This window comes from Cajanus cajan, chromosome 1, assembly GCF_000230855.2.
Source record: "Cajanus cajan strain Asha chromosome 1, NIPB_CcT2T_4, whole genome shotgun sequence".
NCBI classification, from domain to species: domain Eukaryota; kingdom Viridiplantae; phylum Streptophyta; class Magnoliopsida; order Fabales; family Fabaceae; genus Cajanus; species Cajanus cajan.
In genome coordinates this window covers 1,978,709-2,096,972 of record NC_138517.1, presented here as the reverse complement: position 1 = coordinate 2,096,972, position 118,264 = coordinate 1,978,709, and the positions used below count along the sequence as shown (strand labels likewise).

The window sequence follows — 118,264 nt, the reverse complement described above, 5'->3', positions numbered from 1 at the left end:
CAATGTCTTTGATTTACAAAAAAAAAAATACAAAGGAAAGAAAAATAAAATGGGTCTCGCATTAAAATTCTTTCTTTTCATTTTGAGAAGAAAACAACAATAGAGAAAAAAAATAGTAAAAATACTATATCATGCTCTATGTTTACAATAAATAAAAAATATTTTATTTTAAAGAGTGAAATAAATGATTTTAAAATTTATTATTATTTTAAAATTTATTTTCTGCTTTTATTTTTATTTTTCGATTGACAGTTTATTTTTATCTTATAGATGTTCACTTATAGATAATTTTATTTTTCACATGCTTTATTTTCATTTTACTAGATAGATAAAATCATAAGTATTTATAATTTATCTCAAATTTCAATGATATATGCAATTTTGTAAAAAAGAATATGTAATATATATTTTTATATTTTATTTTATTCATATTTTAGTTTAAGATATTTATGTCATTTACACATATACTTATTTTTTTTTCCTCTCATCCTTTTCTTCTCTTCTGTTTCTTATCAAACAATATAATAATTATCTTATTTTCTACTTTTTTTTCCCTTTCACTTTCTTTCCTCAATCTTTATGTCACCGACCAAATAAAATGTAAGAGTGTGTTTATTTTACTTATTTCTCACTTTTCAAGGTTTTTTTCAACACCAATCTACATTGACATTCAACTGTGACCATAAATTCAACTTAATTCAAACACATTATAAATTTAATTTCAATTCCTAGGTGGACAATCAAATAACAACTTTAAAAACAAAATAATTCGTTTAAGCTTTATCTAACTTAACTTTTTATGGCATAAAAAAATATATTTTAAACTTAAAATTCAATACGTTAAAAATTATTTTTTTCCTACATTAATTGTATCAGAATGTGCAAGAGAACATCGAAACTAAAACCATCATCAAGAAATGGTTTTTATATGAGTTCTTAAGTTAAAAACGATTCTTAACTTTTACTCCACTGAAGATGAATAAGATGACATCAATGTGTATAATACGTTCTTTCATTTTCTAGTTAAATATTATCATAAAATTGAGAGAGAGAAAGTTAGCCGTGAAACCTATTGTTGAATTAGTTAAAAATCCAACTAATGAAGTAAAAGATAATAAATTTAAATTTTACATAACTTAATGGAATCCACTAAAAGATATTTAAGAACAAAAAAATGAGTTCTCTCTTTAAATGCTCTAAAAGTATCATACAACTCATCAACTCATTTTGAAGTTTTTAAATAGGCTTCACACACATATACATAAAATTTATAAATAAATTTTAATTTCAATTTTAATTTTGCAAATTTTTGTTGTGCACTAGGAGTTATCACACACATATATATATCACTCAAAAGGTCTCTTAACCAATGGAGACAGGACTTTGTTTGCATCCCAACAATCCTCCCTCAAATAAAAGACCATGGTTTACCCTTGCAGCGGAAACTATTGATCCACGAGTATTATCCAATAGTGGCTCATAGAGCTCACTCATGCTCTAAGTGATTGTACCGTCATTCCATTATGACCTCACGATAGTGAGACATGCCTCCTAACCCTCCACCGTTAGGAAGACTTTTGATACAAGGGATCCCAAACTTGGATCTATCTGCCAACTCCATCATATTCATCAAGCCTGGTCACCTGATTAGACCATCGGCTCTGATACCACTTGTTGTGTACTGGGGGTTACTACACACATATACATGTTTCTACATTGATAAAATATTATGGACTTTGGGCCCAACTTTCACGATTTTGCTTTTAAATATCACCTAAAAGGCCTCTCAAATTAATAGAGACAAGATTTTGTTTGCATCCCAACAATTTTTACCCTTTTCATTGAGAATATTTTTTAAGGATATCAATACCATCTAAACCGTATATTTTGTCATTCTATTATTACATTGTGGAAGTTAGTTAATTTTTTTTAAAGTAATTTACGTATTGTCATAAAATTGACAATTAAATGTGTTTACGAGAGACATGACATTTAATATAGAATTTTAGAATTTAATATTATATTTAATATAACAAAATAAACAAATCATTCAATGTCACTTTTGTCCCGCAATTACCGATTTAAGCGTTGATTTTTTAGGGACCCTTCATTGTATATTATTCTTCTAATTTTAAACACTGTACGGCAACCAAACCAATTTCTGTGTAGGATTAAAATGGTACAAAATTAAAATATTGAGAAACAAACACTATCCATGTTTTAAGGGTTTTAATGTGAGGAAATAAGTACATGTGCATTTTTTTTCTTCTTCGAAGTTAGTTCTCATCAAGAAACTTGATATTTTAATACAAGATGAATCATATGGGCTTTATTTTTATGCTTGGTGCATTAAAAAAATGGAACAGGACATTCGATCGACCAAAGCTAACATTTTGTTCCAAAGGTATAACGAAAGACAAAATAAAAACCGTTTTGTTCCATTTTGACCAAATATATTAATATTTTTATTTTTATGTACTCATACCTAGAGTACCAAATATCATATGCGACCTATATTTAATTAAAATAACTTAATTCAATAAATTATAGTTTTACATTTGTAATGTTGGTTGAATATATATTTTGATAAAGAAATATGTTTTCATTGTCTTATAAGTGAAAATAAGAAATGTGAATTTACAATACGAAAACGTATTTTCTTCAACGACATTTTTGCAAAACAATTAAAAAAAAAATTAAGGGTATGAACTTAGGGGGTGAGAATACATTAGCCTCATATGAGAGTATTTTGGTAGGCAATATACAGTGGGCTTTTTTCCTAACATCGTATTTACGTCCAACTTGAAAAATTTAAAGTGAAGAAACTTAAAATGGGTCCATTTGATTAAGTTTTTTTTAAAATGTCTTTTTTTTAATAAAATAAACAAGTTTCTATTTTTTTAATGCATTATTTAAAAACTTTATATTTTAAAGAAAAATCTCTTATTTGTTTCTCAAAAAATACTTTTTTTAAAAAATAATTTTAAACAAATTGAATCAATATAAACTCGAATAATAAAATTAGAATTTAATTGCAATATTCAATTATTCAAATATATTGATTTCTAATTATGTACACACAAAAACAGAAGGACAGTATCAAAGTTCATAATTTAACTCCTCGACCATACCCATCACTGCTTGTCTCCTCCACGCTCCTTCTAATAAGCCATAATTAAGGAAAAAGGAAAAAAAAAAAGGGAAATCATGAACACCACCAACAACAGAAATATAAAATAATTACTAGAAATCCTAGTGACATTTTCACTCATTAAATGAAATACAGGCCTATTACAATTTTTGATTTATAGTAATTTTCCATTCTACTAAAAAGAAATGCATGTTAGGAAGAGTGTGATTATCATTTGTGAATAATGATCATGCACAAGTTAAGAAGGATCATTATCACTTTGTTTGGCTTTGTGAGCAGTGAAATTCCTAAGACTCTGACTGTGAGACCCCTTTTCTGACTTTTCCTTTCTTCCATAAGACCTCACCCTCTCTCTCTCATTTTTGAACTGAAGCCTCTTTCCTTCAATCCTCTAAAACTCTTTTCTCTCATTATTTGAACTCAAGGTGGTGGTGCTGAGTTGTGAGGTGTGCTAGCCGGTGTCGGGATTCCCTCTCCTTCCTCTTGCATTCGAAGCTCATTAGTTCTCTTTTCTCCTCCGTTCAAAGCTTCCCGGAACTCGGAATCTTCACCCAAGGTAAGGGAAGCTAGTTCTTGTGGATTTTTGGTTGCAAACGAGTTCTAGAAACTCAATTTCTGATTGATGGTTGTTGATTCTTGGTGGTGATTGCTAAAAAATGGATTTTTGGGAGTTTGGGGTTTCATTGCAAAAATTTGGGTTTCTTTGATTTTATGGTTGCATGTTGGAAATGAGAGGTTTTTCGTGATGCTTGATGGAATTGCAGTATTTTAGGCCGATTGCATGTGGGATTTCCTGGTTATTTTACAGGTTTTGATGAGATTTTCGAAAGTTTGAGGGTTGTTGCTGGGTATCATGCCGGGCGTAGTTCGTCGCGCCGGGCGCGTGACCATCAGAGACTCCATTTAGGCAAGTACGCCGGGCGCAAATGGTGAATGCGCCGGGCGGGCTTGAGGATGTGAGTCTTTGGATGGTCCTCGCTGGGCGTGGTGGAACCGTGCTGGGCGCGATATCAGTGTATGACTCAAGTTTTGGGGTTCTGGTGTGGCGCCGGGCTTGGCATTGTCTCGCCGGGCGTAGAGACTCCATGGGAGTCTCTGCCAGAGGTGGCGCTGGGCGCAATATATATTGCGCCGAGCGTGAGACTTGGAGAAAGTCTCTACCTACCCTGCGCTGGGCGCGGGTTCGTACGCCGGGCATGTGAGATCCTATGAGGTCTCTGCCTTCCCTCACGCCGGGCGCAATAGGTATTGCGCCGAGCGTGTTAGTCCCTAGAGCTCTCTGGTTGTGCCGCGTCGGCCGCAACCACGAGTGCGCCGGGCGCGGAAATGACAATTCACTATATGCTGTAGAAGGTTGTTTTATGATGAGGAGAGTTGAAATTGTTGGATATGATGTGATGAATTAGTAGATAATACTGTTGATAATGTTGATCTATGATTAATTGTGTTGCTAAAAGTTGTATTGTGTTGAATGTAGAAAAGTTGTGTTGATTGTTGGATGAGTTGCTGTAGGCCAAAATGGCTGAGTTGATGTAGGCCGAAAGGCTGAGTTGTTGTAGGCCGAAAGGCTGAGTTGATGTAGGCCGAAAGGCTGAGTTGATGTAGGTCGAAAGACTGAGTTGTTGTAGGAGATCTCCGAGTTGATATGCGTGACAACGCATTGTATGCTTATTGATGATCATGTTGAGAAACCGATGGGATGTACGTTGATGAAGTGTTGATAGTTGTAGTTGTTTATATTACTTAAATTTTTTTTTATGCTGTTTCTTTTTATGCTAGCTTACCCTTTTGTTGTTTTCATGTGGGTGGACTGCAATGATCATACTATGTATGGGAGCAGAGCAGGGATAGGTGGTGGATAGTGGTGAGTCTGCAGCTGGTAGGCGGAGCTGTCTCCTATGGATGTTTTGTTTTGTTTTGTTACGGCTACTTGATATAGTGGTTTTGGATGTATTTTGTATTCTACACTCTAACTCTAGTCGGATGTAGGACATTGTATATACTTATATTCTAGACACTATATTTATATACTCGTTCTATCCGGTCTCGAGTTTCCGGTGTACTGTGATGGTGAGTGTAGTGACCTGCCGGGTCGTTACACTTTAGTGGTATCAGAGCAGGTCGAGTATAGTGGACCCTCTTTGGGGGTGGTTCCTTTAGGCTTTTGTTGTGTTAACTCTGTGATGTGTTGCCTTGTTGTGTTGCTTGTTGTGCTAGTTGATGTGATGAATTACTATGTTGATAGTTGTTGTTTGGGTGATTGGTAGTGTACTAAAGATACTGTTATTTTGTAGACGATGACTAGAACCAACGAACAGATAGCCCGTGCCATAGAGATGATGGCTATGGCTATGCAACAGCAAAATGCATATTTTGCTAGGATGGAAGCTGAGAGAGCTGCAGCTGGTGCAGCAAGGCCCACGGGGTCACAGGAGAGCTGGGACCTAGCTGAGTTCCGGAAGTGTCAACCCCCGTAGTTTACGGGAGAAGCGGATCCAGAGGTAGCTGACCGCTGGATACGTGAGTTAGAGAAGATCTTTAATGTTCTGGGGTGCTCTGCAGAAAAGAGGTTGGCATATGCTGTGTATATGCTGGTAGGAGAGGCCGAGCATTGGTGGAGGAACACTTACCAAATGCTTACTACTCGGGGAGTTACAGTTGATTGGGAGTGTTTCAGAACCGTATTCATGGAGAAATACTATCCAGAGAGCGTGAGGCACGCCAAGGAGGCCGAGTTTTTGCGATTGATTCAGGGTGGGTTGATTGTATCAGAGTATGCATTGAAGTTCGAGCACTTGGCTCGTTTCTATTCACAGGCTATTTTTGAAGCCTGGAAGTGCAGAAAATTTGCGGAGGGGCTGAAGTATGAGTTGAAGAAGGTGGTGGTGCCTATGGCCATCACCGAGTTTCCCGCCTTAGTGGAGAAGGCGAAGATTGTAGAGAGGTTGGAAGGGAGTAGCCGGGTGACCAGAGCTGCTGAGGGACCATCTGGGTCCAAGAGAGGAAGTGGAAGTCAGGGGAAGCCGTATGATAGGCCCCAGCCACAACAAAGGGGTCCTGTTATTAGGCAACCTACTGAGACTACCAGAGGGGGAGGACAGGGTGGAGGTGATGCCCTTAGGTGTTACAGATGTGGTGGATCCCATTTGATCAGGGATTGTCCACACACTGAGAGCAGGTGTTTCAGATGTCAGCAGATGGGACATGTGTCTTTCAACTGTCCCACCAGGGGTAGACCGGAGAGGAGTACTCAGAGGAGCGATGCACAGAGAGCCGATACTCAGAGGAGTAGCGTTCAGAGGACAGAGACTCAGAGGGGTGACCGACCCACTACAGTTGGTAGGGTGTTCGCTTTGACTGGTGCTGAGGCTTCGACTTCTTCTGACCTAGTGAAGGGGAAGGGCAAGGCTGCTGGTAAGGATGTGATGCTTTTGTTTGATTCTGGGGCTTCCCATTCTTTTATTTCCTATGCTTGTGTTGCTATGTTGGGAGTGCGTGTGTCTGATTTGGGGTTGAGACTGCTAGTGTCGACGCCCGCTTCTGCTTCAGTAGTCGCTTCTGAGCTGTGTGCTGGCTGCCCCATTGTGGTGAATGGGAAGAAGTACGAGGTAAACTTGATTTGTTTACCTTTAGTTGATATTGACATAATCTTGGGGATGGATTGATTATCTGCCAACCGTGTTCTCATAGATTGTGCCAACCGACGGTTGATCTTTTCGCAGGAGGGAGATGAGTTATTGATTTCAGCTGGTCAAGCTGAATCATGGTTGAGGGATGGAGCAGAAGGTTGCCTTCTGTTTGCTATGATGAGTGAGGAGACTGAGAGAATCATTTCTGAGATAGATGTGGTGAGAGACTTTGCTGAAGTATTCCCTGATGAGGTGCCTGGGTTACCTCCTGTTAGGGAAATAGAGTTTGGCATTGATCTGGTTCCAGGTGCGGGGCCAGTGTCGGTGGCTCCCTACAGGATGGCTCCTGCCGAGCTGAGTGAGTTGAAGGGTCAGTTGGAAGACTTATTGGAGAAGCAGTTGGTGCGGCCGAGTGTTTCACCGTGGGGTGCTCCTGTGTTGTTGGTGAAGAAGAAAGATGGGGGCAGTCGTCTTTGTGTGGATTACCGGCAGTTGAATAAGTTGACCATCAAGAACAAAATATCCTTTCCCCCGGATAGATGACTTGATGGATCAGCTAAGAGGGGCATCGGTGTTCTCTAAGATCGATTTGAGATCGGGGTATCACCAGATTAGGGTGAAGGAGGGTGACATACCGAAGACTGCTTTCAGGACTAGGTATGGCCACTATGAGTACGTCGTGATGCCGTTTGGTGTGACCAACGCCCCTGCAGTGTTCATGGATTACATGAACCGGATTTTCCGGCCGTTCTTGGATGAATTCGTGGTGGTGTTTATTGATGATATCTTGATTTATTCAAGAACCCGGGAAGAACATGGAGAGCACTTGAAGATGATACTGGAGATTTTGAAAGCGAAGCAGCTATATGCTAAGCTTTCAAAATGTGAATTCTGGTTGGATGAAGTGAGGTTCTTGGGCCACGTGATTTCAGCGGAGGGGATTGCTGTTGATCCGGCTAAGGTGGAGTCGGTGTTGCAGTGGGAGCGTCTGAGGACCGTCACTGATATTCGGAGCTTTGTGGGATTGGCGGGCTACTATCGTCGGTTCATTAAGGGATTCTCTAAGATAGTAGCGCCCCTGACCCAGCTGACTAGGAAGGAGCAACCATTCATTTGGACTGATACATGTGAGCAGAGTTTCGTTGAGCTGAAAAGGAGGTTAACCACTTCTCCTGTGCTGGTGTTACCGGACTCTGGTGAGCCTTTTGACGTATACTGTGATGCCTCTCATCAGGGCCTGGGGTGATTGCTCATGCAAAACGGGAGAGTGGTGGCATATGCTTCAAGGCAACTAAAGATTCATGAGAGGAACTATCCCACTCATGACTTGGAGTTGGCAGCTGTTGTTTTTGCCTTGAAGATATGGCGACATTATTTGTATGGAGTTCGGTTTAGCGTCTTCAGTGATCACAAGAGTCTGAAGTACTTGTTTGATCAGAAGAAGTTGAACATGAGACAGAGGCGGTGGATGGAGTTCCTAAAGGACTATGATTTTCAGTTGATGTATCATCCGGGCAAGGCCAATGTGGTGGCGGATGCGTTGAGTAGAAAGTCCCTCCACATGTCAAGTATGATGGTAAGAGAGCCGGAGTTAGTTGAGAAGTTCAGGGATTTGAATCTCTGTATGGAGTTAGCTCAGGATCATATTAGTTGTAGAACAGTCACCATAACTAGTGAGTTCTTGAGGCAGGTTGGACTTAAGCAGTTGCAAGATGCCGAGTTGGTGAAGCTTCTTGGGTGGTTGGGTACCGAGAAGGCTGTTGACTTCGAACTAGGAGGAGATGGAATCTTGATGTTCAAGGGCAGAGTCTGCCTACCTCAGGATGTTGAGCTGAAGAAAGCTGTGTTGGAGGAAGGCCACAAGAGTAGACTTAGCATACATCCGGGTATGACTAAGATGTACCAGGACCTTAGGAAGACTTTCTGGTGGCCTGGCATGAAGAGGGAAATAGCTGAGTATGTGGCGGGCGTAGTTCGTCGCGCCGGGCGCGTGACCATCAGAGACTCCATTTAGGCAAGTACGCCGGGCGCAAATGGTGAATGCGCCGGGCGGGCTTGAGGATGTGAGTCTTTGGATGGCCCTCGCTGGGCGTGGTGGAACCGTGCTGGGCGCGATATCAGTGTATAACTCAAGTTTTGGGGTTCTGGTGTGGCGCCGGGCTTGGCATTGTCTCGCCGGGCGTAGAAACTCCATGGGAGTCTCTGCCAGAGGTGGCGCTGGGCGCAATATATATTGCGCCGAGCGTGAGACTTGGAGAAAGTCTCTGCCTACCCTGCGCTGGGCGCGGGTTCGTACGCCGGGCATGTGAGATCCTATGAGGTCTCTGCCTTCCCTCACGCCGGGCGCAATAGGTATTGCGCCGAGCGTGTTAGTCCCTAGAGCTCTCTGGTTGTGCCGCGTCGGCCGCAACCACGAGTGCGCCGGGCGCGGAAATGACAATTCACTATATGCTGTAGAAGGTTGTTTTATGATGAGGAGAGTTGAAATTGTTGGATATGATGTGATGAATTAGTAGATAATACTGTTGATAATGTTGATCTATGATTAATTGTGTTGCTAAAAGTTGTATTGTGTTGAATGTAGAAAAGTTGTGTTGATTGTTGGATGAGTTGCTGTAGGCCAAAATGGCTGAGTTGATGTAGGCCGAAAGGCTGAGTTGTTGTAGGCCGAAAGGCTGAGTTGATGTAGGCCGAAAGGCTGAGTTGATGTAGGCCGAAAGACTGAGTTGTTGTAGGAGATCTCCGAGTTGATATGCGTGACGACGCATTGTATGCTTATTGATGATCATGTTGAGAAACCGATGGGATGTACGTTGATGAAGTGTTGATAGTTGTAGTTGTTTATATTACTTAAATTTTTTTTTATGCTGTTTCTTTTTATGCTAGCTTACCCTTTTGTTGTTTCCATGTGGGTGGACTGCAATGATCATACTATGTATGGGAGCAGAGCAGGGATAGGTGGTAGATAGTGGTGAATCTGCAGCTGGTAGGCGGAGCTGTCTCCTATGGATGTTTTGTTTTGTTTTGTTACGGCTACTTGATATAGTGGTTTTGGATGTATTTTGTATTCTACACTCTAACTCTAGTCGGATGTAGGACATTGTATATACTTATATTCTAGACACTATATTTATATACTCGTTCTATCCGGTCTCGAGTTTCCGGTGTACTGTGATGGTGAGTGTAATGACCTGCCGGGTCGTTACACTGACTATCATTATCTTAACCATGATTTTACAATTTTAAATCATTTTCCATAGAAATCAACTCATGAAAAGACGACGGTGCTCCAAATAATTATTATATAACATATGAATACACGTACATAAGAACAATGGAAGGCTACAAAAATATCAAATCGAGCAGTGAGAGGAGAAGCTAGATAACAAAATGTCTCATTCCAACACCCATCATGGGTCACAAAAATACAAGGAACACCAGAACCTGTTTTTTTTTATTATTATTATTATGGGAGTGGGTCCATGTGTATGAGAATCCGTGTTCAACATCATTCAAAGCCAGTTAGGTCTTTTTAAACACTACATCTTTTTAGTTTACTTTATTTCATTTTATTTTCAAATAATTCTTGGACCCTCGTATTTGTCTCTTTGATTATGTACAATTGCTGGCTTGCCCCTTATTATAATTTCCGACTTGAGCAAATTCATGCAAATGTATCATGCACAATGATTTTGGATGTGACTGAGTTGAATTTTATGAAAGATGTTATACTAATGATTAAAATAGTTTAAGTTGAATTATGTTATTGCATCCCAATTGATTCAATCCAATCAATAATGAATTAGATTGGACCACATTATTAAGTATAAATAATTAAAAATTATTTTAACAATTAGCAAAACACTACACTCAAATAAATATCAAAAATCTATGAGTGAAAATGAAAATTCTATCAATCAATATTATAATCATTTTATTCATGTTAAAAAATTAAACAAATATATAAACAATATTATTAATTATAAAGTATAAAATTTTGAATCAATTTTTTTTCATCATATGAAATAGGCTTGTTATAGACTTCTAAATGCATGAACTAAATTTTTTATTTTTTATTGTGCATGCTTATGTTCAACAAAGATTCGATACAAGTAAAGTTTAATATTTATTCAATAAATTGAGTTTGAATTGGATTAGATTTTCGACACTAAAATCCAATACTTAACCGAACAAGTTTGATTGAATTGGAAAGGTATGAGTTGATAGATAAAGTTGTAAAAACTCATACTAAGTTCCATATGACAAGACACAATAGTAGTAGGATTGCATGGCAAAGGCCAACCTATCTTTGTTCTAAATTTAAAATTCAAATTTTGTAGATAGTGCCTGGATGGAGATTTTGAAGGCTATTTCTATAGATGTGAAAGAAACTTTGGACACCAAAAGAGAATTGCTTTGTTTATGTAGCAATTATTTAATGCAAAGGTTTGTATATGAGAAGGGAAAGGGGTTGGTAGCTATTTTATTTTTAGCCATTGTGACCCATCTATATATATATATGTGCTACCCCTACTCTTCTTTTACCTTGAATGTCACACTGAGATACGTATTTGCTAAAATTCATAACACCATGTTGCTCACATTTAATTAGCCACAAAATTCAAAATTAAAGACCCTTTCCTCTTTCATGCTTTCCCTCTATTTGCTTAACCGCCAGAAGTAGACAGAACATGAAAAAATTTGAATTAGATGATGAAATTTTGATGAGGAAAAGTTAACAGTGTAAAGCATAAAAAAAGTTAAAAATAAAAAAGTTGTGTTTAAAATTTAGTAGCCAAAAGGCTACACTCATTTTAGCATTGCAACACCATAATTGAGGAATGGGCCAAGCTTACATGTCAATTTTTGTTTTCCTTGTTTGTCTAAATCAATTTCAGTTGCAATTAAACGCACTTTTTCCCCAATCGTTGCAAATTTTGCTTTTATAAACAATGTCTGTTCATGAAGCGGGAACTGTAAAAACTTTCTTAGACTTCTTGTGATAGGATAATTTATTATAATCATAATGGTAAAATTTTCATCTTACTTTAAGGAGTCATTTAGTTGTTATGAAATTTCACATCTTTATTAAACATATTATGTTATAGTGAAGTTAGCATGTTAAATTCTATATTTCATTCTCATTATATGTATAAAAATCTTTTGGATCAATAACAATTACAATATTATAAATAAAATTCAAGAGAGTTTGGAATGACATTGAAGTTTTGATACTTGGTTGAATAATTTTTTTTTCTCAATGTACTTTGATGCATGAATAAGTATTAATTAATATGGTATCCACGTTTATTGAATTGCAACGACCATAATTCTGTGGTCACTGTGTAGGTTTAAACGATAAGTTGTACCCTTTTTTAAAATAACAAACGCTGAGTTCAATTCAAATTTGCAACCAAAGAAGGAAAAAGAACTGGTGAGGGTTTCAGTTACATTTATTATAGGGACCAAGTGCAGGGTTGTGAAATGAAACAAGAGTCCTGTGACTGAATTTAAAAAAAAAGCCATTGAAATAGCTTCTTTTTAAATTGTTCGAGTTTTGAGGGTACCAACTGCCAGGTGTAAAAATATTACAGATGAAGGGTGAAAACTTGGAATTTATTGCAGATGGTGACTTATTTAGGAAACAAAAATTGATGGTAATTTTAGTTTTGTATGAAATTGTGAAAGTGCAAAAAATAGAATTCTCTCTCTTATTTTTTTGCTATGATTTCTTATGAGATGTTTACGTTAAATTATTAATAAGTTGGTTGCATGAAAATTTTCAAATTCTTATATTAAAGTCACTAAAGTGAAATGCACTGACAAATAGATAAGGTATGTATGTGATATCTTGTTGCATCAAGTTGAATCTAGCATTTGTTGCTTCTTTTAATGTTAATGTACATACACAACGTAAAAGCAAACACATAATAAATATTCGAATAAATTTCACTACTATTCTTAAAGTTTTATGATATTGTAAATAACTTTTTTACTCGTTTCAAAAACCAAGAAAATTTAATCCTTTTTTTTTGTTAAATGTAACACAAATTCTGGTGGTAATTTCCTTTGATGCCGGCAAATTTCCCGTGGTATGTAGTTAATTATTTATTATTTATAGACTTTAGGTTGGTTGATTTAGCTACTTGTTACTACTTTATTTAATACATGCTCTGCAAAATGACTGAAATGCATAGATTTTATAGGTATATATACTTCCTGTATGTTTAATTATGACAACAATGCAATAAGGAAATTTTCAAAATTAAAGATATAGGTGGGGTTATGTGTCTTTCAGCTAATGCAATACTTTAGTAACACTTTGCTTTTAATGAATATTATTATAAGAGGTACATAGGTTCATATGAGGTGTGTGAACAATGAATGGATTGCTTTTAATTAATGCCCCTTTGTCAAACATAAACAGATATACACAAATTTTCAATTTTCAGTTCTCTTGCAATTTTTTCTTCTTCTTAATTTATTTTTTGAATTAAAAAATAAAAAGTGACAAAAAAAAAAAAATGAACTGTGAGGAAGTGCATATTACAGATGACAACACCCGTTTTCATATGATGTTTGGGAGTGAGGCAAAAAGTCAAATTTTTAATAAAAACAATTCCTTCATATTAATATTAAATAAATGTTGAGAATTTGGTTTGCAAATGAAGTTATATGCCGGCAAATTTAGACTTTGGTTGCTGCTTAGGGACAAGTGGATCTTTAGCAATTAATTAAAAATTCATCTCTAGTAAGAATTTGACCTAACAACCGAAAGTTTTAACCATTATAATACTTCATTATTTCCCATGTATTATGTTTATCACAAATGATATACGTAATCAGTGCCTGCAAAATTTAATAACAAATAATGGTAATAAATTAATGATAAAAGTATTATGATTAAGTAGGATGTTTAAAAGTGTAGAAAATTTTCATAATTTGTAAGAATTTGTTGGTGGATTTGTGTTTTGTTCAAATTTCAAATTTAAAAGAATTAACTTAAAAGTTTAAACGCGCATTTAATATGTAACATGTAGGCCTCATTTTTTCCTCCTAGGGTATCCTAATTGAGAGTTAGAGACTCATTTTCTTTAAAATTAGGTGAGATTGAGTTTGATAAATTATTTTTGAATTATTAGATGTAATTAAAATATGTGCTCAATTAGATTTTAAACTTTAAAAAAAATATATAAATTGGTTTTATAATAATTACTTAAAATTCATATTAAGAATAGTTTTTAATCGGTTTATAATATGATTTTTTATACCGATAATATACCTAAATTAAACCCTTTTTAATTATAATTTTACATTAAAACTTATACTTTGCATTAAAGAGTAATGTAAAGTCTAAGTTTTTCAATACTTCTCAATAAGTTTTACTCTGACAAAAAAAAAAATACTTCTCATTAAAACGTGCAAGAAATATTTTTTCAACACTTACATAAACAAGAACTAAGTGTACAATTAGTTGAACGTAACCCCAATTCATCCTCCTCTTTACTTTTACAATGTATATATGAATGTGTAAAAAATTTGTTTAAAAGTATTGTTCGTTCATTGCTTAGTTCCTAGTTGTTTTTGTTTTGTCGTATGCATGAATTATATGCACTGCATCATTTTAACACATTATTTTTTGTTCAAGCTACGTGACAAAAGATAATAATAAAACCTTCGATTCATTTCAATTCTCAGAAAATAAATAAAATAAGACGTAGAGACAAGGTTACAAAAGTGCCAAGTGCGTGAATTAATTAACGTGTGATGACCAATTTAATCAATAATTTTAAATTTGAATATGAGCTACGTTAAATAGTGGAATATATTTTAATATTGTAATCTGAGTAGCATTTAGCATGCATAGGATTTGATATTATAAGGGCAATCATTCACGTATGACAGCAAATAACGAAATTTAAGCTTAATGAATTGGCCATAGCTGACCAATCTCAATCTTCAGAACAGTAAAGTGCCGTGAGGACCCGGTTGGTTCTGCTTCTAAGTTCCAACTACATTATTTATTTATTATTCATTTTCAAAAGTGCCTCATAAAAACACCCTTTATATGGCAATCTCATTTTTAAAAAAATATTAATGACATGATAAGTTTAGAAGAAAAAGAAGTACTAAATTTTTTGTTTTCATCAACTGGTTGCGTGGAGCCATTTTTTACTTCACTCTGTGATTGTCTGACCCGTGTGCTTTTGAATCATCTTTGCTTTGTTTTGCTTCTTTCTGCCACCATTGTGTACATTTGCTGCCATTTTTCACATCCATGATCTTTCAGTGATTTTCTTGTCTCAACAACTACTCATTAAACAGCACTAAGTAACTTATACAGTGTTTTTTTTTTTTTTCTCTTTTTTTTTTGGAAGTTCAATGTCGATACTATTAGCTACCCTTCTCACAAAGTCAATGCACCGAGTGAAGTGTTTTCTTCTCCCATGTGGATCTGAGTCTCTTGCTTGCTCCGAGTGAACTTGGATGAAGCTTCTCTAACCCTTCCTGGCTCCTCACCATAAAAGTTACTTTTTTTCTTCGTGTTCTCTTTGTTTTTCATGAGTTTCTCGTCTGGGTGTGGGGTTGGCGCTGCTGAAAGTGGTGGACGGTTGAAAGAAAATCAAGGGTAAGCGTATGATTTCTTACTCTTTTTTTAATTCAATTCAACTGTTGCATTTTGAGTTCTTTTGAAAATTGAGGATGGTGAAATGTTTGGTTTCATCAACTCTGGGATGGAACAAAAAATGGTGTTTTTTTTTTATTAATCTAGAAAAGAAAATATGTGGTGATGATCACAAAAATATTTCATCTTGCCACTGGATTCTTGAAAATTATGATTGTGAGTGGCTAAAGTTGGAGTTTTTGGCATCATTTCTAAGTTGGGTCATTTCTGATTCCAGTGGAGAATCACTTGCGGATCTCCAACTCTCTTCCTGTGTTCGCTTCAAGAATCCAATTGGAAACATGTGCAAAAGTAGTTTAATTTTTCAAATTCGAGCGTGTTAATGATCGGGACATTTTGTTTGTTTCTATGTTGATCTATCTGCTTCTTTTGATAGAATTGTTGTTTTGATGAGGAATAATTAATTAATTTCACATGTTTATGTTTCAGTGGGGAAACAAACAAGCCTTATTTTTGTCTGATGTAGACAAACTGTGAGATCCAAGAGGACAAGACCATGTAAGTATTGTGTGAGATTTTAATAACAATTGTCATTTGGTTTGGTAGTTAGAATATTACTAGCCTCCCAGTTTGTTGATGAAATTTCTGTGACAGAATATCCCCTCAAGACTCAGTCATGTATAGACCATTCATGACATGTGATGATCCAAAAGGGGTTGTTGAGTGTGGGGCTATAAGGAAATACAGGACCAGTTCTCACAAAATGAAGGACAAGACAAAAACTAGGAGGCCGGCAGAGGCATCATTGGCTACCAAACAAGACAAAGAAGAGAAGCTTTCAAAAGGATCCACAGAAAGGTCCTTTGATCCATCATCCTTGCAGCTCATGGAGGTGTCCAGAGGGGCTCAAAGGTTGAATAACATGATTGAGTCATGGTCTAAGGGTCTTGGCTATGATGGAAGGTCTGAAGATATAGCAAAAGATTTGCTAAAAGGGGCTCTTGACCTGCAAGAATCTCTATTAATGCTTCGCAAGGTGCAAGAAGCTTCACAAAACACGGCTAGTTTGAAGAGAAAACAAGATAGGAAGCCTGAGAGAGGCAGATTTGATGCAAAGGTGGTTGATGGAACTTCACATTGTGATCATTTTGGAGAACAAAGTTGTCCAATGGGATTCCAAAGACGTTGGGTGAACCCTTCAGCTGATGCTTCTTCAAGTAGTTGTACTGAGGAACTCAAGAAGGTGATTACAGAGAGCTTGGTTAGGCAAAATTTGTTCAACACTGAAGGGTTGGATTCAGCATCCACATTCCACTCTACAAACTCAAGCCAATCCTCTGTGGCTTGGAATGATAGGCTTTCTGATTCTTCTTTCTCACCCACAACTTCGAGGAGGGAAAGAGGACCTAATCTTGTTGCCAAGCTGATGGGCTTGGAAGAAGCCCCCTCAAGATCATTTCCAGCTGTTAAACAGTTGGAGAGTCCAAAGATTCTCAATCAGAAGAGGCCTATGTTTGACATAGATATGCCTAAGGTAAGAAAAAATGTTGAGAAGGTTAATCTGGAACATAAGATGACCTTGAGGGAAATTCTTGAAACTACTCATTTCAATGGACTTTTGAAAAGTCCTGTCAGAGAGCCTAAGGTTCAGGTTCATCATTTCATTGATCCACATTATAAACATGTTGGTGATTTACCTCCCATTGTGCTTATAAAACCGCGATGTACTCCATATCAGGAATGTATGAGAAGTTATGAGCATGTTGTTCCTCCAGAGGAGTTACCCCTTAGAAATCTAAAATCAAAAGCAGTCCCTTCCCAAATTTTCCAACACAGAGAAGGCTCAACCGCCAACATGGGGAAAAAAATGGAAGAATATGTATCCAAAAGGCTTGCCAAAGAGGAAAGAACTAAGGTCCTCAGAGAGGTTGTGGAACTGAAGGAAAAAGAAATCAAGCCTGTTGAAAATGAGAAGGCTCCAGGAGGGAAGGTAAAACTGCATTGTCATGTCAGTCACAAATCACAGGTAAATGAAAATGTTGATAAAAAAGCTAAGGTAAAGGGCATTACCAATATTATTAGCAGAAAGCTACCACAAAAAGAGGTTTCAAAGCCTAAAGTTGTGGCAAAATCTCATGATCAAGGAGAAATCAGCTCAACTAGTACAAAGTTGAGGAAGCCACAAAGTGGGTCCAGAATTGACAAGAATGAGATTCCACTTAGAAAGATCACTGCTTCAAATTCAAACACCATCTCAAAACCAAAGAGTCAGAAAATCAGCAATTCCAAGGAACAGAGAAAGAATCAGATGAAGAAGCCAAGGTCTGCTGTTGCTGAGCCTGAAGCAGCTAAACCAGTTGTAAGTTGAATTTTGCTTTCATTTTCTGTCTCTAGCAAATGTAACAGTATTGATCCATCTCTTAGAAAATTGAGTTTGGGTTAGTAATCCATGAATGAAACAAGGCCTTCAATCTGAATTTTAATTCATTATTCTTCTGAACAGGAGGAACAGTTAGAACAAGAACAACCAAAGAGTGTTGATGTTTCTTGTAAAGATGATTGCCCTGAGATTAAAATAATCACTACAATAACAGATGATCTCGCAATTGAGTGTGAAAAAATACATGCAACTTCAAATAAGATTACAGGTAAATTTCTCTAAACTCGTCATCACCGTTGCCACAATTTAATTTTAAGTTAAATAATTAGATGGTGAGAGGTTATGCATGCAACATTTTTGAAACAAAATGTATAGATAATGTTTTTACATAACTTATATCTTCCCATTTTATGCATTGCAGAAAATTGTGAGCAAAGCCAGAGTTCTTCCGGTGATGATATTTTGATGCTAAAATCTGAACATGAAAATGAACCTTTCCCTGCTGAGGAATCTCAAGACAGCACAAATATCAGTGAAACAAATTGCAACAAGCCTGACAAAGACTGTGATGAGCTGAAATATACGCTTCTAACTAGCCAATCATTTATTGAACACGCAGAGGAGTTCCTCGATCTTGAAGTTGATTGTCTCAAGATCCTACCAAGAAGTGAAACCAAGGAAATAGCCAATCTCAGACTTTATTTGGATTGTGCAAATGAACTCACTGAGAGCAAAAGCCTTCAGGGGTCACAAGCACTTCACCCTTTATTGCTAACTTGTTCAGGGAATCCAAGAATGCACATCTCTTTAGGAAGGTTGGTTGATGAAGTCTATAGTGCCATTGAGAATCTGACATCTTACAGTGAAAAGCTAGCTTCAGATAATATCTATGCAATGATGGAGAGAGATATAAAGAGCAACAATGGACTGATGAATGGAATATGGAACTGGGGTTGGAGGCATGGATTTTCTGCAGATGAAGCAGAGCAAGTTGTGAATGAAGTGGAGAACCTAGTTTTAGGTGGATTGATTGAGGAGGTAATTGTAAATTTATGATTACATGTTTTGAGACAGTGATGTATACAGCCTTTAGATATCAGCATCTTCACCTTGTATATAAGGACTCATTGAAATTGATACAAGAAAGAAGAGTTGAACCCCTTGGCTGCAGAAGTTGCATAGTTTTGGTATGAGAAGCTTATGTTTTAGAATAGTATAATAATACTCATACTATTGAAATATCTATAATGCATTCATTCATTGACCTTCCATACTAATAATTTCAAGCTATTCATGAACATGGAAAAGAGATGGAAATCATTGGCAGGTAACTTTAACCAAGTACTGATTTGTGATTACCAGGGCAAAGTTGTGTGTGTGTGTTTTTTCCATTAACATGATCTACTCAGTATTCTTTAACTCTTTAACTTAACAATCAACTAATCTACACTTGTGCGGGACTTTTCTTGATCAAATATGTTGTGATCTAAATTGAAACCATTTAAAAATAATAATGATGCATGTACATCGGGAGGAAAATTAATGATGTAATAGAAAAACAAAAACTGAAACTAACTAAAAAAAAACAACAATAATGATGTTTATTTGTCATTGAGAGGAATATAAATATATATATATATATATATATATAATAACGAATCTAGAAACTTTATATATAATGAACGATATTTATTCATATATTTATAATATTAAAAATTTTATATATAAATTTTAAAAGTATCCAGAAACTTTATATAGTGAAGACGATATTTATTCATATATTTGTAGTATTAAAAATTTTATATATAAATTTTAAAAGTATATATATATATATCATAATTATTTTTTACAAGCTTTTATATATAAGATTACGATTAGATTTGAATATAAATTAAGTCAAACTATGTTATATTATAATTTAGTAAGTTTGAGTCTGATTTTCGTTAAAAATACATATTCTAAGTATGACTTATTTATCTGTTATAGACATTTTTAAATGTTTTATTAGAACTACAACATTAAATGTCTACTTTAGAATAATTTAACACTAATACAAATATAAAAATAAATATGTTAAATTTTATAAAAATCAAGTTTGATTTATTTATGATATAAACATGTTTTTAATATCTAATATAAATCTTTATATGCTAATTTATTTTAAAATATTTTATGATAAAAATTCTAAATAGAATATAAATCTTACAATCTTTATTATTTTGATTTTTTTAAAATCAGTGTATACAAAAAATAAAAAAAAATAAAAAATAAACATACATGTTACAAATTTTATTTTATCAAAAATTTATTTTTTAATATATTACATTATATATGTGAGCATTAATATATATATATATATATATGTTATAATTAAACTTAAAAAAAAATTGATTCGTTATCAAGAAATATTTTTCATCACATATGAGAATTAATCTCCTTCGAAAATTTGACAAACATCAAATAAATGAAAATCTCTTCCAAACTTAAATTTTATACATAGAATAATTTAAACATATATATTTATTTTATTAGAATATAACTTTTACATTTTAAAAAATATTCTTTTTATAAAAAAAGTATGTGTGCGTAAAATAATAGTGAAGACAAGTACTATTCCTTACATATCTGTCTATATATATATATATATATATATATATATATATATATATATATATATATATATATATAATATAAGTGATATAACGTAATAAAAAGTAAAATATGTATATAAATAAAAAACAAATGAATGTTAGTAATATTTATGTATATAATTTTTGGTACAAGTATTTGTAATACATGAATGCTCATTTATTATTGTTCTTTAAATAAATTTGGTTTGAGTAAGTATCTAAAAGAAGAGTATATGGGTTGAGTGGTGTATTGAGTTTTGATTTTTTTTTCAACCCGATTAAATTCGAATCAATTAATTAGTATAAATAAATACTTTTTAAAGTATTTTAATATTATTCTAAAAAACCATTTTAATATCAACGGTTATTATTTTAATCACTCTAATTGAGTAAATTACACACTTTCGATCTATCATTTATTAAGCCCATAAACTTGGACCGGTCTCATAAAAGAATTTGGTCTTATTTGTTTCATCATCTTAGAATTCTCAAAATTGGATCCAATCTCATTGCACGTGTAGCCCTATAAACATGTCAATTCAATCTCTTAAGCTTATGTAGATAGTGTTACTTTAAAGTTTAAATTACAACCCTTGTAACCCTTTATCTTATTTATTAACAATTTAATCTTAAAGTTTATGGAATTAAAAATTAAAATTATAAAAAAAAAATCGTACCTAATGGTCCAAGTTCCATGGTCACCAATCTAATATTAAACTAAAATATTTTTTATTTTTGTTTCTATGATGATAATTTTATGTAATTTTAATCTTTCTAAATAAATCATTAATTTTAATTTTTAAAAATAGTCCCTAATGTTATTACGTGATTACATCACATGCACGTGTGCCTGTAAAGAAGTAATAGGTGCCCTTATTAATTCTATGTCATGTCTGCTTAACAATGAATTATTTTTAAGTATTTTTAAAATTTGTATTATAATAACTAATTTTTTTAAAAAAAAAAGTCTTTAAAGATTAAAATAATAAAGACAAAAAAAAAATATTTTTTTTTTACTTTGACAAAAAAAATGTATTTATTATCTAAAATGATTTGTTTTACTTCTAGAAAATCAAACAACTTGAATCATTGAGGCAAACAGACTAGAATTTAATTAATTTATTAATAAATACTGAAATAGTGAATTGAAAATGAGTGTGACTTGTATACACAGAGTCATTGACTGGAAACATTCATAGACAGATAGTCTTTAATCATATTTTAAGCAAATAAAATTATTTAAAAGAAGAAAAGAAGAAGAAAAAAAAAAGAATAAAAGAAGGCGAAGACCAATTGTGCATTGCAGCTTTGGACTCTCCAAAGAAACGAGTTTCAGAAGCAGAAAAAGTTTGTTTTCGCGTTTTGCGTTTCGCGTTTTGAATTATAAAACGTCGTCGTTTAATGGGCGACGAAAACTCCTCCATGGCCATCACCACTAGAGACAGAGATCGAGAGCTTCTAATCCCCGTCGCCGACACCGCCGGCGACGGCGGCTCCGTCGCCCCGTCCCCCAAGCCGTTGTCTTCGTCTTCTTCGTCGTCCTCGTTCTCGCATCACGCCGGACGCGAGGTGATCTCTTCCTCCACCCTCTCCCAATTAGGGTTTTTCATTAGCCACTGCAATTCATTTCCGTTTCCTTTTTTTTTTTTTCTCCAATTCGCTCAATCTGGTTTGTTTTGAATGTGTTCGGTTTGTGGATTTAGTTAAAAGTTTCCTCCTTGACTTGGATTGAGAGGTTTTTTGGGGATGAACCAGTTGCGGATTGGGGGATCAATAGTTTATGCTGTGCTGTGGGAACCAAGAATTTGATTTAAAAAATTGATAGCAGCGTGTAGCTTCGATTTGAATATTTAAGTGGATTATAATCTGAGTTTGTATCATGATTCATGCATCAAATTGTTTTCAAAATAAAAAGGTATCGCAAAATTCAATAAAGTGAAGCTATCTCGTGCTATTTATTATAAGTTGTACAATTATCCTCTTAAGCAATATCTCCCAACAACATGGATATAAAAAATTATATATAATGGAACAATAAGTTCCTTTTTGTTTTTTATGCTTTTGAATACCGGAGAGTTTTCCCACTGTTTTAGTTGCATGCATTGAGAATTTATACTGCTTTCATGATTATTTTGCCTCATAAGTTGCTCTTTGTTGTTTCTGTCAATTTTGTAGACTTTTTCCAAGGTTATTAGAAGCTGGGCATCAAAAAAGTTCATGACGGGATGGTGCGTGTTTCTTTATTCTGTCCAATTTCATGATATTAATCTTGTTATGTTTCCTGGATGAATCTGCCTATGCGTTATATTCTTTGAAGTGTTGGTTTATTTTCTTATGCTTCTATCTACATTTTATTTCTACTGGCATCTTGTTATTTCTGGTGCTGCATTGCAAGCTGAAAGTATCAGAGCTGCTGGATATTAGAAAGCTCTTACATCTCGTCTCTATTAGGGGGGATATGTACCCCTAGTAATATTATTCAGAGTCCAAGTGATACCTTTTATTTTCATATTAGGAAATCTTAATTGAATGAAAAACATGGGTTCTATAATCTAGAGACAATAAATCTCTTATTCACTAACTGAACACCACTAACTAATATAAAGTCTTTTATTACTATTCTCAACATAGTTCCCACAAAAATATGTAATAATACCATTGCTATCTTATCACTTGATTTAGATTAAAAGGATAACATAATGGAGAAATAGGTAGACTTTTAAGTCATCAAAGATGCTTTAGTAGAGAATAATTGCTGCTAAGAATATTTGATCTTGTCTAGTATTCTCCTCTTTACATGTACATATCTAAGCTTTGCCAGATTATGTTGGTTACCTGTATTTATTTGAATCAGTGGTTGCTTTGTCCTTTTCAAATTCATAAGGTCCTTTGTTTCTGTTGTTGAATTGGTGATATCTCACTAGTCACTGTTAATTCTTTTGCAGTGTCATTCTCTTTCCAATTGCAATCACCTTCTATATAACATGGTGGTTTATTCATTTCGTGGATGGATTCTTCTCTCCAATCTATGCTCAACTTGGAATTGATATTTTTGGTAAGTGATCATGCTTTATGGAATTTCACAATTAACCTTTGCTTATGTAAGATTGTAACAAAATTTATTTTTTTGCATTAACAACTCATTTTGTCATATGGCAGGGATTGTTTTAAGATAATTATATTTTTTTTTTACTTGAGACTGCTAAAATATGGCTATTTAGTTTTATGTTTTCTTGGATGCATATTTAAATTTAAATGAATTTATATATTCATAATATTTTTTTTTCTTTTCTATGTTTTTGCCTGCGGTTGGGTTGGATTATTGCTAGTCAAAATGTCCAATAGAGCAACGAAATTTTTTCAATTGGTTTTATTGTTTGACTTTGACACATGTTGACATTATTTGCTATTATTTGGTCAGGTCTTGGATTCATAACTTCCATAACTTTTATCTTCTTGGTTGGGGTTTTCATGTCATCGTGGTTGGGTGCATCTGTCCTTGGCCTTGGGGAGTGGTTTATCAAGCGAATGCCACTTGTTCGACATATTTATAGTGCTTCCAAGCAGATTAGTGCTGCTATCTCTCCAGGTGTGTGTTTGCCAACATCTAACTCTTGTTATGAATGAAATATTGGGTGAGAACAGTTTATGCTAACATGTATATTGTCACAGATCAAAATACACAAGCCTTCAAAGAAGTAGCTATCATTCGACATCCACGTGTTGGAGAATATGCATTTGGATTCATCACCTCATCTGTTGTCCTTCAGGTTTCCATGAAATTTCAATGCTTGGTGGTTTTTAAGTTCAGAACATATTTTACTTGCAACATTGCTTGAATTGGAATTACATTATGATTCCCTGATGTTACTACTTTAATTAATAGTTTAATGTTACTTGTAATGTAATTTTAATTATTTTTTTATGGAGCTGTGTTAATCTGGAAGAAAATAGTTTTTTTCTGCTAATTTACTGCTTCATGCTTTCTGATAGAGTGATAGGATGCTAATCTGTCTTCCTTGGTTGATATACTGGTCCAATGGTCTTTACTTTATGAATAATGCAAAGTATATGCAACTAATGTTTTTTTGGCTTGGTTTGATTAATAATTTAATTATTGTTGTACATTTTGACCCTCTGTTTTTGAATAAGAATTCTTTGCATGGCTGCAGCAATTATCATTAATCCTTATTGTCGTGCCGTTCTTTGCATCCATGATTATTTTGATGTTGTTTGCTGTTTAGATTTTAGCAATTTTATGTTCTTTTTCAATTGTTGCTATCTTTAAAGCCATATATACTATAAGCTATAGGAAAATTTCCATATGGATAAGCTATTGATGCTTCAAATTTGATGAGACTGGTTTATGGTAAACTGCTGATGATTTTCTGTGTTTATAAAGATTTTACACAACATTGCATGTTCAAATTTTACAGAACTATTCTGGAGACGAGGAGTTATGCTGCGTCTATGTTCCTACAAATCATCTTTATATCGGTGATATATTTCTTGTCAACACCAAGGATGTCCTCAGGCCAAACTTATCAGTTCGTGAAGGAATTGGTGAGTGGTTCTTACCTTTATATTTACTCAAAATCTCAAGTTTCAAACATAGTTTGTTTACTGATTTTCCTTTCTGTGAATCTCTCTCTACTCATGGTGCACTAAAACTTTAACTGTCACATACACTTATAGTGTGTTTGTTTTGGCAAAAACACAAGATTCAAAGCCTCATTTAACGGAACCTGACAGCAAAACAAACACACCTTAAGTCACATATTCTTAATATGCCTTTTTCTACATGTTTCTAGATGACTCTCTTGTCCTACTAGTGTCTAGTACTACGACATACCAGATTACTACAACAAACTAGATTCTATACGTACCTATCTTTATGTGTAAATGTATGTGTGTTGTTCTTAGGATATCACTGGATAGTGGATCCATGCTAATTAACAGACATACGAATAATAATGATAATAATAATAATAATAATTCATTTCACTCTAGTTTCAACTTATGAATTTATTTCAAAATTGCAGAAATTGTTGTTTCGGGAGGCATGTCAATGCCACAGATCCTATCAACGATTGATTCGGGAGTCATACCGGGGGATATAAGTAGATCCATCAGAAGCTGAGAGTGAAGACATAGTAGTTCATGTTTTAGTTCCTTGGTATCAGATGAAGCCATCAGAAGGACAACGCAATCATTCTGTAGCGGATGCAAGCATTGAATTTACGTGGTTGATTGCTGAGAAAGTGATATACTCTGATGGCATCTGTAACATTCGTTTGTGTAAGAATGTAGAATTTAGCATTTGTTTGACAGCAATACAAAATTCAATTCGAATTTTTACCTGTGTATAATCCACTGGTTTTCCACTTGTTATAGCAATCCAATTTTTCAGTTAATGCAGTTATTCTATGCGGTTATCATTAACCAACTAACTATTCAAGATGCCACCAAAACTCGTTAATTAGCTTGAAGTTATAAATTTTTGTGCCAAAATTTATCAACATAGCATCTACAAAAAAGTAGTATCAAAAGCAAAGTGGGGCATTTATCATTTTACATGCTGAGTTTGATAATTGATAGATGGATAATGTCGCTTGAAATCGCATAGACTTGTATCCCTTGACCAGTAAATACTTGAAGTTTCGAAGTGCAAAGGAAATATATAAGTAAATTAGCAAAAGCTAAGCCTAGTACATTGTGCCTTTAAGGCGTCAACAGTTTACACTTAAAAAGGTTTTAAAGTTGGATAATTATCAACTCTGGCATTCATAATTCAGTTTGAATGGACTCTTAGGTAAAAAAAAAAAAAATTAATTTGATCGTAAAAAAACTGTGATTCCATTAAATCTATTATCTAATTTGATTTGATCTATTAAATTTTATATTTCATCGGTTGTTTTTTTATTTATCTTTTTAAAAGACAACTCGTGTTAAATAAAATGTTGAATACATACTAAATATTTGTACGTTTGTGTGCGGAGTTTCTATTGAGAAACTCTTAAAAGAGAAAATCGTAAATTTTCAATGATAATCTTTAAATTACAATAAATAAATAAAAATTATAGTTGAGATTAAAATATATGATAAGTATATCTTAGGAATTCAATGATAATCTAGCACTGATGTTACTTAGAGGTGTTAAAACATATTAGAATCTAGTAGATCAACTCAGTTCACTATAAGTTTGAGTTAAGTTAAAAAAAATTCATTAATCTTGGTCTAATTTTAAGTTAACTTGTTTAACTGACAAATTAAATAAGTTTGAATGAGAATGACTCATTTAACTTACCTATAATTTAGTAATTCAATTTTTTTTAATGTATTGAACATTTGAATGATATCACTTAGACTACTTTATTTGAATAATATTACTTAGATGATAATATTAAATACTTAAATGGTGTCTCTTAGACCACCTTATTTGAATTGTGCTATTACTTGAATTAGTCATATGAATCATTAAATGACATGATCCTTAAATATTAGTGTTATTATTTGTATTAGAATAAATGAATGTTTTGATATAAAAAGTATGAATTATTTTTATAAAAAGAATCATTATTTATTTATTTATTTGCAATTTTTATTTAAAAAATTCGATGAATCATCTCATCAATATGTGGTAAGTCGCACTAAATTGGAATTTTCTTGATTCATCAAAAAAAGTTAAACAGAGTTGTTGAATTCATTTAAAATTGTAATATGTGGTGAACCAATGGAGTGAGCTAAGATGGTTGATTTTGGTAGGAATATAAAACTTTGAGGTTAAAAACTAGAATTATTATTTTGAATGAAAAACTAAAATACTTAATTAGAATTGAATATAACTAGTACAGAGAAATTGACTTTTGAGATATTGATAGACAGATAGAGTTGAAACATATTTTAAGCAAATAAAATTATTTATTATTTAAAAGAGAAAAGAAAAGAGGAAGGCGAAGACCGGTTTGTGCATTGGACTCTCCGAGGGACACAACAAAGAAACAAGCTTCTGCGTTTTCAATTCCAAAACGGCGTCGTTTAATGGGCGATGAAAAATCCTCCATGTCCATCACCACTAGAGACAGAGATCGAGAGCTTCTCATCCCCGTCGCTGACACCGCCGCTGCCGACGCCGCCGCCGCCTCATCCCACAAGCCCTCCTCCTCCTCCTCTTCCTCCTCGCATCATGCTGGACGCGAGGTGATCTCTCTCTCCCAATTAGGGTTTTTTAATTCACCACTTCAATCCGATTTCGTTCCCCTTTTTTTTTTTTTCCCTCTAATTCGCTCAATTTGGACTGTGTTGAATGCGTTGGGTTTCGGGATTTACTTGAAAGTTTCTTCCTTGACTTGGAATGAGAGTTATTTTGGGGATGAACCAGTTAGGGATTGAGGGATCGGCAGTTTCTTTTTGACTCAGCTTGGATGAGTTCATGCTGTGCTAAAGGAAATAAAAAAAAAAAATTTGGTTTGCAGAATTGAGAGCAGTGTGTAGCTTCGATAGAATGAAGATTTAAGTGGATCATAATTTGAGTGTGTACCATGCATCAAATTGTTTTCAAAATGAAGTGTGTGTTTGTTTTACTTAAATCACACTTTCCAATGCATGTTCAACTGAATACCACACTCACAATGGATTAACGTTTAACTGAACGAAAGGGTGATTCAAACACGGGTAGCAAAATTCGCAATAAAATGAAACTATCTAGTGCTTATTATTGTAAGCTATATAATGTAACAAAATTTTCTATATATAAGTAGAAAGACATTGTATAGTTGCATATATTGGAAGTGAATGTTCTTTGTTTTCAGGCTTTTGAATACCAAAGAGAGTTATCCCGCTCTTTTAGTTGCATATGAGAATTTACTCGGCCTTCATAACAAGTTGTCTGCCAGCTTGGTCTTTTTTTTTATTTTTAAATTTATTATTCTGTCAATTTTGTAGACATTTTACAAAGTTGTTAGAAGCTGGGCATCGAAAAAGTTCATGACAGGATGGTGCGTGATTCTTTCTTCTCTCCAATATCTTCATATTAAAGCATATGGATATATGATATGTATTTTGCATTCTTACATATGATCTTGTTGGTTGCCTAAATGAATTTTCCCTTTGCATGCCTTGTATCCTTTGACTTGGTTTATTTTCTTAATTTTTTTATCAACCTTTTGTTTCTACTGGCATTTAGTTGTTTCTGGTGTTGTTCATTCCAAACTGAAAGTTACAGAACATAATAGTTGCTTGCTGAAAGCTCTTACCTCTCATTTCTATTAGCGGAGGTTATATATTTCTTGTTATATTCAAAAAGTCCAGGTGATACCCTATTTTGTTAGGAAACCTTAATTGAATGAAAAGCCTGGGTTCTATAATCTAGAGACCATAAATCTTCATTCAAATCACCTACTGAAGTGAACACCACTAACTAATATAATTACCACAAAATATGTAATAATCTCATTGCTATTTCATGGATAACATGATGGAGAAATAGATAGACTTTTAAGTAATCAAAGATGATTTAGTTGAGAATACTTGGTGCTAACAATATTTGTTCTTGTCATTCACCCTCTTTGCTTGTACATTTCTAAGGTTTAGTGAATTATGTTTGTTACCTTTTTTTATTTGGATCAGTGTTTGCTTTGTCCTTTAGGAATTCATGAGGTCCTTTGTTTCTCTGTTTGAGTTGGTGATATCTCACTGCTAGTTCTTTTTGCAGTGTCATTCTCTTTCCAATTGCAATCACCTTCTATATAACATTTTGGTTTATTCATTTCGTGGATGGATTCTTCTCTCCAATTTACGCTCAACTTGGAATTGATATTTTTGGTAAGTGCTTATTTTTATGGTATTTAATAAATTAACCTTTGCTTGTGTAAAGATTGTAACAAAGTTCATTCTTTTGCACCAACAAGTTATTGTCTTATGACAGCGATTGCTTTAAGAAAATTATATATGTTTTTTTACTTGAGGTGCTAAAATATGGCTATTTAGTGATACATATTTAATTGAGTTTATATTCATAATATTTATTTAATTTTCTATGATTTTGCCTAGATTTGGGTTGATTATTGAAAGTTGAAATGTCCAATAGTGCAACAAAAAATTTTCAATTGATTTTATTGTTTGAAACATGTCGACATCATTTGCTAATATTTGGTCAGGTCTTGGATTCATAACTTCCATAACTTTCATCTTCTTGGTTGGGGTTTTTATGTCATCATGGTTGGGTGCATCGGTCCTTGGCCTTGGGGAGTGGTTTATCAAACGAATGCCACTTGTTCGTCATATTTATAGTGCTTCCAAGCAGATTAGTGCTGCTATCTCTCCAGGTGAGTGTTTGCCAACATCTAACTCTTAATTGTGGTACTTTTATGAATGAAATTTTTTGTGAAATGTTTATGCTAACATGCATAATGTCACAGATCAAAATACACAAGCCTTCAAAGAAGTAGCCATCATTCGGCATCCACGTGTTGGAGAATATGCATTTGGATTCATCACCTCATCTGTTATCCTTCAGGTTTCTATGAAACTTCGATGTTTGTTGGCTTTTAAGTTCCGAACATTTACTTGCATCTTTGCTTGAATTGGAGTTGTATTATGATTCCCTGGTGTTACTACTTGTATTGTTAGTTTAAAGTTACTTATAATGTAATTTTAGTTATTTTTATATTTAATGATGGAGATGGCTCAATATGGAAGAAAATAGTTTTGACTAATTTTTATAGCTTCGTGCTTTCTGATAGAGTGATAGGATGCTAATATTTGTCTTGATTGGTTGATATACCGGTTCAGTGGTCTTCACTTTATGAATCACAAACTATGTATAACTAATGTTTGTTTGGCATGGTTTGATTAATAATAGACTAATTACATTTTGGCCACTTGTTTATGAATATTGAATAATAACAACTCTTGGAATGACTGAGGCAATTTTTTTGGTTCCTTATTGTTGTGCCATTCCTTGCATCCATGATCCATTCTTCTGATGTTGTTGGTTGCGATTTAGATTTTAGCATTTTTATGTTCTTTTTTAATTATTGTGTATCTTTAAGGCCATATATACAATAAGCTATAGGAAGTTTTCCATATGGATAGGCTTTTGATGCTCCGAGTTTGATGAGACTGGTTTATGGCCAATTGTTGATGGTTATCTGTGTTTATTAAGATTTTATACAACATTGCAAATTGAACTTCTGCATCCTGTTTTTTTAACAAAAAACTAAATTTTACAGAACTATTCTGGAGATGAGGAGTTATGCTGTGTTTATGTTCCAACAAATCATCTTTATATCGGTGATATATTTCTTGTTAACACGAAGGATGTCATTAGGCCAAATTTATCAGTTCGTGAAGGAATTGGTGAGTCGTTCTTACTTTTATAGTTACAAGTCTTGAGTTATAGAAGACAAAACACGTGTACTTATTTTACAGTGGTTTTTTGGTAATTGCAAAGATAATTTGTTTACTGAGTTTCCATTTTATTGCTTTCTCTCTACTCACGGTGTTCTAAATTTTGAACTAAAAGGTTTAGTCTTTGCAATAGGATAGGGACAAAATTAGTAGTGATAGTTATACCTACCCTTAGTCGCATATTCTTCACGTACTTTTTTCTACATGTTCCTTGATGACACTCTTGGTCCTACTATAAAGTAATACTATCTACATTCTATACGTACCTATGACTATATTAGTATATGTGTAACCTGTAATTTTCTAGGCCAGCTTATGTACTTCCAAGTTGCAGGCAATGAATGCATATGTAAGTGTGTGTTTTTCTTGGGATATCACTTGCTTGCTCCTTGATACAAGCAAACTAAAAGGCATAATAATAATTCTTTCCACTTTAGTTTTAATACATGCTTGATTTTGTTTCAAAATTTCAGAAATTGTTGTTTCGGGAGGCATGTCCATGCCGCAAGTCCTATCCACGATTGATTCACGCATCACACCTGGGGATATAAGTAGAACCAATAGAAGCTGAGAGTGAATGACATAGTAGTTATTCATGTTTTAGTTCCTTGGTATCATATGAAGCCATCAGAATGATAATGCAATCATTGTGTTGCGGATGGAAGTGTTGGATTTGCTTGATTGATTCCAGAGAAAGTGATAGACTCTGGTGGCTTGTGTAACATTCGGTTGTGTAAGAATGTAGAATTTAGCATGTTTGACAACCATACAAAATTCTATTCTCTGCTTGGAGTCTCGAATTTTTACCTGTGTATAATCTCCACTTGTTATAGCAATTCAATTTTGTAGTGCTGAGTGATTGATGGTTTTGAACTTAATTTAGTGTTTGTGTTTCTATGCAGTTATCATTTTTCATTAACCTAAACATGACCCTGAATTAGTTTGCACAAAATGCTTAATTATTAATTATTGTGCTATTTTTAGTGTGCTTTATCAAAGGTTTTGAAGTTGGTTAATTATCTATTCGAGTGTTTATAGATTAGTTTGAATAGGTTTTTAGGTATAAAGTTTCATAAATAAAATTACATATGTGCATACAAATTTGATATGACTTGTATCGAATCTAAATTCTCAATTTGAATTGTACATGAAATCTAATCCGATATTCAACATGGGTAATATACATGTTAAATATTTATTATATGTAATTAGAATTTTATAATAAATTATATATATAAATAAATATTATGTTTGAAGATATAAATTATAATTAAAGTTTTTATACATAGATAATTTTAAACAAATTATATTTTAAATTTATAACAAATAATTTATATTATAACACTGTTTTTTATTTATTGATAATTTATTTTTAAAAATATTAAAATTTAATTTATAAATAATTATGTAAATAAAATCTGAATTAGATAAGATATTAAGAAAATTAAAAATTCTCTTGATGAAGAATTTTTTTAAAAATATTTTCGTGAGATAGAGATTCATATTTAATATATAAAAAATTATAAATGAATTTGTCATTTAAATTTTTACGGTTTATTTTATGTTGGACGGGTTGATAGACACTCACAATTTCCATTTTCCAATCACATTTCCCTTCCTCTTTCTTATTTAAATGAAATAACAATTTATAAATACTTATGAGAAATGAATAAGAGAAGACACGTTTTTTATTTTTATTGTTTTTTTTCTTCTATTTTTCTTATTTTTATATAAAAAAGCGTAAATATAAGTCTATCAACAAATTACAAATAACAAGAATACTTTCGTTATAATACTAATATTTTAAATATGGTTACAAACAAAACAAAAAACAAAAATAAAGCACTACTGAATTTTAAAACTGATTTATTTGTTTTTTAATTAATAAAAAAACTGGTTTATTTGTTCAAAGAACAGCTCTGATTATTCTATCAATATAGTTTTGATTATTACTGTTATTAGGCCCATTTACTTTATTTTTTAAATTTTATTTCTTGAACAAGCCCAATTATCCTCTTTTGGAGGGTGTTCGAAAAGGGGTGATTAGAAAAAAGTGAATAAAGGATATTTTAGATATTTTAAAAAAATATAGATGTGAGAATAACAAACAAAAAGAGAGGATCATGATATATATATATATATATCTATATATATATATATAGAGGAAGGTTCAAACGACACCGGTGTAACTTTTACTGAGTGTTACACCGCTCAATAACTTTATATTAAATGTGAATTTTGTAAATCCAACCGTTAGATTGAAAGTTCGTATCTCTTAGATCATATATACATTTTAAAATATACTAAAATATGAACACTTTGATTACCTTCAAGTTGTTGTTCAATTTTAACAAAATTTGACATATATGATCTAAGAGACATAAACTTTCAATCTAACGGTTGAATTTTCAAAATTCACATTTAATATAAAGTTATTGAGCGGTGTAACACTTAGTAAAAGTTACACCGGTGTCGTTTGAACCCTCCTCTATATATATATATATATTTTTAATAAGTACACCTTCTTTTTAAAAAAAAATTAAATTCTTAAAATATTTTTAATTTTAATTTTTTAATTTTACATTCTTAATATTTAATTTAACACTTTTTTTTACATATCTCTTTCCTTTATTTTCACATGCATCCCTTTAATTTTTCTTCACCCCCACCTATTTTGATAAGTAATTTTAATTTTTTTAGTTTTACATTATTTTTTTTTCCTCCCTCTTTCAGTTTTCTCACTAATTTCACTATCCACTACTCTAGGATAGTGAAAATGTTTTTTTCAAAATACTAAACTTAATGTTAAAGTTTTTGGAGGGGTGAAAGGAAAGGTAGTGTTAGAAGAAAAAATGTGTGTCTAGTTTGATAGAAACTATCGAGGAAGCTACATGTCCTTACAATATTGTCGCCTACCATTTTATGATTTTGGTGCATGTAAAAAAGTGAAAGAAGTGAAAAATAAGAGAGTAATATAAAAATCGAGAAAATTAAAATTATTCACTGAAATAGATGAAGAATTAGAGGAAGACAAGATGATGCATATGAAAACTGGAAAAGAAAAGGAAGGAGGTGTGTGAAAAGAAAAAATAAAAAATTAAAAGTTAGAGATGTAAAATAAAAAATTTAAAGAATAAAAAAAATTATAGATATTTTAATTTTAAAAAAAAGTGTATTTATAAGAAAAAGGAGGTGCATATATAATTAGCCAAAAGAGATGTGATGAAAACAAGGCCCGCACAATAAACCCACTTATTTGAACTGTTCTAATTTGAAAAAGCCCAAAGTTACTCTTTAAAACCCTAGCTCTACAACTTAGATCCACAGTGTTGAAATCAACCTCTCAACCTAATTATTTCTAGGGTTCTTTCTTTCCCTCTGCAAAAGATCACATTTTTATCTCCATCTACGTTCTTCAGAATCTTGGGGTCTGTGTTTTTGCTTCTAATGTTTTTTACACGAACTTGTTTTGTTTGTTAGTATTCGAATGACAAAAGGGACAGTGACGATTTTGATATTAGGTCTCGTTCGTCGTAATTGGCCTAATTGGGCCTTGCCGACCACTCTGATATATCACCACCCATATTCTGAGTCCCTCTTCTCTGCAAAACATTTTTCATTCTTTTTTTCAATGATCTGAAGTTGTCGATCTGATTCATGTTTTTGTTTCTATTATGTTTAGGTTTAGAATTTGGGTTTGTATGTTATGGTTTGGCCAATGATTAAATCATTGAAAAAAGACAAGCATATGTCAGAAGTTATTCAATGTAGATAAATCTAATCTTCTCTATGAGGCCAATGTTAGCTTTTCTTAAATTTCTATTTTTTTTTTCTTTCAATGTTTGAGAGATTCTTATTTCTTAACAAGTTTTCGTAACATAAGTAATTTTCCATGCTGTGTTGATCTAATTTTCTATTTCCTTTCTTCTCTTAACATATATTGCATTTTAAATTATTTTTCTTATTAGCAAATCGTATGTTGTGCATAACTATTTTTTCCCTCCATCAAACGGGTATGAAAATGTTAGAAAGAATGATACTTCATGTAAATGAAGCTATGAATTTCAAATAAAGAGAACTAGCCATTTTCATTATTGAAAGAAAAATTATAAGCCTAAGTTACTGAAAGCTAGTAACAATGTCACCAATAATGCCAGAGTATGTATATGATCCTTTTGATTAATACTCAACTAAATATTTAGCGTATTTGAAAAAAAAATAAATGTAAGAAATAAAATAATTATACATTTTCTTATACTCATGATATGATACAATAAGTATTTACTAAAAATGTATAATTATTTTATTTCTTACATTTATAAGAAAATACATATATATAAAGAATGTACTTGAATCAACTTAATAAGGAATACAAATTATTTTCACTTGTATTAACATGAAAGACTGTGTTAAACAGTAGGTCTACTTATGTTAAAAATATATATAGTTTCACTTGTTTTAATTGATCATTACTCCAAGCACTAAAAATTCACATGAATTGGAAAAAGGAAGTCACACGAATGAAAAAACACAGAAGTGTTCAGTTAAATAAACATGTTACTCTTGTTACTTCCATGAGTAATATCCTGAACTTATATATAATTAAAAATTAAATTCACACATGTTAAAAAAAATAATTAAATACATTTAATTTTTATGATTTTATATAATAATGTATCTTATATTAATTAAAATATCTTTAATCACATTTATTATATAATATTTTCATTTTTAAATATATTTATGGTTTAAGTACAACTATCAAAATGGGTTTGGCCCGGTGAGCCAACTCGGCTCACCGCGGGTTCGAGCCGGGTTGGGTTGAAAAAAAATTGAAAATTTCAATACGGGTCAAATTTGAACCCGGCTCATTAACAACCCGGCTCACCCGGGTTGAACTCGTGGTGAGCCGAGCTGACCCACAAACCCGTGATTAATTTTTTTTATAAAAAAAATACAATAATTATTGGGCCATGGTGTAGTCCAACATAAGACAATAATGATTTAATGTTGGATTGTGATTTATAATTTTTATGATTTTAGATTGTATTTGAAGTTTAAGATGATTTTTGGATTATATTTGAAGTTTAAGATGATTTTGGATTATATTTATCTATTTGAGATTATTTAGATTTGATTTGATTGTATTTAAAATTATCATTTAATGTTTGGGATAAATGATTCATTTATGGATGTCTTAATTAAGAATCTCATATTTTTAAAACAAGTTTAAATTTTTGGACTTTAGTTGTATATTAAGAAAAAAAATGAAAAAAAATTATTTTTTTTAAAGGTGAGTCAACCCGTTTAACCCACCAACTCGTGGTTAGCCGGGCCGGGTTCAATTTTTTTGAGCTCACTAATAAATGAGTCGGGTTAGGTTAGCCCACCAAATGGCCAACCCGTGGTGGGCCGGGCCGGGTAGCCCGTTTTGACATCTCTAGGTTTAAGAATATTAAGTAAAGTTGATTTAGTAAAAAATTTGTTTATATTTAAATTAAAAATAGAATTTATTTTTTTTGGCTTAAATATAAGTCTAAAGAAGAAGTAGTAGGGATAACTTAATACTCTGCAGATCTATATATAAATAAAAAATGTTTAAACTATAATTATAGTGATTAAAAAAGATAAATATAAGAACTAATAAAATATATTTTAAACTATAGAGAGTAAAAAGTAAACATTTCTTTTATATAATTATTATATATTAAATTAGACATTTAAAATTAATAAGGCGTTGGTCTAAATAGTATTAGATTTGGTCCCCTTAAGTAAAGTCTTCACTTCCGGTTTGATGTCATATAAGATAATCAATCAAATTTTTTTTGTGAAAATTAGCCATTAAGAAAATCGATAAATATGTTATAATCCAGTTAAAAAAAATAGATTTCTTAAAAAAAATATATCTTTAGAAATTTTATGGTTGAAAACAATCAAAATTCACTCATTTATTTAATGAACTGATATAAATAAAAAAGTTTTTAAATTGAAATTATTTGTGAATAAATTTTTTTATTATTTACCGAGTACTTAATAAATACATTCATACTAAAAATAAAATAAAATAAAATAAAAAATATATTTTATTTATTCCTAAAAATGACTTAAATTTAAAGATAAAATTTTAATGAAGAAAATAAGACTTTTACAAACAAACATCTACACTTTCCATTTAAACCTTAACTATTGAAAATTGATAACAGGTAAATGGTGTGAATATAAAATAGAATAAATAAAATAATACTTATCTAACTGATAGATAAACACACATAATCTTTGAAAGTGGGTTCTCAGTAATAAATATTTCTGAGAATACTAAAAAGAATACTTAGAATTTAAAGTTTTTCACTCTATTAATTAAATAAATAGATATCATGTGACTTTTTAACCATGTTTAAACATTCCTTTTGGAGTGAGAGTTATAATTTCTCATCTCTTCATGAAAACTTGTCATATAAGATCGGATATAAATTCTCTTCCCAATGTGAGTATTTAATAATTATTATATTGGTAATATATTAATTAAATAAGGAGATAAAAAAAGAAGAAAAAAAAAAGTGGAAGCAAAAGAGGTAACAACATACTCTGGCAACTGATAGAGAAGTAGTGTATCTCAGTTGTTACAGACTGAAAGAGAAAGTAACTCTCTGAAAAACCCAACACACTTCGTCTCATGAAATCATCCGACACGACACAGCTCACAACACAAACCAACAGCTGTGAATGAAACCCTTTGTCTCACTCTCAGAACCCCCACTCTCAATTCACATCATACCCACAACCAATTCAACTTAAATCTCTCGATTCTCTCACCCGGGCACCGTTAAATTTTTCATCTTGCTCGCAAAAATCCATCTGGGTCCTCACCATGATGCACGCCAAGACCGATTCCGACGTCACGAGCATGGACACGTCGTCGTCGCCGAAACGCGCCGTTTACTACGTGCAGAGTCCGTCGCGGGACTCCCACGACGGCGACAACAAGTCCTCGACGACGATGCCGGCGCCAAACAGCCCCGTGGAGTCGCCGTCGCGCCACTCCTACGGCCACCACTCTAGGGCTTCTTCCTCCAGCAGGGTGTCGGGGTACTACCAGAGCAACAAAGGCACACGCAAGGGCGGCGACGGAGGGTGGCCGGAGGGCAAGGTGATCGAGGAAGAGGGAGGGTACGATGAGGAGAGAGAAGGGTTATCGAGAAGGACTCAGATCTTCGTTGCTGTTGTTGGGTTTGTTTTGATTTTTGCTGTGTTTTGTTTGATCATTGCTGGGGCTGCTAGGCCTTACAAAGTTCGGATCACTGTTAAGGTAATGTTTTTTATTTTTTTTTTAAATGTTGGAGAATGTTGCAACTTGCTTCACTTTGGCTTTTTAAATTCAATAAACAAAAATCGTGGTTGACTTTGAAGGTGTATATAATTGTATATTATATTGTCTAGTTGCTTTGTTTTTTCATAGAACAAAGATTTTTAAATATGTTCTGATCCAAGTATAAAAGAGTTGTTTTTTTTTTTTACTGAAAATAAAGAATTTTTCCTAAGTAGAGATATCGAATCAGACTTTTAGTGTTTTTGTAATGTAGTTAGAAGGAGATGATTATTGTCTGTAATTGTAGAGATAATTAGGCCTGTACCAACAAGAGTTGAGTTGAGTGTGGCCGATGGGGCTAGTAATTCGCAGTATGGCGAACTAAGATTCGAGTCTCTGCGAGAAAGGTACTTACATTTAATGTTTGACTGTGTCTCAAACAGGATTGTTTCCGATGAGGATGCATGGGAGGAAAAAAAAAAGAGGGAGAGGGAGATTTTAGCCTCTTGGATTTAAGATGATGTCTGGGACAGGGGAATATTGAATCTGACACTCATGTGGCGTGATTTGAGACAAGACTTGATGGTTAAAAGGCATAGCCTCATAGTCATAGATGACAGGATTATTTGGGATGGTAATATGCAGTTTGACCAACATGTGGGCATTTTTATGCACTTTGCACATCTGATTAATAATCACATTTCAAAAAAAAAAAAATGGTCATTGTTTGAGTTCACAATCTTGCAAGCTGAAGCTGTGCCTCCTTATTGAATTTATTTATTTATTCATTTTCCAACTTTTCACAAGTTTTTTCAGCTGACAATTTAGAATTGCTTGCTTCACACATGATAATAATAGGTGTCTTCTTGAAACTACGTTGGCTATATATATCCATGTGAAGAGAGAAAAAAAAAATTCAATTTTCTTTGGAACTCAAAATAGCATGCTTTTGTTATCCATCTCCATTTCTGTACTATACATTTATTAATGAACTTTCAAGGTCACCTAATGATTCTTTTCTTCCAGAGTTTGACAGTACACAACTTCTACTTCGGAGAAGGGGCGGACATGACAGGAGTTCCATCCAAGATGCTGACAGTAAATTGTTCAGTGAGAATGACAGTGCATAACCCCGCAACGTTTTTCGGCATTCATGTCAGCTCTAAGGCTGTGGATCTTATGTATTCTGAAATTGCAGTTGCAACTGGTGAGGTAAGAATTTAACTTCAATATCCAACACCAACCACTACTCTTTGATTTAGAAGGATTGGTTCAAGGGTAATGTTTGATTTTTGCTTCTGGTGTTAATAATGTTAACATACACAATCCTGCAGCTGGAGACGTATTATCAACCGAGAAAGAGCCGGCGCACGGTGTCAGTGAACATGCAAGGAAGCAAGGTTCCTTTGTATGGTGCTGGTGCCAGTTTAACTGGTTTGGTCGACAATGGAAAAATACCAATGACTCTTGTGTTTGAGGTTAGATCGCGAGGGAATGTTGTTGGGAAGTTGGTGAGGTCCAAACATCGAAGGCATGTGTCTTGCACAGTGGCTATTGATTCCCACAACAACCAACCCATAAAACTTAAAGAGAATGCATGCACATACAATTGAGTGGTTTTTGGTCTAGCAGCAATCAGTTTCTTGTGTGCCATTTCAATTCATTTAGCTGGCTTGAGATTTCCCGTGAGACAGATAAAATAGGGAAAGGAATATTTCTATAGAGTTAATATTGTTCAAGTTATACAAGTACAATTTTGGGGACATGAGAATTGAAAATTGGTTTAATGTAATGGTATAATATGTTTCCCCTTCCTCCTACTTATTACCATGTGCTATTTCTGCTATTGATACTGTCTTGCCTTGACTCATGGTTTTTCTCTTTCTGATTTTAAAACCAAAGAGGAACTTGATTGGCATGTGGATGAATTAACGATAGTTAAATATCTACTTTTAATATTATATATATAATATAGCAAGCAATAAAGATTGTAAAGTTAGGTTAGATTAAAAGTTAAAAGTATCTCATTTTTTTTTTAAATTTTTTTCTTTCCTTTTCACTTTCACAAACAAAATTAATGTTTAAATTAGCTGGGTCGATTTTTAATTTTTATTAGTCTTAGTAGTCTACTTAATTTGTGTTTCAATAAATTAAAAAAAATGTTAAATTAGAATGAAACAATAGTATTATATGATTCAAAAAAAATAATCAGGGATTAAATAAAACCAATTCATAATGGATCTTTATAGACTGACATCAAGTTTTTATTTGTTAAAAAGATATTTTGATTTAATTAAAAATAAAAAATTGAATAACTGAATTTTTTTCTACCCGTTGATCAGTTTTCTTATTAACGAATTTTTTTAGTTGAATAGATTAAACACTTAACTGGTTTATTATTTTTTTCTTGTGTGATCAACTGGTCTAAATTGATATTTTTTAATCAACGTTTTTATCCTGCGGTATATTAAGTGAGAAAGCGAGAAGACAAGCAAAGTGAAACATTAAGCAGTCAACACACATGTAGATAGATGTCGAACCAGACTGGCTGGAAGAATTTCAATCTTAAATTGAATAATCCACCAATTTAGTCTTTCAAGTTCAATTACTCTGCAATTTGATGAATTTTTCAATACTTGAAAGACTATTATTAAGACTGTTTACATATATATATATATATATATATATATATATATATATATATATATATATATATATATATATCTTCTTTAAGAATCATTCAGTAAAAAAGTAGGCAATACTTCGTATATGAAATTAAGGTGTATGGTTGTGTTGAATTGAAATGTTTGCAACAACCTGAATTTTGCCATAATCTATCCTAAAAGATATCCCTTTTATTAACTGTTTTACTCTCAACTGTTGACAAACTATTATATTCTTTTATTATTAAAAAATAATATTTTTAACAAATTCAAAATTTAAATTTAAGACCTTAAAACACAAACTACAACACCAATTAAATCAACATATTTTTATTATAATTTTAATAGAGACAGGAAGTGTTTAATTCTATTTCGTATAATGGCAGAAACTCCAGAAAAAGAAAGAAAAAAAATTGTTGCTTTGTTTAATATTTTCTAGGCCATAGGTATTATTTTATCTAGCTGTCTAGAGGGTCGAAGGAATAAAAAGCGTAGTAATGAATATTGTTCCCCAAGAGTTGGAGTAAAAAATATGTTCTCACCACTTTAAAACAGTTCGACAAATCTGAATTAAAGATATTGAGAAGAAAAAGAAAACAAAACCGATAAACCACCGAATACAGCAGAGTCAAAAAGTTTTCCAATGCATTGACATATTGTGAAGATTCAGGAACTAATCTCTCAATATCTAATGGAAGCTAATATTACATAATGAAGTACATGAAACAGCCACAGGCCACAGCTAATACATTCCCCCAATTCTGTCTCGTCCCATGCCACGCCTATCATCTCTTGCACGGTTCATGAACGTATCCCGGCGATAGTCTTTTGGTGGTGGGCCACCTCTTATTGGAGAGCGGCTTCTTTCTCTCACATCACGAGCCCACCGGCCACCGCGATGGTGGGGAAGGGATGGCAAAAGAGGTGCAGGGGGTGACAGTGGTCTCCTCTCAAATCCTTTCCTTTCATCAGAGAAACCATCTCTTCCACGGTCTCTACTATCCCAGTCCAGTGGGGGTGGCCTGTCAAACTTGTTTCTCCCCCTGTAAGCATCTTCTATGTAATCGATTCGCTCTCTACGCACATGGGGATCCGGAAACCTGCCTTCGTGTCTGAGGGGTGGGAGAGCAGCAGACCCATACTCTCTAGGGCCATCCCTTGCCAACCCACGAGGAGGAGATCTATAGCCATTTAATGGCCTTTCAGGAGAGCGGTCAATCGGAGGTCCAAGATAGCGTCTAGGAGGAGCATGGAGCGGTGGAGGAGCGGGATAAGCCCTCCGAGGACTTCTAGCAGGTGCATGTGCAGGTGCATTGCGAGACCTATTACAGCTGTTACAATGGTCCCGCCTTGCAAAGTTAAGATTACCACACCTGCAAGATAGTACAGATAAAGAATATGATCTCCACAAAATGATCTTAGCTGTTTGGATGTTTAACAACCTGAACTCTCAATTTTAAAACTTTGGGCTAATTAAAAGATAGGCAGGAGCAACAACTAAATTCCAATGAAAATGTAAGTCTGATCACAATAAGAAAGACTTGCACTTACAAGGGATCAGGACAAAACCAATCTCCCTCCCTAGGACGCACATTGGGGTTATTTCTACCGTTACCTTCCCCTCTAGCAAGTCCAGAAACAAAGCCAGGCCCATCAAAAGCTCTACCCATTGGCCTGCCACCTACTCTACCTCGACCATATGGGGGTGAAGGGTCTCGATATCTTCCAGGATCTCTCCCACCACCATATCCCCGGCTTCTTGACAAGTGATTATAATCAGAATTAAAACGGTGATCTGCATCTCTACGGTGAATTGGAGATGAAGAACCTGCACGAATTCTATATCCTGGGAAAACAAAGACAATGAAGTTTGAAAATAAGTGACTTACAGGAAGCGAGGGAAAATTCAGCATTGCAATCTACAGTAGAATCCAATAATATTGTGATCATGCAACTGTCATATAATCAGATTGACATTCCAAAGGGAAGGTTACCACCACACAGGGCTTTTCCTCCTTATGATTACAAAAATTAAAAAGTGTGCAGAGCGCAAGCAGTTTACATGACAACACCTTCATGTCACTTGCCAAACACCTGATCCATATTACCATAAAGTAAACAAGTTCTATGAGCAAGGTTTTCCACTAATAAGTTGCCTCCTTTATATCCTTGATACCAATTCTTTCCATCTCTGAATGCTACCACAATATAGTTAAAACTACAAATCATTTAACCTAACAATCTGAAATATCAAATCCAAATTCATTTTTAAGAGCAACGGCAACCTAGGAACTTGAGTATAAAATAGGAACCAAGTTCAAAACCCGGTTATGAGCATTCACTACCCCTACTAAAAACTAATCCAACATGACAAAGAATAGACCAATGTCATTTCACCCTTCTGAAAGCAATCAGATCCGGGAGCACAAGATCAAAATGTATATGCCACAAGGAACTAACCACCAACAAACACCACCGACCCACAAAAAATCCCAAACTTCAACTTGTGGGACTCATTTTGGAACTACCTCTGATAGTATGCTATGACAGCCAAAGGTAGATTCGAGCAATATAGTTCACCAATTTGCAGAAACCATACAAAGGAATGGCCCAGGCAGATAAACCCCTTTGAAGCCATGTACAACAATGTCAACAACCAATTCACCTTTTTTTGGGATATACTATGCCCCCGAGTAACTTTGAGACAACAGGAGAAAGAAATCAGACATGAAGGGCATTCCTCCATGTTAAGAAGATACGCATCCCCTTTCTGTGCCATATCGGTGTCCCAGTCAAATGCATCAACATGAAAAACATTATGGATTCAGGAGAGAAGCTACGCAACAATTTGATAACAGAAGTTCCTAAATTTCACTTGTGGGATTACTACTCTGGAAAACAGCCTTCCATGTTGTAAATAAAGAACCATCAGAATCATCCCTAATCAACCAACCAAAGAAGAAAAACCATAGAAACTAAAATGACAACCACCAGCCAAAAAAATCATCACAAGGACTATGTTCCAAAAGTTACCCAGTATCTGGAATTGAAATAACCAGGAGTTCAATATCAAAATAACCAAATATAACCAACAACTCTATGAAGTTATCATCAGTAAAGCATTATCTTTCCAAAATGTCAGGTCAGCTTCCGCAAAAGTGGTTAATTAGAAATTCACCCACCCACAAACAAATCTTGCGGCAGAAGCTAGAAATACCAGCCAGGCATTGGTTATAACCACATGTTATTCACCGAAAACAAATTGTAACGGTCAGTGTCTGTCCCCGACAAATCCTGTAACCGTATAGATGTTCTAGCACATTCCCCACACTGTAGCATTTATGACAATAACTTCAAATTGCATTAAACTTGACATTGTATTAACTTTCACAAATATCCCAAACCAAACATATGACCGTGACTCTGCAAAATGAGAATCCATGCAACAGATTCTGCGCTGCAAAAGCCCCCACAAAACTATTTCCATCATCCAACTCATTTATTAACCCTTTTAAATAAAAAAAAATCCCAGAACATGATCCAAAGCTGAGTTCATGGTAACATGCCTTCCTCAAGGCCCAAGATCTTGCAGGCAACATCAAAGCTGTAACACATAAATGCAAAGTTTATTGACTGTTGACACTCCATAATCGATAGGAGAGCCAAATGTGTGGCATTTACATAATGAATACACAGCAGATCTAGCAAAACCCACAGCTGTATACTTAAAATCAGTCAAAAGCGAAAAAGACAAATAATTCATTAACCGGAAAATCATATATCGCCAAACCCTAAATAAATCGAATACAGAAAATTTAAGTAATCAATTCTACTTGAAAATTATGCTTTCACCCATTTATACTTCAATCACGTTTGTTTCTGGGGAAATAATCACCTATTTTACACAAATTCTCACAGGAAAGTTAGCTGTCTCAAAAATAAACTAAACAAGCACTTCAAAACTTAAAACTATGGGCTGCAAATGCATCTCCAATCGTTCTCACGTTTTGTTGCTATCAACGAACAAATGACTAAATTATCGTGATATAGATAGTCAAGTTGATAACACCAAAAAATCCAACGAGGTTCAAGTCTTTCAGATGCAGCAGAAAGTGAAAACAAACGAAACATATAACTTCAAAATCAAACAAGCCACAAGCAAACTCGCCAAACTTCATACCGTTTTACACCGCACGCGTCCCCAATCTATTTTCCATAAACCAATTCAATAACAACAAGGCACACCAACACATCGATATTCAGAAACGAGAAATTGAAAAACCTAACTCAAGCATCGGCGTCATTAACAGAGATGAGAGACGAAACAAACCAGGCTCATCGGGATACCGGTCGGAGCGGGAATACGGAGGGGGAGGATCGCGGTGGAGCTCGCCGGGCTCGAAGTCGGCGGCGCGGGCACCGGCGGCGGCCTCGGTGTGGGAGGGGCGGACGACGAGGCTGCTGAGAAGAGGCTGGTGGTGATGCGGCGGCGGTTGTTCCTTGTCCCTGGACGAAGCCATGATAACGCTTTGCAAAGAAGAAAATGGATTTTTTGGATTCTGATCCAACTGATTCGTTACAGCACCATATAAACCCTAGAATAGATGCAATCATGCAAACATGGCGTTTTTACTTTTATTTTCAGGAACGACAGCGACTCTTTAATTATGACGCACCAGTTTATTTCATTTTTAGCCTTAAATTTATTAGATATTATAATTTTGGCCCACATCACTTTAGAGTTTAGACATGACATGACACGCCACAACTGGGACTTCGTTTTGCTAATCTGGTCTCCGTAAAACCCTCAGTTTTTTTATTTATTTAATTTTTTTTTAATTAATTAAAACTGTCCTTTCGACCGACTTAACTGCATTGAGGTTTGTGTTCGTTTAAAAGAAACACATTTACATATTTAAAATTTATTTTTATTCTATCTTGCTTTTATTGGTTCGAATAAACTTGCTTAGAATCTATAACACTTTTTTAACAATGTTCATTTACTTATATACCGGAATTTTTAACTTTATACAATACAGTTAAATGTTTATTATATAATTTAAATTTAAAATAAATTATATATAAATAAATATTATATTTAAATATATAAATCATATTTAAAATTTAAATAAATAGATATTTTAAATATAAAATATATTTTAGATTAATGATAAATAATTTATATTATAGTATAAAATTATTTTATTCATTGATAAATTTATTTTAAAAATATTAAAATTTAATTCATAAATAATTATGAAATAAAAATTAAATTAAATTAAATTTAAAATTTAAAAAATTCTAAAATCTATCTCGAGAAAAGCCTCCAAAATAGAATAAAATGGTAGTGTTTTTATTTTTTTTTCTACTTTCTCTTTTCATCCATTTCTTCTATGTTAGAAATTTTATTTCTAATAATTAATGTGGGCTACATACATTATTTGTAGTATTTATATTAGTTATTTACATTTAGTTGAACTCAATAAAAGTGATCTAATTTTAGTGAGTCTTCAGACTATCAATAGGAAAAATTGATATGAGCCCAAAAAAGTGGAAACCAGATTTGGCTCGTTAGGGGTTAATCAAGTTTAAAATCATAAAAATGGTCATGGTCTCCAATATGCCAAATCAAAAACACATGTTTCTCTGTCTTCCCATCAGAAGAGGAATATCAAGTCCTGTTAAGAAATCCAATGATTTGGCTGAGAAAGATCATTGCATCAAAAAACTATTCCGCTGCAACCTTTTTGATCAACATCAATAGATACATGTATGTGTTACTAACCTTAACGCTGTAATCTGAGACAACGGTTCTTAATATTGATTAATGAAAAATTTCTATTTGGCTTAAGAAATTTATCCCAACAAGTGGTATCAAAGTTGTCGTTGTTGTTATGTTATGGGGTTTTAAAGCGTATTATTACAATTTTTTTTGTTATAGAAATTGAATGAATCAATCTTTGATTTATGCTTTGTTTACATGATTTGATTCATATATTGGATATAGTTTTTCTATTTTTTTTTCATTGACAGTATGTGTATTTAAATGCGTTGGTCGTATGATAGTTTCAATTTGGTTTAATTGGTTATATGGATATAAGGATCGATTAAAAATTAAATTTTTATTAATATTAGCGGGATTAATTAAAGAGATTTTTTTTAATTATTGCATTTTTTGATTCTGATTCTTATATCTCTCAACCTGATATTATGCTCAAATTTGAATTGATATTTTTAAAATTCGTGGATGCTGCATGTTTATGTATTTATGTTCAAACTCAAGAAAAAAATTAATTTTTTTAATATCAAATTTGAGTGTGAATTTTGGCAGATTATAGACCCTCTTTATTAATTAATTATTTAGTAATTTTTAATTAAATTAATTGATGTAATATATTGTTAAAACAATTCCTATTATAGAAATTAATTTAATTAAAAATTACAATAGATGTTAGTATGAGATTATTTATGCAATTTGTGTTCATCCCAAAGGAAGACACAATTTGGCCAAATAATAACATGTTTGTGATGATAAATATGTGACAATTATAAAGTTACAATCATGTGAATAATAGTCGGTCCAAAGAAAGACTATTATTTGACAGAATTAATTGTCAATATTTGATCGTTGTATTGAGAGTACGACTTACAAATTAATTTGTATGTCCAAAGACAAAGAATTAATGTTGTGCTCAGTATCTTATAATGGGTTTATTATGTAAATAAATTGCGTATTTTTATTTTATTTTATTTTATTTTATTTTTTTATTTTACTTTGTGAGCATGTAATTATTTGTATCTATGTTTTATTATAATTGTTGTTACTACTTACTAGTGTTGTTAACTTGTCTTCTTAAATTAATTGTATCTCCATGTTTAATGGGATAAACTTTAAGGCTTGAAAGGAAGCAGTTGAGATAATTCTTGGCTGCATGGATCTTGATCTTACACTTCGGGTTGAGAAATCTACTCCAACTCAGGAAAACCCGGATGAGGATAAGGTTGAAAAGTGGGAACGCTCAAATCGAATGTGTTTGATGATCATGAAGCGATCTGTTCTAGAAGTTTTTCGGGGCTAAATTTTTAAGAGCCACAACGCTAAAGGTTTCCTTGATGTTGTTGAGCAATATTTCACCTGTAATGAGAAAACTGATGCAAGCAGTTTTCTTGCTAAACTTATCTCAATGAGATACAAAGGTAAAGGAAATATAAGGGAGTACATTATGAAAATGTCTAATCTCGCATCAAAACTAAAAACACTAAAGTTAGAGTTGTCTGATGACTTGCTCGTGCATCTAGTTTTGATTTTCCTTCCTACACACTTTAGGTAGTTCAAGGTGAGTTGTAATACTCAGAAAGATAAATGGACCTTGAATGAACTGATTTCTCACTATGTGAAAAATGAGGAAAGACAATAAAGAAAAAAGACTGAAAGTGCTCATTTAACGTCAAGCTCTCAGAATAGGAAAGAAAAGAATAATAAAGATGTTGCAGAAAGGACTTCTCAGCAAAAGAAAATAAAAAATGATGAGAATACACCTACTTGCTTTTTCTGCAAGAAGCTTGGGCACATGAAGAAAAAGTGTCCCAAGTACGTCTCTTGGCGTGTAAAGAAAGGTAATTTTCTCTCTTTTGTTTGTTCTGAAGTTAATTTAGCTTTTGTACCACATGATACTTGGTGGGTAGATTCTGGTGCTACTACTCACATTAGTGTATCCATGTAGGGTTGCCTTTGGAGCCGATCGCTAAGTGATAATGAAAGATTTATCTATGTGGGTGATGGCAACAAGGCCACAATGGAGGCTATTAGAACATTTAGATTATAGTTAAAAACTGAATTTCATTTAAATTTATTTTAGACTTTTGTTGTACCGTCTTTTATGGATAATTTAATTTCTATTTCTAGTTTTAGACAAATTTGGTTTTACTTGTTCATTTGGAAATAATAAATTTAACCTCTATCAAAATTCAAATATTGTTGGTTCTGGTTCTTTAATTGATAATCTATATTTATTAGATGTAGTTAGTTCCAATAAAGTAAATTTTCACATTGATTCTCATGGTACGAAACATAAAATAAATGAGAACTCAGCCACCTTATGGCATAAGCGTTTAGGCCATATCTCTGAATAGAGAATTCAGAGGCCTGTGTCGAATGAGATTCTTGAACCCTTAGACTGGTCAGACTTTGAGGTTTGCGTTGAATGTATTAAGGGTAAACAAACAAATTCTAGAAAATAAGGTGCCGAAATGGCTAAGGACGTTTTGGAATTAATTAATTCACACAAATATTTGTGGACCATTCCCTATGGCATCTTGGAATAGGCAACAATATTTTATTACGTTCATAAATTATTATTCAAGGTATGGCTACCTATTTTTAATTCACGAGAAGTCTCGATCCCTATACGTTTTCAAATCTTTTAAAGTTGAAGTTGAGCTTCAACTTGGAAAGAAAATTAAGGCCGTCAAATCTGATCGTGATGATGAATATTACGATAAATATGATGGATAAGGTGAACAACGTCCAGGGCCTTTTTCACTTTTCCTAAGGGAATGTGACATCGTTCCTCAGTATACTATGTATAAGAAACCAATCATGAACGATGTTGCAGAACGTAGAAATAAAACTCTTAAGGATATGGTGAGAAGTATGATTAGTCATTATTCTTTATTAGAGTCATTGTGGGGAGAAACGCTTAAGATGCAGTTTATATCCTAAATAAGGTACCAAGTAAAGTAGTCAACAAAACTCCTTATGAGATATGGGCTAGTAAAAGGCCAAGTCTAAAGCATTTACACTTCTGGGTTTGTTTAGCTGAAGCGCGTCCTTATAGGCTTCATGAAAGCAAGCTGAAATCAAGGATTGTTAGCTGTTATTTTGTTGGTTATCCTGAACGCTCTCGAGACTATATATTTTACAATCCCACTACTAGATCATGCTTTGAGATGGGGAATACGAGATTCCTTGAGGATGTTGAGTTTGGGAAGGAAGAGAACATAAGAAATGTTGTCTTTAAGGAAGAACCTATCATTAACAGTGATCAAGTCCTCGTGCCTATTACTATTCCAGTACCTATCCCGGTAATAGGTGACAATCATGGAGTTATTCCTGACATTGTCCCAACACAAGATAATATTGAGGTTCTCCCTCAAATACCCATATAACAAGCTCAACAACCTCAAGAAGTGTCATTAAGGATATCTATTAGAGAAAGGAGAAGTGCAAATCCAAATGATTACATTATGTTTCTCCAAGAACATGAGGATGACATTTGTTTAACAGAGGATGATCCAATCAACTTCTGTCAAGCTATGCACAATTCTAACTCTCAAAAGTGGATTGATGCCATGAAGGATGAGATAAAATCTATGCGAGACAATGATGTTTGGAATCTCGTTGAATTACCTGAAGGTGTGAAACCTATTGATTGTAAATGGATATTTAAAATTAATAGGGATCCAAAAGGTAATATCGAGAGATATAAGGCTCATTTAGTTGCTAAAGGTTTCACTCAAAAGGAAGACATTGATTACAAAAAAAATATTTTCTCCGGTTTCTTCAAATGATTCTTTTAGAATAATAATGACACTCATAACTCATTATGATTTAGAGCTCCATCAGATGAATGTTAAAACTGCGTTTCTAAATGGTGACATTGAAGAAACTATTTATATAATGCAACCAGAAAATTTTGTGTCTGTGACTCAAAGTCTATGGTATGCAAACTAAAGAAATCTATCTATGGTCTCAAACAAGCTTCTCGTCAATAGTATCAAAAGTTCCATCAAATTATTACCTCATATGATTTTAAGACAAATATAGTTGATAATTGTGTTTATCATAAATTTAGTGAGAGAAAATATATATTCTTGGTCTTATATGTCGATGATATACTGCTTGCTAGCAGCTACATTTATTGTGAATAATTTAATCATATAAATTTAATTAAGCATATTTATTAATACATTTGTTAATAAAATTGATTTATGATGGATGTAAAAAAAATATTTGAATTATTTAAAGTTTAAACATATATTTTTTTTTATATAATGAGCGAGTTTTAATTTTAATTGTTACAGAAAAATTTCTTAGATCTTTTATCTCTCGAAATATCAAATCATTATTTCTGTCTTTTTTTATTTATTAAAATTATGTTGGAACTCGATTGATTTTAGTGAGAGTTTTTGCAGGTGACTATCACTTTTGATGGTCTATTTACTATTCTGTAACCTGTCGATTAAAATTATGTAGTAGGCAACTGAGATCATACAACAATTCTTATACATACATATATAAATAAATAGTTACTAATAATAATATAATTAATAATTTCTTTCATAATTATGTTTCTCAAGATTTTTTTTTTGAGAAATGAATCCTCAAGTTTGAGTGTGTTGAAAAATTTCAATCTATTGAAAAATATTTATACTTGTGTCTAGCCTTAAGGACACAAAATCAGACAATCATGTGTTGGAAAGATTAAGCTCCACACACCATTTGGGCTTGAAACCCAGACAATGCAAGTCATACTAACCTGATCTTGGGCTATCTATTCGGAAGGGGAATAAACATTCATCAACTTTTTCTTTTCTTCTTATATACATTTTCTTGTATTACTTTTACATTATTTAGAACTCAATTAGATAAAATTGTCTAAAATATATGAAAAAAATATTGAATATTTTTTATAAATTAAAATTAGTTTATGCATAAATCAATAAACTAACTTGTAGAAGTTTTCTTTTATTACCCTATCCAAAATTTTACTTTTAATTTTGTATAAACAAATTTTAATTTACTTGAGGCGTGTCCAAGTCCCAGCAAAGGATAAATTAGCCTTCAGGTAGTGTTTGTTTCCGGTGATGTACTGTTTACGAGCAAAGAAAGGCGAAGAAATTATGTGTTTGTTTCCCGTGATTTGGAACGAAGGAAAGGCGAAGAAAATGGAGGAGAAACACTGTTGCTGTCCTCGCACAAAAGCGAAGAAAGGAGCTGAAAGACACGTAGGATTTGTGAAAACCCAAAAATGCCCCTCCCATGCATGTGCCATGCAGCAGAGGAATCTCTGCCATGGTTCACGGACCTTCCCTGTATCCTTGTCTCATGCATGCATACTGCCACGAATCTCTGCCATTGTTAACTGCCATTTTTGAAGGCGCTTTGTCGTTGAGTGCGTTTGAAATAATATTATAAGAGAGTTGGAAGCTCTCTTTGTGGTGTGTCTTCACAGAATTTCGACGCTGGTGGTTGGTGTTGCTCACTAATTCTCCACGTTCTCCACTGGTGACTGATTCTCGACGTTACGGGGCTGGTGCGTGGCTGGTGAGTGTTGGTGGTGAGTGATTGTGGAAGGAGGTCCTCCATTGAAGGTAAGTTTGATCTAATTTGGTATATACGAAGGAGCATAATCGATTATAGTTGGCCACATGATCGATTATGGCCTTGCATAATCGATTATGGGTGAGGGATAATCGATTATGCAAGGCCATAATCGATTATGTGGCCAACCATAATCGATTATGCTGAGTATTTTCGCTGCCAGTGGAACCCAGAACGGCCCGTTCCAAAAATGCATTTTATGAGCAATATGCGACAGCAGAACGGGCCGTTGCACATTGGGAACGGGCCGTTCCACTTTTGGAATGAGTCGTTCTGGACTCATTTTCCATGCCTCATTTTCACACTCAGAACGGCCCGTTCTGGTATGAGAACGAGCTGTTCTGGGTATGAAAATGAGGCATGAAAAATGAGTCCTGAACGGCCGTTCCAGATTCGAAACGGGCCGTTCTGGCCACATTAATTTTTTTTAAATGATGGTTATTTAATACCCTTTATATATATATAATATTAATATTTAATATATAATACCTTAAACTAAATATAATTATTTAATATTAATATTTAATATATATATTTAATATATATGTATATTAAATATTAATATTTTTATGTTCTCACTTTGATATATATTAAAGTTCGGTTAATGTATTTTTAGGGTTTATATTTTCGTTTTTAATCAAATTTGATTAGAATAATAAATTTGTTATTTTGAAAAATATTCAGATGGCACACGAAAATATCGATGTTGTTAGTTTAGACAATGAAGAAATGGATAATGTTTTGGACTTGAATTTAATTACACAAATACAAAGTCAAATACAAATGCGAACCCAAGTAAGAACAATGACAATGCTTTGTCTCGTAGCTTTTGGGTTAAATATGTTGTGTACCATACGTTGTCCCACAAGTAACATTAGGGACTTCATTTCTCAAAAAGAACGTCGTAGGAATGAGTTAATGTCATACCTTATTCACACCGAACAATGTCGTGACATTATTCGCATGGGACCTGCGGCATTCATTAACTTATGTGAACGAGTAAGGGCAACTGGATTGGTCAAGGATGTCTTCCGATCAACAGTGGAAGAACAAGTGACTAAGTTCCTCCATATTATCGGACACAACGTTAAAAATCGAAGTGTTTCATTTTTTTCCATCGATCTGGGGAAACCGTTAGTCGACACTTTCATAACGTGTTGAATGCGGTCATTATGTTGGAGGGAGAAATGTTAGTTCAGCCATCAGGCAGAAATGTTCATCCTTATATCTTAAACAATAGCCGATTTTACCCGTACTTTAAGGTAATTCAGTGCCAAACTAAAGTATTACATCACATAGACGTATTTGAACATTAAAAATAAGGTATTACTATCATATTGTTTGTACTTAGGATTGTTTAGGGGCAATAGATGGAACTCATGTTCGAGTTAAAGTAGGAAGATCAGATGCCCCCCGTTTTCGTGGAAGAAAAGATTGGCCAACCCAAAACGTATTCGCAGCTTGTGATTTCGACATGAAATTCACATATGTTCTAGGAGGGTGGGAAGGAACAACATCTGATTCAAGAATATTAAAGGATGTCCTAGGTAGAGAGGATCCACTTATCATACCACAAGGTTAGTTATTATTTACTTCGTAATTAGTGTATAGTAACGTACTTACGATATTATAATGAGTATAACTTCAATGACTTTAATTAGGTAAATACTACTTGGGGATGCTGGATTTATGTTAAAAGGACAAATAATTACGCCGTATCGAGGGGTTCGATATCACCTTAAAAAGTATTCTCGAAGAGCTCCACAAAACCCAAGAGAATTGTTTAACCATCGACATACGTCACTTAGAAATGTGATTGAAAGAACATTTGGCGTCTTGAAGAAAAGATTTCCTATAATAGCTAGTGGAACAGAACCTCATTATTCGTTCGATACAATGACGAATATTGTACTAGCATGTTGCATTTTACACAATTTTCTTCGAGGCGTAGACAATGATGAATCGCTGTTAGCAGAGGTCGACCGAGAGTTGATCGAACAACCTATGGATACCATGCCGACTCAAGCTCCTGAGGATGATCATAGGGAAGGGTCAACTATATGGGATGCTATAGCATATGAAATGTGGACAAATTATACTAATAATTAGATCATGTATTTAATAATGTATTTAATAAGATGTAATGTTTTAATTGTAATAAAATATTCTGTTGGAATTTTTCATTCATAAATTTTACATATGATTATCATCATTGTGTGCCTTGTTTTTCCAATAGGTAGAAAATGAGCAGAGGAAAAACTGTTGTACCTAATTCCTCGACTACGGTCCGCGAGTTCACCAAATGGACTAATGACATGGACTTTCGTTTATTAACTGCCATGCTTGAGGAGGCTAGGTTGGGCAATCGGGTTGATGGTAGTTGGACAACCCAAGCATACAATGATATTGTTGAAGCCCTCCGATAGACTGGATTAACGGGTATCACAAAAAATAATGTTAAAAATAGACAAAAAAGTCTGAAGGATAGATGACGGGAGGTTCATGACTTGTTTAGTGGACTTAGTGGATTTGCGTGGGATGAGTCCACGAAACGGTTTACAACTGAGCCTGAAGTATGGGATGACCTGCTGCAGGTAATGTTTTAACATTCAAGTTTTATTGAATTAGTGAAACATAGTAATTATGGGTGATAATCATGGTTTTTATTTGCAGGCGAAGCCAGCTGCAGCTAAATGAAGTTTCTTCCATTAGGTACTATGACTTGATGGAAGAATTATGGGAAGTTGATCGGGCGACAGGCCATATGGCTAGGAGTGCGCGACAAGCCCGTAGAAATATCGGTATGCTAAGTGTAACAGTCGACTTGAACGATGATGTGGATGACATACCAAAGGCGACCCTTTTCAGACAGGGTTTGATACAGCATACCGGTCGCCACCACACTATGGTTCCTGTAGTCCTGTTGATGGTACTCAGTCAGTGCCATCTGCTGCATCTGGTGGTACTACTGAAACATCGTCATCTCGAGGCACAAAAAGAAAAGCCCCAATGATTGATGTGATGGATGCACAATTTGACAGACTAACTACGAGGCTCGATGCATTTACAGATTACCTTGGTCAAGGTAATGCGTTGACCCAAAGATTATCTGATATTGTTGAATGACAAGTGGTCGCCATTGAACGAAGAAACGAAATAATTAATGAGCAAGTTAATATCTTGAGGCGAACATCAACAGTTCAATATTCAGAATCAAATATTTGGGACATGTTAGTCACTATGAACTTGCAAGACGAGCAAGTTATGGTTCAGTGTTATGATTTTTTGTGTAATAATTCATCACATGTTAGGCGACTTTTTGGCTTACCCCCACATCTCCGCCTCAACCAATTGTTAAAGTTCATGGGTCAAAGTGGTTGATTTGTGATTCGTAGTTATTGTATTTTTTTATGCATTGTATGTAATGTTTTACTAATGGTTTAAACATTGTAAACTTGACCATAATGTTATAAAAGTATTTATTAATGGTCAAAGATACATTTTAATGTTATTACTTGCAATTATATTTTATGAAATATGTCTTATGTTTAACATCATATTTGTTATTGGTTATTTTATATATAATTTTCAGGTATGACATCCGGTTCAAGAAAAAGAAGTTCAAAAGAAAGAAAAGGAAAAACTCCTGCCACCTCGGACAGAGCAGCTGGTCCTAGATTACCACAAATTGAAGAAGTTCTAAATCAGACACGTTTTTTCAGCCAGCGTGATCAGATGATTAAATATGGCAAGGAATTTTACCACAGGATAGTCATTCATCCAAAGGTTATGGACTTTAGCTACTTTGCCACATCAGGGCTGTATTTTCACCACCATATAGAATATCAAGGTTTACAGCATTTTGTGGCTCTCAAATGTGATTTCTTTGAAGATCTTATTAAGGTGTTCTATTCCAACTTGAGAGTATCTGAAGCTGGTTTCCTCTATAGTGAGGTGAACAAAACAAAGATAAAAATAAAACCATCTGATTGGTTAACTCTGGCTGGTTTGAAGTATCAGGGGCACAAATTAGCATATCCAGACATCCCAGAGGAGATGCAGTTCGACCGTCACATAGCACTGACATCTATGATTAGACCAGAGCTGCAGGGCCGAAATGTCAGAAATGTAGGAAGTCTTAACATTAACGACAGACTCCTACATTATGTCTACGTCCATATATTGGCTCCCCGATCAAGTAACTTTTCCCAACTCTTGCAGGAAGACATTTTTCTGTTATGGGCCTTAAAGAATAACATTTTGATCAACTGGCCCCATTATATCATGCAACACATGGTCAAATGCAAGGACAATGGGATGCTTCTTCCATACCCCATTTTAATTTCACACATTTTGGCTGTTTATGGCGTAGACTTATCAATTGATGTTGCAGTCGAATTAGGGTGGGCAAATTTTTTTAATAAAAATACCTTGAAAAATTAAATGTCGTGAATGTCAACGGGGTATGGATACATGGCAGGGACAATCATCATCATGGCCAAAATGTTGAAGATGAAGAGCATGCAATGCTTGAGGACCATGCTGACGAGCAGCCTGTCGACATCACAGAACAACCCCCAGTCTAGTATGATGGTCAAATGCTTTCCCAAATATGGACTGGCATTCAAGGGTTACAAGAAGGATTAAATAATTTGACCATCAATGTTAACACAGGTTTCGATCGAGTACATAACAGACTTGATGACCTGGAACAAAAATTTGATGACTTTCAGCGTTCATTTGAATAAACTACGTTATCTTATTTTCTTTTTTATTATTGTAATTTAAATATGTTTTATTTAGTTGTAATATTTTTCATTTTTATTATTTTATGTCATATTTAATTATTGTTTATTTAATTGATGACTGAATTATATTTTCTGTTCCATTTTACAAATATGTTATTACCCATGTACTTTGTAATGTTAAAAATTTCTTAATTTTTTAATTGGTAAAAATTAACTTGTATAATTAACAAATGTATCTTCATTTCATTCTAGTTTATGTCAATGATTTATCATTTTTTTAATTTATTAATTAACTTTCAAAAATTTTATTGTACATTTTTTATATTAAGAAAATTCTATTATTTAAATATTGACATCAAAAAGTGGGAATATAAAAAAAATAAAGTAATACATATTTATAAAATTAAAATAATAACACTTTCATAAACATTAAAAAAAATGTTAGAAAATATAATTATCATAATATATTTTGTTATTATTATTATCATTATTATTAATATTATTATTATTTATTATAATTAGTATCATTATTATTTATTATGATTCTTATTATTTTTTTAATATTTATTATTAATATTATCGTTATTTATTATTTTTTTAATAAATTATACCTATTAATATAATTTTATTGTAATTATTATTATTTACAATAAATAATATTATACTCATTTTTAATCCAAGAGTAAAAGTGTAAATTACATATTCATCTATTAAATTTTTAATTTTTATCTATCATTAAATTTAAAGGAAATATTTAAATAAAATTATTTTTAAATTAACATTTTATATTTATTTTTTTAGTTAAAATTTTTATATTTATCTTTTAATTATAATAATTATAAACTTTTTTTTTAACCTAAAGGCAAAATAATAATCTTACAAAATCATCAATTAAAAAATTTATTTTTATCTATCACATCAATTAATTCACTCACAAACTTTCTCTACACTTTTCACTCACTTTCCCTTAATCCAAACAACCTCAATTTCCACTTACTTTCCCTTCAAATCCCTCCTTTTCCACTCCTCTTTTCCATCTTCAAATCCAAACAAAGCCTCAAAGTTGAAACCTACCCGAGATGAAAATTCAATGTGAGAGTCGCACATAAAATGTGCTAAGCATCTTTTACAGGACCAATCCAAAAGTTTAGCCTATGCAATGCAATTTAAGGATGAAAGGAGAAACGTGGTGAGAAATGACGCACGAGGGCGTTGGCGTAAGCGGTGAAAGCAAGAAGAAGAAAAAAAGACAAGATCCAGAGTGCAGACCACGAGTCTCCGCAGTGGGTCCCACGCAACAAGAGCTGACACTTTATTGAAGACACTTGTCACCATCTTAGCCCAAGCAATGAATCGCGTTCGTTCCACCGTCCATTCCCTTTCTCTTTCTTAGATTCTCGCATTCTCCCTGATCTTAATTAACATAGTTACTTAACACTGCTTTCAGCTAGTGTCGTTTCGTTTCTCGCTCGCCTTCTTTTTCCCCCCTACCAAGTAACCAATCGCTATTCCTTTTTCCTTCGCAAACCAGCAACACACACACCCGGCGCACGATAGCGCCGTCGCTTTCGTTTCGCGGTTGGTAACCGTTTCTCTTTCCACCACCGTATTTATATTTATTTCGTTTCCAACGCCAACAAACTCTCTCCACAGAACGGAGGATCCCTCGTCGTATTGGTGCGTATTCACTTCCCACCTTACTTTTTCAGCTCAGATTTCCTTTTCTTCTCTTTTTTTAATTTTTTTTCCGTTTGTTTGATCTCGATTCAGTTTCTTTTTCTTTTTCTACTTCGTTTTTCATTTTTTTGTTGTTGGAAAAGCTAACAAGTTATCATAAGCTACGTTCTGTTGCTCTCTGTTTTTTTTTTTTTTTGGAGAAAAACAGAGGAGCTCGATTTCTGCTTAGGATTATCAAATTTTGTATACTCCTTTCTGCTGAGTACTTATCTGAATTGTAATTATGTATGGATGACTGGATAAGGATGATTCAATAAAGAAGGAACTAAAACGTGTGTTATTGTTTTTTTTTCTTGGATCGCGATGCTTGAATCGAATCGACTGATTGACATAGAAATCGTTAATATAGTTTGTTTGTGGTGATTTTTGTGTGAATCGTTAGGGTTAAACTTATGGTACTGTGATTTGAAAGTTCTATCGTTGGTAATGACTGCTGAGTGATGTTTGAATTTGTCTGATGAAGTTGAAATTGCAAAATAGTATAGGTTTTGTTGTCAAATTGTGTTTGCGAGTGGTTTAAACTTGAATAGAATATAGTTATTAAGATTTTTGTTTGCTTTGCTGAGTTTTCGGTGTTAGAAAATGGAATGAAATGAATCGGAATATGATGGAACGGAATTGTGATATATTAGTTCATGACCTTTTTTTTTATATGTAAATAAAAAAATGTTCCATACTAAAACTTTTCAGTTATGATGATTCCAGGAAATTGGAAGGTCAAATATAGGCTAATGTGGGTGGGGCATTATCGTGAAAATTCATCAATGTACAAGCGCACTCCTTCAAGAGATTATTCAAACACGGAGGACGTGGAAGAAAACTTAGGTATGCCCCTCTTTATTTGTATGTCATCTGTTAATTTCATTTTGTTGCGATATATAGCATCAATCCTAAACTCCTTCTCGATGAAATTTCCTTCCTGTGAAACTGTAGCTATTTTCCACCAACATATTCCTTTCCAGATTTCATTATTCAGAAGAATAGGAAAATCATTTAATCTTGAAAGAGACAATAGCTATGCTGGTGCTATTATCTCTAATATTGATTATTGATAATTTGCAATTGAGTGCGATTCTGAAAAAGTTAGTAAAAAGATGGTCTGAATTTATGATGTACTGCAAATTTTGTTGGGTATTCAATCATGGTAGTTATTAACGATGCCTTTTTAAATTCCTGATAGATCTTTTAGGTAATGACTTGGATAAGGGAACCTCAAGTCCTTCATGGAAGCTTTCTTTACCTCATGTACTTGTGGCTACAATTTCTTCATTCCTTTTTGGCTACCATCTAGGGTTTGTACTTTCCTAGTTTCTCCTTCTCACTGCAGTTTCTTGGTTTCTTGGCTTTAATCTAGAATTCATTAAAGACTTCAATTTTGATCTTTGATTTTTTGTGTTCTATTCAGAGTTGTTAATGAACCACTTGAGAGCATTTCTGTGGATCTTGGCTTCCATGGAAATACATTGGCAGAAGGTGATGAAGATTCCAAAACCTGTGCAGAATTTCATGTTCTATTGTAAATTTCCCATAAACAAAATTGATTCTTTTTCCCTTTCAAATGAAGGTTTGGTGGTGAGCATATGTCTTGGTGGTGCCTTGATTGGATGTTTACTGAGTGGCTGGATTGCTGACGGGGTGGGGCGTCGTAGGGCTTTCCAGTTGTGTGCTCTGCCGATGATAATTGGTGCTTCAATGAGGTTATACTTCCAGTGCCGATATAATATTGTTTGATTTGTTTTGCTTTTCTCATGGAATAAATGGAATTTTTCTTTTCACTTTATGGTTTTATCACTCTTACATTGATGTTGATGTGCTGATTTAATTTAAATTCACCTATTGTACCTTTGCCAGGAGAATAATCAATAAAAGTCTCTAACCTTGTGTTTGGACATTTTAAGAGTATTGTAATTATTACTCAATGAAATGTGCCGTTTGGATACTTAAAACCAGAATTTAAAGAATTATCTAGAATTTCAATCTTTTTGTTAAAATTAGGAATTTAAAATCCACTAAAATAGGCATTTTAAGAGGTTTATGTAATTTTTTAGAGTGTTGTAATTAAATTTCCTTACTGTTATGCATATTTCACTATGGTCAATATGTTTTTTGAGTTGTTTTTAAGGAAATATCTGACTACTATGTTTATTCCACTCTGGTCAAATGACAGGTTTTATCCTTGCATTTTCCAATGTAAATTCTTATGACTAATATCTCATTGGAAAGTTGTGCATTTTCAGTGCGGCAACAAACAACTTGTTTGGAATGCTTGTAGGAAGGTTATTTGTTGGGACTGGCTTGGGCCTGGGCCCTCCTGTTGCCTCTCTGTATGTGACAGAGGTTTGTCAATTGTTGCATCTGTCTCATTGTCTAGGCTGAAAATTAAGTTGGTTATTCATGTGATTACTCTCTTGAATGGCAGGTTTCTCCTGCTTTTGTGCGGGGCACGTATGGAGCCTTCATCCAGATTGCAACATGCCTTGGTCTAATGGGATCTTTATTTATTGGAATCCCTGTTAAAGAAATATCTGGATGGTATCATATGAATCTTAATTCATGTCATGATGTTATGTATTATTTATTAATTATGTTTTAAAAGTTCACCCTGAATTTGTTCACATAGGTGGCGGGTTTGTTTTTGGGTATCTACAATTCCAGCTGCTATACTTGCCACTGCTATGGTCTTCTGTGCAGAGAGTCCGCATTGGTTATACAAGGTTGATATCTAGTCTAATATTATTTCATCTTTGATATTATCTCTGACCATCTTTTCATTTGTAACTTATTGTGTCTATATTTGTTTGAATCCCTTAAAGTCTCAACGTTAATGATTCTAACTACTCTCTTTGTTCCTATTTAAGTGTCAGATTTTTGGAATGTTTTTGTTCCTATTTATATGTTGTTTAATTTCAGAGTTCAAGATAAACTACCCTTACTTGTTACCTAATTTTTAATTAATTTGCACATTTATCATGAAAGTGGAAATGGAAATAACCAATATGCATTTATTTTGGAGTAGAAATAAAAAGAGAGTAAAATGGGAAACTTCATAACTATTTTATTAAGATTGAGAAAATTTATTGCATTTCTTGGTTCATGCATAAAAACCTTAAATGACAGATAAAAAGAAATGGAGGCAGTAATAGTTTCTTGAAGATGTCCTCTTCTGCTGCCTCCATTTCTTTGAGGTCAACTGTTAAGTGCAAATATCAAGTATAACAATAGAATAATCCAGAACGTACAAGACCTAGAGGATTGCATGCATATTATTTTGGTGTTGCAAATTAAACCTGTCTTTGCTGATTTATTTTGTAGTTTGTTTCTTTCTAGTGATGGCATTTAGAATTCCAACTGAAGTGGAATCAGGATGGAAATAATTGTTCTTTATTTGATGATCTGCATATTTTTTATATTTATTCTTTCCCCTTCCGTCATCTTGTACAGTTCTTTTTTTAATCTTGCCAGATTTAATCTTGTGGTGTCATTGGATAGTTTTGGACTTTTGGTCCTGATTAGTCTGCTAAAACAAAGAGGAATATTCATGTCCTATTGTTTATAGCTCTTTAAAACATTGTCACTTCTTTTCATGTCCTTGCCGTCTCATTTAATGCAAGACTTTAGGAATGTTATAACAGCTAACATTGTTCATGTCTCTATTTATCCTTGTTAAGCACGGTTTGCAATAAATTTTGGTTCTTATTTTTCAATCAGACAATGAAGATTATTCATATTTCTTGATTCTTGTTATAGTGTTTGCAGTTTGCAAATGTTTCTTCTCACTTGTAGTCTTGAGTGCTCATCCCTACATTTCTTTGACTTCAGAACCCTTACTTAACTCTTGATTATTCTTCATTGTTGTGATATAGCAAGGAAGAACTGCTGAAGCAGAAGCTGAGTTTGAAAGACTTCTGGGTGTATCAGAAGCAAAATTTGCAATGTCGGAATTATCTAAGGTAGATAGAGGAGACGATACTGATACTGTGAAGCTGTCGGAATTGCTTCATGGTCGCCATTCTAAAGGTATATATTTTTCCTGGTTTATCCCTAGGATATTTTTCCTGAGTTTGAAAGAAAGACTTCATTGTTGTTATCCTGGCACTGGTTTCTTTGATTTCCAAAAGTTATTTTTTATTCACGAGTTCGTTTTGCAGTTGTTTTTATTGGATCAACCCTATTTGCTTTACAACAGCTATCTGGTATAAATGCTGTGTTTTATTTCTCTTCCACTGTTTTTAAAAGTGCTGGAGTGCCATCAGACATCGCAAATGTCTGCATAGGAATTGTTAATTTGGCAGGTACTGATGTCTTCTGTTTGCCAGGTTATAGATATAAAGTTACTATTATTCTATTCTCTAATGCTATCCCCCACTACTTTCCTCAGGATCTATCATTTCGATGGGTTTGATGGATAAGCTTGGAAGAAAGGTTCTACTTTTCTGGAGTTTCTTTGGCATGGTAAATTACGTATAGTGTTCTATTATTATTTCTTTCATGTCTCATTTATAGCAAATCATTATAGGGTGGTTCTCATGCACATGAAATATGGGGCTCGTGGTGCTTATACTATTTTAAAGTCCTGACTTTGTGTTTGTCGTAATGAAGGGAAAGGGATGTTGTTTGGAACATGTATGAAGTAGTGCAAGTGCACACCATTAAAAAATTGGGGGAAATTCCTCTTGTTTTGTTATGGTGCTTGTATTATTTTTTTTAATAAAAGATAAATTTTCCCTTAATCAGGAAGTTTTGTTGTATTTTTTACTGTTTAGGCAATATCAATGATCCTTCAAGCCACAGGAGGAAGTTCACTTGTATCAAACCTGGGAGCCAAGTACTTTTCTGTTGGTGGCATGTTACTGTGAGTATGCAACTTTGATTCTGTTAATATGGATGTTGGTAGATGCATCTATAATGCAAATTATGAATAAATTCAAAATATTTTTTCTACTTGTGATTATGGGTCAACTTTCAAGAGAGAATTACTTAGGATATCTTCTCTAAAAAATATCATTGAAGCAGTTAAACTCATGTAAACAAGTGGGAAGTGTAAAGGCAAGAAACATTTTTGTATTGATATATTGTCAGAGAAATCATGGTGCTCTGCCTGTAATTAACAATGTTTGGTAATTATCATTAGCCAAATTCATCGAATATGACTGTATGAGAATATCTTCTTACTCTGTACATATCTTTATATACGTGACAACTGAAGATGAAATGACAATAAATTGAAATTTCTGCATCCAATTATGTAATGACCTCATTGGCCACGATCAAGCAGCTCTTTGAATTGTACAATTATCGCTTGCAATAGTCACTTTAGACCAGGAGGGCATGCAGTGCCTTTTGGTAAGACACTGATGCAATATGAACACTTAATCTATACTTCTTTCATGCAGGTTTGTCTTGACATTTGCTCTCGGGGCTGGCCCTGTTCCAGGTCTCCTTCTACCAGAAATCTTTCCTGGCCGAATAAGAGCCAAAGCCATGGCAGTCTGTATGTCAGTGCATTGGGTAATTTTCTTCTGCCTTCCTATTATAAAATATTATCAGTTTGGCAGGTTATGTATGTGTTCCAAAGTTTCGATTGATTTTATAATGTTGCTGGATAGTCGAATCAAGAAAATGGAGCCTGCTGAAATTCCTTACTTCGTTCTTTGCAAACTACTGAAACTGTTATCATTATCTGTTCTCATAATGACTCAGTAGCTCATTATTTATGGAATCCTTCTCTCATTAAATTAATGGTCTTGTGCAGGTGATAAATTTCTTTGTTGGACTATTGTTCTTGCGTTTGCTGGAGAAACTTGGTCCACAGCTGCTTTACTCTATGTTTGCTACCTTTTGCATCATGGCAGTAATTTTTGTAAAAAGAAATGTGGTGGAAACCAAAGGGAAGTCACTTCATGAAATTGAGATCGCGCTTCTTCCCCAAGACTAAAGCTTATGAAGCTCCATTCATTGCTCTAATTTTGCAATCATAGTTTCAGCTTGAGCGGATGGTGTTTCATCTAATTGGGTTCACCTTAACACTACAAGGGGAAGCTCAAGGCAGGAACTAATGCGTTGTTTTGCTGCAGCTTTGGTACGAACTACGATGAGGTTTAGGTATTATGGCTAGTGGTGTAGTAGGTACTATTAGCGGCTTACGACACCATTCCGTTGTCCATATTATGTACGTGTCTGTGTAATATGTTACAATATTTTTAATCGCTTGAATTTTGTCCCATTTTAGATACCAAGTAGTCTTGCATGTCAAATTATGTCGCAGAGTATATCGAGGAAAGTGGTTGGAAGCTTCGTGAGCTTAATAGATACTTATGAATTATGATCCATAATTCACCTTATGAGATTGATTTATATTTATGTTAATGGAAAGTTGCCTCCGGGGGTAATTTCGAAAATAAGAATCCCACTTGATAACGTTACTTTTAAAATCTTAAAATAATGTAGTTCTCGAAAATGATATCGAATTTTCTTTTGGAGGTTAGTATTGTAATTCCCTTTTTTGTGGTCCAACTCTGGCAATATAGCTTGGAACCTGGTTTTGGGCCTTGCTGTTTGCTTTCACTCAAGTCCTAAATGAATGAACCAAAAATATCCAGCACTGTATTACAAGTTGGAAGTTGGAACTCACCTTTTGACTAAGAATTCAAGGTAGCTTAAACACCAAAGACCAGATAAAATATCAAACATTTGGAACAGATTCATGATTTCATTCATTCATGATACTCGCTTGATCCATAATTTAACCTTTTTCCTTCGAATTTTGAATGGAGATGTAAATATAGGAAAAATATTGTTCCCAGAAAGAAAAAAAACAGAAGCCAAAAGAACGTTGATGGCCATGGGGGTTGTAAGGATCTCTTGTCCCTGTCACGTTGCAGAAATTTGGCACTTTGCAACAGTTTTACACCAAGTATAACGTGGTAAATCAACACATTCTACCATGCTCATTTTTCAACAATTTGTCCTTTGTTCACAATTCTTGCCAAAAAAAAATTCCTTTAAAAAAGTCCAACCGCGGACTTCACAGGTGACATTCAGCAACTAAAATACCAATCGAACAACACAAAGGACAAATTCGGTCCCCAAGAATATGATGCAACTTGAATTCATTTTTTTTTTTACATAATAATACAACAGAATTCAAGGTGCATCACATCCATCTAGTTCAAGGGAAGGGTATTAGATAAATCAGAACCAGATGTGTTGATATTCATAGTGCCAAACTTTTCCAAACCAGAATCAGAACCCATTTCATTGTGCCCACCGGAAGAATCCTGGTCTTGTCCATTCCTAGTAAAAGGAAGCCGCAACTCAGAAACTGGAACAGGAAGAGGCTCTTCACTAAAGTACTTGTCCTGAAGTAACTCCAATGCTGTGGCTCTCTTTGTTGGATTATAACAAACAAGTCTTCGCACCAGGGAGACCTCATCAGGGGTGCAATTAGGCATGCATGCTTCAACGCCAGTAGGGTTCTCCACCTTACCAAATGAGATTGAGATTGTTCCATAATCAGGAAGTTTGGAACAACCAGGCCAAGCCTCCTCATTGATGTTCCCCAAAACACTCATAATTCTGCTGATCTGGTCTATATCACTTGTCCCAGGAAACAATGGCTTCAAGGTCAAGATCTCAGCAAAGACACACCCCAATGACCAAAGATCAACCTCCAAACCATAGTTTGTGGATCCAAACAGTAGCTCAGGAGCCCGGAACAACCTAGTTCCAACACATGATGTGAGACAACCAAGTTCATTCCCTACCACCTCCTCAGCCTCGTAGGTAAAAGAACCCTTGCAGAGATCATCATCTATGTCGCTCGTTGTGCACGTTGCAAGACACGAGGTGTTTCCATCCATGATGTTTGTATCTTTATCAGTGTCATACGAGCAAATCTTGGTTTTCATCTCGTCCAAAACTCTGAAATACTCTTCATGATCCTGATCCTGATCCCGATTTACATATCCAGTTTGGTTTATGTTCTCTAATTGGGAAATGACTTCGGGATTTTGGAGTGAGCTTTCACTATATGAATCATCATCTTCATATGGCGGTGGGTTCTCCAGGGAAGCATCATCAAATCCAGACTCCATAATTATTCTTGCCTGAAAAATGTAATCATATATTTAACATTCATAAATCAAGAAACAGAAATAAAAAATAAATAAATAAGAGACAATAAAATATGTTTCAATACTCTAAAAAAATTTGGTTAATGTTAGTTTTAGTCCTTGTATTTTTCAAAATGCGGTGGATTTTGTTCCTGATCAAGTCAAAATGAAGTATTGGACAAGAGACTAAATCCACAATATTTCAGAAATACAAGGATGAAACTCACTTTTTTAAAATATAGAGACTAAAACAAATGTTGTCCAAATCTGCATAGATTTAAAATATATTATACCGATATCTTTGAATTTAAATGGAATGCAATACACTTTCATCCAGCTAGAGATTCTCATGCATAGTAAATTTGTAAAACATTCAAAAACAGCTATCTTAAAAGTCACACATAAAAGCCTTTAACCTCGCCCTGCATGATAATTAACCACTATTCCTTTTTCCATTTTCAAGAGAGACTTAGCAACAAACAAAAAAAAACTATATTTACAACCATGCCATACAATTGAGAACACCCATGATCACTGATTAACCCAAACCACACCACATAACTTTAACCCTCAAACCTGTCCAAAATCCGCTAACTTGAGCACCCCATCATCGGAAACCAAAAAATTGGAAGGCTTCAAGTCCCTATGCACGATCAAGTTCCGGTGGCACGCGTCCACCGCAGCAAGAATCTGCATCATCCAGCTTTTCACCTCTCCGGCGGCGGCGGCGGTTTCTCGGAGGAGCGCGGCGAGGTCCGTGGGGAGAAAGTCGAGGACGAGAACGGCGTCCTCGTCCTCGCGCCAGAAGAACTCGTGCATGACGACGACGTTTGGTGAGCCCTTGAGAAGGCGCAGGGCCTCGATCTCGCGCGACGCGGACTGCGAGTCGTGCACCTCCTTCAGCGCCACCGCGGCGCCGTCGGAGAGGCGGCGGGCGCCGTATACGTCGGCGTAGGCGCCGGAGCCGAGGTGGTGGAGAACCTGGTACTTGGTGGTTATCTCGGAGCGCGTGTGGATGGCATAAGGCTTGGGTGTTGTGGACATGCTGATCCAAAGCAGAGTGTTTCCTTGTGTTGTGTTGACGATGGCTGTCACATATAATGAGTGTCAATTTTGTCATGCAACTCATAGTTTATTGATTTAAAAAAATAAAAATTGAGGCCAATGTGCTCTACCAATGATGTTTAATTATTTTTTTATGGTGTTGAACTTTTGTCTTAGATTATTTCAATGCAATGATTTTGGTTATGACTAATAGTTTTCTCTTTTGCAAAAGGGGTTGGGTTGATTCATGTTTATCCTCTAATATCACTTTTTCATAATGTTGATATATTTTTTTATCAAGAAAAAGAAATGTGGCCATGGTTTTTTATATTAACATAAGTAGAAACAAACTAAAAAAACTCAGAATTTATTTTATGTACCGAATAAAACTTAAACAATTATGATATAAAAGTTTAAGTTTCATACTTTTTAAATAAGGCCATTCAATCGACAATCACACTTTGAAGTCAATGTTACTTTCCAAATAGTTAATCATGGATGCATGCAACCAGGTAGATTGAATGCTCTTATATGATATTTCTGCAGAATAAAATCTCAGCTTTGATTAAAAACAAAAGAAAAAAAAATTAAATAATAAAAAATAAAGTATAAAATTCTGATGGTAATTTGTTTAGAGAAAATCTAGATGAAAATATCACAATCCATTATCAAGAATCATGTTAACGATTAGATATATATTACTAAAATTAATTCAAAAAATATAGGATGTCATCAAATACATGTCCCAATTCACTACAACACAACATAATGTCTTTTAAATTTTAATTAATATTATGTCTTGTACAAAAAAAAAATTAATATTATCTCATGATTGTATTTATTTATTATCTTGTTACAAGTATTTTCAATTTATTAAATTAGAGACTAATTTTGTTCATAATACTGTGACTGATATTGATTCAAAGAGTTTTTACATACAATAAAAATTAAACACAAAATTCTTCACTAAATAAATCATTTTCATATAATGTGTGAATATATGATGTTTTATCATTATCCCAATCATCAAATGTATGAATATATGATATCTAATTACTAAGTCAATTCATTGGACTAAAAACAAATCACTTAAATATCTATTTGCATTTTTTTAATAATAAGATATAATTCATTTTTATTGGATTAGTCTTTGTAAAAATAAAATAATATCTTTACTTTATAACTGAGATGAGTATCTAACATTAAACCTTTGTTAAAAAAACAAGTGACTTTACTTTGAGTTTTCTACATGTTTTTTTCATGTGGTTGAAGGTGACCAAAAGAATTGATGAATCATCGTTAAATGTTGTTTTCAACGAAAATATAAACACATACTATTTATTTTTTATTTTTTTTTCCTTTAGTCTAGTTACTAATTTTGCCTTGTTTGTGTACTATTATTTTGCTGTTGTTGACGTTTACCTCTATTAAACCCTATAACCTTATTCTGCCAAACCAATACTAAATGTTTGTGGTTTACAAAATGATGCTATTTATGACACACCAACATCATAAAATGACAATTGCATCAATGTGTGGGTCCCTAGGAGTTTTCTAACACATCAGCACGTGTGACATAATTCCCAGTGAACCCAACATCTCACATGGCCTCCTTCATGTTGCAATAACAAGTCATTTCAAGAAACCACACTACATATGCTTTTCAAAGATGAAAAACTATGGTTTCTTATATAGCAATTCTTATTTATTAATTTTGAAAAAATATTTTTATTTAATTAAAAAAATTGAAAAATGAAAGTGAGTGAAAAAATGTGGAATAATAAAATGGAAATTCCATGTGAGAATGTAGGATACATGCTTTTTACCATGAAAATGAGAAGATGGTCAAATATGAATGTTTTATATCGTTAGAATAAAAAAATACTTGTTAAATTCTTGTCATAACCTTCTAATGAACATAAAAATAGACATTGCTACCTTCATATTTACGAAAATGAAAAAAAAAAAAAGTATGTCAAACAAATGGCTTCATATTAATAGAAATGAAATAAATTATGATACAACTATTTTCTTTCAGGATCAGTATAATAGAGAGAAATAAATAGGTAAAAAATAAAGTACAGAAAAATAGAAAAGAGATAAATAAATAGACGAGTGAAAATTAAAAAAAAAAAATTTGAGTGAAAATTAATTTTATTGTTATTTGGTTTAAGAAAAATTGAGTGAAAACCTTCTACTCTCTCATTTTCACTTTTAGCTCTCTCATTTCTTATATATTTCTTATCAATCAAACGCACCCTTGCTGACCTAATTTTTTTATTTTTTGAGGAAAAGTAACTGTTTAGTACTTTATCATGTTTCTGAAGGACTAATATTCGTGGTTGCAGGAAGCTGAAATTAATAAATTCCATACACTATATTTACAGAACTTTATTTTTATATTTAAAATGGTATATGTGGGCATAAACATGATTATGCAGCGAGTACTAGTTATAAATATTGCAGTGCAGTATTCTTATGAATCTGGAAAGAGAATGCACATCTACATCTCTAGTCTCTAGATCTATTAATTTTCAATTTCTTTGTACCCCAAAATCAATGCCATGCCATGCGTGTCAATGTGTCATGATCCTTTTTCTTTCTTTTTTTCTTTATTTTTTTGGTAATTGGGCCTGTTAGTAAAATATAAGAAAGGTAGAGAGATTGAGAAAATCTTAGAGCTATGTGTGTGTTTGTTTGTTTTATCTAGATTATGTAGTTTGGTGTGTCCCTGCATGAAATTAAATTCGAATAATTCAATTGTGTGCACGTGTTAGAGGTTGTTATGGTCTTATGGGGGTGTTGAATATAAACAGTGTGCCTGAGTTCATTCGACCATCACCACTCTTTGTATACCAGCTAAGGACCTAATAAAATACTTTGATCGAACAAACATTTAAACTAATGTTAATCATAAAAAGAATTATACAAACACATTTTTCTTTACTAGTTAGCATTTTAAAATCATGAGTCAAGTTCATTATATAAGGAATAAAACTCACAATTTTGTGATATCCAGCCATTTTGAATCAGTAATAGTGTTACTGGTATTTCTTTAAAATTAATTTAAAAGCCTAGCCTATTTCACAAGGTTTTTTTTTTTTTTTTTTTTTTTTTTTTTTTTCTTTTTTCTTTTTTCACATAGTTTACTGATGTAACTCACAATGTCTATTTGCCGAAGTTACTGACTCAATTCCTGAATCCTTTGACCAAATGTTTTGTGTTATTGGTTTAGTGTAATTTTTTCCCCTAAAAGTTGTGTTTTCATTTGGTGTGTGCAATTTGTATTCTGGTGGTGCTGTTGCCGGTGGTGTGCAGATTGTGTTCTAGTGTGGAGAATTAGTGGGGTTGTGAGTGATGAATTGGTAGTTTGACAAACATTTTGGAAAAAAGAATTAATGGCAAGAACTGATTTGAAAAAAAAAAGTGTTGGAACAAGAACTAAAACGTACCTATTTTAAATAATATAGAGTAAAAGAGAAATTTTGGGCAAGTATAAAACTTCATATTCAATTCTTGTCATATAAAAAAACAAATTTAAACCAGTAATAATCATATCACCACGCTTAGTCTCTAAATTAATCAATTGAAAATAAACATTACAGGGAAAAATAATAATAATAATAATGTCCCCACATTGTTATTTATGACACACCAACATCATATAGTGACCATTGCATGAATCTGATGAGGGTCCTTACAGCAATGAAGACAAGCAGTCACATGGGCTCCTCGAAGAGGTAACCAAAAGCCCACACTTACCTTTCTGCCAGCCTTTCAAAATCACAAAAAGAACCAATGACTTTGAAATGCAAAAACAGGCTTTGCAGGAAGCAGGAGATTCAAGAGGGATACTCCCTCCTACAAAGACCGTGTCAGACTTCTCATTTATACTTCTCCTAACTAAAGTACCATGCTACTGCATTCATAATGGCACTCAGATTCAATATCATAACAACCAACACATAAAATGATGAATCAACTGCAAACTCAGACAAAGACATTAATGATCTCTTTTTCATTCTGTTGCAAAATGCCAAGGAAATGAAAATTGCTCTCAATAGATTTTTAAGATGTCTTTTACTCCTATTTTCAATTTCTGTTGGACATCACCCCCATATCACCAAATTAAAATATATAAATGAGAAATAAGCTTCATTTTATAACTCATTGCTCAAGTTTGTAAGATTAAGTCACATCCAAATTTATTTTCTTAAGATGATAATAGCTCATCATTCTACTTGTAAATGTCCAATCTTGTAAATCTAAACTTGAAATGTTTAGTTTTTATCATAAGTGTTAGAGTATAAAACTAAACAATCTTCACAAATTAGTTTTATAAAGTTGAATTAAATTCATAATCACTATAAATATTTTTTTCACTTTCACTTTTTGTTTTCAAATATATGGACACGAAACGCTAACAATAACTTTTCCTTTTTCGTGCCTTAATAATGGATGATATATGAGATTTTGGGATGCTGCTGAATCATTGCACTTTGAAAAGTTTGGTAGAGGCATGAAGCATTTCAAGGAAAAAACAACGGTCTCCCTTGGCTAAATGAATTGGTAATATATGGTAAATACATAAACACGCCTAAGTAACAACTGAGAGAATGAAAAATTCCCTTCAGTGTCTAATAGGGTCTTGTAAAGTGAAAACAACTAGATATTACTATCTTACACCTGTTACAATACAAGCAAGCATAAAGATACATTTAGATATGTGATGAGATGTCAGGGTTTCCACACGTGAACCTTGAAGCTTTTGCAAAATAGCATTCATATCAAAAGTGACGGTGCAATTGATGTGTACTAAGCAGCACAGCCTCCACACATAATACTTCTGTCAGAAAGTAAGAATACATGTTAACATAATATAGTCAAATGTCACTATATTATACTATAAAATTTCAGCAAGAATATTGGAAGTTGCATTTCAAATAATTATACCCATCAATATCACTAGTGTATCATAAAATCAAAACTCAGTCATGAAAGTTTCAGAGGAGTGATCTTTAATTTCTATTCAATGCTCTTTCAGCACCATGGTCTTTTGTGGCAGTGTTTCTTTTCTTTCATTTTTTTGTGTAACAGCAGCTATTTAACTTTGTCAAATCATCAATATCCTACTGCATAAGTAGCAACACCACCTAGCCTAGAAATTTCATTTCCTCATTAGGAAAGTCTCCTTAAATTACACACTATCCTATTATCAATCTCATCCATCAAAATGCTTCGCAAGAATCAATGATTTTAAGTATGTTTCACTGTATAGGAGCAAGGGACTTACACAAATGAGCAACCAGACCTTCTATGCCTTTTCTTCCTTGCCATTTCTTTCCTCCTTGGTGGTTGGAGAACAACCTTAATTGCAGTATCAAACACTGCTTTGACATTCTAAATCATGAAAATATAACACCATCAAATTCTGTGTGCTATAAGATTCACTACAAACAAACCATAACAAATATGATTTCTGATTGATTACTGCCAATCTATGATTTCTGATTAATTGGCTGTATAAATTTTGGACATGGAAATTAAACATATTAAATTCAAATCCACTACCTGTTGAGTCTTGGAACTGCACTCAATGTAAGCTGCTGCACCTATTTGTTTCCTCAGTTCTTCTCCCTATTAACAACGTGCCATGGTTGATAAATGATATCATTTCTTTACTTCAACACAAAATGCAATACATAAAGAGCTTCATGCTTATAAAATAAAGGAAGCTAATGTAAAGAATATAAACCTCAGCAGATGTTATGACATTTGATCCCATATGATCAGCTAAATATCCCCGGTCATCACGAAGATCTAGCATCAACAATTAAAAACTTTATTATGTCATTAACTTCTTCCCTCTATTCAGTTAGAAAATAACAATCAGTGTTATAAAATTATAATGTGATGCTGCTTACCTAACTTTGTACCAACAAGAACAATTGGAACATTAGGTGCAAATCTACGTAATTCTGGCATCCACTGTAAGAGAAAAAAGAAAGCAGAAATGAGTAACTGCTTTATGGGGGCTTCAATGCAAAGGTTTAAGTGCACATAAATGCTATGTTGAAATTGATAACTCCTAATTGGCTAATACAATGAAGACATACACGTTCCATAGTAGTAAAGCCACATATAGGCCTGAACAATAATATAGCAGCTACAGAGTTAGGCTTTGTTGAAACATTGGAAGTGAAAATGAGTAATAATAAAATAAGACAAATTTGTTTCAATTTCTAATTTTTCCTCATAGTAATGTGAGAAAATATCATCTTAAGAAAAAAATTCTCATTCAAAATATTTTTTAAAATTCATCGAAGTGACCCTTGGACCTTGATTCACGTTAAATATGAAATATGAAATTGAACTTTTGGAATGTCAAACCCACATTTTATAAACCATGTGAAAAAAAATAAAATTAGCCGGCATTTTATCATAATTAAAGAAAACGAATCATCGTACCAACTATATCAATACTAGCAGAGCAGTAAAAAATATATAAAAAAAAAACAATTGTTATTAAAAAAGAAAAAAAAACAGACATGATATCAAACAGTGTTTGGTTTTATAAAATACTACTACCTTACCGATTAACAATACTACAATAGTTAGACAACTAATAAACAGTTTAACAGCTACGATGCCTTTAGTAGCGCTAGTTTTATAGTACTGTTTGAATATGATCATGACGTGCAATTAATGCTAGACAACTTAGATTATAAATTAACATACCATTTAATTTTATATTTTTCCGTTTGGATTAGATTGAAACCGTTTGTTCCCCTCTCTCTTTCCAACGCTCCTGTTTCTTTTCCTCTTTAATTTTGTAGGGTGGTTTTCTTTTCCTCTCTTTAAGTAGCCATCAATAGCCAAAAGTCAACAAAGGCATCGTGGCAAAAATCAACCAAAAGACCCAAGAAACGTTTACTTGTAATCACTGAAGCTCCTTTCAACCAAACACTCATTATTCAACTTCATTTCTCTGGTTGTGATCATATTAACTTGCAAATTGACCCTGTTAATATAATTGGTATATTTTCATTATCGTTTTAAAAGGTTCATAAGAAAGAGATACTTTTAACATCTGAAAAATTAGATTGCACCCTTTAACATTTGTTACAAGATACTTCACAAATATTGCAAACAACATTTTTCAAAAGAAAAAAGAAAGATGTGACAAGGAAGACATAGTAAAATAGAAAATGTTTTCCTTCATATACGTTCTTTGTAAACTTTCTTCTCTAGTTACTATGTTCCTTCAATCCCTTCTTTCCCCCACGAATCCAAAAATATACACAAAAGAGAAAAGGCAAAACAATAGCAAACAGATTAGTCATCGGAAGCAGTAAATCCTTTGTGTAAATAATATGATTATAAAAAAAAAAAACAGTAGAAAGTAGAGATAGACATGAACCTTTTTGAGAACATTTTCATAGCTAGCTCTGCTAATGAGTGAGAATGCTAAGACAAAAATGTCTGCTCCTCTATAGCTCAGTGGCCTCAACCTGCTATAGTCCTCCTGGCCTTTAAAACAGTGAAAAAAATCATCAAAAGTAAAGAATGAATGTTGAACAATCAAAACACAGTTCTAGACCATAAAAACTCGAGGAAAGCGCCAAGTACCTGCTGTGTCCCATAGCCCCAAATTAACAATGCTTCCATCCACAGCTACGTTGGCACTAAAATTATCAAACACTGTTGGTATGTAATCCTGCAACCCAAAAAAACGAAAGAGAAAAGGAAAACAAGACTAGTTAGCAAGATGATAATAAGAAAAGGGTTTCATACTTTCATTTCATCACCTTCATTTGAATCTTAGACAACTCAAATCAAAGATAATGAAACACATAAATATATTGGAACAAGAGTCCAAATACTAACACAGTGTCTCGCATTAAACCTAGGTATTATTCAGAGAAAACCCCCCAAAAGGGTCAAAAACCTTATATTGTTCATACACATGAAATACCTCCAAAGTTAAAAAAAAAAAAAAAAAACGGTAAGAAAAAAAGGGAACTTGATGGATAAAACAAGCATCGTTGATGAATGGGGTCTTACAGTGGGGAACTTGTTGCTGGTGTAGCAAATGAGCATGCAGGTTTTCCCAACAGCTCCATCTCCAACAGTGACACATTTGATGAACTTTGAAGCATTCATCATATGAACACTGTTGTTAGCAAAGACTAAGGTTGAGCAACACTTGTTTTTAATACAGAAAAGACCCTCAAAAGTTGAGTTTGAAACTAAGAAAGGGTGGTCTTGATGATTCTCTCTGATCTCTCTGGGTTACATTAAAGAGTGTGAGATGAAATAAATAGATATATATAGAGAGAGATAAGACCCTTCTTATAGTTTAAAGAAATAATTAAAAAAAAAACTAGAGAGATAAAGAGTTGAGCTGCAATGCATATAGTAGTAGTTTAGTCAAATGGTGTTCGTTGCTGCACTTTTTATCGTCCCACTCAATAAATTTCAAATCCAACAGAAATTTTTTTTGAATTACACAAATGGGGCCCTCTCTCAAACGGTACCTATGCTTCTTGTAGCACACACAGCTAAGCTTCATTTGTTGGTTTCCAACTACATCTCATTAGTGACTCATAAGTGCTCATCACTGCAAATTAAACTCACTGTTTCGACATTCCAACTGTTTCCTGGGTCGGCTAATAATAATAATATTTGAAATTATTTGAATACCATGCTAATTCTGTCACAAAATTAGATCTTTATATATCACCGCATTATTAAACAATAATAACCTAATATAATAAAAACATTGTGATAAAAAAAATTTATTATGTATACCAACATGTTGTTCCGAATTAGATTCAGTTGTTATATAAAATTTTGTATGAGAATGTGATTGAGAGAGGTCTTAAAAGTGGCTAATTAGATTTTTTTATATTAAGATTAGTCCCAAATAGATATAATTTAGACATTTATCATTTTAATTTTTAAAAACAATGCAATATTGTCATTTTTATTTAATTCAGACTAATCTCATTATACATGTGGGACACATGTCATTTTTCTTATTGTGACACCTATATAAGGATTTAATGTCATTAATCTAAATTAGATGAAAATATAATATTTATATAATGAATTAAAAAATAAATTATATTACTTGACAACAATAACAAAAATTACAATTAAATGTTGTACTGTTTTCTTGGCAATCTCACTTTGACTCATTATTACTTGGAGAAGAAGAATACCAATTTTGAGACACTTGCATAAAGTTGTGACAGAGTAGAAACAACGAACAAAACGCACACATGTCAATACTCAACAGTTGTATAATATTGGTCACTAAGCACTACACTATACAGTGGTTGGTATACAGCATCATATACTAATACTATTATTAAAAGGTTCAAATATTTGTTTAATTGCTTGGGTGCTTAAATAATTAATGGAGTCCTTAATCTAGTTTAGCTCGAGAAAACAAAGGGAAAAGGACACATTCAGAAGGTGGTCAATTTAGAGAAAATTAGGATAGAAAATGTGGGTTATTTGTTGTTTGTGTTGATGAACGTGCATGACATTGGGAAGAATGGACCCACGTGTCTAAGGTTATTTCCAGATATAATAAAAGGGTCAGACATCACGACAGATTCAAAATGTTTTCAACCGTTTGAAGCTGTTGTTTTGTCCGAATCTGATCGCTGCATCTGTCTCAGAAAATTAAAAGCAAACCAAGTACCTCAAGGTTAGGTAAGTTCTTGATATATATGATTGTTGATTTTTGGGTTTTATTTTTGTGCAGGATTTAATCCATGTGAGCAATGTAAAAAATAGAAAACTATCAACTATGTACCATGTGTTTGGTTAATTGGTTCCACATGTGTCACGAATAATAAGGGGTAAAATAATAGCAGAATTTTAGCAATTGTATAATCAATAAAAAGGGGTAAAATATCAGTTCACAAAGATAAGAAAGTATATTAAAATATTGAACTTAAAATTTCTGTACTGTTGTTAGCGATGTAAATTACAGGTAGTAGTAAAATCACCGCCCAAACCAGCTTAGCATGTTAGATTTTTTAACGTATAATATTAAATAATGTATTATACATTATATAGAAGATTTTGTCTCATTTAAATGATCTTATAAGAACACATCTATTGGAATTTATAACATTTGATTTGGTAAAATATAAATAATAGTTGTATCTCTTTATGAATGGTCATGGGATTAAAAGGACACATTTATTTACAAATGTTGTAACTTTTTATTTATAGTTATAAATTTTAAATATACGATTGTTTATAAATACTTTAACGTTCATCAATGGTTATAAAAGTTTATAGGTAAGACTACTTGTAAAGAGATATTTCACTAATATAAAATGGTTATGTTTCTCTTATTATATGAATCATTTTTTCTTTCTAACATCTCAACATTAGAAAAGGCTAGAAGAATTGTGCATGTAAATTTAGAAGATCAAAAAACTTAAATTGTTTCTTCTTAAAAAAAATTTATTGATACAAATATTCTCTTCAAATCTCAGTATTTTTTAACAACTTAACATAAAAGTTCTTCTCATGAAGCTTGGAATCATTTAGTTCTTCCTCTTTATCATCTTCTATTTTCTAATATAGCATGCACACATAATCAAAACTAATAATCATTGTCAAATAAGAAATTTAGGAGTTCTTTAAACTTATATTAAAGTGAATTAATTGTTAGACAGCTGTGGGCAGCTGTGGCAGGCGGCCAGCACCGAAAACACTTTCGGTGATTTTTAATTTAAAATTAAAAGCGGGTCCCACATGATAATAAAATAATATTAAAAGTTTAGGAGAAATTACGAAAATGCCATTGGGACTTTCCTATAAATAGGGAAGCTGAAAATCATAATTTTCATCCCAAATCTTCTTCTCTTCTCTCTTCCTCTCTTATACACCTTGAGATCTGTTCTCGGTAGTAGTAGTCTCCTAATTCAAAGGAGTAAGTTATAGAGAGAGAAGTGTTGTAATTTCCTCCCTTTCAGTAAATAATATTTTTACTGTGGTTATTTTCTCCCTTGTCTCTTTTTACTCATCTCTTGTTTTAGCTGTGAGTAACTATTAAACCTACTCTGGACCTAACAGTGGTATCAGAGCCACTAGGTTGTTTATTATTCCGCTGTGGTGTACATTGGTATAGTATCGGAGAAAATTCTTAGTATGCTCTGTGGCTGCAGTATTGTCTGATCAGTCACATCAGAAAAGAATTATTCTTGTTACTGGATTTTATCATTGTTCCAGTAGGCGGTACTATTCTAGTGGAAGTTACTTAAGTCGGTTTAATAGAAGAAATTATGGCAGCAAAGTTTGAGATAGAGAAGTTCAACGGGAACAATTTTTCCCTGTGGAAATTGAAGATAAGAGCAATTTTGAGAAAAGACAACTGTCTTAAAGCAATTGAAGGCAGGCCATCAGATATTACTGATGAAAAGTGGAGAGAAATGGATGACAATGCTGTTGCCAATTTGCACTTAGCAATGGCTGATTCAGTTTTGTCGAGCATAGCAGAGAAGACAACTGCAAAGGAGATTTGGGACACGCTCGTAAAATTATACGAGGTCAAGTCACTTCACACCAGAATATTCTTAAAGAGGAAACTCTACACTCTTCGAATGAGTGAGTCCACAGCAGTGACGGACCACATCAACAATCTGAATACGCTATTTGCTCAGCTTTCAACAGCTGATTTCAACATAGTGGAAAATGAACGTGCGGAGCTTCTACTTCAGAGTTTACCAGATTCATATGATCAACTCATCATCAACATAACAAACAATAATGTTGTTGGTCGTCTATCCTTTGAGGATGTTGCCGGAGCTATTCTTGAAGAAGAGTCCAGGCGAAAGAATAAGGAAGACAGACTGGAAAGTTCAAAGCAAGCAGAAGCTTTGATGATGATGAGAGGAAGATCAATGGAACGTGGCTCCAGTGGGAGTCAAAATCATGGTAGATCAAAATCTCGAGGAAGGAAGAACCTCAAATGCTATAATTGTGGCATGAGAGGGCACATGAAGAAAGATTGTTGGCACAAGAAGAGTGGAGGAGGGAAGAATTCTGAAGCGTCAACCTCTCAAGGTTGTGTTGCTAGTACCCAAGAAGATGGAGAAATCTTGTACAGTGAAGCAATAAGTTCCAGAGGCGAAAAACAACTCCATGAATGTTGGATATTGGATTCAGGTGCAACCTGGCACATGACTCCAAATAGAGATTGGTTTTGCACTTATGAATCAATCTCAGGAGGATCCGTATTTATGGGAAATGATCATGCTTTGGAAATTGCTGGAGTTGGTACTATCAAATTAAAAATGTATGATGGTACTATTCGTACAATTCAAGGGGTACGACATGTGAAGGGCTTGAAAAAGAATCTATTGTCCATTGGGCAACTAGATGATCTCAAGTGCAAGATCCACGTTGAAGGTGGAATCTTGAAGGTAGTTAAAGGCAATTTGGTGGTGATGAAAGCTGAGAAGATCACATCAAATCTATACTTGCTTTTGGGAGAAACGTTGCAAGAAGCAGATGCATCAGTTGCAGCAATAAGTCAAGAAGAGGCAACGATGATGTGGCATCGTAGACTAGGACATATGTCAGAGCGAGGCCTGAAAATTCTTGCGGAACGTAATCTCTTGTCAGGGCTTAAAATGGTAACCTTACCATTTTGTGAGCACTGTGTGACAAGCAAGCAACATAGATTACAATTTGCCAAAGTAACTACAAGGAGCAAACACATACTTGACTTGATCCATTCTGATGTTTGGGAATCACCAGAAATTTCCATGGGAGGAGCAAAATATTTTGTATCATTTATTGATGATTATTCCCGGAGATTGTGGGTGTACCCAATCAAGAAGAAGTCAGATGTGTTCCTAGTATTCAAGGAATTTAAAGCACAAGTGGAACTTGATACTGGAAAAAGGATTAAGTGCTTGAGGACAGATAATGGAGGAGAATATACAGATGGTGATTTTCTGGCATTCTGCAAGCAAGAGGGTATTAAAAGGCAATTTACAGTTGCTCATACACCTCAGCAGAATGGGGTAGCAGAGCGGATGAATCGAACTCTCCTAGAAAGGACAAGAGCTATGTTGAGAACTGCAGGATTAGCCAAGTCTTTCTGGGCAGAAGCAGTCAAAACTGCTTGTTATTTGATCAATCGCTCACCATCAACAGCAATTGGTTTGAAGACACCAATGGAGATGTGGAATGGAAAACCATCAAATTATTCTTCATTACATGTATTTGGTTGTCCTGTGTACGTGATGTACAACTCCCAAGAAAGAACAAAGCTGGACCCAAAATCCAGGAAATGTATATTCTTGGGTTATGCTGACAATGTTAAGGGGTATCGCTTGTGGGATCCCACTGCCCGCAAGGTTGTTGTCAGCAGGGATGTAGTCTTTGCAGAAACTGAACTGCAAAAGGAGCAGGAGAATGACAGCACTATCAAAGACACCAGTATAGTGGAGATAGGAGGAAAGTCTAAAAAGGATGACACCTCTGAAGCAGAACAAGAGCATGAGGAACAAGAACCAGATGAAGCCAATGATGAAGAAGTTCAACAAATAAGACGTGAGAGAAGGAGACCATCTTGGCATTCAGACTATGTTATGGCAAGTCATGATGCGTACTGTCTCTTAACTGAAGAAGGAGAACCATCAACCTTTCAAGAGGCGTTGAGGAGTTCTGATGTTTCTCAGTGGATGGCAGCAATGCATGAAGAAATAGAGGCCTTACATAGAAATAAAACATGGGAACTTGTTGATCTTCCAAAAGGTCGAAAAGCCATTGGTTGCAAATGGGTCTATAAGATCAAACGTGATGGCAATGATCAAGTGGAGAGATATCGTGCAAGATTGGTGGTTAAGGGATATGCTCAGAAAGAGGGCATTGATTTTAACGAGATATTCTCGCCAGTTGTCCGATTAACCACAATCAGAGTTGTTCTGGCTATGTGTGCTGCATTTAATTTACATCTTGAGCAACTTGATGTAAAGACTGCTTTTCTTCATGGGGAACTCCAAGAAGAAATATATATGCTCCAACCAGAAGGCTTTAAAGAACAAGGAAAAGAAAACTTGGTTTGTAGGTTGACCAAATCTCTGTACGGTTTAAAGCAGGCGCCAAGGTGTTGGTATAAGAGATTTGATTCCTTCATTATTAGCCTTGGTTACAACAGACTGAGTTCAGACCATTGTACGTACTACAATAGGTTTGATGACAATGATTTCATCATCTTGCTGTTGTATGTGGATGACATGTTGGTGGTAGGCCCCAACAAAGATCAGATCCAAGAATTAAAGGCACAATTGGCTAGGGAGTTTGATATGAAGGACTTGGGACCAGCAAACAAGATTTTAGGGATGCAAATTCACCGAGACAGAAAAAACAGGAGGATTTGGCTTTCTCAGAAGAATTATTTATTGAAAGTCTTGCGGCGCTTCAACATGCAAGACTGTAAGCCAATTTCTACCCCACTTCCTGTCAATTACAAATTATCCTCAAGTATGAGTCCTAGCAATGAAGCAGAGAGGATGGAAATGTCTCGAGTGCCGTATGCATCAGCGGTGGGAAGCCTTATGTATGCCATGATTTGTACGAGACCAGACATTGCACAAGCAGTGGGAGCGGTCAGTAGGTTTATGGCAGATCCCGGTAGAGAGCACTGGAGTATTGTAAAGAGGATCCTTAGATACATCAAAGGAACCTCAGATGTTGCATTATGTTTTGAAGGATCGGAGTTTGTTGTCAGAGGCTATGTTGATTCAGATTTTGCAGGAGATCTGGATAAACGAAAATCTACTACTGGTTATGTGTTTACTCTTGCTGGAGGAGCAGTGAGCTGGTTGTCTAAGTTACAGACTGTTGCAGCTCTATCTACTACAGAAGCTGAATACATGGCAGCTACGCAAGCATGCAAGGAAGCAATTTGGATTCAAAGGTTACTGGAAGAACTCGGGCACAAGCAGGAGAAAATTACTGTGTATTGTGACAGTCAGAGTGCCTTGCACATTGCAAGGAATCCAGCCTTTCATTCCAGGACAAAGCACATAGGAATTCAATATCACTTTGTTCGTGAAGTAGTAGAAGAAGGAAAAGTGGATATGCAGAAGATCCATACAAAAGACAACATAGCAGACGTAATGACAAAGCCTGTCAACACTGACAAGTTTACATGGTGTCGATCCTTATTTGGCCTATTGAAGACATAAGCAACATGAAGTATCAATGGTGTGAAGATATGATGAACTTAATCATAATCTTCAAGTGGGAGAAATGTTAGACAGCTGTGGGCAGCTGTGGCAGGCGGCCAGCACCGAAAACACTTTCGGTGATTTTTAATTTAAAATTAAAAGCGGGTCCCACATGATAATAAAATAATATTAAAAGTTTAGGAGAAATTACGAAAATGCCATTGGGACTTTCCTATAAATAGGGAAGCTGAAAATCATAATTTTCATCCCAAATCTTCTTCTCTTCTCTCTTCCTCTCTTATACACCTTGAGATCTGTTCTCGGTAGTAGTAGTCTCCTAATTCAAAGGAGTAAGTTATAGAGAGAGAAGTGTTGTAATTTCCTCCCTTTCAGTAAATAATATTTTTACTGTGGTTATTTTCTCCCTTGTCTCTTTTTACTCATCTCTTGTTTTAGCTGTGAGTAACTATTAAACCTACTCTGGACCTAACATTAATATCTACAAATTTTTACTTATTTTATAAATCCACATTGTCATCGGAATTGTAACATTACTACCTCTTTTTTGTCAAATAAGTTAGATGCAACATTAATCAATTGCTAATCATGCATAAAAATCTGTGTCTTACAACATGCATGATTTTTTCTTAAAGAAAATATAAGACTACTGATAACCAACTAAAAATGTGATTATAGTTTTGTTTAAGTTATGAATATATTAATAATCAAATTGAATTTAAAAAATCAACAATAACCAAACAAATATGTTATCTGATTTCCACATGATCATAAATTATGAGGATGTAGATCTTTTTTTAATAGAGTAATAAGGTAAAATTTTGCCTCTTCATATAAAGAATTTAAGCTTAATTCAATCGAGAGTAAACACAAAATTAAATATTCATTTTTTTTATAAATATACTGTCTGATCTTAATTCTTAACAATGTGTATGAAAAAGATCAGAACAAAATTCACTATGATCATATCTATATCTCAAAATAAATTAATCACCTACAATCAAGTTGAATTTTTTTTTATGTGAATTAATAATATCCTCGACTGATAATAAAAACTAATTTCTTATGAAATGTAGAGATTATTAAAATAAATTTTATCTCTCCTAACCAAATTTTTTTTCTGGTATACACAAAAACTTACTTTGATAATTTTTATATTTTTGAAATGGATTAATCTCCAACTATAGGACCCTGCAATAAAAAATAGTTGAATTGACTGAACTTTTTTTAATTAGATGAGAGTATTGGCATATTTCCAAAGTAAAGGGGTGTAGGGGTGGTGGCAAGTAGCAATTAAGATGCATCTTTGATCTTTGCGCCTCAAATGTTAGCATGTCCATTGTCCAACTTTTCTTAGACATTACTGTGCTGATTTCAGTAAAGTTGTGGCACATAAAAGCCAAGTGCATGGTTATAAAGTTCTAAATACACCATTCATGCATCGATGAACTAAAAATAATTGGACCTACACAACAAGCTTTTTTAAGAAATTATCATCATAATGTACAATAAGTTGACACCCTTGACGATTCAATTGTAACTTATTGCCTAACTATTTTTCACTTCCTACGGTTTCGTAAAACAACAACATAGCTATGACTATCCGAAGAGATAATTTTTTATTTATTTTAAAGGTGAACAAATTTAGGCCTTTGCTAGATTGTGGAAAAAGAACTACCGGACCCAAACTAAAGAGACAATAAACAAAGAACATTAACAGATGACTAATTATGAGTGATCAAATTATGTTTACCTACATATACAAGAAAAACCATCTATGAATAGAAAATGAATAATATATCAAATACTCATTTTTTTAAGAAAGATTTAGTTCATTTAACTTAATTTATCCCGATCTTTCATAAAGAAGGAAGTTTACTATCAACAAAATATATTACATTATATTTACCTAACTTATATGACACTTATCTAATTTATAAGATACTTGTCTAATTAATTATATGACTCTTACTTAACTTTATCCGTGACTCGCATAACATTAACGTAATCATAACTATAAATTTTTGATAATAACATTCTCTTAACTTTATTTATGACACTTTATCCATTTAATCTTATCTATGATATCGTATGGTGATATGATAATATTTTTTTACCTAACTTTATCTACATAATAATGATATCTTTAATATTTAAAATTTTCACATGTTCTAAAGGCACAATTGTCACTTTAGTCAAATATGATCGAAAGTTGAAGTGTTAAAATGAGTCTAACCTAATAAATTAACTTGATTCATTACGAGTATGAACCGAATCAGCTTAAGCAAAAAAAATAGTACATCAATTTAAATTAAATTTCAATCCGAGACTCTAATTCTAGAAAGTTATTTTTTTTTTAAAAAAAAGGTCACGAATACTTATTTAATACATACCAATACACGTACAAAATAGTTATAAACTTATAATAAAAACAAAATATTGTATTACTAGTTTTATATATTAAAAAGACCAAGAGTAGAGGGTGGGACAAGCACAAAAAACAGGGATATATAGATATGAATAAGAAAACAAGGAGAACAAGTTAGAAGAAAAAAACTTGAAAAGTTAAACTGATAATAAAAATAAGAGAAAAGAAACAAAATAATAAAACTTCTAAATGAATTACTAGAATCACCAAAAGTTGCACAAGAGTCGTGTAATAATTGCAAGACAAGGAAAGAAAGGAGACATAATCATAGAATATGTTCGTGAGTTTATAAATTTATTTTACTAGAATTTTTAATAAACTTCTTTAATCAAAATAAGCTTTTTTTATATATAGAAAAACTTATCTTAAAAATTTATTATTTATTTTTATAAACTAATTAAAATATCTTAAATATTAAGATGAGATGACATTCTCGTGATTTTGAAACCTACGTGAAGTGTTTAGAGTGGTCTCAACGATAAATTTTGGAAACAACATAGTTATTTTTTTAATGATAAACTCACCATGATTTTATTCATACTACAATTTTCAAGCGTCAAACGAAACGCGCAAGTGCAACTAATGGCGTAGTGACACTACAATGCATAATTGACAAATGACAACAATAAGCCCAATATTGGCCAGGCATTTCATGTTGTTCAAGCATAGAATTTTACCTTTCCTTTTATGAATTACTTGATTCTACAAAACACCAAATCAAGCGCGTATCATTCTCGGCAATAATCTGCAGCATTTGAAGCTAGAAATTTTATTTACTTCCATAATATGCACCAGATCGTGGCCCTTCCTAGAGCACACAACACAACTACATATATGAAAAGGAAAATGTTTCTAGTATGGTCTGGCCTCAAAAGAGTCTTAAACACACATCGAAGACAGTAACCAAGGTCCCTAAGACCCAGCTATGAAGAAGCATTAAAGGGTTTAGAGTGCCTTGATGATCTCTTCTGCACTTGAGATGGTGAACTCTCCTCCACTTTCAACATTTGCAACCTTCACCTTGAGGTCTTCCACAAGTAGAGCAAATCTCTTGGAACGGACTCCAAGGCCTTTGTCAGAAAGATCAAGCTCAAGCCCCAAGGCATTGGTGTATTTGGCAGCACCATCAGCAAGGAACTTGACATGCTTGTTCTCTGGGAATGTTTTGGCCCATGAGTTCATCACAAAGGGATCATTCACTACAAAATCAAGGGCAATCTCAGATTAGATACTTAAAAAATGATATATCGTCAAGACTTTGATTACTAGCACCGTGAGCACTTTGTTTTTGTTGATCATGGTATGAGTGTGTCCAACACATTTTATTCAACACATAACACCAAAGGCCAGTTCAATCCATATAGTGTGTTTAGGAACACATTAGGCACTGTTGGATGTAGAGTTCTAATCCAACTAATTTTTAACCCGTACTAGGAATTTTATAGTAACTCACACACACTGTTCAACCAATTGAAGTAAACCCCCTTAATAGTGCTAACAGTTTCTATCCATGTTAAAAGCAAATCCATAACTAACAATTTCAGCAGTCAAATCTTTGCCTTCGATTTCTACCACAGTTAAAAGCAAATCAATAATCAATACTCAGCAAATACATTAACAATCATGCAACAAGCTATTTGGAATTCATGTCTAGAAAGAAACCATGTATAGGAGAGTCAGTGGGCTCAACAAGTGCAAAAATGCTGGTGAATTTCAAGGCAAACTTGGAAGTTTAGATTAAATTGTGCAACACTAAGAATTGAAAAGAAATTTCAAACGCAAGTCAAAACATACTACAGTATATATCACTAGTCCATCACTGTCACCTGATTGAACAATCGACCATCCCAACTCAAATTAACAGATCAGTGCACATTTTATTTATCTTGAACAACACATAAAAATCAGGAAAAAAAAAAATAGTGGCTACATGCATGCATCTACAGAGGGGAAAATCATGAGATGTTTAGAGTCTCACCGCTGATACAGATTATTTCGTCCACACCCTTTCCTTTAAGTTCTTCAGCTCTCTCAATGAAGCCAGGCACGTGCTTCAAGCTGTTTCAAAGTCAAAGATTTAGACCAAGCTCTTTAAACAAACTCATCTATCCCTTCAAAACCCTAGTAACAATCGAAACAACAAACTAACCCCAAAATTTGGGGATTCAACACCAAATCCCATCAAATCATTTCTACAATTTTCCCCATATTTTCCCAAGGAAATCAAAGATATATATTTTTACTTTCGTTGACATCAAGAAAATTTACTCGAAAGGGAATTCTACTTAGAAAATCAAACTTGAAAAGAAAAAGAGAATTTCAACTACCCCACTTCAAAGTTTTCTTGGATCAATGTTGCAAAATTTCACATTTCCAATTTTCCGATTTCAGTTTTTCTCTCTAGGAAACAAGAATTTTTTTTAATTATGCTTTCTTTGAGATCATCAAATTTTAGTCAAAAGGGGATTTTGCTTAGAAATAAAAACTGAAAGAGAAAAAGAAGAGAAATTTGAGCACCCCAATTGAAAAGCCTCTTGAATCAACATAGCAATAGGTCATATCTCCCAAAAAAAAAAAAAAAATCCAAACTTTGGGGGTAAAAAAAGTTGAATCTCATGTACCCATGAAGGTGTATCCGTTTATTTTAACAGTTAGGATTGAAAATTGAAAATGAGAAGCTAAAAAGAGAAAGGGGCAAGTGAGAACCTGCAAGTGGGAGTGAAGGCACCGGGAACACCAAAGATGATGACTTTCTTGGCGGCGGCGAGAGAGTGAATGGAAACAGTTTGGGGTTTGTTGTCATCATCCAAATAGGCCAAAGTGCCGTCTGGAATTACACTTCCCACTGCAATCGGAGCCATGAATATGATGATGGTGATGACACTGATGCTGATCAATTTCTGTATGCTTCTGGTTTTCTTTCTTCACCACAAATCCAACCCCAACTTATATAACAAATAGTGCCGTCTTTTAATTAATTTATTTATTTATTAGCGGTAGGTAATGTTAAGGTGGAAGCTTCTGGAAGAGAGGTGGTGGTGCTGTCGTGGAAATCCACCATAATAGTTTGCATTTTTTTTCCTTGTGGAAAATGTGTTTTGTTGAATTGAATTGGTTTTAATTTTTATTAAACCTATTTTTTTTTTATCGAATGGAAAAAATATAATAACAACAATAAAATTTAAAATTAATAACTTTGTTTTTTCTCATTTACAATTTAATATTTTTTTATATTATACAAATTAATCTCATTTACTTAAAGATAAGCTAAAATATATATTTTTCTTTATTTTATTATTAAAATTTGTTTTGGTCTATTCATCTTATAAAATAATCACTTTAATCTTTTAACTTTAAAAATTGAGTTGATATTATTATTTTGAAATAGTGATTATTTTTCAATTTTTTAGACACAATTAAAATTTTAAATATAATAATTAAAAATAAATACAATTTTATAAAATATGTCTTCTAAAATAAGAATTGATTGTATAAAATTAAAAAAAACAGAAAATATAAAAAGTTATTTCAATCTTAAAATATAACTACAAACTCATATTAAAAAATTGAGATAAATATTAAGTCATGTCCTTTTTTTTGTTAATTAGAGTTATGTTTTTCTTAAATGACATAGAAATAATATAAATGTAAATAATGAATAGTTAAAATATTTTTTTATATATATAATTTCACTTATTTTATTTTTAGTCTTTATAATTTAAAATAAATCTTTTTAATTTTTGTGTTTATTTTTTTAATCATTTTTAATCCATATGGTTTCATATAAATTTTATTTAGTTCTTATACTTATAATTTTTGTTAATCCTTTTAGTTTCCGTAGTTTATTTTTTATTTCTTTTTGTAACATTTACTTTGTGTTGATATAATAAAAGTTTTCAAACATGTGAAGATAAAAAATTTGATGTCTTAATAATAAACATTACAGATAAAAAAAAAATCAAGTGTTGAAAAATCTAATTTAATGTAATTTTAATAAAATAAACATTACAAGACTTTAAAAGGACTAATAAATGTCATTTATTTTGCTGGAATTAATTTAAATTAGATTCCTACACGATACTTCTTTTATTCCTTAACTTGCGGCTGCCATTGTTAGGATGCTTTACAAAATTAAAGACTTTTACTACATAAATACAAAATAGACAACATTATAAAAAGAATTTAACGAGACTAACAAACTTAAAAAAAACTACAACTATAAATACTAAAAATAATTATCTTAAACTATGGAAACTAAAATTGATTGAAAAAATAAGTATAAAAATTAAAAAATCTAACAAAAATTAAAAAGTAAATTAAGTGGAACTATAAGAAATAAAAATAAAAAAAAAGCATTTTACCCAAAAGAATATATATCATGTGTCACATGTTCTTACTTTATTGAACTAATTATCTTATTACTTTATCAGATATTTCCCCCCTTTTAATTTAGAGTTGAGAGCTTGGTTGCATGATCCTTACAAGCTAAAGCACACAACACATATATATGAAAAGCAAAATGTTTCTAGCATGTTCTGGTGTCAAAAGAGTAACAACACTAGACAGAAAGATGAGCCAAGGTTCCTCAGAGGCAACTATGAAGAAGGATTTCAAGGGTTTAAAGAGCCTTGATGATCTCTTCAGCACTAGAGACAGTGAATTCGCCAACTTTTTCAACATTTGCAACCTTCACCTTGAGGTCTTCCACAAGTAGCGCAAACCTCTTAGAGCGAACTCCAAGCCCTTTCTCAGTGAGGTCGAGTTCAAGCCCAAGGGCATGAGTGTATTTGGCTGCACCATCGGCAAGGAACTTGACATGCTTGTTCTCTGGGAATGTTTTGGCCCATGAATTCATAACAAAGGGATCATTCACTACAAAATCAGAGGCAATTTCAAATGAGCCACTTAACAAGCTATCAATCTTTGAGATTTTGATTAGTAGCACCATGAGTACTTAGTTTTATAGATCATAGTATATGAGTATGTTCAACACATTTTATTCACCACATGGCACGTAAGGCTTGTTACTTGTCAGTGATTAAGCCCTTGCGATGAAATGTTCTACAATTGAATAACAGCAACACAAGAAAGAAAGTAAACAATTAAAATGTCTTCCATCTCAGTTGAAATTTGAAATTTAACAATTTCACCATCCAAATCATCACATGAAAGCTCTCTGATATCTACCCATGTTAAAAGCAAATAAAAAATCAATGGTCAGCAAATATATTAACAGGTACTTGCCCTGAAATTCACCCGCAATGGAAAAAAAATATGGGTGAGTTTCAGGGCAACTACTTTGGAAGTTTAGATTAACCTATGCAACACGAAGAATTGAGAAGAATTTTCAAATGCATGTCATTACAAACTGCAGTACAAATTACTACGCCATCAATTGATTTAACATTCTACCATCCCAAGTCCCAACTCAAATAAACAGATTAGTGCAGTCTCCTCATGTTCCTAAGCCAACATTTTGTTACTACATTAATCGTGATTTGCACATAAAAGTACTTAAAATTAGCAACTACATGCATGCACATATGGAGGGGAACATTATGATATGTGTAGAGTCTCACCGCTGATACAAATTATTTCGTCCACACCCTTTCCTTTAAGTTCTTCTGCTCTCTCAATGAAGCCGGGCACGTGCTTCAAGCTGTTTCAAAATCACAGACTTTATAACAAAACTCTTCAAACTTGAAACAATTGAACCAACATAACAAAACTTGGGGATCCAACGCCAAGTCCCATAACATAAGCATGATCCTCCAATTCATCATACCACTCCCACGAATATTTTTTTTTTTCATAGCACCCCAGTAGGAAGTTATCTTGGTCCAATGTAGCAATAGTTCAAATCTCCCAAAACAATAAAAAAAAATTGAAACTTTGGGGGTAAAAAGAATGGATCTCAGGTACCCATGAAGGCGTTTCCGATTAGTTTAAAATGTAGGATTGATATTTAAAAATAGAAAGTTAAAAAGAGAAAGGGGCACCTGCAAGTAGGAGTGAAGGCACCGGGAACACCAAAGATGATGACTTTGTTGGCGGCGGCGAGGGAGTGAATGGAGACAGATTGGGGTTTGCTGTCGTCATCCAAATAGGCCAAAGTGCCGTCCGGAATGACATCTCCAACTGCAATGGTAGCAGCCATATTCACGACCATGATGCTGCCATGCCACTAACAATCACTCTCTCAAAATGATTGAATTTGGGCTTTTTATCCAATTGGGTCTCCAAACAATGAGGGTCCAGCAACTTTCAAGTGGGATCAATTTTTTATTTATTTTTAAATGTGGTGTGGCTACTCTCACTAACATTCAGTACTTTGGAATATGCCTCACCCTTTGGTTAACGTTTCCCAATAAGTCAAGCAAAGTTTATTGGGGTGTATTTAGTAACATGCAAAACCATACATTTCTTTCCCTTTTCTGACATTTTGGATCACAAAAGTCATCTAGCCCATGCCACCAATTCATGTGTATGGGTTTCTTTCACATTGGCCTATATGAAAAAAGCAACATAAGCCCACTTGTATTTTACTTTTGTTCAAGTTTTTCAGATGCAAGTCTGTGGTTAAGAAATAACATGGGAAAATTTGATAGGCAATTATGGAGTGGTACGGAAAATGGTGTGTATCCACCAGTCAAGGCAATATCATTAGATGATGCCATGATTATATATATATATATATATATATATATATATATATATATATATATATATATATATATATATATATATATATATATATATCATAGTGCAATTTGGTGGATGTATTTTTTAAACGGTCTTACTCTTAAATTGTTAAATAAAAATAATTATCCTTATTAATACAAGACTCAAATTTGATATTTTAAAGTTTAAGGACTAAGAGCAACACTAATTAATTTAATAAATATTGATAATTTTTTTAATAATTTTATTAAATAGAATATATAGGCATGGAGTATCTTGTCTCCTTTTGGTAGAAAAAAGTGATGGTTAGTTGTGGTGGAATTCTTGGTGCAACAACAACAAAAATTTGAGATAGCGGAACCTTAACAACAACAAATAATCAAAATAGTCCCCAAATGGGACAACGGCACATTGGAAAATAAAAAAGTAGTCCTCTAGTGAAAATAGTGGCATCTTATTTTTTTTTTTTTTAAATTACCTCCATTGAGGATAGCAACACTATCCACAAGAAAAAAAATATTTAAACTAGTCTCTAAATAGAAGTAACAACACTATAATTTTTTTTTTAAATTGATCCCTACTTGGGAGTGGTGACATTTGTACTTAAGTATTTAACTTTACTTACTTAACATTTTACTTCTTATAATTCAAAATATACTTTTTTTAGTTCTCATATTTATAATTTCCGAACCTTTTTAGTCCCTATAATTTAAAATATATTTTTAGTCTTAATAATTTTTTTTTTGTAATTTTATGTATCTAATGTTAAATTTATTTTGCTGAATTACTTTAACTTAGATCTTTCAATGCTTCGTATCTTTTTTGTACCTTCATCTATTGTGGCCATTGTTGATACACTTTTTTTATCCTCACAAAATAAAACAAAAATGATAATGTTACAATTTTTTTTATAAAAAAAATAGTACTAAAAAATTACAAGTATTGAGATTAAAAAGATTTACCTTAAACTATAAAGACTAAAAAAATTAAAAAAAGACAATTATAGAAATTAAAAGGATCTATTTAAATTATAGAGATTAAAAGGTAAAATAAGTAAAATAATATGAAGTAAAAAATTATTTTAAGAAAATAGATATTATTTTATTTCCTAAATTACTTATGTTTCTATATATAAAATATATTTAACTCTTTTACTTGTTATTTTTTATAATTCTTTTTCTTCTAATTCTCAATTGTATTATATATATATATATATATATACATATATTAAATATTTTTATTTAATTAATTTTAAACAAAAATAATAAATACCTGAAATTAATCGAATATTTTTTTTTCTCTTATTAAGATTGAAGAAGATAAATAAACATAATTTAGTTAAAAGGATAATTTTGTAAAATTAGTTTAAATTATTAAAAAATGTAATACTCTTAACTAATTAACTAATTTTAAAAAAATATATATATATAATTTAGTTAAAAAAAAACTTATAATTAGTGACGGAAGTGATATCAATCTTCATTTCAATTAACATCTGGCTTATAGACGGCGATGATGTTATGCCTATATATAGGTTGCAAATGTACCCACGAGATGTAGAAAAAAATTAAATGGTTTGGAAATAAATATTTTAAATTTTTATGTTATGACGGATAAATCTAGAATTTTCTGCACAATTACATGGTTTGGAATCTTGAGGTTGAAGATGGCTACCACCTAGCTTGTTGGGCACTTTGCGACCAACATATCAAAGAATGAGATGTTTAGAGAGTGTCGAAAGGGAAGACCTTGTTATGACTTATGAATACAAGCCAACTAAGTAATTTTGTAATTTAAAGTGCTAATAGTAGTATGTTACAAACAGACATCTTTTGGGGGTTCTGCGTAATACAAAATCAGCAGTAATAAAATATTGCATGTGCTAAATAAAAAACAAAAGCAACAGCACCTAAACCAATTTTCTTTGGTGGTTACTTGTGAATTGTTAGCACATGTAAACTAGAATAACGACATGTTATGATCTTCCATTAATAAACATTAAAAGTTTGTCAATGAAATTACCATTACCATTACCATTCCCCGCGAACACTCCATTCACAAACTCTTGCATTTTGCCTGCTATGCTATTTTCACTGTGAGACGGCAAAAACACTGCCCCCGGAAGATTAGCGCATAGTAGGTTTCCAAATCCCGGTTCTATTGACTTGATTAAACATGCAAAATAATGCAGAAGAAGAGTGCTGCTTAGGGCCCTGCACAGTTATATCTAATTTACCATTGGATACATGAAACCTTGCCGCCACAGCAAGGCCAATATCTGTTGGACTACTATTAGCAGCAAAGTAGTGTTCCACAGTAACCTCATCATAGTGTTCATCATCAGATATTTTTCTTGCACTCCAAAACAAGAAGCCACGCCTGGTTTCCACTGTCATACACTCCGTGCATCAACGCTCTTGTTTTCCTTCGTTCACCTGATATATGGATCACGCACAGAGGCCAACATCGGTTTCAGTTATTTTTTCCACAACCTTATGGGAACGGGGAGAACAATTTTGCTGCTAATAATGAAGCAGAATAAAGTGTCGACATTGCCGTCTTTGTCAGCTTCTGTTGGTAAACAAATATCATAAATTGACTCACCTACGGTGTATAACACACTCTACTCTCAGTACAAGTCAATAGCATCATATATTCCGAGCTGTAGATGCTGAGGAAATTGAGCACTCCCTCTATAGTTATCCAAGACAACACCAAGACTGTTAGTGTTTCCCATACATATATATGTGTGTGTATATATATATACACACAGAGAGAGATATATATTGAGCACAACACAACTCAACAAAGTAGCTAGAATGGAATGGATCAGTCGGGTTACGGTTTGAGGTTGGAGACTTGAAAGAAAAGTAGGTATTCTAGGGTATGAAACATGAGAAAATGATGCAGTGCATGTGCATGCAGTAACTGAAAAAATAATGGGTAACTAAACTAGGTTAAGCCTTCACTGGTTAGCTTGGTTGGGATCGATGTTCATATGGCAAAACTATAAATACACAAATTGCTGAATAAACTTTGCACTGTCACTGCATGACTGCAAGGGGAAGCGGTATTCATGGGCGAATGTCTTATTATCAATATATATATATAACAACTTGATAGAGTTCCAAAACTATTTTCTTAAATGACTTAATTATGTGTAGAAAACATGAAATATTTAATTGCTAAAAGAAAAAAGGAATAATCATACAGAACATAATGAATACAAAAAAACAAATTCTGAACCACTAAGAATGAGGTGAGGGTTAAATAGTATGCGTAAGGTTATAAATTCTAACACAGTAACACGTGTGATTATTGAATTTTTTTTAAAAAAAAATCCTCATATTAGAAAATAATATTTTTGTAAGTACATTCCTAACAGAAAATACATTGAGGAAATGAACTGTCACGGATTTTCATTAGAATTTTTTCCAGAAATCTCCGCTATCAAAACCTTATATTTTCTTTTAATTATTTAAATCCCCTCTCTTATTTTTAAAACACGAGAGGATCCAAATCCTATTTTTGGTTAGCTGTCTCCGGCTCTTGATTATTGACTTGTACAATTAAGATCATAATGAGATTCAAACTATTTTTTATAGCTGCAAGACACAATAATAACTTTAGTTGTCATTTTTTATTATTTACTGTAACAGAGGTTTGGAGACGATACCAAGGATGACCTAGCTTTAGAATGAACTAACTTTAGAAGTCAAAGGAGATTTGAGCAAAAGATCTGGTTAATTGGTTATCTTAGGTTTGCCGATTAAAATAATTTAAAAAAACTCCAAAAAAAAAAACTCCAAGTCAGTGGCAAATCTTCTGAACAACGTCTGGTTTCAAGCAGAGGAAATTTTCCCCGTGAATGGACCACTTGAAGTTAGGCAACATGCTTTCTGGGTTTCAGTTGACAAAATTTTAAAATTGCAAGAAAACTCAAGGTAATTTTCGATCCCTCTTCACTATCTTATCTATAACTGATTTCTTATAGGAAAATGAAAAAAAAAAAATCTAATTTACCTGAGTTGTTTGATTTATTTTCTACAGAATGTTAAACCAAGTAATTGTGTCACCACGATTGCCAAGAACAAGGCCTATCGTAGTGAGAGTAGACAAAGGGGTCAGTGCTAATGTTTGTTAACAAACAAAGCTTATAGTGTTTTTAAATATCCAAATTTGATGCCACTGCTTTATCTATCTCCCAACAGAAGAAATCATTGCCATTAGAGCACTGTTTGATTTAGCTGGTGGCGGTTTCGGTTTGTCTAATAAAACGAATGTGTGTGCCCTGTTAGCATCCCAAAACACTCTGGACGATGTCAGATCCATCTCCTTATTAAATTCGTAGCAATACCCACAAGAGTTGGCCTAGTGGGGGAAAAATTTATACAACATATATGCACAAAATCCTAAATTCTAACTTTGTCTTTTCCTTGTACACCCAACAAAAAATAAAAATCATAGCTCTAATATCTTTTTCAAGATATTAGCAAGGGACGTGTTTGAGAGGCAAATGCAAGGAGCAAAATAGGGAATATTACAACATATGAAACCAATTCCCGTAGCAGACTTAAATCAATTACTTTCATTTTCTCACTTAGCATGCTCCTTTGTGTGTATACTAAGTAAATGAATTCAAGACCACTGAAGAAGGAATTTAATCTCAAATGACTTGACAATATTTCCAGTAAGGTTTGCACCTAAATCATGGTTAAATTTGACAATCAGGAGGTAGGAAGAAGCCACCAACTTGTACAACATGATGCCTAGAAACTAAGAAATAAATGAACCTCCCTTTGTTCTCACCGTCACTAAATTACCAAAAGAACCTACTGGTCTATAACGCATAGAAACAAAGTCCAATATAACAAACTGACATTATCAACTGTAACAAGTATCACTTAGTATATGAATATGTAACATATAATTTTTTATTGCAAAATTTCAACGATCACAGCCTTGCAAAAGAAAGCTGTATATGACTCTATCCATTAGTATGCAAAATATCCACACACAAAAAAAAAAAGCAGTATAGGGTAGCCAATAAATTAAAGAAAATTGTTAAACAACAAATCGGTAGGTAACATATCTGCCAGCAGTTTCACTCGGCCGAATTATCTTGACTACTTGCCCACGCTTCAATCCATAATATCTTGCAACAGGATCTGTCACCTGAATCCTAGGTAACTGAAAATTATGAACAAAGCAGCATATCAGTATCAATTGCTACACTTATTTGATCGAATATAATTTGAAATTGAAGAAAGCAAGGCACCTGAGTTTCTTTGACAGTGTATCTCTGAAGCAAGGTTTTCTTCTCGGCTTGATTGAGAACTTGATGCTCGGGAACAAGGCAATGGTCCTTTATGTTAACGAGAAGCTCGGCCTCCTGAAAAACCTCCAGGTGAAATTTGGATGCGATTTCGCTGATGCAGGTTCTGGCGAAGGGAGTGAGGCTGGTCTGGAGGACGAGGATGGCTCTGAAGACGTTTTCGGAGTTCATGCGGTTGGTGTAGGTCTTCATGGTCTTCACGCCGACCTTAACCTCCTCCGGGAAGAAGACGTAGATCTGGTCGCCGGAGTTATCCTTCTTTGATTTGTTGAAGACGAGATCCTCGCGCTTCATGTGCTCGCCGTACTTGTTCACGAAATCCCGCTTCGACATGTTGATCTCGAAATCGCCCACCAGGTAGCCCCTGTCCCTCAGCATCTGCATCACCGTCCTCCTTATGCGGTGGAGCCTCCCCATTTCCTCCTCCGTCACCACCATCTTTTCCCACTCACCGGTTAGTTACGCTTTTTTACTTCCGTAATTTTTAAATAGGGTAAAATTCCTTATATATCATTTTCGATTGGGCTTTTACTTTTTTACTTGATTCGGCCCAATTATTCAACGTTTTTATTCTAAAAATAGTCCGAAAACAATAAATGAGAATTTATTTAAAAATATGATTGTGAATATTTCAAAATATATATTTATAAAAAGTTATATAAAAATTAAACAAGTTTAATTAATTTTTTTAATATGTATAAATTTTAAGAAAATTATATTTTATATATATATATATATATATATATATATATAGAGAGAGAGAGAGAGAGAGAGAGAGAGAGGAGGGAACTTTTACTCCAGGTAGACTTAGTCCATTTAATAACTCATATTCTACATCAAATTTTAACGATCGAACCATTTAATTTAAATTTTTTAATGCATAGATCATATCTGCAAATTTTTAAAAAATTTAAAAATTATTTGATACTTTGTTTAATTAATTCGAATCAATGTATAAAATGATTTTATGATTATATTTGTCAATATGAATAAGTACAATGTTATGGTGATCATTGTGGTTTAATCACATTGAGTTATGACAAAAGCTACATTGGTTTCCTAATATTATATGAGATGGACCAGGTTGTTTAAGAGGAGTTTAAAAGTAAATAACATACGAGTGTACGCCATAAAGAATTTTATGATATAAATACTTAAAATAATATGAAGTTCAAGTAGGAGATTTTTAGAAATTTTTATTTTTAATATTTAATATGGGTTATATATTATTAACTATTTACATTTAGTTGAGATTAATAAAAGTGATCTAATTTTAATGAGTCTTTAGACTACCGATAAGAAAAATTGATATGTACCAAATAAGTGAAAATCAAATTTAGCCTATTAAGGGTGAATGAGAATCTTAATATGTTTAAAATCATAAAGATGGTTATGGTTCCTAATACGGCAAATTAACAAAACGTGTCTCTCTCCCCGTCATAAGAGAAATATCTAGTTCCATTTAAGAAAAACATCTAGTTCCATTTACGAAATTCGGTGATTTAACTGAAAAAGATCGTTACATCAAAATACTATTTCGCTATAATCTTTAATTAACGTCAATAAATCTAGATATAATTTAAACTCAAAAATCTTGTAAATCTAACCCAAATGTATATTATTTATTATTTGGTAATGGTTAACATTACAAACATATGTAACACCTAGCTTCAAGTTTCAACTCTTAATTAGTACCACAGTATACCTTGTTGTGTTGTGGTGTGTGTGGTGCTTGAATGCACACACAAAAAAGATGGGAAAACTTCTGGTGGTGCTTGTTAGCTACAGTGACAGGGATGTATTACGGGCTCGAAAAGCATGCTGCCATCGACTTGCCCACAAGTGTGTGTCTGAAGTTCGACGACAGGGAAAGGTGGACTGTGTTATACAGTGTAGATGGGTCAACTTGTGACATCTGCTTCACAAGACAGGTTGACGAAGAGGGCAAAGTCAACAGCGTAAGCTTCGTTCTCCGTAATGACATATATTTACCCAACGCGAAAAGCTTGCACGTACCAAGAACTGAAAGTCTGAAACCGATATTGGCCTTTCTATGAATGAATCTAACATGTGGTCGTGGACAAAGATAAACATTAAACAGAACTGTTGATGCATGGAACAGTCTTATTACTGAAACAAAAGTTTATTTGTGTGGTGGTGGAAGCAGGAGGGTTTTTGTTGTTTTGGAGTGCAAGAAATATAGTATCCAATACCCAATGACAACTTGGATATAACGGTGGAGGGCCCTCACCAACATCCTACTTTTGCATTATGTTACGTAAGAGCATCTCCGATGTTAAATGGTCCCAGTGTGCCACGTCACTCTTAAGCAACTCATATTACACTTTTTGACACCTCACACTACACTTTATTATAAATTTTAAAAAAATTAATTATTATAAATAATATATAAATATGAATAACAAATAAAAGAAATTACATAATAAAAAAATTATAATAATAAAAAAAGTAGCTTAGTATATCCTATAATAAAAAATTAAAAAATATTTTATTTGAAAAAATATTTTCTATTTTTATCTTTAAAAATAATTTTTATTTTTAAATTTTTAGATTTAGAAAATTTGTTTAGTTTGAGTTCTTGTTTTCTATTTAGAAAATAGAAATACTAAAAATGTGTTTAATTTAATTATTTTTTAAAAATTTTACGAAATGTATTTTTTTTATTATAAAATATAAAAAATAAAAATAGAAAATAAAATGTAAAAAATAAAAACAGAAAATAAAATATAAAAATAAAAAATAAACTTCTCGTTCCCTCTTTCTCTCGAGCTCTCTTTTTTCTTTCTCTCAATCTCTCTCTCGTCTCTCGTCTCTCCTACACTCTCCATTCACTCTCTGCACTCTCCCTTCACTCTCTCTTCTCCGACTGGCGCGCGGAGGGGTCACGGGCGAAGGTGGTCGCACGCGGGGGGCGGAGGGGTTTGGCCGGTGGCTTCTGGCGCGCGGGACGGAGGGGTCGAGCACGGGGGGCGGAGGGGTTTGGCTGGTGGCTTTTGGCACGCGGGGCGGAGGGGTTCCGCCAAAGGGTTCTGGTGCGGGGTGGAGGCGGTTCACATGCTGGGCAAAGGTTGTTCTTGAGCGGGCCGTCGGAACTGGTTGAGCCGCGCGCGCGGGGCGTACGGGACTTGCCAGAGACACGCGGCCGACGACGCGCGATCGGTGACGCGCGAACAGCCACTGGCGACACGGGCCGGCGTTGCCAAACCTCCCCGGACGAATGAACAGGAGGTGAACCATGGTTTTTTCTGTTTTTTTTTTCATAAATGTGATCCATATTCCACGTAGATCAATTTCAACCAATGAAATTCTTCTTCTCAGTGCTAAGGACTGTTGCTTGTACAAGCAACTGAGAAAAAAATTTAAGAAACTCAGTTGCCATGTAGGATAACTCCAATGGCAGTTTCTAACAAGCACCGTTGCTTATCAATAAGCAACACACTAAGCACCTGCCGCTGGAGGTGCTCTAAGAGAAACAAATATTGGCCTTTGTTTTATATACATAATTTATTGCATAATAAATATTTAACTTAAACATTATATATGTCAAAATATTAATATGATATAAATGGGAATACATTCATTTAATAAAGAGTAATTTACAAAATCAGGGAGAGAGTACCTCTTGGTTGGATTTAAAAAATAAAAAAAAAAAGGCTAAAGAAAACGAATTAGGTTATTGCTTTTATCCAACCCTTATCAATTTTATTTTAAACGTGATCATCAAATGGAATTTTTTAATTTATGTCTATTATAGGCAATTTTATTTTTATTTATTTCTTATCTTTGTCGTGGTTGACCGGCAACTCTATGTTCCATATGCCAGATGTTTCAATCTATAAAAGGGACCTTAAATTAGTCCTTTTGAGAACTTGGAAAGACATAACCATAGGAAGAGGATGGAGTTGTTGCTTGGTTTACTTGTGTTGTTATTGGGCACTAGCACCATTGCAAATGCTGCAATTTCTGAACTTTCTTGGAGGGAAATTAGCAACATCAATAGCCAAGGGCCATATTTTGGTATAGTAGTGCCAAATGGTTATGAGCTTGATCCTCTTCTTCATTCACCTAGATATGTGGCCGATGACAAGTTTCCTCACTTTGATTTTGCTGGTAACTTCTGGAACCATGCATGTCTTATTAAATTATTTTATGATGTTCAGTTTAATTTATATGAGTAACCTGTTTAACTACAAGTTTAAAAGAATTTCTTTTAGAATTTCTCTACTAAAAATAGAGATTATTTGTAATAAAAAATCTCAATTTTTTTTATAAAATTATATTCAAATAGACTTTATATAAATGTTATGAATATGTTACCCTCCTTTTCATTGATTGAATTTGTTCAGAAATCATAAAATTTAGTGAATCTCTCATATATACTTTATAATTTTTAATTAATTTTAATCAATAAGAAGTTACTGCTCTTGATATAAGGTGCTCTTATGTAAGGCGTGTCTAAAATCAAAATAGATGAATAAATATTTAAAAAAAAAAGTGATTCATTTATCATATTTCCATTTGTAATGCGTATCATCAAGTTAAAAAAATATAAAGAATCTAGGAGTTTTAATTTCAAAGTATTGGTGATGTACCATATATAACACGACACACACATAACTACAATTTTGAATAAGTATCAATGCTTGTTGGCTGAATCTTCTCTTTTTTCTCCATTTGGTAAACTTGGCAATGCAGGAAAACATTTTCGCATTGGTGTATTGGAAAAGAAGAGGGTTATAGTTGTTATGTGCGGATTGGGAATGGTAAGACATATAGTTTCTATTTTAAATTCGACATAAACTTTTGGTTATATTTGTCTTTTATTTTTGTTGAAAGTGTTTTGGGTTTGTCTTTGTTTAGCTAAATGCAGGTATTTCGACCCAATTGTTGCTTACATTGTTTGATGTGAAAGGAGTTCTCAATTACGGAATTGCTGGAAATGGAAATCCTAAACTCCAGATCGGGGACGTAACTATTCCCCAATATTGGGCCCACACTGGACTTTGGCGTTGGCAGGTATATATATATATTACTATATGTTAGTTTAATTCAATGACTTTTTTAAAGGTTAACAACAAAGTCTAACTGTGCAGAGGTTAGGAGAAATAGATGGAGATTTCAGCAGAAAATTCGGTAATCTTGAGTTTGCCGATTACAGTAACTGCTCAAAAGATTTTGAGCCAAAAAATACAAATCTTTTGAGCAAAGTATGGTATCAAGCAGAGGAAATTTACCCCGTTAATGGAAATACTGAAGTTAACCATGACATTTTCTGGGTTCCAGTCGACAAGACTTACTTTAAAATTGCAAGAAACCTCAAGGTAAGTTAATCCAATCCCACTTTACCATCTTACTATAATTCACTTGTTTCAAGAAATCAATTATAAATTTACTTGAATTAACTTTTCAAGAAACATTTTAAAAAAATGGAAAAAAAATGAAATGATTTTATAAGCTAAATAACTTACATTACTAAAAAAAAAGGAACATATGTTTAATTAAACCTTATAAAATTAATTTGTAAAGTGAAGATTATCTTTTACTTATTAACTTAATTTTTTTAAATTTTATTTAATTATTTTTAACTAATATGTATAAAGTAATTTTAATTGATAAAAAAATATTTAATTTTTTCTATTAGGGTTTTCTTCCAAAAGTGTTTATGAAGAAGTTTATTGAACCACAAGTGTCTAATACTTGTTAAATTTTTTTCTACAGAATGTTAAATTGGATAGTTGTGTGAACACAACCTGTTTGCCAAGGAAGCCTGTAGTGACAAGAGTAGAGAAAGGGGTTACTGCAAATGTGTTTGTTGACAACAAAGCTTATAGAGAATTTTTGCACTCCAAATTCGATGCAACTCCTATTGAAATGGAAACTGCTGCTGTTGCCTTAGTGTGTTTTCAACAGAACAAACCCTTCATTGCCATTAGATCACTGTCTGACTTAGCTGGTGGAGGTTCTGCATTGTCCAACGAAGCATGGGTGTTCTCCTCATTGGCATCCCGAAATGCATTTGAAGTTCTTGCCAAATTCATCTCCATATTAAATTATTAGTAGCTCTATCTAATGTCTTTCTTTTTCAAAATGAAAGCACAAGGTAACATTGAGAGAATAGGGCAAATAATGTGTTACCAATTCATAAGATCACTCATTAAGTTGGAATAATTAATCACTTGTACTTATCAATATTGATCCACTTGCTTGCATGTTTTGCGTAGCTAAATGCATGCATTTCCACCCAATTGTTGGGTACTTTGTTTGATTACGGAATTGCTGAAAACGCAAATACTAAACTCCAGATTGAGATGTGACTATTCCCCAATATATTGTGCCCACACAGGACTTTCCAATTTGTATGATAGTTTAATATCCTTTAATTTTGTGGTACATTTTCTTTTTGGGGTACACTAGTTTAATGTCCTTTCACTCTCAAGTTCGCAAGTTGAAGTTCTGATCAATTTGCTTTCTTAGTCAAGAAAAATATATTATTATTATTTTTTTTTATTTCACTTTCGCTCATTTTTTTTTAATTGCAATCTCATATTAATGGATATAGTTCTTCTAAAGAGAGGAAATTACATTTTAGAGAATAAAGTGTAATGATACTCATTAATTAAAAAATCAATAAGGTGATATTATAATTAATTTTAAATTTTATTTTGTAAGAATTTGATTTGATATCACAAATTTTAATTATTAATTTTATAATTAATAATCATGAGTGTACTTTTTTTCTAAACTATACTTATTTATTTTGGAAGAGTTAAATCCATAAATTATATTTTAAATTTATGATAAATAATTTATATTGTATTACAAAATTATTTTTATTTATTGATAATTTATTTTTAAATATTAAAACTTAATTTATAAAAAATTAGAATAAATAAAAATCAAATTAAATATTAAATTAATAGAATTTCTAAAAAAAAAATTTATTAAAAAAAATTCTTAAAAATACTTCCACATAAGATAATCATTTGTTTTTATATATAGGAGCTGATTTTCCCCACTTTGCTTGCAAACATAAAAGTTTTCGGCGTATATTTAACAAGATAATTAAGTTAATTTCTCCCCTTAATTTTTTTTATGTATTTAAACTTATAAGTTCATAATTAATTTATATGATTTAAATTAGATTTAACCTAATAAATTTTTTTATCAAATTATCCAAGCCAATAAACAACCCTAATTTTTATTGACAACATAACCATAAAGTTAAAATATTTTTGTGGGAATATACACACCTAATAAGCAAAATAGAAATAAATGAAGTTTAAAATTTTGTACATTGCATACAACAACAAAAAGTTAATCCGAATAAAATTTTTAATTCATGATGTGATTTAATCATTGTGATTGTAATCAATGCTAGTAGATAAAGAGTTTCCCTTCATGATTCAGCCTCTAATTTTAGGAGTAGAGCATATCTAACATGTCTCCTTAACTAAAGGTAACATTCAATCAAATTGAAAAATAAAATTTGCATCACTCATAACATGATATCATGAGTTGAATTATATTATTATTTAATTTTAATTATTTCAGCACATATACCAAATTTATTATGAATTAAATTTACTAATATTTAAATTGAATTTAACATTCGTTAGTTGTGAAACAATTTGAATAACAATGTCACTGGTAAATGTAATTAACAAAGCAAAAATATATAGATCATGATATAGAATATAATTAAATATATTATATAACAAAAATAGTATAAAATGTTATAACTAATTAATCAAACAATGTTATACGTACATGTGTTTATTTTTGCAAATGGATAACTATGATAAAAACAGAAGACTTTTAATTAAATAAACAATTACAACATCTACATACTCATTACGTAACAAACATTTTATTTTACCCCTACAAATTTCAAATTTTAGTTAATAAAAGATAATATTAAAATAGAATATATAAAGTAAGTTACAAATATTTAAATTGGACCCCTCCACATACAATAAAAAAATTCTAAATTATATTTTTCCTCACCTATTATTTTGAAGATTTAATTTAATTTCATTATTTTTAAATGATTTGATTTGTAATATAATTTTAAAAAAATATTTAATATTGTTCTTTTACCTATTGACATTAGTAACCTTAATAAAATCATACTAAATAATAATATTAAACATCTTTATTAAAAATTAGAGAATTAAATTGAATCATTTAAAAATAGTAAGACCATATTAAACATTCAAAAAATAAAAGAGTTAAAATGAATAATACATTATTTAGATAAATTTAAAATTTCTTTCACGTATTTAATATTTTATTTTATTAGATAACTCATTTATCTTATAACCATTTCTTTATTTCTAGCTAAGTACTGAATTTATTGTCTTTAAGGATTTTGTTAAAGTAATTAAATTTGACTACATAAATCTTTTTCAATTCTAATTATTGTTTAAAATTTAAAGATTTAAATATGTTTTTAATCCGTCAAATTTAGGGTAAATTTATTTTTGGTCACTCAAATTTAAAAAATATTGTTTTTAGTCTCTATAAGTTTCAAAAATTTTGTTGTGGTCTCTCATATCACTAATAATATATTCGAAAGTGATAGATTGAGACAATTATGCAATTTTATTTTAGTTTAATGTAATATTTTCACTAACAGGAACATTAATAGGTAGATTTTATGCGACAATATTTGACATATTTTTTACAAAATTTAAGTATAAGAAATAAAATATTTTTTTTTAAAATTTCAGGACTAAATAGATTAATTTTAAATTTGAGAAACTAAAAATAAATTTACCTCAAATTTAAAATTAAAAATATATTTAAGTGAAATTTAAAATAGACCATTTAGTTCAAATTAGTTTTTATCGAGAATTCAAGTAATAATTGCTCATTAACTTAGAAAAGCAAAAAATTGGCTCATATTATAACATGTAAGAATTTGTCTAACAATCTAAAACTGATAAAAAAAAACTTGGAAAATCTAAATAAAAAATCATTAGCATTTACTTATTTTAATTTAATCTAAAAATTTTAAAATAAATAAAAATACTTATTTTAATATTGCACATAAATTATTTTGTTAATTACTATTTAATTTGGTCACTATATTTTTAAAATTGTTTAATTTGATCCCATTATTCTTAAAATATTTAACTTTGTCATTTCATTTGGTTTTATTTACACCATTAGTATTAATTTGAAAAAATAACTAAACATTAAACATTTCTTAAAAATTAAAAGATCAAATTAAACTACCTTAAAATAGTGAAATTAAATAAAAAAAATTAAAATTAAATACAAATATATAATTTATCCAAAACATTTCCTTAGATCCTGTGTACTGTGGTGTTATTCTACTCGAGTGAGTAGTAGCATTGCCTTCAAATAAGTCAAGGATTAAAAAATCTAATAAAGTGGCACAAGATGCCTCCAATTCAAAAAAAAAAAATATTATTGGGGATGAGGTATATGACCACTGCCATGAAAGCATCATTTTGAGGCTAAATTGTACCCTTCGTTATTCGCTTATGCAACTTGCACTGATTCCATTCATCTCATCATACATAAGAGACCAAATAGATACAATTTTCGGAGAATCTAATATGCCCATCAATATCACCCACCTAGTTTTATTTTTTCGTGGCCAAGACAAATTTTCAGATAAGCTTTAGTTTAATTAATATCATTTGCATATTCTCATGAAAACACAAATTAAGATAATGGCGCATCAAACTCCTCGTAATGATTAATAACAATCACTTTTGTAATTATTGGTGCTATATAGCATGTGGTTGCTAAGACTACAAATATGGGTCAATAACACTTCGGCTGATTTGGGTTTTCAAGGTATAAAGCACGGTAAACTCATATCTCACAGCCGGTTAGATCGACCTGCTCTGATACCACTTAATGTAATGCCTTAATGTAACGCTTAATTTATATAATAATAATTATATATTTTTTTATATAATATTTTCACAATAATATTATTAATAATATTTTTTTTAATAAAGATAAAAGTAAACATGATATATCGTTCTAAAATATTTAGAATAATGTATTATTTTACACAGTATTTCTTTCTTTCACTTCTATTACAATATTTACATTGATAGTGAGAATAAATTTACAATAACAAATAAAATTATAATAGATTCATCAAATAACCTCCATATTCCAATTCTTTCCAAGGAAGACAACATCTATAACAACTGCAAAATGATCTGGAATCTCAAGTAGATCAATCTATTTTATAATATATTTAATTTAAAAACAAAGAAAAGAGAGGAGTGAGATCAATATCCAATAAATATAATAATTCAAAAGAATATACAGAATTATTTATAATCAATATTAAACACACACACACACACACACACATATATATATATATATATATATATATATAAATCATATATTAGATTTTCATGATACAATAAAATTTGAATTATATTTGTAGTGACTAGTCAGGATAAATGAGCATCATCATAATACCAACCAATAAAAGAATATTTCACCTTAACCAACAAGAGAATATTTCACCTTTATTCCTTACTCATTTAAATCCCCAAGGTCAAACCTCCAGCTACAAATAATTCAAACTTTATCTTCTATGGCCATAGAACAATATTTATCTTCATAAATACGTGAAGAAATAACAAGACGAGTCCAAGATATCACAATTATATCATAGTTGATTATAAATATATTTACAATAAATATATTTACGTAAAAAAAATATATTAAGAGTACCAACAATATAAATAGAAATGACAATCATTATAAAATAATTAAACAATATAAAATATATGAACACCTTAATAATTAATATGGATAAAAATAATCATAGGTTAAGTAAATAAATGAGGTTAGGGACACCCCACTTAAATAAATATACATAAAAATAACATAAATAAATATACATAATAATATATAAAATCTTAAAGAGATAAGGTTCTCATCCCCCTTACCTAGATAAATAAGAGCTAAAACTTGAGCATAACTTCCCCCTCTGGATTCTCTCTTTCTTTCCCTCTCTTTCTTTCTCTCTCTCTCTCTCTCTCTCTAAGATTTTCACCTTCTCACTCGGTTATAATTTTTTTCACCCCTGCCTCCTATTTATATGCATCCAGTGGTACCCGGAACGACCCGTACTGATTTCGGAACGGCCTGTTCCGGAGCCATGCGTTATAGGAAAAATTTTCAACTGAAACGACCCGTTCTAAATCGGAACGGCTCGTTTCCAAAAAGCAGAACGACCCGTTCTAAAATCGGAACGGCCCGTTCTGGGGTTCGTGTTAACACTGATTGACCATAAGTAGAACGTCCAGTTTCTAACTTAACTTTTTAGGCAAATTCAAAATCTCAGAATGGCCTGTTTTGCTTTGGGAACGGCCCGTTCCGGGAAAACCAAAATGGGCCTTTACACTACTTTGGAACGGCCCGTTCTGCTGCTTCAAAAGTAACTTATTTTCTTCGTTTGGAACGGCCCGTTCCATTTTAGAACAGTCCGTTCCGGCGAAAAAATAGAATTTTATAAAAAAATTTATAAATAATTTAAATTATTAAAAACCTTTTTAATATTTTATAAAAACCCTTTTAATTAACTAAAACAACTATAAAAAAATAATATTCATATATAAAAATAAATAATAGTAAATATTGCATTAGTAGAAAATTTGGAATGTTACAAAAACGTTGTTATATTTGTATCCAAATAGGTTCAGTGAATCTTAAGCAACTTGATTTGAAGGGATAAAGCTAACATGATAGGTTGCTGGCTTTCTTATTTGTGGCTCTTGAAAAGTAAAGAAAAGAAGGAATGATAAAATTAGCATTTAGCCTCCAATTTCACAAAATAAATGTAAGGCATAGAAAATGGAGACAAAAGAAATAACAAACACAAAAATGATATGTTGAAAACTATTGATTTTATCGTAACCAATCATATTTATTATCTTTATAATTATGCAAACATACTTATGAGCTAAAATCATTGATGTACACGACACTTCTAATAATGAATAAAATATTTTTTTTTTATCAATTTTAGATTTGTCATAGATCCTAACAGTATAGAAAATATTAACTTCTTATATCAGTCATAAAAATAATTGACATAAAATATTTTGATTTTTTATCTTGATTATAAAATAATCAACATAAAAAATCTTATTTTTTAGATTAACAAATGTTTCTCAATTATGTTTTTCCCTTTTCGTTATATCTCTTTGTATTTCACTTTCATAGTGTTATTTCTTGTTGTGGCATCTTTTTGCATTTCATCGTCGTCCTCATTCTCTTTTATCACTTTTCATGTTACGACATCACACTTTTTTTCTCTCGTCGCGTTTTGTCATCATGTTCTTTTTATCTTGTTGCATTTCTCATTAAACTAACTACATGAAACTATTCCAACACCATACACGAAATGCATGAAAAAAAGAAGAGCACGAGAATGAACCTAAGAGTGCAAGAATGAACAAATAGTTGCGAGACCAAGAACAAAAAGGAGAAGAGTATATGAGAACAAACAAAGGATTTCATTGGAAATAGTCTCAACGGTTGTTGGTGTCGTCAAAAATTATCTCAATAATATACAAATGTTAGTCAATAGAATCGCCTAAACAAAGATGATGATTTACTCAATAGTATACCAATATTAGTTAATAAAATTGCCTCAATATATGGAGTGCAAACTAACGCACTCTCGGTGTAAATAATAAAAAAAACATTTTATGGTAGGTGACGATTTACTCGTCATATAATGTTTATTTATATGATAGATAAGTCAAAACTCATATAAAAAAAAGTTTAAGTTAAAAATTGACCAACACATTTTATAACAAGAGTTGACTTATCGTCATTAAAAGAATATCATATGACAAATATAATACTTGACAAAATATTTTGACATATTTATAAATTTGTCATCATACTACTTTTTATGGGGTGTGGATAACATTTCATATAGAAAGTGTGTCATAAAATCTTATTTTCACACTAGTGAAGAGCCAAACATTACTTAATGATATGCAAACTGTATTATAAAATATTAAATTTAAAAATTAAGCGCATTTTAAGGCCCTTGATTGCTAATTTCCCTCTAAATTATTCACGATACGCAAAACAACAATAAGGTAATTTATTTGAAGATTATTTTAGACATCTAATTAGGTCAAAATGGGATGGGAAGTGATGCAAGTTTGCACCCTTTTAGAATTGAAAACCTATAATCATGATTAAGATAATAAGATTTATGTTTCATTGCAGTTTGAAGATGTATAATTCACTGATTGAGAGGTGCTTTATCGATTATGTGGAACAGACACATTTAAGCATAAATTAGTGCAAAAGCAAGAGGAAACCTATGTTTGAAGATGTGCAGAGAAATGAAAATTGTTAATTTAATATTATTATTTTGAATGCAATTCGTTTACCCACATTTTTGGAATAGTCTAAAACTATTTTGCTATTTTAGTACACAATAGTCTTTGCTAAATAAATTCATGCTGCTACTGTCACTGTGCTTTAGAATCCTGATGCTTGATTGGTTGGGTTTATTTGCTACGTAATTATTGTTTAACCTTTGTGAAGATCAACACCATTATGAACTTCTCTCCTTCCATTATGTCCATTCTACTTCCATGAGTGTATAGCAGGACATCTACTTTTGTGCAACATCTGAAAATTCAAAAATAAAGAAATAGTCAAATTCTACAAAGCTAATAAATTTAATTAATGAATTCAAGCTTTAATCATAAACAAGCCAACATTAGAAATCATTGAATTTTCAATAACAAAGATTTACCATGTGATAGTTCAAACCTTTTCCATTACTATGTCTCATTTTTTTTTTCCACAAAGCAATAGAGATTTTATCATGTAGTAGTATCAGGTTTAAAAGCCTTTTATTTTAGATAGAAAAAGAAAAAAGAAAATCATTGAAAGGTATAACGGGGGCAAATCACAGAAAGTATAAATTAAAAGTTAGAAACGCCTAAACCTTAAAATTAATTAAAAATCACAGATAGCATAAAATTAAGGTTAGAAAACCCTAAAACTTAAAAATTAATTAATTAGTAGAGGAATGTAGGAGACCTCTCTAACACCTCCTTTTTAACGTTGTCTCCATTTTAACAGTTTTTGTTCAAAATGAAGTAATTGATTGTTTCTTTCTTGCATATTATGGCAATGTTCTCTGATTAAAATCACAAAATTATGATTTTTAATTATGATTGCCAGTGACTATTATAATTATTACAATACGAATTGCGATCGTTGTAGCATAAAATTATTATATATGTATAGAAGATAAATAAGTAATTCTATAATAATAAAAATTAATCAATTTTTTTTTAATTTTTTATTCCAAACCTCTTTCTCCTTTTTTAAAATGCATCATCCACCTTTCAACATTTCAACCAATCATCATTATTTGTCTTCCTCTCTCTCTTAACGTTTTATGTGAAACTTATTAGATTAATAGATTAAAACTTGAATTTATGTATGTTTTTGAAAAATAAAATAAAATAAAATGATTTATTATAAGTTTATTATGATTATATTACGGTTATATTACGATTATGTTAAAAAAAATATATAATTTAAAAGCGCATCACAATTGTGGACTGTTGTGGTTGCAGAGAATACTACAACAATAATATTGCCACCGTAACACATATTGCAGACCACAATCTAAAACCTTGCATTAAATAATGTTATATTTTAAAAACAAAAACTATATAATATCACATATAGTAAAACACACCTCTGTAAAACCATTTTCTGCGAAAATCATGCAGCAAAAGCATGATTTTTTTTCATACAAGAACTAAATCTTTATGTTTTTCATGTGGTTTCAGGGACTGTAAACTTGTTTGGTGGCTTTATATCATTACATCCTAATTGCATATATAGCATGTGGCTTCAAACACCCACGAAAAAGAATCAGCAAACACTGATGCAATCTTGGTTGTAGTTCTTAACAACTGCTTAGTTCTTTATGATCTATATGTGTCAAAGTTTCCAATCACTGATGTTGGCAACGCTGGAAAGTCTATGGCCAATCTATGTTTACCTCGCATATGCTTTCCTTATTTGTTTGTGTTGACTGTTGATGTATCTAAATTGCAATTTAATAGGCAATAACAACCCTCTCCACAAATAATCAAAAATAGAAGGGAAAAATAAATAAATTGTGTGACTTCCTTGAACAATTAGCCGAATAGACTGACAGATAAGGTTCCACAAATATGTCTTGTAGATCATTTCCAAAGTTCTATGATTATTTATCTTCTAAAACTAATATATATTGTCTTATCAAGCAGAAAGATCCATTCCAATTACAACCTGAAAAAGCCAGGAGCATCAATGATCATGCTTAAGAATGTTTAAGAGGGAATATATATGAAAGAAGCTTCTAATTTCGGAGTATGACATTGATGAAAATCAAAAATCGAAAGTGTTAACCATACTTCGCATTGCGATTCCTCAAACGGAAAACATGAAAATGTTACCCAAAAAATATGTATGAGGGGCAGGTTAGCAACACAAGCTCCTTTTGGTGGAGAGATTTGGTAACAATATGTGGGGATCAATGTCAATCAAATTGGTTTGACTAAGAGATCAAATGGAAGCTGGGAGAAGGTGACAAGGTAAGGTTTTGGTTGGATAACTGGTTGGGGGAAGATTGATTGGCAAGTACATACTTGTTGGGTTATAACCAAAATCCCAAGTCATTTGAACAAGAGGATGAACATGAATTTATAAAGACATAATTGTCTCCCTTGATAAGAGGCATTTTGTATGAGATGACCAAAAGTACAACTATAAGAACTTAGGTCTGAAATGAACAACTTCTTACTAGTGTTGTGACATATATATGTATGAACCCTCATTGCATAACAAGTGATATTAGATTTGATAATGATCGATTAAACAAGTATGATGGTTGGCAATTGGATTCGGCCATAGGATCCTTTGTATCAAAAGTCTTCTTAATAATGGGTCCATGCGTAGAAAAGAGTCTTCCTAGTAACATGAAGGGTTAGGAGGCATGTCCCATTATCGTGAGTGAATGGTGGAGCGACAATGTAAGTACTTAGAGTGTGACAGAACTTTATGGACCACTATTGAATATACTCATGTATTAACTTCTATTGCAAATGGGGGTAAAGTAACCATGGTATTTTATTTGAAGGAAAAATTGTTGTGATATAATTAAAGTCTCATATCACATTATTCGAATAAGAGAATGAATATGAATTTATAAACACATAATTGTCTCCATAGGTGTGACACCCTTCCATCCCCAAGGATTTGATAAAATATAACAAAATTTCTAGAAAATAAAACATTTATAATAATATTTCTCGTAATATTTATCTTTATTGTTCTTCTTCTTTAAATTCATTATCTTGTATATGCTTTATTATTATAAATGGTGTTCAATTCAATCACAAACATATAAGCATAAGGAGTGAGAATACATATTTCATCCATCACACTATATACGAAATGTAAAGATAGCCACACACATAATTCATGCAACAATTACATCATATATGTACACTTTCATCAATTCCTCTCATACAATATTAATAACAAGTTAACATATTAAATTTTATTTATCACCATCATTCCATCAATCACAAATTAATACATCATTTTGGTATCCCTTATACATTTTAACATATTCCTTTTTTTTTTGCTGATAAAAAATAATTTTCAATTTTGGTCATGCATTTATTTTCTAGTACACAATGGAGTACGTGAAACCAATGAATTGGTAACACGTTATTTCCCCTATTCTCTCAATAATGTTACTCTATGCTTTCACTCTAAGAAAGACATTAGAGCTATTAATAATTTAACATGGAGATGAATTTGGCAAGAACATCAAATGCATTTTGGGATGCCAACGAGGAAAAGACATCTACTTCGTTGGACAGTGCAGAACCCCCCACCAGCTAAATCAGACAGTGATCTAATGGCAATGAAGGGTTTGTTCTGTTGAAAACACACTAAAGCAACAGCAGCAGTTTCCATTTCAATCGGAGTTGCATCGAATTTGGAGTGCAAAAATTCTCTATAAGCTTTGTTGTCAACAAACACATTTGCAGTAACCCCTTTCTCTACTCTTGTCACTATAGGCTTCCTTGGCAAACAGGTTGTGTTCACACAATTATCCAATTTAACATTCTGTAGAAAAAAAAAAAATAACAAGTATTAAACACTTGTGGTTGAATAAACTTCTTCATAAACACTTTTGAAAGAAAAACATAATAGAAAAAATTAAATGTTTTTTTTATAAATTAAAATTAGTTTATTATAAGTTAAAAATAATTAAATAAAAATTTAAAGAATTAAGTTAATAAAAAAAAGTTTTTATAAATTAACTTATGTAAAAACAAAGAGTATATAAGTAAAAAATTACTTTCATCTTATAAATTGATTTTGTAAGTTGTCTTATAAGTTCAAATCTACATTTTAAGATAATACAAAAGTTATTCTATATCTATTTAAAAGGTTAGCATTATTTATACACATACTAAGTTCAATGGTATTAAGCATTAGGAGTTGTATATCTGAAAAGAAATTTTTTTTTTTATCTATCTTAGATCATAAAAAAAAAGCCATCCACCATATTTATCTACATATCAAATCTAATAATACTGGTATGAATGCATATATTGAAAAAATTCAAGTATCCTATCTATTAAAAATAAAGTCAATAAAGAGTATATAAATAACATATAATCTTCGCTTTACAAATTAGTTTTATAAGATTTAATTAAACACATATATACCTTTTTTTAGTAATATAAATTTAGCTTATAAAATCATTCACTTTTTTCCTATATTTTTTTTTATAGAAATGTTTCTCGAAAAGTTAATTAAAGTAAATTTATAATTAATTTCTTGATACAAGTGAATTATAGTAAGATGGTAAAGTGGGATTGGATTAACTTACCTTGAGGTTTCTTGCAATTTTAAAGTAAGTCTTGTCGACTGGAACCCAGAAAATGTCATGGCTAACTTCAGGATTTCCATTAACGGGGTAAATTTCCTCTGCTTGATACCATACTTTGTTCAAAAGATTTGTATTTTTTGACTCGAAATCTTTTGAGCAGTTACTGTAATCAGCAAACTCAAGGTTGCCGAATTTTCTGCTGAAATCTCCATCTATTTCTCCTAACCTCTGCACAGTTAGACTTTGTTGTTAACATTTAAAAAAAGACATTAAATTAAACTAACATGTAGTATATTATATATAGAGTTAATCACCTATAGACACTGTCAGTGTAAAATTTTTTTTACACTGGTAACCAATCAGATCTTTTAATAGTGTTATGTCAGTTACTTATTTAATAAAATAAAAATAAAATAAAATAATTTAAAAAATCTGATTGGTTGTCCGTGTAAAAAAACTTTATACCGGCACTGTATTAGTGATTAACTCTTGTATATATATACCTGTCAATGCCAAAATCCAGTGTATTAGTGATTAACTCTTGTATATATACCTGCCAATGCCAAAGTCCAGTGTGGGCCCAATATTGAGGAATAGTTACGTCTCCAATCTGGAGTTTAGGATTTCCATTTCCAGCAATTCCGTAATGGAGAACTCCTTTCACATCAAACAATGTAAGCAACAATTGGGTCGAAATACCTGCATTTAGCTAAACAAAAACAAACCAAAACACTTTCAACAAAAATAAAAGACAAATATAACCAAAAGTTTATGTCGAATTTAAAATAGAAACTATATGTCTTACCATTCCCAATCCGCACATAACAACTATAACCCTCTTCTTTTCCAATACACCAATGCGAAAATGTTTTCCTGCATTGCCAAGTTTACCAAATGCAGAAAAAAGAGAAGATTCAGCCAACAAGCATTGATACTTATTCAAAATTGTAGTTATGTGTGTGTCGTGTTATATATGGTACATCACCAATACTTTGAAATTAAAACTCCTAGATTCTTTATATTTTTTTAACTTGATGATACGCATTACAAATGGAAATATGATAAATGAATCACTTTTTTTTTTAAATATTTATTCATCTATTTTGATTTTAGACACGCCTTACATAAGAGCACCTTATATCAAGAGCAGTAACTTCTTATTGATTAAAATTAATTAAAAATTATAAAGTATATATGAGAGATTCACTAAATTTTATGATTTCTGAACAAATTCAATCAATGAAAAGGAGGGTAACATATTCATAACATTTATATAAAGTCTATTTGAATATAATTTTATAAAAAAAATTGAGATTTTTTATTACAAATAATCTCTATTTTTAGTAGAGAAATTCTAAAAGAAATTCTTTTAAACTTGTAGTTAAACAGGTTACTCATATAAATTAAACTGAACATCATAAAATAATTTAATAAGACATGCATGGTTCCAGAAGTTACCAGCAAAATCAAAGTGAGGAAACTTGTCATCGGCCACATATCTAGGTGAATGAAGAAGAGGATCAAGCTCATAACCATTTGGCACTACTATACCAAAATATGGCCCTTGGCTATTGATGTTGCTAATTTCCCTCCAAGAAAGTTCAGAAATTGCAGCATTTGCAATGGTGCTAGTGCCCAATAACAACACAAGTAAACCAAGCAACAACTCCATCCTCTTCCTATGGTTATGTCTTTCCAAGTTCTCAAAAGGACTAATTTAAGGTCCCTTTTATAAAACATCATGAATGGAATGGAACATAGAGTGGTCAACCACTCAAAAGATTAAAAAAATAATGCCTATAAGACATAAAATTAAAAAAAAATCCATTTGATGATCACGTTTAAAATAAAACTAATAAGGATTGATTAAAAAATAAATCATGATTGATCAGAGAATCAGTGTTGATCATATGCATACATTTGGGTAAAAGCAACCAACTCGTTTTCTTTAGCTTTTTTTTTGTTCTTTTTCTTTTTTTTAATCCACGTGATTAGTTAAATCCAACCACGAGGTACTCTCTCCCTGTTTTTGTAAACCATATTAAATTCTATGCATATATTATATCCCGATTTATTATATATATTTTTCCCCTTTTGCTTGCAAACAGAAAAGGGATATATTTTTTTTCAGTGTGTTTAACAAGATAAACAAGTTAACTTCTTGTTTAATCAAAATACAATTATGGGGCAAAGGAATTTATTTTATTAGTTGTATTTCAAGTAGCATTTGAACTTATAAGTTCTTAATTACTTTATTCGTTTTTAATCGATCAATTGTATTAAATTTTGAATTGTATTGAACAAATCAGAAAAAATGTTTTTTTTTTTCTTTTTACTTAGTTAATATGTAAATGTTAATTCCCACCTTAAATTTGATGAATCACTTCTATATTGGTTATGGCTATACCGATGTAAAATCTTATTTTTTACATTGGTTCATAGGTAATATTAAATTATTCTACTTTTTAAATCTCTAGGAACAATATCAACTCTACAATTGTCATTTGAACCGATGTGAAAAATATATCATATGTTAAATTGAATTTATTTAATGAAATATTAAATAATTTTAGAAATTATTAAAAAGCTGTAAATTTAATCTGTTAATAAATTTTTTAATTAAATAATTGAATTATTAAATTATATATATATATATATATATGTGTGTATAAAAGGAGATATTCACTTACTCTAAGAATAATTTTTATTAGACTTATCTGACTTAATAAATCATATTCTATATTTAATTTTAATAATTTAACCGTAAAATTAAAAGTTCTTAATGTATAGATTAA

At 32.4% G+C, this 118,264-nt stretch overlaps 14 protein-coding genes and 1 non-coding gene across 17 annotated transcripts; 8 read left to right on the top strand and 7 right to left on the bottom strand.

The window, feature by feature from the left end:
* Positions 1-4,077: 4,077 nt before the first annotated feature.
* Positions 4,078-8,026, top strand: LOC109794762 (uncharacterized). The gene is made up of 5 exons (XM_083061353.1): positions 4,078-4,191; positions 5,629-6,511; positions 6,644-6,759; positions 6,874-7,182; positions 7,760-8,026. The coding sequence occupies exons 1-5, from the start codon at positions 4,078-4,080 to the stop codon at positions 8,024-8,026; spliced, it is 1,689 nt and encodes a 562-aa protein (XP_082917479.1).
* A 6,864-nt stretch (positions 8,027-14,890) lies between these two features.
* Positions 14,891-19,057, top strand: LOC109800664 (uncharacterized). The gene is made up of 5 exons (XM_029271789.2): positions 14,891-15,409; positions 15,896-15,964; positions 16,061-17,765; positions 17,910-18,054; positions 18,208-19,057. Exons 3-5 carry the CDS (start codon positions 16,083-16,085, stop codon positions 18,840-18,842), a joined length of 2,463 nt encoding a protein of 820 aa, XP_029127622.2. The 5' UTR covers positions 14,891-15,409; positions 15,896-15,964; positions 16,061-16,082; the 3' UTR covers positions 18,843-19,057.
* A 2,620-nt stretch (positions 19,058-21,677) lies between these two features.
* LOC109801522 (protein LIKE COV 1) lies at positions 21,678-25,830 on the top strand. Its single transcript, XM_020362606.3, has 7 exons — positions 21,678-21,985; positions 22,592-22,644; positions 23,362-23,471; positions 23,838-24,005; positions 24,089-24,186; positions 24,853-24,979; positions 25,459-25,830. Exons 1-7 carry the CDS (start codon positions 21,818-21,820, stop codon positions 25,554-25,556), a joined length of 822 nt encoding a protein of 273 aa, XP_020218195.1. The 5' UTR covers positions 21,678-21,817; the 3' UTR covers positions 25,557-25,830.
* A 1,521-nt stretch (positions 25,831-27,351) lies between these two features.
* Positions 27,352-31,704, top strand: LOC109801128 (protein CONTINUOUS VASCULAR RING 1). Of its 2 annotated transcripts, XM_020362127.3 has the most exons (7): positions 27,353-27,616; positions 28,361-28,413; positions 29,130-29,239; positions 29,575-29,742; positions 29,836-29,933; positions 30,649-30,775; positions 31,300-31,704. In XM_020362127.3, the coding sequence occupies exons 1-7, from the start codon at positions 27,458-27,460 to the stop codon at positions 31,395-31,397; spliced, it is 813 nt and encodes a 270-aa protein (XP_020217716.1). In that variant the 5' UTR covers positions 27,353-27,457; the 3' UTR covers positions 31,398-31,704. The 2 variants fall into 2 exon arrangements, with proteins under 2 accessions (XP_082928613.1, XP_020217716.1); XM_083072487.1 differs by lacking the exon at positions 28,361-28,413 and having other exon boundaries at positions 27,352-27,616.
* Positions 31,705-34,323: 2,619 nt separating this feature from the next.
* Positions 34,324-34,421, top strand: LOC114916059 (small nucleolar RNA Z43). The gene has a single exon (XR_003804361.1). It is a non-coding gene; the product is annotated as a small nucleolar RNA Z43 (small nucleolar RNA).
* A 2,956-nt stretch (positions 34,422-37,377) lies between these two features.
* LOC109800755 (late embryogenesis abundant protein, group 2) lies at positions 37,378-39,980 on the top strand. Its single transcript, XM_020361615.3, has 3 exons — positions 37,378-38,132; positions 39,159-39,344; positions 39,467-39,980. The coding sequence occupies exons 1-3, from the start codon at positions 37,695-37,697 to the stop codon at positions 39,743-39,745; spliced, it is 903 nt and encodes a 300-aa protein (XP_020217204.1). The 5' UTR covers positions 37,378-37,694; the 3' UTR covers positions 39,746-39,980.
* A 1,333-nt stretch (positions 39,981-41,313) lies between these two features.
* On the bottom strand, positions 41,314-45,432 carry LOC109800224 (RNA-binding protein-like protein). Its single transcript, XM_020360977.3, has 3 exons — positions 45,126-45,432; positions 42,347-42,641; positions 41,314-42,168 (listed from the first exon to the last, which is right to left on the bottom strand). The coding sequence occupies exons 1-3, from the start codon at positions 45,313-45,315 to the stop codon at positions 41,538-41,540; spliced, it is 1,116 nt and encodes a 371-aa protein (XP_020216566.1). The 5' UTR covers positions 45,316-45,432; the 3' UTR covers positions 41,314-41,537.
* A 12,928-nt stretch (positions 45,433-58,360) lies between these two features.
* Positions 58,361-65,029, top strand: LOC109800217 (Major facilitator superfamily protein). The gene is made up of 14 exons (XM_020360969.3): positions 58,361-58,603; positions 59,369-59,488; positions 59,844-59,955; positions 60,069-60,136; positions 60,228-60,360; positions 60,901-61,000; positions 61,083-61,195; positions 61,284-61,377; positions 62,527-62,680; positions 62,812-62,955; positions 63,042-63,115; positions 63,427-63,515; positions 64,057-64,171; positions 64,416-65,029. The coding sequence occupies exons 2-14, from the start codon at positions 59,395-59,397 to the stop codon at positions 64,596-64,598; spliced, it is 1,473 nt and encodes a 490-aa protein (XP_020216558.1). The 5' UTR covers positions 58,361-58,603; positions 59,369-59,394; the 3' UTR covers positions 64,599-65,029.
* Positions 65,030-65,579: 550 nt separating this feature from the next.
* CAK1AT (CDK-activating kinase 1AT) lies at positions 65,580-67,936 on the bottom strand. Its single transcript, XM_020361366.3, has 2 exons — positions 67,351-67,936; positions 65,580-66,768 (listed from the first exon to the last, which is right to left on the bottom strand). The coding sequence occupies exons 1-2, from the start codon at positions 67,816-67,818 to the stop codon at positions 65,827-65,829; spliced, it is 1,410 nt and encodes a 469-aa protein (XP_020216955.1). The 5' UTR covers positions 67,819-67,936; the 3' UTR covers positions 65,580-65,826.
* A 4,409-nt stretch (positions 67,937-72,345) lies between these two features.
* Positions 72,346-76,230, bottom strand: ROP9 (RHO-related protein from plants 9). 2 transcript variants are annotated; one of them, XM_020362561.3, is made up of 8 exons: positions 75,883-76,230; positions 75,448-75,535; positions 75,239-75,348; positions 73,743-73,806; positions 73,574-73,638; positions 73,390-73,455; positions 73,112-73,218; positions 72,346-72,661 (listed from the first exon to the last, which is right to left on the bottom strand). In XM_020362561.3, exons 1-8 carry the CDS (start codon positions 75,982-75,984, stop codon positions 72,634-72,636), a joined length of 630 nt encoding a protein of 209 aa, XP_020218150.1. In that variant the 5' UTR covers positions 75,985-76,230; the 3' UTR covers positions 72,346-72,633. The 2 variants fall into 2 exon arrangements, with proteins under 2 accessions (XP_020218150.1, XP_020218149.1); XM_020362560.3 differs by having other exon boundaries at positions 72,346-72,664; positions 75,883-76,224.
* Positions 76,231-86,222: 9,992 nt separating this feature from the next.
* LOC109801503 (peroxiredoxin-2B) lies at positions 86,223-88,426 on the bottom strand. The gene is made up of 3 exons (XM_020362586.3): positions 88,183-88,426; positions 87,455-87,534; positions 86,223-86,675 (listed from the first exon to the last, which is right to left on the bottom strand). The coding sequence occupies exons 1-3, from the start codon at positions 88,335-88,337 to the stop codon at positions 86,422-86,424; spliced, it is 489 nt and encodes a 162-aa protein (XP_020218175.1). The 5' UTR covers positions 88,338-88,426; the 3' UTR covers positions 86,223-86,421.
* A 1,386-nt stretch (positions 88,427-89,812) lies between these two features.
* LOC109801194 (peroxiredoxin-2B) lies at positions 89,813-91,676 on the bottom strand. Its single transcript, XM_020362204.2, has 3 exons — positions 91,476-91,676; positions 91,056-91,135; positions 89,813-90,348 (listed from the first exon to the last, which is right to left on the bottom strand). Exons 1-3 carry the CDS (start codon positions 91,643-91,645, stop codon positions 90,095-90,097), a joined length of 504 nt encoding a protein of 167 aa, XP_020217793.1. The 5' UTR covers positions 91,646-91,676; the 3' UTR covers positions 89,813-90,094.
* A 5,331-nt stretch (positions 91,677-97,007) lies between these two features.
* Positions 97,008-97,930, bottom strand: LOC109799842 (DNA-directed RNA polymerases II and IV subunit 5A). The gene is made up of 2 exons (XM_020360480.3): positions 97,436-97,930; positions 97,008-97,347 (listed from the first exon to the last, which is right to left on the bottom strand). The coding sequence occupies exons 1-2, from the start codon at positions 97,928-97,930 to the stop codon at positions 97,222-97,224; spliced, it is 621 nt and encodes a 206-aa protein (XP_020216069.1). The 3' UTR covers positions 97,008-97,221.
* LOC109801461 (bark storage protein A) lies at positions 97,807-104,020 on the top strand. The gene is made up of 6 exons (XM_020362534.3): positions 97,807-97,946; positions 101,337-101,623; positions 102,209-102,276; positions 102,374-102,529; positions 102,607-102,834; positions 103,232-104,020. The coding sequence occupies exons 2-6, from the start codon at positions 101,410-101,412 to the stop codon at positions 103,568-103,570; spliced, it is 1,005 nt and encodes a 334-aa protein (XP_020218123.2). The 5' UTR covers positions 97,807-97,946; positions 101,337-101,409; the 3' UTR covers positions 103,571-104,020.
* A 10,077-nt stretch (positions 104,021-114,097) lies between these two features.
* On the bottom strand, positions 114,098-117,180 carry LOC109800521 (bark storage protein A). Its single transcript, XM_020361301.3, is given in 6 exon segments — positions 114,098-114,459; positions 114,461-114,697; positions 115,470-115,697; positions 116,023-116,178; positions 116,275-116,342; positions 116,928-117,180. Coding segments are annotated over 6 exon segments (1,005 nt in total). The 5' UTR covers positions 117,142-117,180; the 3' UTR covers positions 114,098-114,357.
* Positions 117,181-118,264: the final 1,084 nt, after the last annotated feature.

Excerpts from the sequence above, each read along its gene's own strand:
- LOC109794762 (XM_083061353.1), top strand. The coding sequence starts at position 4,078 with ATGGTGAATGCGCCGGGCGGGCTTGAGGATGTGAGTCTTTGGATGGTC. Across the intron at positions 6,512-6,643 it reads TAGGGTGTTCGCTTTGACTG|TGCGTGTGTCTGATTTGGGG; the intron begins GTGCTGAGGCTT and ends CTATGTTGGGAG. Across the intron at positions 7,183-7,759 it reads ACTTATTGGAGAAGCAGTTG|TGGGAGCGTCTGAGGACCGT; the intron begins GTGCGGCCGAGT and ends TCGGTGTTGCAG.
- LOC109800664 (XM_029271789.2), top strand. The coding sequence starts at position 16,083 with ATGTATAGACCATTCATGACATGTGATGATCCAAAAGGGGTTGTTGAG. Across the intron at positions 17,766-17,909 it reads CTGAAGCAGCTAAACCAGTT|GAGGAACAGTTAGAACAAGA; the intron begins GTAAGTTGAATT and ends TCTTCTGAACAG. Across the intron at positions 18,055-18,207 it reads AACTTCAAATAAGATTACAG|AAAATTGTGAGCAAAGCCAG; the intron begins GTAAATTTCTCT and ends TATGCATTGCAG.
- LOC109801522 (XM_020362606.3), top strand. The coding sequence starts at position 21,818 with ATGGGCGACGAAAACTCCTCCATGGCCATCACCACTAGAGACAGAGAT. Across the intron at positions 21,986-22,591 it reads CGCATCACGCCGGACGCGAG|ACTTTTTCCAAGGTTATTAG; the intron begins GTGATCTCTTCC and ends TCAATTTTGTAG. Across the intron at positions 24,980-25,458 it reads ATCAGTTCGTGAAGGAATTG|AAATTGTTGTTTCGGGAGGC; the intron begins GTGAGTGGTTCT and ends TCAAAATTGCAG.
- LOC109801128 (XM_020362127.3), top strand. The coding sequence starts at position 27,458 with ATGGGCGATGAAAAATCCTCCATGTCCATCACCACTAGAGACAGAGAT. Across the intron at positions 27,617-28,360 it reads CGCATCATGCTGGACGCGAG|ACATTTTACAAAGTTGTTAG; the intron begins GTGATCTCTCTC and ends TCAATTTTGTAG. Across the intron at positions 29,934-30,648 it reads CCTCATCTGTTATCCTTCAG|AACTATTCTGGAGATGAGGA; the intron begins GTTTCTATGAAA and ends TAAATTTTACAG.
- LOC109800755 (XM_020361615.3), top strand. The coding sequence starts at position 37,695 with ATGATGCACGCCAAGACCGATTCCGACGTCACGAGCATGGACACGTCG. Across the intron at positions 38,133-39,158 it reads AAGTTCGGATCACTGTTAAG|AGTTTGACAGTACACAACTT; the intron begins GTAATGTTTTTT and ends CTTTTCTTCCAG. Across the intron at positions 39,345-39,466 it reads TTGCAGTTGCAACTGGTGAG|CTGGAGACGTATTATCAACC; the intron begins GTAAGAATTTAA and ends ACAATCCTGCAG.
- LOC109800224 (XM_020360977.3), bottom strand. The coding sequence starts at position 45,315 with ATGGCTTCGTCCAGGGACAAGGAACAACCGCCGCCGCATCACCACCAG. Across the intron at positions 42,642-45,125 it reads CCGGTATCCCGATGAGCCTG|GATATAGAATTCGTGCAGGT; the intron begins GTTTGTTTCGTC and ends TTGTTTTCCCAG. Across the intron at positions 42,169-42,346 it reads TGGTTTTGTCCTGATCCCTT|GTGTGGTAATCTTAACTTTG; the intron begins GTAAGTGCAAGT and ends ACTATCTTGCAG.
- LOC109800217 (XM_020360969.3), top strand. The coding sequence starts at position 59,395 with ATGTGGGTGGGGCATTATCGTGAAAATTCATCAATGTACAAGCGCACT. Across the intron at positions 60,137-60,227 it reads TGGAAATACATTGGCAGAAG|GTTTGGTGGTGAGCATATGT; the intron begins GTGATGAAGATT and ends TTTCAAATGAAG. Across the intron at positions 64,172-64,415 it reads TCTGTATGTCAGTGCATTGG|GTGATAAATTTCTTTGTTGG; the intron begins GTAATTTTCTTC and ends GGTCTTGTGCAG.
- CAK1AT (XM_020361366.3), bottom strand. The coding sequence starts at position 67,818 with ATGTCCACAACACCCAAGCCTTATGCCATCCACACGCGCTCCGAGATA. Across the intron at positions 66,769-67,350 it reads AGTTAGCGGATTTTGGACAG|GCAAGAATAATTATGGAGTC; the intron begins GTTTGAGGGTTA and ends TACATTTTTCAG.
- ROP9 (XM_020362560.3), bottom strand. The coding sequence starts at position 75,984 with ATGATGAATGCTTCAAAGTTCATCAAATGTGTCACTGTTGGAGATGGA. Across the intron at positions 73,639-73,742 it reads TCTTGTTGGTACAAAGTTAG|ATCTTCGTGATGACCGGGGA; the intron begins GTAAGCAGCATC and ends TGTTGATGCTAG. Across the intron at positions 73,456-73,573 it reads ATGTCATAACATCTGCTGAG|GGAGAAGAACTGAGGAAACA; the intron begins GTTTATATTCTT and ends CGTTGTTAATAG.
- LOC109801503 (XM_020362586.3), bottom strand. The coding sequence starts at position 88,337 with ATGGCTCCGATTGCAGTGGGAAGTGTAATTCCAGACGGCACTTTGGCC. Across the intron at positions 87,535-88,182 it reads GCCTTCACTCCCACTTGCAG|CTTGAAGCACGTGCCTGGCT; the intron begins GTTCTCACTTGC and ends ACTTTGAAACAG. Across the intron at positions 86,676-87,454 it reads CGAAATAATCTGTATCAGCG|TGAATGATCCCTTTGTGATG; the intron begins GTGAGACTCTAA and ends TTGATTTTGTAG.
- LOC109801194 (XM_020362204.2), bottom strand. The coding sequence starts at position 91,645 with ATGGTCGTGAATATGGCTGCTACCATTGCAGTTGGAGATGTCATTCCG. Across the intron at positions 91,136-91,475 it reads GCCTTCACTCCTACTTGCAG|CTTGAAGCACGTGCCCGGCT; the intron begins GTGCCCCTTTCT and ends ATTTTGAAACAG. Across the intron at positions 90,349-91,055 it reads CGAAATAATTTGTATCAGCG|TGAATGATCCCTTTGTTATG; the intron begins GTGAGACTCTAC and ends CTGATTTTGTAG.
- LOC109799842 (XM_020360480.3), bottom strand. The coding sequence starts at position 97,930 with ATGGTGGTGACGGAGGAGGAAATGGGGAGGCTCCACCGCATAAGGAGG. Across the intron at positions 97,348-97,435 it reads ACACTGTCAAAGAAACTCAG|TTACCTAGGATTCAGGTGAC; the intron begins GTGCCTTGCTTT and ends CATAATTTTCAG.
- LOC109801461 (XM_020362534.3), top strand. The coding sequence starts at position 101,410 with ATGGAGTTGTTGCTTGGTTTACTTGTGTTGTTATTGGGCACTAGCACC. Across the intron at positions 102,277-102,373 it reads TTATGTGCGGATTGGGAATG|CTAAATGCAGGTATTTCGAC; the intron begins GTAAGACATATA and ends GTCTTTGTTTAG. Across the intron at positions 102,835-103,231 it reads AAATTGCAAGAAACCTCAAG|AATGTTAAATTGGATAGTTG; the intron begins GTAAGTTAATCC and ends TTTTTTCTACAG.